Source organism: Pinus tabuliformis, chromosome 2_1, assembly GCF_031772625.1.
Source record: "Pinus tabuliformis cultivar Carrire ecotype Pingquan chromosome 2_1, CPIR1, whole genome shotgun sequence".
Taxonomy (NCBI): domain Eukaryota; kingdom Viridiplantae; phylum Streptophyta; class Pinopsida; order Pinales; family Pinaceae; genus Pinus; species Pinus tabuliformis.
Window position 1 is genome coordinate 378854199 of NC_142299.1, and position 144179 is coordinate 378998377.

At 40.2% G+C, this 144179-nt stretch overlaps 1 pseudogene; it reads right to left on the minus strand.

The window, feature by feature from the left end:
* Positions 1-771: 771 nt before the first annotated feature.
* LOC149200434 (MAP3K epsilon protein kinase 1-like) lies at positions 772-111437 on the minus strand (annotated as a pseudogene).
* Between the last annotated feature and the right edge of the window lie 32742 nt (positions 111438-144179).

A 144179-nucleotide genomic window follows, 5' to 3' on the forward strand; every position in this document is an offset into this window, starting at 1 on the left:
CAATTTATCAAAGACAGTAGGCGAAAACTGCGGCTTGTGGTTGATGGCCATGTGCATATTCATCTCCATAAAGATCCAAAAGATCTTGCTATCCTTGATCCGCGGAGGATACTTAGTCACCCATAGCGAAGCATACTTCGTGGCCTCAGGCAGGTTCAACATGACTGAGGGAAATTGGCTGTCTTCGGGTAGCTCCCAAGCTACCAATATGATGGATAGTAAGAGCCACGCATAGTGGAAGGTCTTGCTGAGATCCTACACCTTGCTGCAGTTCACGAGGAACTCACCACAGACCTCCGCGCATTGGGCTGATAGAGCTATGACAGGTGTCGGTACTTCATCGGAGCAACACTTCCACATGACCTTTCCTGCCAATAGTTGTGTGGCGACTTTGATTGCAGGGTCAGAAATACTTGTAATCGCATAGCCACGTGGCTTCTTTACTAGTCTGAACCTCTTCTTCATGGCCTCCATGAGGGCCAGTTTTCCCACCTTTCCACCGAACATCATAATCGAATTCTCCTCTAAATATGGAAACCTCATGACTCTGTGGATTAGTCTATCAGCGATGGTTATTGGCTCCTCTAGCCACAGACACCCATCATGTACCAAGCACAACAACTACTTGATTACCAACAAGGTAATGAGTGTGTGATTTTAGTGCGGCACCCATAGTAGGTTGAGTAGGTTTGCCTTATCCACTCCTTTGAGCCACTTCCGTGGTTCCAACGCGGTCACCCCAATGGTATTATGGAGGACGCGGTGCATCAGCTAGTTTGTCGCCAAGTGAGGGAATCGCTCGGTATCAGCTAAGTCCCAGTCCTCCAATTTCAACATTGGAATCTGTGCCAAGCGCGATCCTTCAAAAACAATCTTATCCAACAGCAGAGGTGTGTACAAGGTGACCTTGCTCTTGTCAATGTCCTTAGGCACCTTGGCCTTGCCTCTATGTGGAGGGACGTACTCAGGTAATTTAGTAATGGGGTAAGATCCCTCAACTTCAACATCCTCCATGTCGATCCCAAGATCCTCATCGTCCATTGGGATATCCCCAATTTCTTCCTCCTGCAGTTCCAGGTTAATGGTTTTTCCCTTTTCCTAAGTGGTGGGCTTATCCTTTGGCAGGTTTCTCCTAGGTGATGCGCGCACCGGTGGTGTCGCGACCTGCTTTCCTTTCTTTCCTTTCACACCTTCCTAGGTCTGGGTAGGCCTTGGTCTAGGCAACCATGGTGACTTGGGTATCTCTGCAACCTTCGGAGAAGTTCCCTCTGCTTCCATAACAACCTCTGGCACAACCCCTTTAGCTGTCACTACTTCCCCAATATCTATGATTTCTGCTAGTGTCAACATGATGCTATCCAACAATTCTTGGGTCTCCTTTGGTAATTGCTCAAATGCCAAACTCGCTATCAGAGCTTCAAAGAATTCCTGGTTCAAACATGTCTAAGAGCTCAAAAACTTAATGCTCCAAATGCCAAGTTTTCTTCATTGGGTAGCCACATGTAATATATAGACCATTTTGAATTCAAATCAGACTGTTCCCCCAAAAATCGGTTCATCAATGCTAGATTGGCGGCAGATTTTCAAGGATCTCACCCATAAATTTCGTCTTAAATGCTACCCCCTGCTTCATTTGGCTGTTTTCCCATTGTTAAATCATGAACAGTGACGTTAACAGTCACTTTTCAGCTGACCTATGTGGTTTTATCCTCAGTAGTGTAGCCTTCGATGCGCTCGTGTGGTTTTTGTGACATCTCCTGATTCCGTGTAGTTCCTTCATCACACAGTTCCCTGATCTGGGCAGTGTAGTTTATAGTCCCGCACCTCCTTTCAATTGCCTGGAGCACTAAGACTGTGCTTCCTTCATATAGTTACCTAGCAGGATCTTTAGTGTATGGCTTCAATCGACTACCATTCACTTTCCTAGGAAGGGCTCCCCATTTAACTAAACCAACTAAACTGCTCCACCATCAGTAATCTCTTTAATGGCATAGGGCCTCAACTAGTGCATCCTAAATTTTCCTAGAAATTTATCAAACTTGTTATCATATAGCAAAACTAAATCATTTACATGGAATATGCGCAGTTTAATGTGCGGATCATGTCACGCCTTTTCACGCTCCTTTTGAACTTGTTGATGAAATCCAACTAGAAATTGGTCCTCTTCATGCTATGCTAGCTGCACGAGCCTTTTTTCCAAGGCTCTGTGGTCCGCAATTCCTGTGAATGCCGCTATGAACAGACTAGGTACAATGTATTCCATTAGCATCACAACTTCTATGCCATACACAAGTCTAAAAGGCATTTTCCGAGTCAACTTCTTGCAAGTCATTCTATAGGCCCATAGCACCGCTAGTACGCGCATATCCCAGTCACTTCTCTGAGCATTTCAGACCTTTTTCAGTGTGTTCTCTAGTATTTTATTGAATTCTTCCACCATCCCATTGGCCTGTGGGTGATAAGGCATGCTCTTATGATGATACACCTGAAATTCTTCCGTCAATGCGCTGATTGTTTCATTAAGGAAGTGCATACTGTGATCGCTCATCAAGATCTTGGAACAACCAAATCTCATCAATACATATTTCAAAAGAGACTTTTCTTCTATCATGCTGGTACAGTCCTTCACAGGCTGCGCCTATGCCCATCTGGTCAAGTAACCTGTCGCAGTGATGATGTACTGCGCACCTGTTCCCCGGAGGTTGAATTCATCCAACAAAGTCAATCGCCCATTTCTCAAATGGTTGTAATGTCACTTGTGGTGTCAACGATAGTTCATCCCTTCGTGATGGTATGCCAGTCCTCTGACATGCGTCACAGGCATTACAATATGCTTTTGTGTCCTTATGCAGAGTTGGCCACCACAATCCAACACATAGAACCTTCCACGCTGTCGCTTTTCTCTCATAATGTCCTCCTGTAGCTCCTCCATGAGCCTCCATGAGGATGCTTCTCTACTCAAAGTCAAGGACGTAGAGTTGCAATATTTCATCAAACCCCATTTTTTACAAATGTCCTGCAATGATGGAAAAGTCTATTGCTCGCACTACTAAATCCTTCTTCTGATGGCTTTTGTACCCTTCTGGAGCAGTCCCTATTGTCAGGAATTGTATGATATCCTCAAATTGACTATTGGCGACGCATACCACAAAGTGTTGCATGTTAGGTAGTCCTTCCTCCAAATTAGTGGGCTCCTCTCCCATTTCGATGCACGATAGATGATCTGGTCCCACATTCAATTGTGCAAGCTTCACAATAACTTCAAAATCATACTCCTCAAATAATAACAACCACCTGTAGATCTCCCCCCCCAACACAGGCTTATTAGCCAGGTATTTTAACACAGAATTATCCGTATACATCTTAAAATGTCCACCCAGAAATTGTGCCTAAACTTTTGGAGCACGTATACCATGGCTAGTCCTTTGTGCTCTGTAGTGGAATAGTTCTTCTCAGCCTTGGAAAAATTCCTGCTCACAAATGCTATAGGATGGTCCAATTCCCCCTCACCTGCCTATGTCAGCATGACCCCCAATGCGATACATGAGGCGTCTACATGCACATGAAATTCCTTCTTCTAGTCCGGAAAGAATAGGATCGACGTGGTGACCATTTTCTCTTTCAGCACATGCAAGCTCTTCTCACATTCATCACTCCAACAGAACGTAACATCATTTTTCAACAACTTCTCTATGGGTGCGGTGATCTGGGCATAGCTCTTGATGAAATTCCTATAGTATCTAGTATACCCCAGGGTTGCACGTAGCTGTTTCACATTCCTTGGCACCTCCAAGTTGATTATCATAGTGATCTTAGCGAGGTCTACCATCAATCCTTGTCTACACACCACATGCCCTAGCATGATCCCAAAAGGGACACAAAACAAACACTTCTTCAGATTGAGTGTGATCTAGTACCTTCAACACGTATCTAACATTAAGCACAGACTTGCCACATGATGCTTGATCAATCCAAACATTGTCCAATCATCAAAGTACACTTCCAGGAACTTATGAATGAAGTCTTTGAATGTCGCAATGACTACGCGCGAAAAGATGGCTGGCGCATTCTTCAGCCCAAAAGGCATTACAGTATACTGAAAACATCCCCATTCCGTCACAAAGGTTGTCTTGCTTCTATCTTTGGGCGTAATTTTGATCTGATGATACCCAGAGAACCCATCAGTGTGTTGGGTTGTGTTATATTCTTTCCACATAGTTAACAGGGGGTTTCAGGGGTACTCGTAACCCCACTTTATGGGGTTCAGGGCAGTGCCCCAGAAAATTTTGGTTTTGGACCCTATGTTAGGTTGGGCGGACCCACCTATGGTTTTGTGCATGATTTTTGCACATGTTTTTGGATGCGATGGTTTTCGGTCCATGGTATTGGATGCTTTGGCATGTATAAATATGTATTGTAACATTGAAAGGAACATAATGAAAAATCAAGCTGGTAGTCCCGGTTTTGGGATCTAGGGGAAAATCTCTGTGTATATGTGTTTTATGTGTTCTGCTCTCGCATTATTTATTTTCTGTGTTTTAGAATTCGTATGCAGAATTCATATGCAGGTAATTTCTGTACGGGGTTAAAACCTACATTTGGTATCAGAGCAGTTTTGGCTTCAAGGGGATGCCTTTGTTGCTGAGGGGTTTCGCTCGGGCCTGTGGTAGACCCTATTTAGTGCGGGATCTGCGAGATCGATTCTGGAGGTGAAAGAAGATGGGGAGTAGTGGAAAGATAGAGATCGGGAAATTTAATGGTCAGAGTTTTGAGTTGTGGAAACTCAAGATGGAGAATCTGTTGGTGGATAAAGATCAATGGATCGCGGTAGATCCGGGTACTAAAACAACAAGAGTGTCCAATGAAGAATGGAAGAAGTTGGATTGGAAGGCAAAGAGCACAATATGATTGTGTGTCTCAGATTCAATATTGTTGAATGTATCTGGAGAAGCTATGGTGAAGACTTTGTGGGACAAGTTAGGGACTTTGTACCAATCTAAGTCTTTGGTGAATAAACTGTTCCTATGGGAAAAGCTATATAACCTAAGGAAGAAAGATGGAGACTTAGTGACAGAGCATCTGAACACATTTAATACTGTGGTAAGTCAGTTAGCACCTATTGATATTAAAATTTTAGATGAAGATAGGTGCATCCATTTTTTTTGTTCTCTACCAGATTCATGGGATAGTTTGGTTATTGCAATAGGTAGCAATGCAACTGCCTTGCAATTTGATGAAATAGTCTCAGCCTTGTTGATGGAGGAGATGAGACAGAAAAATATGGAGAGCCAAAATGGTGATGCCTTGTCTATACGAGGACGGTCCCAGAACATAAACAAAAATAAGTCATCGAGTGGGAGATCTAAATCTAGAGGGAGATCTAAATCTGCAGGAAAACCTTTAAAGGTGGTGTGCTAGAAATGCGAAAAGGAAGGCCACTTCAAAAGGGACTGTAAATATAAAGCTCCTGAAAAAGGAAAGGGATCTGATGAGGCTCCTTCTGCAGAGGCGAAAACCACCTCAGATGAAGGTGGGGATGTGTACTTGGCTTCTTCAAGTACACATGTAGATCATGAGGCGTGGTCGATTGACTCAGATGCATCCTTTCACTTCACTTCCCATAGAGAGTGGTTATGTGAGTATGAGAAATATGATGGTGGTGATGTCTTCTTGGGGGATGACAGGAAAGCTAGAATCATTGGTCGTGGAAAAGTAAATTTGAAGCTGCAAGGTGGAAGGGTTAGAACACTTCCGGGTGTTTTGCATATTCCTGCATTAGCCAGAAATCTGATTTCTATTAGTAAGCTGGATGATGCAGGTGTAAAAACAGTGTTCAAGAAGGATACTTGCAAGATGGTTCGGGAAGCACTGGTATTGATGCAGGGAGTTCGGATTGGAACTCTATACAAGCTGCAAGGTAGCACTGTTGTTGATGGGTGCAACAGTTCCATGGTTCCTGAAAGTGGAGCAGAAAATCTAGTGGTCTCTGGAGAAAATACCATGTTGTGGCATCAAAGGCTTGGACATATTGGAGAGAAGGGCCTGTTAATACCCAGGTTGTTCCCTTTGACTCCCAAGGGAATACGGTCGGGGTAACCACTAACCAAGCTTTGGATTACAGTTTCTAGCCGAACTGTAATCAGAGAGGGCTCTCTCTTTAAGATTTGTTTATGTTTTATGAAGATTTTAGGCTAGTTATGAGTTTAGCTTTTGTTTAAGGATTTGGTTGTGAACTGTTGATTGAGAAGGGCATGAAATGTTTGAGGAACTTTAGTCCATTGGGCATATGGAGTCAGAAATTGGGTAGATCCTAATGTCTGTGATGGAGAAGGACTTACTGCAGAGCTAGATAGCCATTCATGATACAAATTTTGATTTATAAATGAAACAGAGTGAATGAAAACTTATACATAGTGTGACTGTAAGTTAAGAAAGGCCATTTCCATTCAGTAGCATCTAAGAATTACTGCACAGAAACTTTCAAAGATTTATAGTAATTTGGAGCATTTAAGAATTCCAATTTAACAAATAAACCTGAAGAAAACATTTATAACAAGGAAAGATTGAATTCAGGGTGTCTCCATGGACAAATCCTGAGTCATTCTTTTTCTTTCTTGTTGAGATTAGACCACATATATGAGAAATGAAATACAGAAAAATAAAACACAGACAGAGATAGAAGAACTTATTGTATGAAGCTATAACACTAGAATTCTGCAGCATTCAATGGTTCAAACACAGTATACATCAGAAAAGACAATCTCTGAAATTCCGAAAGCTCCTTTGTATTATCTCTCCAAAAATACAGCCGAGTTCTCTTTCTGAACAAGTAACAACAACCCCTGCAAGCTTATGCGAGGGGGAATATATACAATCGGTTCTTACAAATATCTGAACCGCTGAGTCATCTGATAATTAAATACGCTCACCAACTTTACAAAATAGCAGATAAAGAAGTTATTACTGCTGTAAATACAAAATGAATGCTCTTTATTTCTGTCAGAAATCTTTTTGACCTTTGGAGGCCACTGAGTCGGTTTGAGTGTTCTGCATAAATGCTGAATGATGTGTCTTTATCCTCTGTCATGCTGTAGCTTTCTCGGCCTTGTCATTTGCAGCTGTCAGTATTGCTTTGGTGGCCGAATCTTTCTGCTGAGTTGGCTCAGTCCATCTTTCTTCAGTCATGCTGGATGCATCAAATTTTCCTGTACATGATGACTTATGTTTTTTTAATGAAAAAACTTGATGAGATGCTCTAGTTTCACAGGATCAATTGTATCATTTTGGTCCACCATTCCTGTGTGGGCAATTGATGCCTCAAAATTGCATCTAAGGTCTCATCTGCCTCTGTATATTTGTAGAAGTTTGGAGGCACTTCAAACAAATGCTTGATCTCATTCATAATAAAAAATAAATTCTCTACTCTGTTGTAGAGACTTTGCCCAGATGCTGGCCCTGTTTCTTCTGAAGTACTTGCTCCTTGAGTGATCTGATTGGTAGCAAATGTGTTGACCCTTTTAGCATAGTTCTCATGTGAAAGTAATTTCCCTGCACTGTTCAGTAAGCCAGGGAGACCTCTGCTTTGTAATGTTGCAAACTTGTCCATAAATCTATTTACTTCTGTCTGCATGTCCTGGCTTCTCCTTTCCAGTGTTTGTACCAGGCTTCTCAATGTGAGGACCCTCTTTATCAGCTGGATGGTTTCAGTTCTGTTGGAGATCCCTATTGCTGCCAGCTGTGGACCTGTACGGTTATTTAGCACGTTAATCATTCTGTTGGCTATCTCAGGCATATTGCCTAGAGATGCCCTTGATCTTTGCACTTCCTTGTGTGCTTTTCCTATGAGCTCCATTTGCTCATGAATAGTCTCAATAAACTGCCACTGATCTGTGATAGATTGGCCAATGTTGGCCCATAAAACTGTTTTGAGCTCAGCTATCACTTTGTCAAGGGTGAGCTCCTTCTCCATCTCCTTTATCTTCTCTTTAAGGGCTTTTATTTCCCTTCCCTTTTCTGCTACATTTTACTTTGACTTATCATATTTTTCATTGAGCTTAGCCAGATTCTCCCTGGCTTCATTTAGCTCTGCCATTTGGGCCTCTAAGGCCTGAATTTCATTCTTCAGCTTTTGCATATCAAGGCTTGGAGCCTGGTCTGTTGTTGGTGTTGGTGCTGATGTAGATGGTGTTGCCTGAGCTGTAGGAGGAGCACTAGTTTGAGGGGGTTCCTCAAGGTTGATTATTTGTGGAGGGGACTGTGATGTTTGGCCTCCTTCCTTCTGTTGCAGGGCTGCCTGTAGTGCTGCCTCTGATTCTCCCAATTTCTCTTGTGTCTGGATCAGCTGTTTGTATAATGATACCAGCATAGCTGCTGCATCTTGGTCATGTCTCAGTTGGGCAACCTCTTCTGTCTGAGGATGAAGAGTTGCTGGGATCTTGATCATTTTTCTTAGTGCTGCCATGTCTGCATCTCTTAATTTCAACAGTGCTTGTACAGCCTTGATGTCCTTGGGATCATGCCCAAGCTCTATGATGATATCCTCCAATGCTTTGATTCGGTTGTCTTTTGCCTGGGAGGATGCTCTCTCCAACTCAAGTTGGGCAGCTGTATTATTTAGGCTATTTTCCAGCCTAAGATTTACCAAAGTTTTGTCTGCCAGAGTGGCATACACCATCTCACCCGTTTGCTTGTGCAATTCAATCTGGTCCATCGGGTGGATGTCTTTTGCAAGGACCTCAAGGTTGGTCCTTAGGTAGTCTGCAGCTGACTGTGGCTGCAGCATGGTTGGCGTGAAATGACTCATTACCATTTTTCCCTCATGTACATCGTATGCAGACATCAACCTTTGTTGGTTAGTAGGAGCCATTTTCAACAAGTGATTGTAGAGCTGTATCTTGAGTGGCTCATTCCTCCTTTTGATATCAATAAATTGCTGTTTGATGCCTGCTTCAGCTCACCTTTGGTGGCTTGAGGAGCTGACTTCTCCTCCAACTGTCCTTTCATGTTCCTGGTGAAAGGAACTTGCAGATGCTTCCATGCTTGGTGGGCCCATGCCCAAAGATTGCCCAATGGGCATTTCTTCTTTAGAAAGGGGATTTAGCCTCAGTCTTTTCTCCCCTTGACTTATAGATGTGGTGAGGGGAGTCTCCTACTCTCTATCCCTCTTCTTTCCCTTTTCTTCTTGTTGTGGAGTTTGTAGCACTGAGGCCTCCACTGTCTTTTCCTGCCTGAGGGGCACATCCTCTTGAGCCTGTTGCTCAGTGGATATAGGGGCTTCAGGTGTTTGTTCTTGCTGCTGTATTGGCTGCCCCTCTTTTTGCTGTTCTTTTTGCTGCTGTACTTCTTCATGAGGTGGCTGTTCTGGCTCCATCTCTTTCTCTTTGCCTTTGCTAGAAGCCTGATCAGTAGCTTTGGCTGCTTGCTGATGTGCTGCAGAAGATGAGGCAGCTGCTCCCACTTGAGTGCCTGGAAGAGAAAATACCTGTGAACAAAGCTCTAAGTCAGCCAACTTTTGGAGATTTTTTACTGCTCTTTGACCTAGTTCTTCTTGTGTGGCAGCCTCCTCTAAGGTGCCTTCCCTCCACTTTAGTTGATTTGCATATTTTTCTATGTGAGGCAAACTTAAGTGGTCATAACTGGCCAGCCTATATCTGATCCTTCTTAAACTTATGAAATGATTGGGGTCATATGGTTTCCAAAGGAAGCTGGTCTGTAAGCCAAGGGCTTCTAGCATGCTATCTACCTCTTGCCAACCTTCCTCCCTTTTATTGTAAATGAAGTGGCCTAATTGGTTTCTGACTTTGAGCTGTGATTTCTTGCCTTTGCCTGAAAAATGGAGTACATCAACATTCCCAAATTTCCTGAAGTATTCGAGGGCAAACAATCTCATAGGCACATATTTGGGTAATCTGTATGGGGGCAACTCACACCCATATATTCTGATAACTGTGTGGTTTTGGTAATAGTACCAATCCCCAATGCTGTATACCTTAGACAACTGAAGAATCCTCTGCATCTCATCAGTTAGTCTTGGAGGAGGTGAGCTCAGAAGCAGAGACATGGCTGGGTGGATGAAAAGGTCTATAAACTCACAATAAGTGTATGGAGAACAAGATCTGCAGTGGAAAGCAGAGGACCAATAAACCACTGACCTTGGATTGCCTTGTGCATCCACTCTTTTCACAACAAAAGGAAATTTCTCATGTTGATAATATAAGATTAAGTGGTAGATATAGGAGGTGTATCTGAACACCCTTTCTCTTGCCAAGTTCATCAATTGCTCATGTATTTTATCGGATATGTAAGTGGCATAGTCATAACAGATTGGGGACTTGCCAGGGGAAAACATGAGCATCATCACCAGCACAGTTTCATCAACAAACTCTATTGAATTATAGCCCAATATGGGACTAATCATGTCTACAAGGTCTCTGCCCAATTGGTTGAGGTATACATGAGAAATGGGAGGGTACTTCACGGTGTCAGAGTCAATGTACAATTGATTCAACTTGGTGACCTGAGCATCTGTCAGTTTAGCTCCTTGCTTTATCAGATCTATCAGTGATAAAGGAACTAATTTCTTATCAGTATTGAAGTGTAGCATCTCTCTGATGGCTTCAGGGGTGACATAAAAAACAACTGAGCCTGAAGGGTCAAGCACAGCCCTCTGAGTGGGGTCATAGCAGTCAGCACATCGGTGGATTAGGTCAGGAAACTGGTTGACCTGAGGGAGCTTGAAGATAGGGAGGAAAGAGTCCCAAATGCCCAATACATCCATTCCACTCTCATGCTTGATCTTCAATTCATTTAGCAAGTGTATGTGGTACTTGCTATGCATTAGCATTTCCTCTGATATTTGATAATCTAGATCTGCTAATGCTTTCCACTCCAACTCTCTCTGAGGGGCATTCAATGGAGCAATATTCAGAGCCACAGGTGCTACTGGTGCATCCATGGTTAAGTAGTACTATAATTTGTATTAGAACTGGTTACAGTGGGCAGAACAATACAAAGGGGTATTTTTGCAGCAGTGAGGCAAATTGCCAAGGAAAATGGAGTAAACTGTGGTAAGAATAGTTTGAATGCTCCAATGAGAGTTAATTGAGCGAATGCAGGGACCAGTAGCACTGTTTTCGTGGTGAATTAGTGCAGCTCAGGTTTTAAGTCCACGATTGCGCGGACTGACTGTAGATTTTGTGAGAATTTGGCTAAACGAAGCTCTGCAGGTGAATTTCGACTCAACCCTTGGAAATGAAGGCTGGCTACCGGGGATTTGCTGGTAAATGTAGGCTTCCTTACTCTTTTTAACTTAGTTTCGGACAATTATGGACACAACCAAGCGGGAAGGGAATGATTCGGATAAATACCTGGTGTAATGCCGGAAAATGGTCACAAATGCAGGTGGGCTTGAAGGTGCCAACAGTCCTCGGGTTGATTTCTGCAGGTTGGCGATGAACGGTCGTAATTTGCATGCAGAGGTGAGCAACAGTCTATTTAGCAAAAGTGATAAAAAACACGAATTTTGGCTAAAATATGGACTTTTCGGGTTATTGGCGCTTTTTTTTGGATGACGTCAGCATGACATCATCAGGTGGGGTCAAGGTCGGGTGATGTCAGCATGACGTCATTGGCTGACGTGGCAGCCTGTGAGTGGTCCACGGGGACTACATAGGTGGAGGACATGTCAGAGCGATGGCGGGCGGGGGTGCTGACGCGGTGGTCAGGTGGCATGACGCTGGCATGACCGGTCAGCGGAAAACCGGAAGTGGTAAGCGGTATGATATCGCACCGCTCTTTATACGGAAGCGGGATTGTCAGAGGGCAGCCCGATACAATTTGGGGGTGACGCGTGGCAGAGGCCTGACGTCACCCTTTGACAAATTTCGGAAGCTAACCGCAGTACATCGGGGCCGCTCCGAAATTGATAAGGGCCGTCGGATGGGAAAGCCCAGATCCGACGGCTGGCGGGAGGCAGAGGTGGCCGGATGATACGGTCAGGCGGGGCCAATAAAATATTATTATTCTCTGAAATGTGTGCCCGACGGAACTTTATAAAAAGTGGGTTTTTATGGTTTTTTGCAGTGTTACGTGTTAAATGGGTTTATACACAGATTTATTTACAAGGCGCGTTTAGGTTATTAATCCAAGCAAATCCCGGATTAATCCCACAATTAATTTTCCAGCGCTCTTAGGGTCGCGCTATAATGTTTTAGCACTTAAAAACATTGAAACTGTACATAGAGCTATAATGCTCGGGGAAGGGGATATATAGGTATTTTGGGTTTTTTGTGAAATTTACATAGTAATAAGGGGAATAGGGGGTATAGGGAGTTACATAGTAAGAAGTTAGGGGTTAATATGAGTGGAAGAGGTGGAATGAGAAGGGGCTACACTAAGTTTTATATAGAATCAACTTAGTTTAGGAAGTAGATCAAAATGAAAAGATTTTTAGACAAGAAATGTGGCTTTTAAAGGAATAAGAACCAACACAAGACCTTGACTTCTTTCATGAACACAACTGGTGTAGGGATGTTAGCAATGAATGTGAAGGGGGGAAATTAGGAAGTTAGACATGCTCCATTGAGTTGCTGCAAAATGATAGAGGAAAGGACCTTCTCTATCCAGTGATGCTTCCTTTATGTTTAGACCAGCAAAATTCAGTTGAAAGGAATGACATTTCTGTAGCCCCATCTACCTACGCATCTACTTGCCTAGCATTTTTTGTTTCTTCATGGAGGGTGCACTTGGACTTGCAGACCCTCATGTGCCTTTTCTTTTCCTTTGGCTTTTTCTTTTGACTTTCTATCTAGAACTACCCTTATTGCTTCCAAGGCCCCAGATTAAGCAATTGGGAACCTTAATTCTCTACCTAACTATTGGTCTGCCAAGATTAGACAGTTTGGACAGACTTCTTTCTCTATTCTACAACAGCAAATTGAAACATGGCATGATCCAGATTAGGCTGTTGGACCATCCATCAAAATTGAGTCAACATCAAGCTTATGTACACACCTTGTCTTCTCTTGGAAATATGGGATCTTTGCATCACCAAAGCAGAGCATATTTGGAACTCCCATTTGCCAATCATGAAATATGAAACCTATTGGTATAGGTATCTAACAGGGCCTTCGAATACTCCATGGTAAAGGTATGGTAGAAGGTATGAGTAATAGCTCTCTGGATTTTGATTTCTGTGAAAATTGTGTATACGGGAAGCAGAATCGGGTGAGTTTCCCTTATGGTGGTAAGAGGGTGAAACATATATTAGAGCTTGTGCATAGTGATGTGTTTGGACCTGTGAAGGTTCCATCACTGGGTAAGTCTGTGTACTATGTATCATTTATAGATGATGTCTCAAGGAATACATGGATATATTTCCTTAAGAAGAAATCTAAAGTCTTTGATAGGTTTAAAGAATTTAAGGCTCTAGTGGAAAACCAGACAGAGAAGATGATAAAGGTGCTAAGGACAGATAATGGTGGAGAGTTTTGCAATAAGGAATTTGAAGAATTCTACAAGAAGTGTGGTATAGCACAGTAGAAGACTAATCCATATACACCTTAGAAAAATGGAGTTGCAGAAAGAATGAACAAGACTTTGATGGAAAGGGCAAGAAGCATGCTCAGTGGTCCCGGGTTAGGACAGGAATTCTGAGTAGAGGTCGTGGATACTGCATGTTACCTGGTCAATAGGTCACCTTCATCAGCGTTGGAGGATAAGACTCCACAAGAGGTATGGACTGGTAAGAAACCCTCTCTTTCACATCTGAGGGTATTTGGGTGTGATGCATATGTACATGTTCCAAAGGAGAAAAGAACAAAAGTTGGATAGTAAATCTGAAAAGTGCATCTTTATTGGGTATAAGGATGGTTTAAAGGGTTATAAGCTTTGGAACCCAGTAACAAGGAAGGTTATGTGCAGCCAAGATGTGGTTTTGAGAGAGTTGAAAGATGTTATTAAACATGAAGTCCAACCAAAGGAACCTGAGAAGATAGAGTTTGAACTAAAGGAGGAAGAATCAGAGTCTACAACAGAGGAGGAATCACAAGATGAAGAGCCACAAACTCTGGCTGTGAGAAGATCAGTTTGAGAAAGAAGGCAGCCATAAAGGTATAGTCCATCTGCTTTCTGTTCAAATTTTACTTTGTCTGTTATTGATGATGATCCTAGAACTGTGAAGGAAGTATTGGATTCAGAGGATGGAAAACTCTGGAAAGAGGCCATGGTTGATGAAATGGCATCTTTGCACAAAAATGAGGCTTGGGATCTGGTGGAGTTGTCGGCTGGAAGGAAACCCATTGGTAGCAAATGGGTGTTCAAGAAGAAGACAAATGCAGAAGGAAATGTGGAGAAATACAAAGCTCGGTTGGTAGCAAAAGGTTATTCCCAGGTGCCGGGAATTCATTTTGGTGATATTTTTTCTCCTATTGCCAAGGTAACTTCTATTAGATTACTTTTATCTGTTGCTGCTGCTCTTGATTTTGAGGTAGAACAGATGGATGTGAAGATAACATTTCTTCACGGGGATCTAGAAGAGGAGATTTACATGAAGCAACCTGAAGGCTTTGCAGTGAAGGGTAAGCAAGAAATGGTATGCAAGTTAAATAAGTCTCTGTATGGGTTACAACAGTCACCAAGGATGTGGTATAAGAAATTTGATACATTTATATGGGGACTTGGCTTCACCAGAAGCAAAGCGGATCACTGTGTGTATTTTAAATTAATTGGCGACCGTGTTATTTATCTGGTCTTGTATGTGGATGATATGTTTCTGGTTGGAAATGACAAAGAAATTATCCAAAATTTGAAGACCCAATTGTCCTCCAAATTCGACATGAAAGATCTTGGTGCTGCAAACTATATTTTGGGCATGGAAATTAAAAGAGATTGGGTAAAGAGGAAGCTTTGGTTAAGCTAGAGGAAGTATGTCGAGACAATATTGTAGAGGTTTAATATGCAAGATAGTAAACCAGTGAAGGTTCCTATTCCTGTAGGTGTGAGCTTATTTGCTGAACAGTGTCCCAAGATAGAAGAATAGGAATATGACATGTCTTGTGTTCCATATGCAAGTGCAGTTGGTAGCCTGATGTATGCAATGGTCTGTACTAGACCAGACATTGCACATGCAGTGGGAGTATTGAGCAGGTTTATGTCAAAACCAGGGAAGGAGCATTGGACAGCAGTGAAGTAGGTTTTTAGGTATTTGCGTGGCACTAGTGATTATGGTCTGTGCTAACAAGGAAGACCAAGATTGGATAGAGTTTTGGATATTCGTGGATTTTTTGATGCAGACTGGGTTGGAGATTTGGATCAGAGAAGATCTACAAGTGGGTATGTGTTTAACCTATTTGGAGGTGCAGTCAGTTCGATGAGTAAGAAACAATTTGTAGTGGCATTATCAACTACAGAGGCAGAAGACATGGCAGCCACTCATGTAAGCAAGCAAGAATTTTGGTTGTAGAGATTGTGTTCAAGTACGGGGTTAGTACAGGAAGCTATAAGGATAGACTGTGACAGCCAAAGTGAAATTTTCTTGGCAAAGAACCCCGCATATCATTCAAAGACAAAGAACATTGATGTTCAGTATCACTTTGTGAGGGATATGATAGAAGACAAAAAGGTGTTGATGGTAAAGGTGGACACTTTGAAGAATACTGCGAACACATTGACAAAATCTGTGAGCTCTGAGAAGTTCTCTTGGTGTAGAGAGACAATGGGTGTTTCAGGGCTGGAAAAATGACTAAGCTCTCTTGTGGCCCCCTATGGAAAGAAAACAACAAGTGAGATAATGTTTGGTTGTGTTATATTCTTTCCACATAGTTAATAGGGGGTTTGAAGGGTACCCGTAACCCCACTTTATGGGGTCTAGGGTAGCACCTTGGAAAATTTTGGTTTTGGACCTTATGTTAGGTTGGGTGGACCCACCTGTGGTTTTGTGCATGATTTTCGCACATGTTTTTGGACGCGATGGTTTTCGGTCCATGGTTTTGGACATGATGGTTTTCGGTCCATGGTATTGGATGCTTCAGCATGTATAAATATGTATTGTAACATTGAAAGGAACATAATGAAAAATCAGGCTGGTAGTCCTGGTTTTGGGATCCAGGGGAAAATCTCTGTGTATATGTGTTTTATGTGTTCTACTCTCGCATTATTTATTTTCTGTGTTTTAGAATTCATATGCAGAATTCGTATATAGGTAATTTCTGTACGAGGTTAAAACCTACACAGTGAAGGAGTATGCTTCTTGTTTGCCTGCATTATCCAGGACTTCATTAGTGAACGAGGTCGGGAAGGGGTCATGACCACAAGCATCATTCAACTTCCAAAGATCCACGCATATCCTTATTTCTTCTTTTTGTTTCTTTTCCTGAACCACTACCGAGATTACCCAATCAGACTCTTCTACTGGTTCAATAATTCCTGCCGCGAGCATCTTATCCAGCTCAGCGCGAACCCTTTCCTTATACTTAGGATTAAGGCGGTAAGGTATTTGTTTTATAGGCTTCGCGTCTGGTTTCAAGGTGATCTTCATGACACCTAGGTCTCTTATTATCCATTTTATATCAGAGAACTTTGTGGGGAACAAATCCTAATATTCGCTGAGGAGCTCAACGACCTTGTCTCTTGTCGCATCATCCCAATAGTCCCCAATTTTTGCAAATTTTGGTTCCATATCTGTGCCAATGTTGGCTTGCTTGGTTTTCAATGGCATGGTTATGTCAAGATCCTCTATCTACGGACCTTCAACCTCGCGGTGACCTTCATTTTTTGTAATATTAACTTTTCGAGGATCCTCGTCTTCTTCTTCAATGGTCATGTTATATCATTCTAGTGCATGACTCAACTGGGTAGTCCAATCAGGTTGGATCAAGTCCAAAGGATCTTGTGGTATCCTAAAGATCATTGCTTTAACCTCTTATAGCGCCTTGTCAATACAGTCAAACGCATCCTCAAAACTGAACATCATTAAAATCCCTGGCGCAGGATGTCCCATTCCTTCGTGCCATGGCGGAGCTCGGTTTCCAAGTACCAATTCTTTGGTATGTCGCCCAGGGTATGACAAAAAGGATGCACCCATTTAGGTTGGGGCTTTGCGCCATAATCCTTATTCCACTTAGCTAGGTGATTGCACGGGTCATCTCATCCGTCATACTTATCTATCATCCACATTTTTGGCTACCCAAAACGTATTCTCATCATCCTCCTATACTATCGCCAATCACTAAAACTATCCTTGTGTGTACCCCACCATCTTGTAGGGATAGCACACAGTACCCAGTCTAAGGCCTGGAAGCGATGTTTCTCTGGTACTTCTCTTTCAAATACATCCAAAAAGAAATCAACATCAGTTAGCCCGTCATAATGAGGTAGATTCCTGACTTTGGATGACACATAGCGCAGTGATTTGGTCATCATATTACAACGTAGCGTCGAGACTTCATGCAACTGGTTCTCCCAATTCTCCAATTATTCATCCGAATATGACGTGCAGAAGCTTTCGTGATCCCATGCAATGCATCCATCCACTGCCAGATTCACCCAATCCTGGTTTCGCGCCATTATCTTGTAAATATGGTCCAGATCTTCATCAATTTCATAATCTTGGACTGGTTCTATATAACACAGTCCCTCCGTGGGATCGAGTGGCACCACTACACGAAGCGACTTGTTTTCAAATATCATCTTCCACTTCTTCAGGTTGATTACCCCATTCATTTCAGTGGCCCAATCGATTCCAAGGATCGAAGGGTAGGGATTGCTATCATCCACAATATTTATTACCTCAAAATCCGCCAGTGTGCTTGCGCCCTTGATGTCAACTGTGACCCCTTGCAGCCTCCCCATTGGGATAATTTTCTATTGGTTCGCCATTATTAACTGTATCAGAGACCACTAGAGCACAGGTCTCCCCATTCTTTCCCAGGTCTGTTTTGGAAAAACATTCGTGTTAGACCCCAAATCCAGGATAACTTGGTCCATCTCGTATTCCCCTATCTGCGCAGTGAGTCTCATCTCCCACCCGGTCCTTGCCTTGTGCTTGCCAAGCTTCCTGACCACACGCAGTTCACTAGTAGCGCCATCCTTACCAGTGCACTGATTGATCAGTTCCTGCAGGCCCTTCACAGCCTTACTGTCATGGAGCAGCTTCATGCAGGTCTCCAAGAACGTAGTAATCATGGATGGGTCCATTTCTTCAACTAGTTTCTCTTGAATTCTGGAGGTAGAGGCCTCAGCGAAGATTTTCTTTTCTTACATAAATGTTTCTTTTGCATGCTCCAGATCAAACTTAGTCTCCTTTTCTGGTGCTTTGTGGATCTATTCACCTTCTGCAGGTTGCTTCCTTTTATCCTCCCCAATCGCAGTTCCACTCTGCAACATAATGTTTACCTTAGGGTCTTCCTCATGAGGCTCAAACCTCATCATCTAGAGGTTCTGCGTCAGCCGTAGAGCCTAGGCCCCATTTTCGTGAATCTTAGCCAAAAATATTGGGCAATCCTCAGTCGCATGGTCAAACTGAGTACAACAGCGTCATGACAATCGTGTCGGATTTGTACAGTCCCTTGCGTAGTGTCCTGGGCCTCCATAATTGTAACAAATTAGCTATCCTCGACCTCTTCCAGGCCCTCCTCCACCTTGGTCTCGGCTGCGTACCTGATATTCACCTCGCATTCCCCCAACACCTTGGTATGGAGGTCGCGTTTCTGTCTGCATTCTGTATGCGAGTGTCCTATCCATCATCAATTCGTAACTTCGACAATTACACTCGTCATGGCCTACTAATTGACAAAAATTGCAGAATAGTTGTTGTGGTGTTTGTACAAATTTCTGTAGAAAATGGCAATTATTAGTTGTGTGTTTCCCTGCTACCTGACATATAGCACACCATAGTGTAGGCCCTGCACTTAGCCCTGCTGCGGCCTCCGGTCGTAGAGGCATTGGTCCTCCTCCTGCAACATAGTTCGTGAACACTAGGCAGTGATCCTTGCCATGCCCCATGACGCTTTCATTTTATGCACCAAACCTCTTCGCACACCTCTGGCTGAGCAGTTATGTCCTACTTTAGACTTTGCATTTCGAGACAAAGGTTTTGCAACTATGCATGAATCTACTAAACCCCTAGATTCGGATCTTGCATCGGTGTTTCGTGCAGTCTCATTGCAATCTCCAAGGCTTTTGCCTGAGTCATAATCTTCTGTTGTGATAGTGCAACCCTTAGGTGAGGCAAGAACAAAGCCATAAACCACTTGCAGTGCTGCCCATCTGTCAAATTCATATTGGCTTAGTGGATTTTACACCAAGATCTGATCTAACTCCCAAGGGGTCTCACTTGGTTTCATTGTGATTTCCTTGAATCCCACAATCGACTGTGCTTCAGACTTAGGCCTACTGAATTCTTTATTCAGTGTGGTCTAGATCTCTGCCAGCGTAGCTTCTTGGTTATCATTAGAGTACTTGATGTACTAGGTTAGCGCGCGATCCTGAAAAGCACTAACCAACGTTGCCTTCTTCATGTGATCATTCGCGACACCCTGAGCTTCCCATACAGCCTTTATGATGAACCAAAATTGGTCTAGGTCCTCATTCCCTACGCCCTTGAATACAGGTAGTTTTACGGAGTTCACCATATTGAATAGTGGAGGTGGTGATGGTGTGGGTGATGGGGTGAGCGGTGGAGGCAAGGATGGAGGTGGTGTGGATGGATGTGATGAGGGTGGAGGCAGTGTAGGTATTCGCGGGAACCCTTGTCTTATCAATTGACTAGCACTCAGGGGAGAAATTTGTGGTGTCCCTTCGTCATCACTTAAAGGGAGTCTGATCAGTGGGCTATACTTAGGACCTTTTCTTCCTCCGTCCCTGAAAGGTTTTCCACTTCGCATAGCTCCAAACATCAAGGTAACTACATAACCTGTTGTTCACAAAAGAGAATCTTAATCCAAGTATTCAGTGATTTTAAATATTTACCTCATGGTCCTTTGAAGAAGCGGTGCTCTACTTCGCTGTAACTGATAGAGGTATCGCTCATGAACTTTGTCACAAATCCTCCTATGATGCAGTCGAGCCAATGGTTGACAGTGCGTGCAATCTTATCTTCAGAAGCTTCTAACCTCCTTACTAGCTCTAGTGTCCAAACAATCAGCTTGTCAAGCCTCCACCTTCCTTGACCATCTGCCAACTTCACGATCCACTCATATAACTCAACCGGGAAGGAACATAAGAATATTTCATGTATTTCTGTGTACAGGTATCTGTCCAACCACTGTTCTTTCATCAATCGTGGATTCTTGTTTTCTTGCACCGCGAATTCGTGGATCTTTCTATCAAACTAGGTTTCAATTTCTTTCTTAGTTGGATTCCAATGATACGACATCACACATCTCTTATGCAGATCTCGGTCCCGACAACGGAACCATTTGTTGGCTTGATGGGCCCTGACCGAGGTTCAACATTAGTCAGCTAAGCAAATCCCTACACTACTGGCCCTTTCGGCATCAGCTCGCGGAGCGCAGACCAAAGTCTCATCCGAAGCAGTATGGGGGGATGCAGGAACCAAGTTTTCACACACTGAGATGGTCGTGATGTCGGTCTATAATTCCTAATCCTACCTTTGTACAGATCAATAATCCTTTAGGGCTTATCTATGTTCCTTCTCTTCCGTCCTTTAGTACCTTCGCGAAGGTAGTTGACTAATCTTCACGCAGCCCTAACCCGAGGTCAAGGCACTCATGCACCTCTGCATCACTGTATAAGTTCTGAAGTTATCTTAAGTGTTACCTAATCTACCATGCATTTATAGTTACCTTCGCATAATCCTTTACTCTTGCTTGCGTTCAATTAACATATATAATCAAATACATTCGCGCATCAAATAAGAATTATAATGTAAATTCAGATCGTAACATAATATAATAAGATGCATTAAACAGGGACAAAATACACAGTGATTACATAATAATTCTCTTTATTGATATCTCAATTTCAGTACAGACTCTATCCGCCTTGCGCACATAGCTACAAGGGTCCACACACTCAATTGCAAACTTCCATCCTAGGCCTCTGCGTAATCAGCTGCAGAGCCTCTACCGACACTAAGACTCGAGAATAATTAGAACTTCTTACCCAAAATCCTTCTTTCCATTTTCTACTCTCTCTTATACTCTTCTAAGACTCCCTTTTTATACAATCCCATGGTCCACGGACCATGGGTAGATATTTACAGCCGACATCATACTTAAAAAAAAAAGGGTAGACACTCTTTGACCTCTTCACACTCCGCGACCAAAAAATGTGGAGACTTTACATCTTTATTACAAAATTTGGACCTTCTGCCCCAAAACATGGGATTTTAGACCCAAAACTACCTCTTGGGGGCACCAGTTCCCAACATAGTGCATCTTGAAGGTGAAAATTTGGAACATTCTTACCTTCTAGGAGTGTCTGATATGTGTTGCTGAATTTTTTATTGCACTTGTAAAGATGTGGCCACCCTAAAGTCTCGTGCCCATAGGAGTTGAGCACAGTGCTCAACACCATGAATGGTGGTAAGCTAAGGCAGTTTGCAACATTATTGGTGATAAGCTTCTTGTACTTAATGTTCAAATGGAACTGTTGCAAGTATGTGGACCATTTCTGATGGTGATCGTTCTGCAACTTCCCTTGCATCTTTATAAACTACAGGGGTCGATGGTCTGTGTGGATGACCTTTTCCTTCCCCAGAATGTAATGCTTCCATTGATGGTAGGCTTTCATAATGGAATACATTTCTTTGTCATATGTGGGGTACTTTCAGACTATGTCTAAAATTGTCTCACTGTGGTAAGCCACTAGATGCCCCTGCTGAGAAAGAACAACACCAATAGTATAGTCGGAGGCATCTATATCAATCTCTAATGGGTACTGTAGGTGTGGTATTGTGAGCATTGGTGCAGAGCAGAGGCAATCCAAAAAAGCTATAGAGCTCTGTTATATTGGTTAGGGCCAGCCAATTCTGAATGACTTATATCATGGTTAGGTCCACATGCACACCCTGCTCATCAATGATGTAACCCATATATTGAACCTCGATCATGCCAAACATGCATTTCTCCAAATTGGCACACAACTTGTGTTGTTGCAGGGTTTAAAGGACCTGTCAAATATGGTGGAGGTGCTCTTTCAAACTTTGGTTGAATATCATGATGTCATCTAAATACACCACCAAAAATGCATTGGTGAAGGGTTGCAGGATGTCATCCATTATCTCGTGAAGGTTGTAGGGGCTTTCGTCAACCCAAAAGGCATGATCAACCATTTGAAAAGGCCCTCCTTGGATTTGAAGGTAGTCTTTCACACATCAGAGGGTTCGATAAGAACATGGTGATAACTGGACTTGAAATCAATCTTTTTGAAATATTTGTCCCCCTTGAGCTGGTCTAGAAGGTTATCAATCTGTGGGATTTGGTACCTATTCCATACAGTGATCTTGTTCAATGCTCGATAGTCAATACAAAATCTCCAGGTCCCATCCTTCTTCTGTACCCATACAATCAGGCTCCCATAGGGTGATGAGCTTGGCCTAATGTGCCCTTTCCAAAATAGCTCCTAAATATGCCTCTTGATCTCATCATTCTCAAGAAAATAGCGTTGATAGATCGATCCATTGGGTAGCGGTGCGCCCATGGTTATATCGATGGAGTGCTTGACCTCACAATGTAGAGGCATCCTCGTAGGTGAGGAGAAAATGTCCATATACTCCTCCATGAGATTTTCATCTGCTCCTGCTGTGCGAAGTAGCCCTATATGGAAGACGTGGCCAAAATATTCTTCTTTCCCTAAGGGTGAATCACGAGGAAGGCAAATTTCTTGGTCTGTGAAATGATATTACTGCATTTCTTTGCAATGATCAAAGAGATGGCGGTAGTTGGGGCTAACTTCAGTATCTTGTACAATTTATTTCCTAAAGTAATAATCATAGAGTGAGGTCTAGACTCATATACAACATTATGCTCCCACATGTATGGCTATCCTAATAATGCATCATAAACTTCAAGAGGAGAAACCTCATTTGTGAAGGGCTTGATGTTGTAGGGAAGGTGACACTACTGGCTGATGCGAAGATCTCATCCTTAGTGAAGCCACCAAATGGTGTACAATTGTGAATGCACTATAGTCAGTAGGCCAAGCTACTTTTCAACCTCTATTGAAATGAGGTTCTTTTGGCTCCTGGTGTGGAAAATGAATTGCAACAAAGAACCCTTCACCCACATCTGTTAGTGGAAGAGGCATTCCCCCTCCTATGGATCTTCAAGCTCATTCTTCTGGATCTTGGTGATGGCCATGGTGGAACTGGGCTCTGCATTAATGATCTGCTTCCATTTTTCATTCCCCTTGTCAGGTTCTGACTTAGAGTCGAAACATGTGTCTAATTCAGAAGCCTTCAGCTTGACCACTAGTGACTACTTGGCCTGACACTCACTTGCGTTGGTAGTGGAGCTCTTATGGAACTCACACCACTTTCCCTTTTCCTTCTTTATCTTTGTGGTTTTTTTTTTGCTTGCAACTTCAGCAGGTTGTCCTAGGTTGCCCTGCCTTGGTTTTGTCCTTTTCTCTACGGTTTGGGGGTGCCTTTCCCTTACTTCGGATTCAAAGATCCAAAGTCTCACTTCTTTTGTTTAAACTTTTGCTCAATCTTGACAACATATCGGTACACTGTGCCGATCAAGGAGATTTCCAAGAACTCCATCTCGTCTTGGATGTACTTGTGTAGACAGCCACGATACTTGAGTACCAAATCTCGCTTAGAATCCTTGATACCCAACTTTGTGCGAAGGGTATGAAAAACATTGGTGAACTTCAACACGTCTTGGTCTCTTCCATGTCGCAACGTGGTCGACTTTATTGATTTATCCTCATAGCTATCGATAGGGTAGTACTACCCCTTGATGGCATCCTAGAATGAATTCTAAGTGGGTGCAACTGAAAATAGTGAGGGTGTACTTTCATCCTTCTTATCACAGTAGGTTTCCCGCTAGTCCTTGATGTGGAGGGTGGATTTGAGAAGTGAAAAAGTAATCTTTTACCAGCTGGAAAAATCATGAACAAAAAAATATCCTTCTATCATATTTGACCATTTATCTACGACGTCTGCATTTATCTAACCTTCAAAAATGGGGGTGTCAAAGTTAACTTATACCTTAAAGGGTGTGGCACTTCCAGAGTAGCTGTTGGAAGGAGATGCGTCACCTATGGGTAGCCGTTCAAGGATCTGGTAAAATGTTTCCATCATCTCATTCCTCTGTCACTCGAGGGCTTCTTCGAGAAATATTGTGAAAGGATCTCCTACTCCCTTGTCTTTATTCTCTTCCTCCATAGGAGGCCATCAGGATTTGCAAAGTTGGTCTTGCAAAGGTTCGACCAGTTCGAGCCATAACTCCTTATATCTCGACCTCGCTGGGGACATGCAAAGAAAAATAGATAAAGAGAAAACCACTCTGATACCACTGATCCAAAATTAAATAGGAACACAAGAAATTATAGACATAACCATAAATAAATAGATGCAGCAGAAATACCACTTCATTCCATTAATATCAAATACTGAAATATGCTTAGAAACAAAATGGAAATAAACTAGCTCAGACGATGGTAGCTTATCTATGAGAAGATATGTGGCAGCTACATGCATATGAACTCTTTTACAATGAGGCTTAAAGGCCTATTTATTATTGATAAACAATGGAAAATGATAAATGTCTAAAAACCAAACCCTAGGAGATGAAGCACCAAAACTATGGGCCTCGTTTGGGTAAATTGGTACATCGACTTCCCAGGGTCATAACTTTAACATACAATCTCCATTTGATGTGCAAAATATCTCATTAGAAATGTCTATATGAGGAATACAAATTTCAAATGCAAAAATAAATAAAAATTCATGTTTTCCTAGTTTTCCCAAAAAACTTCGTTTAGGGCCTCAAAACAGCGTTGAACGATCATGACCTGAAAAACTACCAAAAATAGTAAACTGTGCTACAATTAAGGAAACTAAAAAACTAAAAGAGACAATTGTGGGGGTCAAATTGGAATAGGTGGGTGGCTACCAATATCCACCTGAATCAGTCCCCCCCCTTAGGAAGAAATGGTCCTAATGTCATTGAGTGCCTCCATGATATCGGAAAAATTCTACTGAACTTGGTCCCTGGTGAGCCACTTGCCTTATTGTAGGAGTTGGCCAACTTTGACAACCCGATAAAATTGGATCTTCTGCTGGCGAGTGTTTTTTATCTATGTGTCCATCATCCAATCAGTTGTGTTCTGCTCCATGTAGTCTAGGTTTAACTCTGTTGGTGTGAGTTATTCTGCAATGTCCGATGTGTCCAACAATGGTGAAAAGTATGGATGAAGAAAGTCTACATTGAACACTAGGTGAAAACCAAGGAACAATGGAATATTGAGCTTGAAGGAATTATCCCCTACAACCTTGGTGATGGTGTATAGCCCATATCGGAGTGGGTGAAGCTTGCATTGGGGTCCAGTGAGGCGCTCCTTCTACAAATGTAGCCAAATTTTGTCGCCCACCTCGAACTTGTGTGACACTCAATGTTGATCATGGCGCTACTTGTGCTTATCATTGGAGCTATCTAATATATCATGGACCTGCTCACATATGTGTTGAATGAGCTCAATGAATTTGTTAGCCCTATCAACTTTGAACTGGACGTAGTTTGAATCTGCTTGAGTAGCTGCAAATGTTATGGCCACATCAATGGCACATAATGGTTGAAATCCTAGCCCTACCTGAAAATGGTTGTGGCTTGTTGAGCTATGGAGAGCTCTGTTGTAGATGTGTTGAACATAGGGGAGGCTTTCATCCCATATGCATGAATTATTTGAGTTGTACATGCACAAAATATGTACGATCATCCCGTTGATGACCTTTGTTTGGCCATTAGTTTAGGGGTAGAAAGCCATGGACTTAGTAAGTTTGGTATCCAACATCAACCAAAGACTTGAACAAAATTCACTTAGGAATATTTTGTCCTGATCTGAGACAGTGGACTGTGGGATCCAAAAGTGTACCCACACTCGCTCAAAGAAGAGTTTAGTAGCGGCCTCTATTATGATACTCTTCTTGCAAGCGACCGTAATGACCATATTAGAGAGTTTGTTGATGACCATGAAAATGCAGTCATTGTCGTGCTTAGTAGAGGGAAGGTTGGACACGTAATCCATAGAGATGGATTCCCAAGGTCGACTACGAGTAGGTAGAAGAGTATATAGGCCTTGCTTCTTGATGATTGGTTTGGAAATGGCAAGGCAATGCAAGATCGAATGTACTTCCCAACATCCCGACGAAGGTTCGACTAATAAAAATACTTTTGTAGTACTGCAAATGTTTTCTCTACTTCGAAATGTCCAGACACCCAACTGTAGTGCGCCTCCCAAATCATCTTGACAAGCTCGCTTGAAGGAATAAAAATGTGTCCTAGGTGGCATAACATTGCATCCTAGAGATGAAAATTTGGAACTTTCTTACCTTCCAAGAGTGTCTGGTATGTGCTGCCGAATTTTAGATTGCTCTTGTAAAGATGCGGAAACCCTGAAGTCTTGTGCCCATAGGAGTAGAGCACAGTTCTCAACACCATGACGGGTGGTTAGCTGAGGCAGTTTACAACATTATTGGTGTTTCCCTTCTTTTACTTAATGTTAAAATGGAACTATTGTAGGTATGTGTACCATTTTTGATGGTGATAATTCTGCAACTTCCCTTGCACCTGTATGAACTACAGGGATCGGTGGTCTATGTGGATGACTATTTCCTTCCTTAGAATGTAATGCTTCTGTTGACTACATGAAATAATTTCAAACCGTGTCTGAATGTGTCTCATTGTGGTAAGCCATTAGATGCCCCTTGATGAGCCTCATCATTGGGTAACTATATGGGCCTTAATTCACCTCCTAGCTTAGTCAGATCAACTCTTCTCACAACTTATTACATGTTTTGATTATATTTTGTTTGATGAGATGAGTTAAAGTGAGATATTATGCCTAGTGGACTAATATGAATTGAATGCAACTTTGGAAGTGAAAATCAAGGAATTTTGGCAAGACTAAGGTTTGAAACCTAAATGGGACAAGGGAGAGAGATTGTAGGAGGTAAATCCTCCTCATTTACTCCTCCCCCATTCAAATATTCCTCCATTAATCACACCATCTTGGAGTGAAAGCAACCAAGTCATGAAGATCAAAAGGCAACCGAGCAAGTGATAGACAAAGAGTTAGTTCATCTCGAGTTTGGAAGCCTAGCCTCCCTAGATTTAAGGAAGTCATTGGAGACTTCAGTTGTATAAGTAGAGAGGCCTAGAGCCATTTTTGTTGTAAAAACACTAGTTATTTTCAAGCTCAAGACTTGTGGAAGACATTGCTATAATTTTCTGTTTTGATAATGAAGATGAGATTTTTCTTGATCCAACACTGAGTTAACTCAGAGGGCTGAAGCTCTTGGGTTAGGGCCGAACCCTAGCAACAAAGGCTCCTCTTCTTGTATTTGTATGCTTAGCTTAGTTTTATAGATTCATGGTTAAATTGTCACTAGAATTATTTTATTGCAAGTACTATGGATTTGATTAGTTGTTTATTAGTTTACTTCCATTTGTGCTTTACTTTAGTAGTATGTTAAAAGAGATAAAAGGAGCACCACAAAGCTATTAGTAGGTGTCTTGGCCTCACCTCTTCCTTCAGGGATCATGATTTGAGAAAAGAGACTTAAGCAACCCCAAAAAGACAGATTTCCATTTCCTCATAAGATTTAGAGTTTATTGTACTTAAACTAGCATTTGATCATTTTTGCAAGTGTAGGATTTAGTTTCCATCTCTTCCATCTTCAGTCTTTCAGTAGATCTCATCCATGATTCCATTTTATTCAACAATTTTCCTCATGCGTGGAGTAGACATCTAGTTCATTAAATTATGCATTTCTAGCTTGTTAGAATTCTTCTTGTTTACATTACTTTTTTGCAATTCTAAATGTTTGATGCAGAGCAGGTGCTTCAAAAATCTAAAGGGATCTCATAGTAAGAAACTACCTTCCAACTTCATCCATTCATAATCATCCTTTACTTTCACCAACATCTTCACCAATCTCTTCATTTTACATAGAAATTGCTCCAAGCATGTTGAGTGAATCCAACCATCTCCTAACCTTGGTATTGAGTTCTGAGTGATCCTAGGCATTTTCTCACTCAATTCCACCCATATATGACCTTCCCTAAGCCTTCCATCACTTCCAGAAACCATGATTTTTCTCTCGGCTGTATCTTGTAAAAATACAAGGAATCCTGTAGTGGCCTGTTTTGAGGCCGAATTGAGGGAAAACCTCTAGGAAGCCATACCAGGTGTTGGGCTTCAAAATTGTCCTTATTCTCACTCCATTATTCACCAATATCTTCACATTTTACCTTCATGTCACCTCCATTCCACCTCCACATCATTACATTTACCTCATTATTGGGTTATAACTATGCTTTTCCAAAGTTTATTAATTCTTAACATTTTAAAGTGGATTTATCATTAAACTTTAGAAAATAATATGCTTATACTTATACCTAACAATTAGAATGAGTTTGTTGACATGTGTAGGTACAAAGGAAGCTTCCAGGGCATCTTTATGTGGCCTTGAATGATCAAATTCGAATTTGATAAGATAAGCCTCATGGAAAAGATCATGATCTCATGGAGAAGATCAAGGACACAAGGGGGTTATGTGTCTAGATGGTTGAGAAATGTATGGAACTAAAGAGAGATTAGTGGATCATCATTATGAGTTTGTTATCTCATCCCATTGTATAAATAGGAGTACCTCCTCCATTCAAAAGGGAGGAATGTTGGAGCATGTATCCAACTTATGATGGAATAGAATAAAGCTTCATTTTACATAAATTTCCATTATATAGTTTTAGATATAAATTGTGTTAATGTAGTATATGAATTTATGGAATAACTTGTCACTTTGTTCTTAGGAGAATTGAGCTCACTCTAAAAGGATCAAAGGAACATTTTATTTCATAATAGATCTTATTTCATTGCTTAGATGTTTGAGGATTTGTTTGTGATTGATGAATGAGTTTTAAATTAAAATCTTATCAGCATATGAGGGAACAACCAAGGGTCTAAGTTAGGCTCTCCCTCCATTTGATTTGCATGATAATTGAAATTCATTCTTTTGCTTTTATGTTTCAAGTTATTTCATTTCTTATGCTTATGAATGAATCTTAGTTTAGTTTGGATTATTATATGAGGGAACAATCAAGGGACTAAGTTAGTCTTTCTCTCTATTTGAATCTGAACAACAATTAAAGTTCATTCTCTTGTCTTTATTTCAAGTTTCTGGTTTTATGTAATCAATGATTTATTTTCAATCTATGATACTGTAGGGAAGGACAACCAGGTTCTCCTTAATTAGGAGCCTCATCCTTTGCATATTATATTGAATCGTAAATAATTTAGTTAGACATAGAGTTAGTTGCCTACTCCTACATATATTTTTCTGGCATCATCACAAGCTTATGAGTTTCCCTGGTTGATAATTTAATGAAAGCAATTTAAGCAATTAAATTACCCAACATTTTGGCGCCGTTGCCGGGGATCGAACCCGGGTCACCCGCGTGACAGGCGGGAATACTCACCACTATTTGTCTAGAAAAATTAGGAGAAGATAATGCAAATGCCAAATCTCTCCAAGATAAGTCAAATCCAATTTTTTTATCATTAAATTGAATATAGAGGAGGCATTTTAGTCAGGCAACTCCATTTGAGCTCCTTTCTGTACTTCTTGTTATGCACGGATTGCATCTTAGAATTGCAAACTTTTGGAGCTCAGACAAACTTGTTAGTATCTTGACTACCTACCTTTGAAGCTAGATCTGAATCAGTGAAAAAGAAGCTCATACCCTGTGATGAATTAACCCGTGGAAGGCTCGCAACAGTCATCTGCAGAAACTTGTTTTCGGATCTGTAAGGCTTGGTGCAGACTCAGATTACTGTACGAAAGCTCAGATTTATATCTCAGATAACTTTGGACCTGGGAGCTCTAAGGAATTTTGACATAATTTTACACGTTTCTATTTCTTGCAGGTTGAAGAAAGGTGGAAGGCTGAGCACTAAAGAATGAAGACCGAATTTCAAACTGGCAACGTACCATGGGTTTTCTCCGAGGTGAAAATTTCAAGAATTTTGTTCTGCTTTTATTTTTCTGATGAGAGATTCAGGCAAGTCTGCGAGTACCGCAACAACAAGATCAACTGCCATGCAAACGATTTTCAAATAAACCGAGAACCCACGGCATGCAATGAACATCTGTAAAGTCAGCGAACTTGTCTGGCACAATTGCTGCACAAAATATGCAGCCTGCATACGGATTTCTCTTGAGTGGTCAGATGCTGCAAAGTTCATTACAACTGGAATAAGACCAATATGGAAAGAATTTTCCTGAAATGGTGCATTGTCTTTGATAAGCTGATTGACAATCTGGAGCACAGAAACTATAACACGATTGTTAGCTACTTCGAGCATTTCCATCAAAGGCACTAGCCCATGCTGGCTGACAAATAGCATTTTTTGGTCTCGGAAATCTTGAAATATCGCAATAAGTTTCTGACACGCTGATACAATCATATCTTCTGATTTATCTGGCTTCAACATACCAATCAATCTGCTGACTTCTACAGCCTGCACAGGAAAAATGTCCCTGCCTGGCACTTTTTCCTCAAAACCAATCCCGTCTATTCCAATTCCATCATCTTTAACAACATTCATCATCACAGAAAACAAACGACTTCCATTTCTCTTATCTGCTTTGCTATCTGTTTGCTTTTGAGCTATCTTTGCCTTTAGCTTTGCAGCTAGATCATTCTTTCCATATTCAGATAAATTTGTATCCTGATTCATTGGAGAAGCAGATACAGAGGTCGACTTTTCCGCTTTTATAACTGATGTGTCATGATGCCTTTCCAGAGGCTCATCAAATAAGTCATCCAAGGTGCCATCTGCAGGTGTATTACTGAATCTGCTTAGTTCTTGCATGGAAGGAGTTCCCGATGACTTTCCAGCCTTCTGCCCATGCCCATGCTCATGACTAGAAACATTAATTCCATTAACTTCTCCATTTTTATGACTGTGAGATGTGAAGGACAATTCCTTGGAGGACATCACTCCTTCATTAACTTCCACATTCCTGGATTTTGGAGAACTTTTCTCTCTACAAAGAACGCTTTCTTTGGCATTTTGGGCATTTGATAAAGCCACTGTATTCAGTGGTTCTGCACCATGTGACACTTCTTCAGAAACAGATCTCGGTACAACTGAGTCAGAACCTATGAGCAAGCTTTCAGAAATAGCCAATGTTGCATCCTGTGCAGAGACTCAATCACTCTCATCTTCTGTTATGCTAGAATTAGTGTTGGTGAGCTTGTGAAGTGGAAGGAAACGCTTTTCTATCAATCTCTTCACTGGATCTTCGACTAGCACTAATGTCTTTTGCAGTAGATTGAGCAGTCACAGTTTCTTCAAATCCTGGCTCAAACAACTCTGTTGTCATATTCTCTGCAGATAGTCTTCCTTCTTCCCTTTCACCATCTTCAATTGTTCTCTCCACAACTGTTGACACATCCTGGGGTATGTTCCCAATTCTGCCACCTGTTCTCTGTAGTGATTGTAAAGCTCTCCTAGAATTCTGGATCCATGGGTGCATCAATAGATTTTTTTGCATCTGGTCTTAATTTTGCATCCTGCAAAGTAAAATACACAAACTTACGGAAGCACTGATGCAGAAAATCCGTTATATCAGCCGACAAATGCTCAGGTATGGGAGGATGCTCATCCTGCACAATCCGGAAGAGAGCAGGCATAGGTGCAAGATCATAATATGGAGGAACACATGTGAGCAGCTCTATCACTGTGCAACCTACACTCCAGATATCTGATGCAGCACTGACTCCTGACATCTCAATTACCTCAGGTGCCATCCAATAAATTTCTACCAGATTTCTACACCTCAGGCTATCATTGCAAGTTTTTATTCAAACACATCATTTTGCCCACAATCCAAATTTGTTCAAGCAAAATTATCGAGATATCTATATATAGTTTAAAATTCGTATTTGCTTGAGAAAAATGGATCTGCACAGTTTTCACACTGAATTTTCCGAGATTATAATTGGGATTGCGTACAATCACTGGGGCAAATTGAAATCTTTAGTTACGGAGAGAAAGTTCCCAATCAAGCTACAACAAGAAGGAGGAGGTTTTCCTTGAATTTTAGCCTTTCGAGATTCTTCCGGGGACGCCATAATAGCTCAAATACCATTTCACAAACTTCTTCAAGCCAGTCTGCAGGTATTAGCAGCCTCTCAACATGTTTACAAGATCCGACAGAGAAATAGGAGAAGCGTTTCCAAGATTGTAAATTCAGTTGAGTTTGGTTTGTGTTTATGTTTTGTGTTTTTATATTTTTTAAATTTTATTTTATATCTGTTTTATTTGTGTTTTATTATTTTTAAATCTAAAAATAAAATAAATAAAATGGAATCCTATCTTTAAAAAAATGATTAGTTTTCAAATTTATTTATTTTTATTTTTAAGAGTATTAAAAGAAAACTAAATTTTATCTAAAATTTTAAGATGATCTTTTACCTACTCACAAAATTCTTTATTGTCGCATTGCAGATTAATTTTCCAGCAAGAGTATTTTTATTTGAATTAAATCAATGGATTTTCTGATCTTCCTGATCACACGAAGCGCAGGAAGAGAGCATACTAATCGCTTGATTTGTTTTTATTTATGCAGAGGGGGTTTTAAAAAGACTGAATTTAAAACTAGCTAAATACTAAAACATCAGAAAACTCAAACTTGAACTCCTTTATGAAGATCCTGCTGTCACCAGGTTTCACAAGTTAGTTTTTCTAAAGAAAAATACTAGTACTGAATTAAATTCCTAATGCCTGATCCCTTAGCACCATCCCCGGCAACGGTGCCAAAATGTTGGGCAATTTAATTGCTTAAATTGCTTTCATTAAATTATCAACCAAGGAAACTCGTAAGCTTGTGATGGTGCTAACAAAATATATGCAGGAGTAGGCAACTAACTCTATGTCTAACTAAATTATTTATGATTCAATATAATATGCAAGGGAAGAGGCTCCTAATTAAGGAGGTCCTGGTTGTCCTTCCCTACAGTATCATAGATTGAAAAGAAATCATTGATTACATAAAACCAGAAACTTGAAATAAAGACAAGAGAATGAACTTTAATTGTTGTTCAGATTCAAATAGAGAAAAGGACTAACTTAGTCCCTTGATTTTCCCCTCATATACTAATCCAAACTAAACTAAGATTCATTCATAAGCATAAGAAATGAAATACTTGAAACATAGAAGCAAAAGAATGAATTTCAATTATCATTCAAATCAAATGGAGAGAGAGCCTAACTTAGACCCTTGGTTATCCCCTCATATGCTGATAAGATTTTAATTTAAAACTCATTCATAAATCACAAACAAATACTCAAACATCTAAGAAATTAAATGAAATAAGATCTATTATGAAATAAAATGTTTCTTTCATCCTTTTAGAGTGAGCTCAATTCTCTTAAGAACAAAGTGAGAAATTATTCCATTTACTACACTAAGACAACTTATATTTAAAACTATATAATGGAGATTTATGTAAAATGAAGCTTTATTCTATTCCATCATAAGTTGGATACATGCTCCAAGAGTCCTCCCTTTGGAATGGAGGATGTACTCCTATTTATACAATGGGATGAGATAACAAACTCATAATGATGATCCACTAATCTCTCTTTAGTTCCATACATTTCTCAACCATCTAGACACATAACCACCTTTTTTCCTTGATCTTCTCCATGAGATCATGATCTTTTCCATGAGGCTTATCTTATCAAATTCGAATTTGATCATTCAAGGCCACATAAAGATGCCCTGGAAGCTTCCTTTGTTCCTACACATGTCAACAAACTCATTCTAATTGTTAGGTATAAGTATAAGCATATTATTTTCTAAAGTTTAACCATAAATCCACTTTAAAATGTTAAGAATTAATAAACTTTGGAAAAGCATAGTTATAACCCAATAATGAGGTAAATGTAATGATGTGGAGGTGGAATGGAGGTGACATGAAGGTAAAATGTGAAGATATTGGTGAATAATGGAGTGAGAATAAGGACAATTTTGAATCCCAACACCAGGTCACCCAAGGGTCTCCCAAACTTCCCAATCATCTCCTAAAATGTCCCAACCATCCACTAGCATCACTAAGCCACTTGTCACATCACCAAAAGAGAATAGGGTTTACATTTGACTTTCTAGAAAAAGAATAAAAAGAATAAAACAAATTTATTTCAGTCCTTTACATTCACAGTAGTGATGTTTGATGTCTTGAACTTCCATGCTTTAGATAGTAGCATTTCATACATGTTGGTTTGGCATTTTTGTAAAGCGTAGTTTCTCAGCAGGTAGTTAGAGAAGGGTGTGTTTTTAGCATATGATTTCAGTCATTTTCCTTAGTTGCAGTAGATAAGATTTCTCCTAGAGTAGATCTCTCTTTATTTCATCAGCAATCAATCTTCTTCTGAATCCATAAAAGTTTGGCTTGAGAAACCTAGTGGTCTCTCGCCAGCTAAATAGTGACAAAAGGCAAAGCCATCACTTGTACTTGTGTATACAACACTGTCACCTTCAAGTTTGTATGAACCCCGGGTTGATAAAGTAAAGCTAGTAGCTCCAGGAGTTGCAACATTCTTGCTACAATACTTGTGCTCATCACTTTTTGGCACCGTTGCCGGGGAGGTGTCTAAGTAGTATGTGATTACTGATTTCTTTCTTCTATTTCTTGTTTCTAATATTCTGCCCTTAGTTTCATTTTTGTAAAAGTAATTTAGTTTTCCTCCTTTTCATTCTGCATTCTTTGCTTTGCTTTCCATTCTGTAAGTTAGATTTCAATCAATTAGTTAATATTTTCATTCAGTTACTATTTTTCATTTAGTCTGCAATTTCAATTCTGCAATCACTTTAAAAGTTTGAAAAACAAAACCAAACAAAAGCATTTTTTTTCATGCCTCATAGGAATAGGGATAAGTTAGGGAAATTTTTTCCAAATACCCTCATTGCTTCCAATAGCCAACCTTCCCTCTTCTTAGGTGGCTGTGAACTGGAGGAACCCTTAGGTGAGCAACTAGACATATTTGAAGAACCTAAAGGGGAAAAAGAAGAAGGATAACCCATTCCTACTGAACCTATGGATAAAAATAGAAATGACAGGGGAAATAGAGAAAGAGTTGAGGGTGCCTTCCCCATTAGGGAAACCAATGGGGATACTAAGATGAAAAATATAAGCCCTTCTTCCCTTCCTCATTTCCATGGCTTAAACAAAAAAGACCCAAACACTTTCTTATTTGAGTTTGTTGTCATATGCCAAACCTATGACTATACAAATGATGAGCAAAAGTTTAAACTATTTCCATCCATTCTTAAGGATGCAGCTTTGCGCTGGTTCATGGGTTTACCTAGAAATAACATTACAACTTGGGCTCAGATGTAGCAAGCCTTCAACAAAAAAGTATCGGGACTATTGTAGGTCTAAATACACTAAAGATGAAATTTTTAGGATGACCTTAGGCAATGATGAATCCCTAGAGGATTACGAAGAAAGATTCCAACTTAGCTACAAAACGGTCAAGTTCACACTTGACCCTGAATCACTGAAGCTAGTCCTGCTTAGAGGAGTAAAGGAAGACCTTCTAGATACCCTAAACTTGTTAGCAGGAGGGGATATCTACCAGTTACCCTATGAAGATATCAAAACTATCTTTAGAAACCATTCTAGGTAGCTAGGAAAAAGGGTAGGGGTAGTCAACCTATGGTTAATCCATCCTCTTCCAATTCATCAATCAAGGGTGAAATTGGAAATATGCTAGAGGATTTCAAAAGTGATATGTTGCAAACCCTTGCCCTGTAGATGGACACTATGCACATTAAGAGAAATCAGGAGGAAGTAGAGAGAGCCTTGGCCATTTTTTGTCCTAGATGCACTAGGAGGCGCCCTAGGAATGGATGTCCATTGAATTGTATTGAAATTTTCTCAATTTGTGAAGAAAACCACTCCACAGACAAGTGCCTCTCTTTACCTAGACTCAAAGCTGTATATCAAGGAGTTAAAGGGGTCACTGAGAAGCTTTGATACATAAACCAAAGGAGACCTCATGGGCCTAGGCCATACCAATAGGGCATGCAAGGATCATCTCACGCATATTACAACCCCAACCAGACCACATCCATACCTTCTTGGGGAATCCCTACTCATCATTCTTGGTCTACACCTCCTCCTTGGTCCTTTGCACCTCAATATCATTCCCAACCAGCCAACTAGTCATTTCAACCAAATGCTCTCCCACAACCTCAGTGGAATGCACTGCCCCAGGGGTGGAGGCCCCAATACAACAATGTTCCAGCTTTATTGCCTTCACCACCTACCTAATCATAGATTTTACACTCTGCTCCACCTAAACAATCCCAGATGCCTGCCCAGCCAAATCCGAACCTGAACAATAGATAGGAACATCAAGTATACAATGGAGAGACATCATATCTAGCTTATGCTGTGGAGATTTAGGAAATCAACTTGAGATCTGGGAGAGTACTCTCGGACAACCAACCTCTACCTCCACCCAGGGAGGTTGAGGAAGAAAGAGAGGAAAGCATGCTTAAAGTAAACCCACCACCATTTCCTGAGAGATTAACGCAACCACCCCAGCCTACCCCTTAAGAGATTGAACTTTTGGGAGAATTGAAAAGCCTATTTGTCAAAATTCCGTGTCTCCAAGCTATCAAGGATGTACCTATTTACAACAAGTTGATTAAGAAGAAGTGCTTCAAGCATTCAGGGAGACGAAAAAGAGATGCCCCTACCATTAATGTCATTGGACAACTGTTCGACTTAATGCTAGGGCAGGTAATCTGTCCAAAGTATTTGGACCCTGGAAGCCCTGTAGTAGATGTGCACATCAATGGCACCATTTTCCCACACACTTTGATTGATCTTGGGGCTGCCATTAATGTGATGACCAAGGACACCATGCTTAAGCTCAACCTCCAAGGTTCATTGAGGAAGACCACAATAGTTCTGCAACTTGCAGACCGCTCCATAGTGACCCCTGAGGGGATTGTGGAGGATGTGATGGTCTCCATTGATTCTTGGGAATACCCTACATATTTCCTAGTTCTCCATCCTAAGGTTAAGCTTACTAGTTACCCTTTCATCATTGGGAGGCCCTGGTTAGCCACTGTTAATGCTTACATTAGCTGCAAAGTTGGAAATATGACCATCAAGAATGGGCACATGTCCAAGAAGTTAGTCATATACCATCTTGCTCAGCCATATCTAGAACATGACTTACCTTTGTGGTTGGAAGAGGACGAGGAATATGAAGTTTATTCCACCCAACTCTATACCTTAAAAACAACCATGGGAGGGGGACAACATGATGAAGATGATTTGATCAAACACATACTCCAAAGTCCAACCCCTAGTACATTGTCCTTAGAGGTAGTAGTAAAGGAAACACAAACAAACCATCAAGTGGATCTATTCTTAGCTAATTCCAACCCTATCCATGTAAAAACCATAGAATTCGGTCTCGAGAGAAATTTGAAAATCAATCCATCTCTTTCTATTCTCCAAGAAGAAAAGTTGTGCAACATGCTAAAGTAACACTTGGATGACTTTTATTGGAGTTACTGAGAAATGAAGGGAGTGCACCCCTCGGTGTGTACTCACCATATTTATATCAAGGAAGGTTGCAAGCCAGTTTGGCAACCCCAAAGGAGGATGAATCCAGCTCTTAAAGATATAGTCAAAGAAGAACTGCAAAAACTGCTAGATGCATGATTCATTTACCCTATCTCAGATAGTGAGTGAGTCTCTCCTTTGGTGTTGGTTCCAAATAATAATGGTAAGTGGAGGATTTGTGTTGATTACTATTGGTTTGTGTTATATTATTTCCACGACTAACCCACATAGCTAACTGGGGGGTTAGGAGGGGGGCATAGCCCCCCTTCGTTGCGATGATTGCATGGAGGGGGAGTCACAAGGGGTTTGAGGGATGCAGCTAACCCCACTATATGGGGTTCGGGGCAGCGCCCCAGAAAATTTTGGTTTTGGACCCTATATTAGGTTGGGCAGACCTACCTATGGTTTTGTGCATGTTTTTCGCACATGGTTTTGGACGTGATGGTTTTCGGTCCATGGTTTTGGACGCGATGCTTTTCGGTCCATGGTATTGGATGCTTTGTCATGTATAAATATGTATTGTAACATTGAAAGTAACATAATGAAAAATCAAGCTGGTAGTCCCGGTTTTGGGATCCAAGGGAAAATATCTGTGTATATGTGTTTTATGTGTTATGCTTTCGCATTGTTTATTTTCTATGCTTTAGAATTTGTATGCTGGTAATTTATGTACGGGGTTAAAGCCTACATTTGGTATCAAAGTTATTTTGGCTTCAAGGGGACGCCTTTTTTGCTGAGGGGTTTCGCTCAGGCCTATGGTAGACCCTATTCAGTGGTAGATCTACGGGATTGATTCTAGTGGTGAAAGAAGATGGTGAGCAGTGGAAAGATAGAGATCGAGAAATTTAATGGTCAAAGTTTTGAGTTATGGAAACTCAAGATGAAGGATCTATTGGTGGATAAAGATTAGTGGATCACGGTAGATCCAGTTACTAAACCAACGGGAGTGTCTGATGAAGAATGAAAGAAGTTGGATCGAAAGGCTAAGAGCACAATACGATTGTGTGTCTTAGATTGAGTATTGCTGAATGTATTAGGGGAAGCTACGGTGAAGGCTTTGTGGGACAAGTTAGGGACTTTGTACCAATCTAAGTCTCTGGTGAATAAACTGTTCCTATAAAAAAAGTTGTATAACCTGAGGATGAAAGATGGAGACTCGGTGACAGAGCATCTGAACGCATTTAATACAGTGGTAAGTCAGTTAGCCTCTGTTGATATTAAAATTTCAGATGAAGGTAAGCGCATCAGTTTGTTGTGTTCTCTCCCAACTTCGTGGGATAGTCTGGTTATTGCAATAGGTAGAAATGCAATTGCCTTGCAATTTGATGAAATAGTCTCATCCTTGCTAATGGAGGAGATGAGACAAAAAAATATGGAGAGCCAGAATGGTGATGCCTTGTCTATACGAGGATGGTCCCAGATCAGAAAAAAAAATAAAAAATCATCGAGTGGGAGATCTAAATCTAGAGGGAGATCTAAATCTCCAGGAAAACTTGTAAAGGTGGTGTGCTGGAAATGCGGAAAGGAAGTGCACTACAAAAGGGACTGTAAATCTAAAGCTCCTAACAAAGGAAAGGGATCTGATGATGCTTCTTCTGCAGAGGCAAAAACCACCTCAGATGAAGGTGAGGATGTGTACTTGGCTTCTTCAAATACACATGTAGATCATGAGGCATGGTTGATTGACTCAGGTTCATCCTTTCACTTCACTCCCCATAGAGAGTGGTTCTGCGAGTATGAGAAATACAATGGTGGTGATGTCTTCTTAGGGGATGATAGGAAGGCTAGAATCGTTGGTCGCGGAAAAGTAAAGTTGAAGTTGCAAGGTGGAAGGGTTAGAACACTTCTGGGTGTTTTGTATATTCCTGCATTGGCCAGAAATCTGGTTTCTATAAGCAAGTTGGATGATGCATGTGTAAAAATAGTGTTCGAGAAGGATACCTTCAAGATGGTTCGGGGAGCATTGGTATTGATGTGGGGTGTTCGAATTGGAACTCTATACAAGCTGCAAGGTAGCACTGTTGTTGATGGGTGCAACGGTTCCGTGGTTCTTGAAAGTGGAGCATAAAATCTAGTGGTCTCTGGAGAGAAGACCATGCTGTGGCATCAAAGGCTTGGACATATTGGAGAGAAGGGCCTTCGAATACTTCATAGTCAAGGTATGGTAGAAGGTATGACTAACAGTTCTCCGCATTTTAATTTATGTGAAAATTGTGTATATGGGAAGCAGAATCAAGTAAGTTTCCCCTCTGGTGGTAAGAGGGTGAAACAAATAATAGAGCTTGTGCATAGTGATGTGTTTGGACCTGTGAAGGTTCCATCACTGGGTAATTCTGTGCACTATGTATCATTTATAGATGACTTCTCAAGGAATACATGGATATATTTCCTTAGGAAGAAATCTGAAGTCTTTTACAGGTTTAAAGAATTTAAGGCTCTAGTGGAAAAGCAGACAGAGAAGAAGATAAAGGTGTTGAGGACAGATAATGGTGGAGAGTTTTGTAGTAAGGAACTTGAAGAATTCTGTAAGAAGTGTGGTATACCACGATAGAAGAATACTCCATATACACCTCGCAAAATGGATTTGCAGAAAGAATGAAAAAGACATTGATGGAAAGGGAAAGAAGCATGCTCAATGGTGCTAGAGTAGGACAAGAATTTTGGGCAGAGGCGGTGGAGACTACATGTTACCTGGTCAACAGATCACCTTCATCAGCGTTGGATGATAAAACCCCGCAAGAGGTATGGATTGATAAGAAACCCTCTCTTTCACATTTGAGGGTATTTGGATGTGATGCATATGTACATGTTCCAAAGGAGAAACAAACCAAGTTGGATAGTAAATTTGAAAAGTGAATCTTTATTGGGTATAAGGATGGTTTAAAGGGTTATAAGCTTTGGAACCCAGCAACAAGGAAGGTTGTGTATAGCCAAGATGTGGTGTTCAGAGAGGTGAAAGATGTTATTAAACATGAAGTCCAACCAAAGGAACCTGAGAAGATAGAGTTTGAGCTAAAGGAGGAAGAATCAGACTCTACAGCAGAGGAGGAATTAGAAGATGAAGAGCCACAAACTTCAGGTGTAAGAAGATCAGTTCGAGAAAGAAGGCGACCAGAAAGGTATAGTCCATCTGTTTTGTGTTCAAATTTTGCTTTATCTATTACTGATGATGATCCCAAAACTGTGGAGGAAGCGGTAGATTTAGAGGATGGAAAACTTTGGAAAGAGGCCATGGTTGATGAAATGGCATCTTTGCACAAAAATGAGGCTTGGGATCTGGTGGAGTTGCCAGCTGGAAGGAAACCCATTGGCAGCAAATGGGTGTTCAAGAAGAAGACAAATGTAGAAGGAAAGGTGGAGAAATACAAAGCTCGGCTGGTAGCAAAAGGTTATTCCTAGTTGTCGGGAATTGATTTTGGTGATATTTTTTCTCCTGTTGCCAAGGTAACTTCTATTAGATTACTTTTATCTATTGCTGCCACTTTTGATTTTGAGGTAGAATAGATGGATGTGAAGACAACATTTCTTCACGGGAATCTGGAAGAGGATATCTACATGAAGCAACCTGAAGACTTTGCGATGAAGGGTAAGAAAGAACTAGTATGCAAGTTAAAGAAGTCCCTGTATGGGTTAAAATAGTCACCAAGGATGTGGGGTCAGAAATTTGATACATTTATAGGGGGACTTGGCTTCACCAGAAGCAAAGTAGATTACTGTGTGTATTTTAAATTAATTGGTGACCATATTATTTATCTGGTCTTGTATGTGGATGATATGTTGTTGGTTGGAAATGACAAAGAAATTATCCAAGATTTGAAGACCCAATTGTCCTCCAAATTCGACATGAAAGATCTTGGTGATGCAAACTATATTTTGGGCATGGAAACTAAAAGAGATCAGGAAAAGAGGAAGCTTTGGTTAAACCAGAGGAAGTATGTCGAGATTATAATGCAGAGGTTTAATATGCGGTGTAAAGTTATCTATTGAACAGTGTCCCAAGACACAAGAAGAAGAAGTGGATATGTCCCGTGTTCCATATGCAAGAGCAATAGGTAGCCTGATGTATGCAATGTTATATATTAGACCAGACATTTCACATGCAGTGGGAGTATTGAGCAGGTCTATGTCAAAACCAGGGAAGGAGCATTGGACAACAATGAAGCGGGTTTTTAAGTATTTGCGTGGCACTAGTGATTATGGTTTGTGCTACCAAGGAAGACCAGGATTGGACAGAGTTTTGGATATCCATGGCTTTGTTGATGTAGACTGGGCTAGAGATTTGGATCAGATACGATCTACAAGTGGGTATGTGTTTAACCTATTTGGAGGTGTAGTCAGTTGGATGAGTAAGAAACAATCTGTAGTGGCACTATCAACTACAGAGGCAGAATACATGGCAGCCACTCATGCAAGCAAGGAAGAAGTTTGGTTGCAGAGATTGTGTTCAAGTATGGGGTTAGTACAGGGAGCTATAAGGATAGACTGTGACATCCAAAGTACAATTTTCTTGGCAAAGAACCCTGCTTACCATTCAAAGATAAAGCACATTGATGTTCAGTATCACTTTGTGAGGGATATGATAAAAGACAAAAAGGTGTTGCTGGTAAAGGTGGACACTTTGAAGAACACTGTAGATGCATTGACAAAATATATGAGCTCTAAGAAGTTCTCTTGGTGTAGAGAAACAATGGGAATTGTAGGGCTGGATAAATGACTAAGCTCTCTTGTGGCCCCCTATGGAAAGAAAACAACAAGTGGGAGAATGTTGGGATGTGTTATATTCTTTCCATGACTAGCCCACGTAGTTAACCGGGGGGTTAGGAGGGGGGTGGAGCCCCCCCTTCGTTGTGCTAATTGCGTAGAGGGGGGAGTCACAGGGGGTTTGAGGGATGTAGGTAACCCCACTCTATGGGGTCTAGGGCAACGCCCCGGAAAATTTTGGTTTTGGACCCTATAATAGGTTGGGCGGACCTACCTATGGTTTTGTGCATGTTTTTCACACATGGTTTTGGACGCGATGGTTTTTGGTCCATGGTTTTGGATGCAATAGTTTCAGTCCATGGTATTGGATGCTTCGACATGTATAATATGTATTTTAACATTGAAAGGAATATAATGAAAAATCAAGCTGGTAGTCCTGGTTTTGGGATCTAGGGGAAAATCTCTGCTTATATGTGTTTTATGTGTTATGCTCTCACATTGTTTATTTTCTGTGTTTTAGAATTCATATGCAGGTAATTTCTGTATGGGGTTAAAACCTACAATTACATGGAGTTAAACAAAGCCACAAAGAAGGACCATTTCCCTCTACCTTTCATCGACCAAGTGCTAGATGGCCTTGCAGGGAATATTTTTTTCTCTTTCTTAGATGGATTCAATAGGTACAATCAAATCCAAATCAACCTAGAATACCAGGATAAAACCACCTTCACTTGTCCTTGGGGTACGTTCTCCTATAGGGTCCTTCCTTTTGGCCTATGCAATGCTCCTGCCACTTTTCAGAGAGAAGTCATGTGTATCTTTGCCAAGTTAGTCCATGATGTGGTAGAAATCTATATGGGTGATTTCACACCTTATGGAGGTGATTTCAAGGAGGCTTTGTCCAACTTAGGTAAGGTTCTACACAAATGCATTGAAATGAACCTTTTTCTCAGTCTCGAGAAATGTTAATTCTTGATCACTGTAGGGACCGTGCTAGGTCATTTAATATCTCAGCAAGGATTGCAGGTGGACCCAAACAAAATAGCTATCATCCAAAGGTTCCCAGCTCCAAAAAAGCAGAGAGATGTGAGAATTTTCCTAGGGTTAGCTGGATACTATCGAAGGTTTATAAAAGACTTTAGCAAGTTGGCTTCTCCTTTATTTGGGTTATTGGCCAAAGACTCTAAGTTTGTATGTTCAAAAAGTTGTCAAGAGGCACTGGACACCCTGAAGGACAAGTTAACCATTGCACTGATTCTCTGAGGTCCAAATTGGCCCCTTCCTTTTCATATTCATGTTGATGCCTCACACAAATCCATAGGAGTAGCCCTAGGCTAGATAGATGAGAAATTTCCTTATGCCATTTACTTTATCAGTAAGAATCTGTCAAAGGCGAAACTGAACTACATAGTGATCAAAAAGGAGCTCCGCGTAGTTGTGCATTCATTGAACAAATTTAGGCATGCCTATCAAACATTTGTACATACTGATCATGTTGCAGTCAAATATTTAATGAATAAACTTGATGTGAATGCCCGGATGATTAGATGGGTACTTTTATTACAATAGTTTGATCTAACTATTGTTGATAAGCCTGACAAGGAAAATGTTGTTGCAAACTTTTTGTCCAGATTAACTTTTCCTATTGATGAAGAGGGAATGGTTGATGATCAGTTACTGGATGAGCACTTATTCGCCATTCCAATTCTCTCTCCATGATTTTCTGACATAGAAAACTATTTGGTATCTGCACAGTTCCCACTGAATCTATCCTCCAAAGAGAAAAGCAAGATTGTGAGGAAGAACGGCCCCTTCACCTAGATTGGGGGAAACCTCTTCAAACTTGGCCTAGATCAAATTATGAGAAGATGTGTTAGGGAGGAGGAAGTCTTTGACATCCTTCTGACCTTTCATGATGGGCCTTGTGGAGGTCACATTGCAGCAAAGAGGACATCATTTAAAGTGTTACAAGCTGGGTATTATTGGCCCACTTTTCATCAGGATGTGAAATGATATACTAGTCATTGTGATCGGTGCCAAAGGATGGGAAAGCCTACTCTAAGAGATGAAATGCCTCTGCAACCGCAAGTGACTTTTGAGTCATTTGACAAATGGGATATGGACTTCATTGGACATATTGACCCTCCTTCGAAGGAAAAGCAGTATATCATTGTGTGCACTGACTGTCTGACTAAGTGGCCTGAAACCAAGGCAATTAAGGCAAGAACATAGGAGAAGGTGGTTGAGTTCTTAAGGGAGAATGTATTTTACAAATTTGGGTACCCAAGAGAAGTGGTCATTTGTTGAAAAATGTGCAACAAGAAATGTTAAATTTAGAATGTGCTAAAAATAGGACTCCTAAAAATAGCATGTCTAAAAATAGCATTTTGGCCAGTGAGGTCATTGGCCACCTTGGGTGAGAGGTGAAACTGCTAAAAATAGAAAGTTCTAAAAATAGCATTTCTGGGTCCCTTCCTATTTATAGCAGTCCCTGGTCTATCTATAGGAAGTAAATTCGATTTTGGTCTCACCAATAGTTTGGAATATTAATTAATTAATTCTCCATGAGTTAATTAGTTAAGGAAAAGCAAACTGAAGTCTTTGTGTGAACATGCAATAATTTCTCCACTGATTGAGGAATTAAGGATGAGTTATATATTGAGAGGATCAGTTGACTTAGTTTAAACTAGTCAAGTTCAATTAGATTAATTTAATAGGTTGTTAAATTAATGAGATATAGTTTGTTGATGCTTGCATGCATCTGACAACTATTATTTCAGATAACTGTGAATTCACCATGGATAACTGATGCATGTTAGTTCTGTCAGAGACCCAATTGAGATAAGATGTAGGACAGTGTACTATTAGATGCTTGGATCTTCCTAGTGAATATTCCATGCATGCAGGTGGAACTAGTGTCCTCAAGGATTGCATAGTTGGACCTGAGGTTGACAGTAGGTGTGATTAGATCAATATACATGTGTTTTGTAATTGAATTCCAATCAAAATTGTGCAAGGAAATAAGGGATTGGACCAGAGTAGCAACCTTTATATACAGGGCTAGATTGGTTCATGATAGCTATTGAGCTGATTCTTTTTGTATGTTGTTGAGGATTTCCACTTGATTGATAATACAATGTTGGTGTTTTATGCTGGTGCTTTCCCCAGTGATATATTCTGTGTTATGTGATTGATTCCTTCTTATCAATTATATGTGTTCATGCTTGATGTTGCTCATGGTTGATTAGCTTCTGCAAAGTTTATGGTAGATGTAGATCTAGTATTATGCTTTAGTACATTGCATATATCAGTTGGATCCGCAGGTGAAATTTCTACATGATATCAGTGATCTAGTTGATTTGTAGAGAAAATTCTACACGGTATCAGAGCACAAGTGATCAAGGAAGAACAATATTGAAGAAGGAATTCAAAGTTTATTATTCGGGATATAGATCTCAGTTCTTATCACATCCAGTTCATTGATGGCTTTCTATGGTTTGAGGCTTGAGTATGCCCTTGATGGCAGCTCAAACTATATAGCTTGGAAGGATCGCATGGAGGCAGTATTGGAAGATAATGGCCTTAAGGACTTCATTGATCAAGATGTCCCTAAGCCTACTGATGCTACTCAGGTTGCAGACTGGAAGAAGTGTGTGGCTAGAGCTAGGAGAATTCTCTTGGAGGGAGTTCGAGATCACATTGTTTCGAGTCTCCATGGGAAGGAGACTCCACATGCAATGTGGAAGACATTGAAAGATTTATATCAGAATAGCAGTGATCAGAGGAAGCTGGCACTGAAGGAAAAACTTCAAAGGATCAAGTGTGAAAAGGATGAGACAATCTCTATGTATCTGAACAAGCTCACCTCATGCAGGGATGAGCTTGGAAGTGTAGGGATTGTGACCTCAGATGATGATATGGTGAGTCTAGCACTCCTTGGCCTTCCTAAGAGCTAGCATAGCTACCAGGACTCGATTAATGGAAGGGAGAAATTTCCAAATTGGGAATGACTATGGTCGGATTTGATGCAAGAGGAGATCAGACGGAGCACAAGAGACGGTTCTTCATCCATGGAGGATGAGGAGAACTGTGCCTTAGTGAGTAAGGCAAAGAAGGGGAAGGAGAAGGTTTCTCTTTCTAAACCCAGTTCTTCCAATGATGGGAAGAAGGTTGACAAATCAAAAGTGCGATGCTTTCGTTGTCATGAGGTGGGCCATTATGCTGCAAATTGTCCATGGAGGAAATCCAAGAAGGGATCCGGGGAGGGATCTGAAGGTGAGGCACTTGCTTCACAGTTTGAGTTTGATTTCACACCTTCACATGCATGGTTTCATCCATGGTGGGAAGTTGTTGGTTTCTTGACAATGGGGCTTCTTTCCACACGACTGGCGACAAGAGTTTGTTTAGTACTTTGGAGGAGAAAGATCTCCATATACTCATAGCGATGGGTAATGATGAAAAGTATAGTGTCTCAGGTGTAGGCATGGTTATTTTTTAGAGGGAGCATGGAGCTCGAGTTACCTTGACCGATGTCAAGTATGTACCAAGATTGAAGAGAAACTTGGTGTCGATCGTGATGTTGGAAGACAGAGGCTATGATGTAGTCTTTAGTAAGGGAAAGGTTTTCCTTAGACACATCATCACTAGACATGTGAAGCAGATCGGTTCACGGGTCAAGAACCTGTATGCTCTTGAGGTTCAAGATGCATGCAAAGCCTTGAGCAGAAATGCAACTAATGGAGACTTGGTGGTTGAGAGGGAGGGTATGTTACCTCTCAACACGCAGTGCCATAAGAAGTCTCAGATGATTGTGGAGGAGCCACGATTGGTGCAGTAGCTTCAGGAGGTTGTGGAGTAGCCACAACAGGGGAAGCCGAGAGGAGATCGAGTAGAGACATCTACTCATGCAGATACCTCTAGTAGGGGGAAACTTCGAGCCAGGTGGGCAGAGGGGTCACATGCGGCCATACCTCTAGGTAGGAGGTGGGGTGATGTAGAGTGATCGTCCCAAGGAGGAGGGGCAGGATCCTTGAGGTACCCAACCTCTTGGATGAGACCTTGCTACGGGAGCCCCAATATGGAGTAGCAGGAATTGACTGATTGGGTAAAGACTGATGCAGATGGAGTGGCAGAGAGAACGACAATGCAGGTAATCCCAGGACAGCGCATAGCTAGCAGGCTGCAGCAATGCGAGAGGCACAAGTGTTTTGCACAGTGATAGGTGGCACAGAGAGGTGTGCAATGGTGCAAGATGCATGGAGATGTTGCAATAGCGCAGATGTCAGAGAGGGAGTACTTGTCAGCAGTAGGTAGAGCTTCAACATCAGAGTATGTTCTAGCCCAATAGAGTGGTCAGTTGGGAGTGTTTTTGTTCCAAGTGTTGTTGGAGCAAGTGGACCGGGTAGATGTGTTACATGCAGAACATTCCAGAGTTACAGGGTCATGTTCGAGAGGAAGCCTTTCTTATTGAGAGGGAGTGTTGAAAAACGTGCAACAAGAAATGTTAAATTTAGAATGTGCTAAAAATAGGACTGCTAAAAATAGCACGTCTAAAAATAGCAGTTTGGCCAGTGAGGTCATTGGCCACCTTGGGTGAGAGGTGTAACTACTAAAAATAGAAAGTTCTAAAAATAGAATTTCTGGGTCCCTTCCTATTTATAGCAGTCCCTGGTCTATCTATAGGAAGTAAATTCGATTTTGGTCTCACTAGCAGTTTGGAATATTAATTAATTAATTCTCCATGAGTTAATTAGTTAAGGAAAAGAAAACTGAAGTCTTTGTGTGAACATGCAATAATTTCTCCACTAATTGAGGAATTAAGGATGAGTTATATATTGAGAGGATCAGTTGACTTAGTTTAAACAAGTCGAGTTCAATTAGATTAATTTAACAGGTTGTTAAATTAATGAGATATAGTTTGTTGATTCTTGCATGCATGCGATAACTATTATTTCAGATAATTGTGTATTCACTCATGGATAATTGATGCATGTCAGTTCTATCAGAGACCCAGTTGAGATCAGATGTGGGACAGTGTACTATCAAATGCTTGGATCTTCCTAGTGAATATTCCTTGCATGCAGGTGGAACTAGTGTCCTCAAGGATTGCATAGTTGGACCTGAGGTTGACAATAGGTGTGATTAGATCAATATACATGTGTTTTGTAATTGAATTCCAATCAAAACTGTGCAAGGAAATAGGGGATTGGACCAGAGGAGCAGCCTTTATATACAGGGCTAGATTGGTTCATGATATACATCATCAGAGTACAGAGAGAGCAGGATAGCTATTGAGCTGATTCTTTTTGTATGTTGTTGAGGATTTCCACTTGATTGATAATATAGTGTTGGGGTTTTATGCTAGTGCTTTCCCCAGTGATATATTATGTGTTATGTGATTGATTCCTTCTTATCAGTTATATGTGTTCATGCTTGATGTTTCTCATGGTTGATTAGCTTTCACAAATTTTATGGTAGATGTAGATCTAGTATTATGCTTTAGTAAATTGCATATATCAGTTGGATCTGCAGGTGAAATTTCTACATGATATCAGTGAGCTAGCTGATTTGTAGAGAAAATTCTACATCATTGATCAAGGCAGCAAATTTACCTCCAATATGATTGAAGCCTTGCTTAGCTAGCATAAGATCAAGCATAGGACCTCCACTCCCTATCACCCACAAGCTAACGGGAAAGTGGAGGTGACCAACAATGCGTTGGAGGGCATATTGACCAAAGTGGTTAGCAACAGTAGGAAAGATTGGGCAGATAGACTTGTTGAGGCCACCAGGGCCTATAATACCACTTGGAAGACCACCACTGGATTCACACCCTATGAGTTGGCCTATGGGAAAAATGCCCTCCTGTCCATTGAGTTTGAGTATAACACATTGAGGATGGAAGCCCAACTAGATCTAGATCTCAGCAGTGCACAACAAGAGAGATTTCTCTAGTTGAATGGTTTAGATGAATTCAGAATGTAGGCCCTCCTACACAAAGAGGTAACTCAACTTCAGAGGAAGATCTGGCATGATAAGTGTTGGGTGCGAGATCCCCCAAGGGCAGTTTTTGGGCTAAAAGCCCATATTTTGGTCAAATTTTGTAATCCAAGTGTAAAGACTCTGCATTTTGTGGTCACAGAGTGCGCAGGCGTTAAAGAGTCATAGGGTTGTCTACCCTTATTTTGGAAATGTAATGTCGGTTGTAGAATATCTACCCATGGTCCGTGGACCATGGGATTGTCTAAATAGAGCTAAGCTCTAAGTAGTTAGAAGCAAGCAAGGAAGGATTAAGTCATAGCCTTAGAACATAAGTCTAAGTTTAGGTCGTAGTGTAGGTAGTGGTTCTGCAGCTGAGTGTGCAAAAACCTAGAAATTCGCAGATGAGTGCACAGACCCCTGCAGCTGAGTGTGCAGGCGTTTCAAGTCTATAATCATCCAAAATTATCAATAAAGAGAAGTATTCTACATTTTCTGTGTCTTTATTTCTTGTTTATGCATCGTGTTATGTTGGGTATGAATTCCACTGATAATTATTATATGATGCTTGAATGTATGTAAATGTGTCGGTTAAATGAACACAAGTAAGAACATCTATTTACGTGAAACTAACTAAGATTGGTTAATAAGATAAGTAAGACACTCAGCCTAGTTTAGGAGATATCGCAGTTCGCTGCCCTAGCAGTGTGAAAGTCCCTGGGTCGCAGGTTAGGGTTGCATGGAGGCCAACTGTACCCTTTCGCGAAGGTACTGAAGGGTGGAACAGAGGGCTAAGCAACCTGGGCGAAGGTAGGTATAGCTAGAATAAACTGACATCACAACCATCTCAAGGGTGCAAAAACTTGATTCCAGCATCCCCCCATACTTCTTCGGTTGAGACTTCAATCCGCGCTCCGCGGGTTGATGCCGAAAGGGCCAGTAGTGTAGGGATTTGTTTGGCTAACTGATGTTGAACCTTGTGTTGGGGTCCTGTTGGGTGCGGGATCCCCCAAGGGTATTTTTTTGGCTAAAAGCCCATATTTTGTTCAAATTTTGTAATCCAAGTGTAAAGACTCTGCATTTTGTGGCCGCGGAGTGCGTAGGTGTTAAAGAGTCATAGGGTTGTCTGCTGTTATTTTATAAATGTAATGTCAGTTGTAAAAGATATACCCATTGATTGCGGACCATGGGATTGTACAAATAGAGCTAAGTTCTAAGTAGTTAGAAGCAAGCAAGGAAGGATTGAGTCATAGCTTTAGAATAAAAGTCTAATTTCGGGTCGTAGTGTAGGTAGCAGCTCTATAATTGAGTGTGAAGAGGCCTAGAAGTCCATAGTTCAGTGTGCGAAATCCTACAGCTGAGTGTGCATGGCGAGTCGAGTCTGTAATCATCTGAAATTATCAATAAAGAGAAGTATTCTACAATTTCTGCATCTTTATTTCCTATTTATGCATCTTGTTATGTTGGGTATGAATTCCAATGATAATGCTTATATGATGCATGAATGTATGTAAATGTGTTGGTTAAATAAACACAAGTAAGAACATTTGTTTACATGAAACTAAATAAGATCAGTTAATAAGATAAGTAAGACACTTAGCCTAGTTTGGGAGATATTGCAGTTCACTGCCCTAGCAGTGCGAAAGTCCCTGAGCCGTAGGTTAGGGCTATGTGAAGGCCAATTGTACCCTTTCACAAAGGTATTGAAGGGTGGAACAGAGGGCTAAGAAACCTGCGTGAAGGAATGTATAGCTGGAATAAACCGACATCACAACCATCTCAAGGGTGAAAAAACTTGGTTCCAGCATCCCCCCACACTGCTTCGGGTGAGACTTCATTCCGCGCTCCGCAGGCTGATGTAGAAAGGGTCAGTAGTATAGGGTTTTATTTGGCTAAATAATGTTGAACCTGGGTTAGGCCCCCTTAAGCCAACAAATGGTTCCGTTGATGGGACCAGAATCTGCATAAGAGATGTGTGATGTATCATTAGAATCCAACTAAGAAGGAGAATGGAGACTGGTTGGATAGAAAGATCCATGAATTCGCGGCATAAGAGAACAAAAACCTGTGACTAACAAAAGAATAGTGGCTAGATTGATACCTGTATATGGAGATCCACGAAATATTTTTCCCCTCCTTTCCAGTTGAGTTGTATGAGTGGACAGCGAAGCTAGCAGATAGCCAAGGAAGGTGGAAACTTAACGGTCCTATTGTGTGGACCCCAGAGCTAGTGTGAAGGTTGGAAGCATCGGAGGATAAGATCGCTCGCACTATCGATCATTGGCTCGATCACGTCATAGGAGGATTTGTTATTGAATTCGCGGTCGACACCTCAGTCAATTATAGTGAGGCGGAGTGATGCTTTTTCAAAGGACTATGAGGTAAGTACATAAAATCTTTGAATACTTGGATTAAAATGTTGTTTTTTGAAAAATGGGTGATGCAGCTGCCTTGATGTTTGGGACTATGCGAAGTGGAAAATTTTATAGAAACGAAGGAAATAAGGGTCTAGAGCATAGCCCATTGATTTAACCTCCATGAAGGGATGAAGAAGGGATAGCAAAGGTCTCTCCGTGAAGTGTTATTCAGTTAATAAGACAAGGATTCCTACGAATACCACCTCAGCCGACACCACCTCTGACTTCACCTCCATCGCCTCCAACTTCATCCATACCACCTCCACCTCCACTGCGATTTAGTATGGCGAATACAGTGAATTTTCCTTTGTTCAAAGGCTTGTGAAATGAGGACCCGGACCAATTTTGGTTCGTTGTGAGGGTTGTATGGGAAGCTCAAGGTGTTACAGATGATCACATAAAGAAGGCAACACTTGCTAGTGCTCTACAAGAGCATGCACTAACCTGGTATATTAAGTACTCCAACAATAACGTGAATGCTAGAGTAGTAGACATCCAAGCAACACTAAATAGGGAATTTAGTAGGCCTAAATCTAAAGCACAATTGATTGTGGGATTTAAAGAGATTGCGATACAACTAGGCGAGACACCTTGGGAACTGGATCAGAGGCTGAAATGTACAATCCATGAAGCCAACATGAATTTGACAGATGGACAACATCGTGAGTGGTTTGTGGCTTTGCTACTACCACACTTAAGGAGTGCGTTATCGCAGAAGAAGATAAAAACTCAGGCAGAGGCCTTGGAGATTGCCATGAGACTACATGAGACTTCGATGTAGGATCCTAATCTAGGAGTCCAGCAGATCCATTCACAACTGAAGAATCTGTGCCTTGAGATGCAAAGTCTGAAGTAGGATAGGACGGTTTGACCAGAGGTAGAGGTATGGTGCTTGAAATGCAAGAGTCAGGGTCATGAAAAAGACCACTACCCAGTCTTTACGAATTACCTTACAGGAGGAGGACTAATGCTTTTAAGGTCGGAAGCTCAAGCAAGACCTAGCGTGGCGCCTGCTTTATGGTGCACTATCTGTCAGGTAGCCGGAAAACATGCCATAGATAACTATCACTTGCTACAGAAGTATGTGCAAGCACCACAACAGTTGTTCTACAACTTTTGTAGGTCAGTAGGACATGATGAGTGTACTTTCATGAGATATGAATTGATGATGGATAGAACCCCCGCCTACAGGGTTCAAGCCGAAACGCGGCCCCTTGACCAGAATGCAGGGATGGCGTAAACAAGATTTCAAGGGCGCGGATGAGGCCGAGGCGGAGGAGGACCTGGTAGAGGTTGAGGATAGTTGATTTGCTACAATTATGGAGGACCAGGACACTATGCTTGTGATTGCACTAATCCAACGTGTCCATCATGCAAGTATTGCATGTTGTTTGATCATGAAACATAAGATTGTCCTACACTGATAGCTAGGATACGTGACAAAGGAGCGCTACAGATGATCGGGTCTGAGCCGCGCGAGGAAGATCTGAACATAAATATAGTGCTCAAGAGTGGAATCACGACAGGAGATGACAAGGGGAAATAGCCAGAAGATAGTACATGGGTTCACAAAGCCCTAATGAAAGTGGTTGAGTTCGATTTGGAGCACACTCGTGAAGCGTTCATGGAAGCTATGAAGAGCTTTGCTGAGGCCTCGACCTCAGGAAGCAAGGATAAGCCTAAGCCGGAGATGGACCCCTCTATGCTCAAAACTTTCTTGGAAACTTGTATGAAGTTACTGCGCAATAGTAAGGCTGTAAAATTGTTACAAGAACTCATCAATAGATGTGTTGGGACAGCGCCAGGTGAGCCATGCGTGGTATGAAAAATGGCAAGCATAAGATGCAGATGGGATGTGAGATGAGACTGACTGCACAAATAGGAGATTATGAAATGGATCAAGTCATTTTGGACCTGGGGTCAGATGCGAATGTTCTACTAAAGCAGACTTGGGAGTGAATGGGGAGACTTGTGCTGCAATGGTATTCGATTCAACTAAGAATGGTGAATTAGCAGAAAATTATACCCATGGGGCAGCTGCAGGGAGTGACCGTGGATATTGAGGGAGCGAGTGCACTGGTGGATTTTGAAGTGATAGAGATAGTGGATGACAACAATCCCTACCCCATGCTCCTGGGAATTAATTGGGCTATTGATATGAATGGGGTAATCAATATGAAGAAGTGCAAGATTATCTTTGAGAAGAAATCACTGCGCATAATAATACCCCTTGATCCTACTGAAGGATTGTGCTTTATGGAACCAATCCACGATTATGAAAGTGATGATGATCTAGACTACATCTATAAGATAACAGCGTGAGATCAAGATTGAGTAAATCCCACCGTAGATGGATAAATTACGTGGGATCGCAAGAGTTCCTGTACTTCAGACTTCGACGAAGAAATAGAACGTTGGTAGAATCGGATACATGAAGTAACCATGCTAAATTGTAACATGATGACCCAATCGCTGCATTGTGTGTCGTCAGAGGTAAGAAATCTAGCTATTTATGATGGTATAAATGAGGTAGATACCTTTTTGGATGCATTTGAAAGGGAGGTGCCAGAAAAGTAACGCTTCGAGGCCTTGGAATGGGCACTACACGTTACATCCACAAGATAGTGGGGTACGCACAAGGGAAACTTTGATGATTGGTGTAAATGTAGGAGGATGATGAGAGAATGATTTGGGAAGCCTAAGATGCGATTGACAGACAAGTACGATGGGTAGGATGATCCGCGCGTGCATCTGGCCAAATGGACGCAAGCTTATGGAGAAAAGCCACAACCTGAGTGGGTGCACCTGTTCTATCATACCCTGGATGTTATCCCAATGAATTGATATATAGAAACAGAGCTATGCCATGGGACAGGTGAATGGGATATCCTGCACGAAGGATTCATGATGACATTTAGTTTTGAGGATGGATTTGACAGTATTGACGAAGCACTACAAGAGGTGAAAGTAGCCATCTTTAGGATACCACAGGATCCTTTAGACCTGATTCAGCCTGAATGGGCTACTCAGTTAAGTCGTGTGCTAGAATGTTATAATGTAACTACTAAAGAAGAAGATGAGGATCCAGGAAAGATTAACATTCCAGAAACAGAAGGCCACCAAGAGGTTCAGGGAACACAGATTGAGAACCTTGATATAACCATGCTGGTGAGAACTAAACAGGTGAACACTGGTATGGAGGCAGAATCCAAATTCGGGAAGATTGGAAACTATTGGGATGACACGATGGTGGATAAGGTCGCTAAATTTCTTTGTGAATACTAGGAATCATTCCCTACCAAGTTTACAAACTTGAAAGGAATAATCAGAGATATAGGAGTGATGAATATCACATTAAAACCTAACGTGAAGGCAGTTAAGCAGAGGCCTTACCGTCTAAATCTGAAATACAAGGAGAAGGTCTGTTTAGAGATGGACAAAATGCAAGGAGCAAGCATCATTGAGCCTATGGAAGAATCCGATTGGGTAAGTCCAATGGTGGTGCAAGATAAGAAGCAGAAGGATGAGATAAGGATATGTGTGGATATCAGAAAAATGAATGACGCTTGTGTGCATAATCCTTTCCCAACTCCATTCACGGATGAAGTGTTGGATAATGTAGGGGGCTAGGAAGTATACTCCTTCACTGATGGGTTCTCTAGGTACCACCAAATCAAAATCACGCTAGAGGATAGGAGAAAGACAATCTTCGTAACTGAGTGGGGTTGTTTTCAATACACTGTAATGTCATTTGGGTTTAAGAACGTGCCTACTATCTTTTCACGCGTGGTTGTCATGGCATTCAAGGAATTTATTCATAAGTTCCTAGACGTCTATTTTGATGACTGGACTATATTTGGGCTGCTTAAGCGCCATGTAGTGAGCTTGCGCTTGATGTTGGGTACCTGTCGAAGATACCAAATCGCACTCAACCTCAAGAACTGTCTATTTTGTGTTCCTTTTGGGAATGTATTGGGGCATGTGGTTTGCAGATAAGGGCTGATGGTAGACCCCGTGAAGATTGCAGTGATTCTAAACTTGGAAGCACCGAGGAGTGTGAAACAGCTGCATGCTACTCTGGGACATACGAGATATTAAAAAAAGTTTATCAAAGGAAATGCCCAGATCACCATGCCGGTGGAAAAATTGTTGAAGAAGGATGTCTTGTTCTACTGAAATGATGACTGTAAGAAAAGCCTGGATATATTGAAAGAAAATATGGTTACCGCACCAATTCTAGTCTTCACAAACTGGAAGAAAGAGTTTCATGTACATGTTTACATGTGATGTATAGTGTTGGGGACAGTACTAACTCAAGATGGCGAAGAAGGCTTGGAACACCCTATCGCGTTTAGAAGCCGCAAATTATCCAAAGCAAAAAAGAACTATTCTACCACTGAACATGAGGGGCTAGCTATGGTGTATGCGCTCTAGAAGTATTGACACTACTTGCTAGGAGGCCACTTTAAGATGTATATGGATCAATCCATGCTAAAGTACCTAGTCATTAAGACTGTGTTTGGGGGGCGAATCTGTAGATGGCTCTTATTGTTCCAAGAGTACGATTTTAAAGTTGTTGTGAAGCCTAGACGATTGAATATGGGACCAAACCATATGTCATGCATCGAAATAGGGGAGGAACCTACTAACTTGGAAGAAGGATTTCCTGATGCATAGCTATTTGCAGTGCGTGTCACAGACGATCATTTTGAGGATATAATACACTTCCTAACAATAGGAACTGGACCGAAAGGATACTTTGTCCAGTAAAAGAAGGAATTAGTGGTGCGCACGGTAGATTTCTCTGTCATTGTTGGGCATCTATACAAGATGGGGACTGATGAGATGTACCTGAGTTTGAACAAAGAAGTCCCCTCACGGATGCTCATGGGGGCACCATGGGAGGACATTATGCAGGGAGAGAAACTGTGCAGAAGATTCTACGCGTCATGTTGTGGTGGCCAACCCTTCATCAGGATTCAAAAGCATATTGCAAGGCATGTGATGTATGTCTTAGAATAGGCAGGCCATCACAGAGGGATGAAATGACTTTGATCCAAAAATGACATTGCAACCCTAGTGGGTAATAGATTTTGTAGGACCCATTCATCCCCAAGGGAAGAAAGGAGCGAGGTACATTATCACTGCGACAGAGTATTTGACTTGTTGGGAAGAAGCGCAACCGGTGAAGGATTGCATGGGTGCGACGTCCACAAAGTTCCTATTTGAACATGTACTAACGTGATTTGGATGTCCAAAGATCTTGATGAGTGATCATGGTACGCACTTCCTGAATGAGACGATCAAGGCACTAACGAAGGAATTTTAGGTGTATCACCAAAAGAGCACACCTTATCACCCACAGGTTAACAGGACAATGGAGGCATTCAATAAAGTGCTTGAAAACACACTGAATAAGGTTTTCAATGATCAATGAAGTGATTGGGACCTATCCATACCTACAATATTGTGGGCTTATCGAACAAATGAAAAAATATAACCAGACAAACCCCTTTTAGGCTTGTCTATGGCATGGAAGCTGTAATTCCTATGGAATACATCATGCCTAGTCTATGCATAGCAGTGCTCACAGGTATGACAGATCGCAGAGGCCGAGAAGAGCGGCTCGCGCAGTTGGATGAACTCGAGGAAGAAATATTTTTGGCAGGATTTTACCAACAAGTCCAAAAGTAGCGTGAAAGGCATGGCACGATTGACACATCAAGCTATGCACATTCAAGGTAAATGATCTAGTTTTATTATATGATAGTAAGTTTGATAAATTCCCTGGAAAATTCAGGATGCACTGGTTAGGGCCGTATGTTATTAAGAAGATTACCGACGGAGGCACGGTACATCTCGTCAAGTTAAATGGAGAACCCTTCCCAAGAAAGGTGAATGGAAGTTGCTTGAAGCCATACACCGGTGGTCTGACCATGTGACTAAATGAAAGTAGCACAATCTTAGCACTTCAAGCAGCTAAAAGGAGGTGCGAGACTATAAACTACAGTGCCCAGGTTGGGGAGCTACGCGATTTAAGGACTACACGAAGCAATGAAGTGTCATAGGGTCCGTGATAATGCGAAGGCAGCTGTGCTACTTGTGGAAATACTGCACAGGTTTGCTGAAAAGTGACCGTTAAAGTCACTATTCACAATTTAATGGTCAGATTATGGCCAAATGGAGTGGGCGGCATGCATTTAAGGTGAAATTTATGGATTAGATTCTTGAATATCTGCTGCCAATCTAGCATTAATGGGCCAAATGTGGGGGGAATGATTGGATTTGAATTCAAAAATCCCTATAAATAACAAGTGGTTGTCTAGTGAAAAACACTTGGCATTTTGAAAATTCAGTTGTTGCGCTATCAGGTGTGTATGGGCCATGCGAATTTTGAGGCTTTGAGGGCAAGTTCAACGTTTGAGAGTTTTCCGAAAGAGACTTAGGACCTCCTAAATAGAATGATGTCGAGACCCAAGGAAGCGATGCAGGAAATTGAGGTAGTAGAAGCTGCCCTGGAGAGTGATGGAGTGGTAGTCAAAGTCCCTAAATCACCCAAAACTCTGAGACCAAAGAAGGATAAGTAGACTATGATCTCGATGTGCGTCTTACCAAGAAACCCATAGAGGACCAAGCTCACTTTGTAGGAAAAGGGGAAGACCATTAATCTGGAGGCGGATAAGGAAGAAACTGAAGAAATCCTGGCAGATGAGGAGAACTTGGAAATGGAAGTTGAAACCCAGGGTGCAGACCCTATTACCAGGCTACTAGAATATGTTCCTCCACGCAAGGACAAAGCCAAGGTGTTGAAGGTCATAGACGAGAGCAAGAGCTCCCTACAAACTCTATTGCTCCTGAATGACATTGTTTTTGAGTGGTTACACTTAGGGAGGGTTCCTGTACTAAAGTTTGAAGATTGGGACCTCGCAGATCACGAGAAATTCCTGCATTTAGTGACTAAGGAGCTAATGGACCGACGGATTGATGCAACTATTGGAACGATTGAATTGGAGCCATGGACCTGGCTCAACGGTGTAGAGAAATCTGGGCTTCTCAACTTGCTCTAGGTGTCGTATTACCACCGCACCCCAGTGACTGTCTTCATCATCAAGCAGCTGCTTTGCTTGGTGCATGATGGGTGTTTGTGGCTGGAGGAGCCCATTCTCATCACAAACCACTTGATCCATCGGATCACACAGCTACCTTACTCAGGGGAGGATCCAACAAATATATCAGAAGGAAAAGGTGGGGAGTTGGCCCTCACGGAAGCTACAAAGAAGAAATTCAAGTTGGAGAAGAAGAAGTGGGGATATGCCATATCTAGCATTAACAACCCTGCAGTCAAGGTACCGATGCAAATACTAGCAGATGTTATCACCAAAATAGGACTCTGATACGCTGCTCATCAAGTTAATCTCAGTGTAACTATTTCAAACCAATATTTTGGCTAAGGCTTAGCCTCCTCAACCTGAGAGGGCTCTCTCACTAGGTTTAGGGTTTTTGATTAATGATTAGATGTCTAACTCTAGGAACAAAATGAATGGAAGTATAACTTATTGACTGGTTGAAAGTATGATTAAAAAACATCTATTGGGCTATGGAGTCAAAATGGTCTTCAACAAAACAACATGATCAACAAGATATGGAAATCAAGGCACTTAGAGTTTAGGTTTATGAAGAAAACTGTAACACAGTGAAACAACACAGTTTACAAGCATGTGAAGGAAGTTAGAGCATTTTCCAATGAATTCTAAGTATCACAAGCTCATACCACTGCAAATAAGTAATTCTATAAAGCCATAAGAACATAAAACATATAAACTCTTTGCTAATCTTGAGTAGTCAAACTGATCACTATATTAAGTATGAAAAAACACAGTTTTTACAATAACACAATCTTTCCTTTACTATTGAAAACTCCCACCCCTCTTCTCATTTCATCTCTTGCTTCATGTATAGCTTTTACAATAAGGATTCCATGATCCTTCATCAAGAGAATTCGAATTTGCTTGACCTGACACGTACTCATACCTAAAACAGAATATTAATTACAACTAGCTATTAACTAACAGTCCTAGAGTCCTAATACAACTAGGAGTGTAACTCCTTATTATGCTAGCAACAACCTAGGATGTGGAATAAATTCGATTTTTGATAGATTCTCCTTCTTAAAATCAAGCTTGGTGATGTCAATAACCCGCTAGTTGGCCTCCAAAAGCTTCTCCTTCATCTGCCCTAAAAACTAGGAAACTGTCCCCTGCTCTGTTCTCGTTGAAAAATAGGTGTTTGGACAGAGCTTTTATCTCCTCACCAAAACTATATTTTACAAAACTGAAGGAGGCTTTTGTAGAACACTCTGTGCTAAACTAAAACCTCTCTTGGTTTTTTGTAATACCTTTCCTACTGCCCAGAAAATATCTTTGAATATTAGGTGTAAAATGGAAATTGTGATTTCTGAAAAACTGCTCCTACACTAGTTTCATAGCGAAAGTTGAGTCACCAACGTCTCCCATCTCATAATGAATTTGAAGAAACTGAAAGAGGTTTTCGTATTTAAGTATGTTAGTAATAAAAATCTCTTTCAGTTTTCCAAAATATGCTTTCAGTTTCTCAAGAGACCCCCTGGAAGTTGCTGCGAATGCAACAAGATGATGGAGCTTAGTGGAAAGAAGTCGCCTTCACTAAGTGGGCCCACAGGCTATTTTTGGCGCAAAGTCTATTTTTAGACTATGTCTGTTTTTAGACATATGGATCATGGTCTATGAGTTGCAGGATGCTATTTGTGGATGATTGTTCATGTTGGTAAAAATAGATGGACTTCTATTTTTAGACATATGGGGGTTTCTATTTTTAGACTGCCATGCTAAAAATAGAACAGTAGAATATTATTAGCTCATAATAATATTTGGACTATAAACATTATCTTATCCTCTTGAAGCACTTCAGTTTGAGCTACAAATGTGGCTCATGCAGCTGTCAGAAGGAAATACGTTTTTCTTGTGGTTCAGTTGAGCTATTGCATATAGGACTTCAGTTAGGACTCATGTGGTTGAGTTTGGTGGAGTTGATGGAGTTGTGTTCAGTTTGAGTTGGTTAAACTAGTTGTATTTAATCTAACTGCAAATACACTAGTGATGAGTAATGTGAATTAATTGTTAAATTAATTCACTAATTATCAACTCATAAAGCAACTAAAGAATACATCAGTTAACTCAGTGCATGGACAGTTCAATGGAGACAGGTGTTAGAGGTTGAGATTGCTATTAGTTGTGACTATAGTTGTGCATGAGATCTTGCACAATCAGTGGGATTGAGTAATTCCAATGAGGATTGCATGGTTAAGCCAAGGAAATACGAGTTTGCTTCAGCCATTCATCATTATTCTCTTGCAAGATTGCGCAATGGAGGCAGGCAAACAGTGGAGGAGATTTGAGGCATCAGATCTGAGCTAGTTTGTGTGTAACAGGTGGAGATAGTACTGAGTACTCGTGAGGAGTATTGCACTATGTATTGTTACATGTTCTCAATCAATATAATATACAGATAGTGTGGGGTTTTCAGCTATATGCTTTCCCCGGGTTACATACTGTGTTAATGTGTGCATGTGATTGATGTTTCATTGATTTTAATGCTGCTAAATTGATGATCAACGTAGAGGAGGTTATGTATTATGCATGTATTCTGCAATAGTGTATAATCGGGATAATCTCTGTGAATAAGTGTCATATTATTCAAAATTTCTACATGGTATCAGAGGTGTTGATCATCAGATCTATTATTGTGAAATTGTTTACATTTTATTTCTTCAGGCAGAGTCTCTAATCGGGCCAGGTAGCCTCTGGATTCATCCTTCCTTTGGAAGGTGAGATATCTAGTAAAAGCCCATACAGTCAATCTCTGTACGAGAAATACTTTGTTCTCATGAATTTTAGATTAGAGGCGGTTGAGTTTTGAGCTGGTGGAATTCGAATTTGCAGCGGTGTTTTCTTGGTGTCAACGTTGCAATGTCTTTCAACGGATTGCAATTGGAGTATGCCCTTGAGGGTAGCTCGAACTATATTTCATGGAAGGACAGGATGGAGGCGGTGTTAGATGATAATGGGTTGAAATATTTCATAGAGGCTGAGATCCCAAAGCCTACTGATACTGTGCAAGTTGATGCTTGGCAAAAGAAGACAACAAAGTGTCGAAGGATTCTGTTGGAGGGCGTGAAGGATCACATTGTGTCCAGCCTGCATGGAAAGGTTTCTCCATACTTGATGTGGAAAGCATTGACAGATCTATTCCAAAGCAAGAGCGATAAGAGGAGCTGGCGCTCAAGGATAAACTCAGAAACATTAAGTGCGAGAAGGGAGACAGTATGCCCATGTATCTCACGAAGTTCACTCAGTGCAGGGATGTGCTGGGAAGTGTGGGGGTGACTGTCGATGATGAGGACTTGGTGAGCTTGGCTCTCCTTGGTCTTCCGAAGAGTTGGCATTCCTATCAGGACTCTGTCAATGGTCGGGATAAATTTCCAGGATGGGAGAGACTTTGGTCAGATCTTGTGCAGGAGGAGATCAGACAGAATACCAGGGACGAATCTTCATCAAAGGCACCTAATGAAGAAAATTGCGCTTTGGCTGCCAAAGCAAAGAAGGGGAAGAAAAAGAAAGCTTCCCATTCCAGTGCGAAAGGAAAGAAACAGAATATGTCCAAGGTGAAGTGTTTTCACTGTCACCAGCACGGACACTATGCCACTAATTGTCTGCAGAAGAAGAAGAATAAGCAAGCTGCTAGATCTACAGTAGGAGAGGCTTTAGCCTCGCAGTTTGAGCTTGATTTTTCATTGATCTCATGCCTGGTTTCAAGTGTGATGGGATCGGTGTGGTTCTTAGACAGTGGTGTGTCTTTTCACATGACAGGAGATCGAGATTTGTTTTCTAATCTGGAGGAGAAAGATCTTGGAGTGCACATAGAGATGGGCGATGATGGTAGATACAGTGCAACCAGTATCGGTACCATTTCTTTGAGAGGGAGTCTGGTAAGCCCTTCATATTTAAGGAAGTGATGCATGTTCCAGGATTGAAGAAGAATCTTATCTCTGTGGCAATGTTAGAAGACAAGGGATATGATGTTGTTTTCAGCGAGGGAAAGGCTTTCCTGCGTAGTATGACAACTGGAGAAACCCAGAAGATAGGGGTTCAAGTCAGGAACCTTTATCAGTTGCATGTAGATGGCTGCGCAACCATGGCATGCAAGGCAGAAGGATTGGTGAGCCGAGATGATGTCGAGCTGTGGCACAGGAGATTCGGTCACCTTCACCATGGAGCCTTGAAGATACTGCAGTAGATCACTACTGGGCTTCCTAAAGGCACTCTTGCGCAGTTAGATCAGTGCAAGGGGTGTACTTTGGGAAAGTTTGTGAAAGCCACCTTTCACGAGAAGGATAGTCACGCCACGACAATCCTTGAGAGAATTCACACAAATGTGTGTGGACCTTTCTCAGTAGCTTCGACAGCAAAGCACAGGTATTATGTGATCTTTGTTGATGATTTCTCTCGAAAGTGATGGATCTTCTTCACGCAGAAGAAGAGCGAGACATACTCAAAGTTCTGTGAGTTCAAAGCACTGGTTAAGAAGGAGTCGAGGAAGAAGGTGAAGGATCTTAGGAGTGACAATGGTGGTGAATACATCTCTGGCGAGTTCAAGGACTTCTGCAGCGCAAAAGGGATTCAAAGAGAGCTCATAGCTCCCAATAACCCATAGCAGAACGGGGTTGCTGAGCAGAAGAACAGAATGATCATGGGTGCTGCACGGGTGATGTTGCATGATCAGGGCCTACCCCTTCACTTGTGGGCAGAAGCATGCAATACTGCAGTATATGTGCAGAACAGTTGTCCTCACAGGATACTTGGCATGAGTATACCCAAGGAGGCTTATTCTGGTAAGAGGCTTGATATTTCTCATTTGAGGATTTTTGGTTCTAACGTTTACACGCATGTGGCAAAGGATGCCAGGAAGAAGCTGGAGCCGACTGCAGAGGTTGGGATATTTGTGGGGTACACTGATACGCCCCACAACTATCATGTGTATTTGTCGAACAGTGGCAAGACTGTTGTGCGACGAGATATAAAATTTCAGGAGGAGAAAGCCATGCAGTGTTCACTTGAGAGGGAGCCACACTTGCATGAAGATGAGGAGATATTAGTTCCTAAGGATGAGCTTCAGGACGTGGATCAGCCATATGACGAAGTTCATGGAGTGGAAGAGACCACTCATGCAGCACCAACCATCAGAGGGCGAAAGAGCTTAACAGAAGCTGAGCGACTGGCTCAAGATGCAGAGAAGGTTGTAGGACCACCTACAGCTCAACGTAGACAGAGACAGTCACCTGATCGGTACACTGGATACATGGCTCTTGTGAGCAAATGTGTTGTGACTGAGCCATCCTTTTTCGAGGAAGCTGTGGAGGATCCCGCATGGGTAGATGCCATGGTGGAAGAGTATGATTCAATCGTCAGAAACAGTGCATGGGAGATTGTCCCAAGACCGGAATGGAAATCAGTGGTGGGTTCGAGATGGATCTACAAAGTTAAGCAGGCGGATGATGGGAGTGTGGAGAAGTACAAGGAAAGATTTGTTGCCTGAGGCTTTTCATAGATAGAGGGGATTGAATATGAGGAGACCTTTGCACCTGTCGCAAGGTATTCTTCCATATGGACGATTCTTGCTCTCTCAGCATAGATGGGGTGGCACATTCATTAGATGGATGTGAAGACTGCGTTCCTCAACGGAGTCATTGAGGAGGAGGTGTACATAGAGCAGCCCGAAGGTTTTGAGATCTTCAGCAGTGAGTCGCATGTGTGCAGGCTCAAGAGAGCACTGTATGGGTTGAAACAAGCACCACGTGCTTGGTACACACGGATAGATAGTTATTTCACTAGACTTGGATTCTCCAAGAGCGAGGCGGATCCTAACCTATACCAGATTGTGGTGGAGGGTAAGTTGCTTATCATTATACTTTATGTAGATGATTTGATTCTAACAGGTGATGAGTTGTTGATACTTTCATGCGAGGATGATCTTGCTAAGGAGTTTCAGATGAAGGACTTGGGCCTCCTTCATTATTTCCTGGGATTGGAAATTTGGCAGCGCAGTGATGGACTATTTGTTTCTCAGGGTAAGTATGCTCGGGAGATACTAGAGAAGTTCAACATGCATGACTGCAAGCCTATTGATACTCCTCTCCTGGAGGTTGGAGGAAGGAGGATGCTACTTTAGCAGAAGTAGTGGATGCCACTATTTATCGACAGTTGGTGGGGTCGCTTATGTATCTGGTCAATACATGACCCGATATATGCTATGCTGTTAACCAGCTTTCACAAGCTATGGTTAAGCCAACCAAGCTCTTCTGGAAGGCAGGCAAGCATGTATTGCGTTATCTCAGAGGTACATCAAGATATGGATTGTACAGACAGGAGGATGAGGTGAAGCTATGTGGCTTCACGGATGCAGATTGGGTAGGGAGCCCAACGGACAGAAAGAGCACATCTAGAGGGGTATTCAGTATCGGGTCGACAACAGTTTCTTGGTACAGCAGGAAGCAGAGATCCATGGCACTCAATTCAGCAGAGGCCGAGTATATGGCAGCAAATTTGGCTGCATGCGAGGCTATATGGATGAGGAAGATCCTGGTTGGGTTGTTCGGTTCATACTTGGAGCCTATCGTGATTTACTGTGATAAACAGAGTTGCATTAAACTCTTGGATAATCTAGTATTTCATGATAGATCTAAGCACATTGACATCAAGTACCATCATATCATATATTTTGTGCAGCGGAGAATCATGTTACTTTCATACATTCCAACGGAGGATCAGGATGCAGATATCTTGACGAAGGCGCTCACCAGGAGCAAGTTCGAATACCACTGAGGCAGGATAGGGGTTGTTGATAATCCATATCTTGTTGAGAGGGAGTGTTGAGAATGCAACAAGATGATGGAGCTTAGTGGAAAGAAGTCACCTTCACTAAGTGGGCCCGCAAGCTATTTTTGGCGCAAAATCTATTTTTAGACAATGTCTATTTTTAGACATATGGATCATGGTCTATGAGTTGCAGGATGCTATTTGTGGATGATTGGTCATGTTGGTAAAAATAGATGGACTTCTATTTTTAGACATATGGGCAGTTTCTATTTTTAGACTGCAGGCTAAAAATAGAACAGTCGAATATTATTAGCTCATAATAATATTTGGACTATAAACATTATCTTGTCCTCTTGGAGCACTTCAGTTTGAGCTACAGATGTGGCTCACGCAGTTGTCAGAAGGAAATACGCTTTTCTTGTGGGTCAGTTGAGCTATTACATGCAGGACTTCAGTTAGAACTCGTGGTTGAGTTTGGTGGAGTTGATTGTGGAGTTGATGGAGTTGTGTTTAGTTTGACTTGGTTAAACTAGTTGTATTTAGTCTAATTGCAAATACACTAGTGATGAGTGATGTGAATTAATTGTTAAATTAATTCACTAATTATTAACTCATAAAGCAACTAAAGAATACATCAGTTAACTCAGTGCATGGAAAGTTCAGTGGAGACATGTGTTAGAGGTTGAGATTGCTATCAATTGTGACTATAGTTGTGCATGAGATATTGCACAATCAGTGGGATTGAATAATGCCAATGAGGATTGTGTGGGTCAGCCAAGGAAATGTGAGTTTGCTTCAGCCATTCATCATTATTCTCTTGCAGGATTGCGTAGTGGAGGAAGGCAAACAGTGGAGGAGATTTGAGGCATCAGATCTGAGCTAGTTTGTGTGTAACAGGTGGAGATAGTACTGAGTACTTGTGAGGAGTATTGTACTATGTATTGTTACATGTTCTCAATCAATATAATATAGAGATAGTGTGGGGTTTTCAGCTGTATGCTTTCCCCGGGTTACATGCTGTGTTAATGTGTGCATTCGGTTGATGTTTCATTGATTTTAATGCTACTAAATTGATGATCAACGTAGAGGAGGTTATGTATTATGCATGTATTCCAAAATAGTGTATAATCGGGATAATCTCTGTGAATAAGTGTCATACTATTCAAAATTTCTATAGAAGTTGACTACTTAAACTGGTTTTTCTGCTGAAAAAAGGCTGCTTCAGTGATTTCGTAGCGCATCTAGTGCAAATTCTGGGTTTTGCGCTACGAAAAATCCTAACTAAGAATCCCCGATTTCGTAGTGCAGTTATTGCATTTTCTGAGTTTTGCGCTATGAAAACTCCTAGGTAATTTCGTAGCACATGTCAATTTTGAAACAACCTTAACACATGACACTTTTGAAATAATGTGGGATCAATGATAGGTAAAACAAGATTTTTGGCCTTATTTGATAATGGGAACAAGACTCCACTCTATGATTTAGAATTCTTAAAAAAAATAATAAAAATGACTTGACCCTGTTTAAGATAAAAACTTTGGAACCATGCGGGCTGTCCAAAATTGTTAAAACTTTCATAGTGATAACAGTGGCTCCACTTGGGATAGTGTGCCCTTGTGGTACACTAAGAACCTGCACTTCCAGTGCTGCTGTCCACCCTTTAGAATAAAATTCTGAAATGCTGCCCAATCTGCTCCCCAAGCTTTAATGATTTCTGTAAGAGGGACTCAACCTGCACCTACTAAAAGAAATGCTCAGTCAACCTACCCTAAGCTTATTTGCACATTCCTACCTACCCTATCAGCTGCAATTTCCACTTTAGGTCAGGCAACATGATATTTCAAATAAAGCTAATGAATTGTCTTTTTTGATATTTGAGGCTCATGATTGCATTCGACCTCAAAATAGCCATGATAGTGAGATGACCAAATCAACTTATAATGTATCTGATCTTCATAATGCAAATGAAAATGAAATACTGGTGTGCAAAGCTTTTCCATGTATTCATTTATAGGGTCAAAGAGGACATGATTATTTTCATGATCATCATAACATTCTATATCTTCAGACAACTGATTTTCAGCCACACACGATTCCTTTGATATGCTATCCAACTGCTTTTCTGAATGATTCCCACAAACAATGTAATTTTCCTCATTATTAAGATCATTCATTGATGTAATCTGCTGCAAAGTATGACATAAAAAATCAACCTTTTCCTCTGCCTGAGGGTTATAAAAGCTATCTTCGAGTACTCCTTCTTGGTGTTTGCAATCATTTTCATACTCTTTATGATCAAAATACTGGCAAGTTTGCTGCGTCTTACATTAATCTCAGAGGATGTAACATGATTTTCATAAGTAAACCCCTTCTGATTTTCATGTTGCATGTCATGGGATGTTATCCTTTCTTCTAGTTGTTGAAATGTATTGTCATGAAGGGCCTTTAAAATTCTTCATCCATAAATTCATCATCATCATAACAATCCTCCAAATATTGAATAAAACACGCAGAATGTTTACAGCAATATTTGACCAACAATAAGAAGGTATGACACTCTTTATACATGTCATAGAAGACATCATGGAAATCAGCAAGAGAATATAGTGAACCATTTTCCAAGCTTTTATACCAAGACCATGCTTTTCCTTCTAAAGTGGTCATAAACATCTTCATGAGACAATCTTCAGGAACTGAACCTTACGACTGCGTATATGCATATGGAACCTAACCAAATAAAGAGCAACATTATATTTCTTTTCATCTTTGAATATTGGAAGATCATCTAACCAATCAACCTTTAGCATAGGATTTGGAAAACCAGGGATATGAGACTGGTTCATAGGGGCATACCTGGCATTCATTCTTGTAATGTAACTCATCTTGAAACTTCACCAAGCTGCCGATCTTCTAGCAGTGGAGTCACCTTCCAATTTTTTATTTGATGTGTGGAGTCACCAAGGTAGTTTGTAGCCTCAAATAAATTCTGAAGCTCCTGCTACCTTTAAGAGTTCAGCTTCAGAATTTTTTCGGGATATATATATCTTCAAACTCTTGACAGACGCACCAAAATGTTATCACCAAAATAAGACCCTGATAGGCTGCTCATCAAGTCAATCTAAGTGTAACTATTTCAAACCAATATTTTGGCTGAGGCTTAGCCTCAACCTAAGAGGGCTCTCTCACTAGGTTTAGGGTTTTTGATTAATGATTAGATGGCTAACTCTAGGAACAAAATGAATGGAAGTATAACTTATTGATGGGTTGAAAGTACAATTAGAAAGCATATATTGGGCTATGGAGTCAAAACGATCTTCAACAAAATAACATGATCAACAAGATATGGAAATCAATGCACTTAGAGTTTAGGTTTATGAAGAAAACTATAACACAGTGAAACAACATGGTTTATAAGCATGTGAAGGAAGTTAGAGAATTTTCCAATGAATTGTAAGTATCACAAGCTCATACCACTACAAATAAGTAATTCTATAAATCCATAAGAACATCAAACATATAAACTCTTTGTGAATCTTGAGTAGTCAAACTGATCATTGTATTAAGTGTGAAAAAGCACAGATTTTACAATAACACAATCTTTCCTTTACTAATGAAAACTTCCACCCCTCTTCTCATTTCATCTCTTGCTTCATATATAGCTTTTACAATAAGGATTCCATGATCCTTCATCAAGATAATTAGAATTTGCTTGACTTGAAACCTACTCATACCTAAAACAGACTATTAATTACAACTAGCTATTTACTAACAGTCCTAGAGTCCTAATACAACTAGGAGTGTAACTCCTTATTATGCTAGCAAAAACCTAGGATGTGGAATAAATTCGATTTTTGATAGTTGTTCCTTATTAACATCGAGCTTGGTGATGTCCATAACCCCCCAGTTGCTCTCCAAAAGCTTCTCCTTCATCTGCCCTAAAAACTAGGAAACTATCCCCTACTATGTTTTGGCTGAAAAATAGGTGATGGGACAAAGATTTTTACTCCTCATCAAAAATGTATTTTGGAAAACTGAAGGAGACTTCTGTAGACCACTCTGTGATGAACACAAACCACTCTTGGTTTTTTGCAATACCTTTCCTATTGCCTAGAAATTGTCTTTGAATATCAGTTTTAAACTGGAAATTATGATTTCTGAAAAATTGCTCCTACAGTAGTTTCATAGCGCAATTTGAGTCACCAACGTCTCCCATCTCATAATGAATTTGAAGAAACTAAAAGAGGATTTTGTAGGTAAGTAGGTTAGGAATAAAAACCTCTTTCATTTTTCCAAAATATGCTTTCATTTGCTCAAGATACCTCTTGGAAGTTGACTACTTAAACTAGTTTTTATGCAGAAAAAAGGCTGCTTCAGTGATTTCATAGCGCATCCAGTGCAAATTATCGGTTTTGCGCTACAAAAAATCATAACTACAAATCCCCAATTTTGTAGCGCAGTTAGTGCATTTTCTGATTTTTGCGCTACGAAAACTCCTAGGCAATTTCGTAGCGCATGTCAATTTTGAAACAACCTTAACACATGACACTTTTGAAATAATGTGGGAGCAATGATAGGCAAAACAAGATTGTTGAACTTATTTGATAATGGGAATAAGACTCCACTCTATGATTTAGACTTCTTAAACAGAACAATAAAAATGACTTGACCATGTTTAACATAAAAACTTTGGAACCATGCAGGCTGTCCAAAAATTGTTAAAATTTTTCAGTGATAACAGTGGCTCCTCTTGGGATAGTGTGCCCTTGTGGTACACTAAGAACCTATAGTTCCAGTGCTGCTATCCATCCTTTAGAATAAAATTCTGAAATGCTGCCCAATCTGCTCCCCAAGCTTTAATGATTTCTGCAAGAGGGACTCAACCTGCACCTACTAAAAAAAATGCTCAGTCAACCTACCCTGAGCTTATTTGCACATTCCTACCTACCTTATTAGTTGTAATTTCCACTTTAGGTTAGGCAACATGATATTTACAATAAAGCCAATATATTGTCTTTTCTGATATTGGAGGCTTTTGACTGCATTCGACCTCAAAATAACCATGATAGTGAGTTGATAATGAGATGATCAAATCAACTTATAATGTATTTGATCTTCATAATTCAAATGAAAATGAAATACTGGTGTGCAAAGCTTTGCCATGTATTCATTTATAGGGTCAAAGAGGACATGGTTATTTTGATGATCATCATAACATTCTATATCTTCAGACAACTGATTTTCAGCCACACGATTTCTTTGATATGCTATCCAACTAATTTTCTGAATGATTCCCACAAACAGTGTAATCTTCCTCATTATTAAGATCATTCATTGACGTAAGCTACTGCAAAGTATGACATAAAAAATGAACCTTTTCCTCTGCTTGAGGGTTATAAAATATATCTTCTAGTGCTTCTTCTTGGTGTTTGCAATCATTTTCATACTCTTTATGATAAAAAAACTGGCAAGTTTGCTACATCTTTACATTAATCTCAGCGGATGTAACATGATTTTCATAAGTAAACCCCTGCTGATTTTCATGTTGCATGTCATGGGATGTTATCCTTTCTTCTAGTTATTGAAATGTATTGTATGAAGAGCCTCTAAAATTTCTTCATCCCTAAATTCATCATCATCATAAAAATCCTCCAAATATTGAATAAAACACGCAGAATGTTTACAACAATCTTTGACCAGCAATAAGGAGGGATGACACTCTTTATACATGTCATAGAAGACATCATGGAAATCAACAAGAGAATATAATGAACCATTTTCCAAGATTTTATACCAAGACCATGCTTTTCCTTCTAAAGTGGTCATAAACATCTTCATGAGACAATCTTCAGGGAACTGAACCTTAAGACTATGTACATGCATATGGAGCCTAACCAAATGAAGAGCAACATTGTCTTTCTTTTCATCTTTGAATATTGGAAGATCATTTAACCAATCAACCTTTGGCATATGATTTGGAAAACAAGGGATATGAGACCAATTCATAGGGGCATACCTGGCATTCATTCTTGCAATGGAACTCATCTTGAAACTTCATCAAGCTGCTGATCTTCTAGCAGTGGAGTCACCTTCCAATTTTTTATTTGATGTGTGGAGTCGCCAAGGTAGTTTTGCAGCCTTGAACAAATTTTGAAGCTCCCGCTACCTTCAAGAGTTCAGCTTCATAATTTTTTCGGGATATATATATATCTTCAGACTCCTGGAAAACACACCAAAAGGTTATCACCAAAATAGGACCCTGATAGGCTACTCATCAAGTCAATCTCAGAGTAACTATTTCAACCCAATCTTTTGGCTAAGGCTTAGCCTCCTCAACCTGAGAGGGCTTTGTCACTAGGTTTAGGGTTTTTGATTAATGTTTAGATGGATAACTCTGGGAACAAAATGAATGGAAGTATAACTTAATGACTAGTTGAAAGTATGATTAGAAAACATCTATTGGGCTATGGAGTCAAAATGGTCTTCGACAAAACAACATGATCAACAAGATATGGAAATCAAGGCACTTAGAGTTTAGGTTTATGAAGAAAACTGTAACATAGTGAAACAACACAGTTTACAACCATGTGAAGGAAGTTAGAGCATTTTCCAATGAATTCTAAGTATCACAAGCTCATACCACTACAAATAAGTAATTCTATAAAGCCAAATAACATCAAACATATAAAATCTTTGTGAATCTTGAGTAGTCAAACTGATCACTGTATTAAGTATGAAAAAACACAGTTTATAAAATAACACAATCTTTCCTTTACTAATGAAAACTCCCACCCCTCTTCTCATTTAATCTCTTGCTTCATATATAGCTTTTAAAATAAGGATTCCATGATCCTTCATCAAGAGAATTCAAATTTTCTTGACCTGATACCTACTCATACCTAAAACAAACTATTAATTACAACTAGCTATTAACTAACAGTCCTAGAGTCCTAATACAACTAGGAGTGTAACTCATTATGCTAGCAAAAACCTAGGATGTGCAATAAATTAGATTTTTGATAGTTGCTTCTTCTTAACATCGATCTTGGTGATTTCCATAACCCATCATTTGGCCTCCAAAAGCTTCTCCTTCATCTGCCCTAAAAACTAGGAAACTGTCCCGTGCTCTGTTCTGGCTGAAAAATAGGTGTTACGACAGAGCTTTTTTCTCCTCAACAAAATTATATTTTGCAAAACTGAAGGAGGCTTCTGTAGACCACTCTGTGTTGAAAAAAAAAATCTCTTGGTTTTTTGAAATACCTTTCCTACTGCCTAGAAACTGTCTTTGAATATCATATGTAAACTGGAAATTGTGATTTCTAAAAAATTGCTCCTACACCAGTTTCGTAGTGCAATTTGAGTCACCAAATTCTCCCATCTCATAATGAATTTGAAGAAACTGAAAGAGGTTTTTGTACTTCAGTATGTTAGGAATGAAAATGTCTTTCAGTATTCCAGAATATTCTTTCAGTTTCTCGAGCAACCTCTTGGAAGTTGACTACTTAAACTAGTTTTTCTACTGAGAAAAGGTTGCTTCAATGATTTCGTAGTGCATCCAGTGCAAATTCTGGGTTTTGCGCTACGAACAATCCTAACTACAAATCCTCGATTTCGTAGCGCAGTTAGTGCATTTTCTAAGTTTTGCTCTACTAAAACTCCTAGGCAATTTCATAGCGCACGCCAATTTTGAAACAACCTTAAGACATGACACTTTTGAAATAATGTGGGATCAACGATAGGTAAAACAAGATTGTTGACCTTATTTGATAATGGGAACAAGACTCCACTCTATGATTTAGACTTCTTAAACAAAACAATAAAAATGACTTGACCATGTTTAACATAAAAACTTTGGAACCATGTCGGCTGTCCAAAATTGTTAAAACTTTTACAGTGATAACAGCGGCTCCATTTGGGATAGTGTGCCTTTGTGGTACACTAAGAACCTGCACTTCCAGTGCTGCTATCCATCCTTTAGAATAAAATTCTGAAATGCTGCCCAATCTGCTCCCCAAAATTTAATGATTTCTGCAAGAGGGACTCAACTTGTACCTACTAAAAAAAATGCTCAGTCAACCTACCCTGAGCTTATTTGCACATTCCTACCTACCCTATCAGCTACAATTTCCACTTTAGGTCAGGCAACATTATATTTCCAATAAAGCCAATCAATTGTCTTTTCTGATATTTGAGGCTCTTGACTGCATTCAACCTCAAAATAACCATGATAGTGAGATGACCAAATCAACTTATAATGTATCTGATCTTCATAATGCAAATGAAAATGAAATACTAGTGTGCAAAGCTTTTCCATGTATTAATTTATAGGGTCAAAGAGGACATGGTTATTTTGATGATCATCATAGCATTATATATATTCAGACAACTGATTTTCAGCCGCACACAATTCCTTTGATATGCTATCCAACTGCTTTTCTAAATGATTCCCACAAACAATGTAATTTTCTTCATTATTAAGATCATTCATTGATGTAAGCTGCTGCAAAGTATGACATAAAAAATCAACCTTTTCCTCTGCTTGAGGATTATAAAAGATATCTTCCAGTACTTCTTCTTGGTGTTTGCAATCATTTTCATACTCTTTATGATCAAAATACTGGCAAGTTTGCTGCATCTTTACATTAATCTAAGAGGATGTAACATGATTTTTATAAGTAAACCCCTGCTGATTTTCATGTTGCATGTCATGGGATGTTATCCTTTCTTCTAGTTATTGAAATGTATTGTTATGAAGAGCCTCTAAAATTTCTTCATCCATAAATTCATCATCATCATAACAATCCTCCAAATATTGAATAAAACACGCAGAATGTTTACAACAATCTTTGACCAGCAATAAGGAGGGATGACACTCTTTATACATGTCATAGAAGACATCATGGAAATCAACAAGAGAATATAATGAACCATTTTCCAAGCTTTTATACCAAGACCATGCTTTTCCTTCTAAAGTGGTCATAAACATCTTCATGAGACAATCTTCAGGGAACTGAACCTTAAGACTGTGTACATGCATATGGAGCCTAACCAAATGAAGAGTAGCATTGTCTTTCTTTTCATCTTTGAATATTGGAAGATCATTTAACCAATCAACCTTTGGCATATGATTTGGAAAACAAGGGATATGAGACCAATTCATAGGGGCATACCTAACATTCATTCTTGCAATGGAACTCATCTTGAAACTTCATCAAGCTGCTGATCTTCTAGCATTGGAGTCACCTTCCAATTTGTTTTTTGATGTGTGGAGTCGCCAAGGTAGTTTTGCAGCCTCGAACAAATTCTGAAGCTCCTGCTACCTTCAAGAGTTCAGATTCATAATTTTTTCGGGATATATATATATCTTCAGACTCCTGGTAGACACACCAAAAAGTTATCACCAAAATAGGACCCTGATAGGCTACTCATCAAGTCAATCTCAGTGTAACTATTTCAAACCAATCTTTTGGCTGAGGCTTAGCCTCCTCAACCTGAGAGGGCTCTGTCACTAGGTTTAGGGTTTTTTATTAATGTTTAGATGGCTAACTCTAGGAACAAAATGAATGGAAGTATAACTTATTGACTGGTTGAAAGTACGATTAGCAAAAATCTATTAGGCTATGGAGTCAAAATGGTCTTCGACAAAACAACATGATCAACAAGATATGGAAATCAAGGCACTTAGAGTTTAGGTTTATGAAGAAAACTGTAACACAGTGAAACAACATAGTTTACAAGCATGTGAAGGAAGTTAGAGAATTTACCAATGAATTCTATGTATCCCAAGCTCATACCACTGCAAATAAGTTATTCTATAAGGCCATAATAATATCAAACATATACACTCTTTGTGAATCTTGTGTAGTCAAACTAATCACTGTATTAAGTATGAAAAAACATAGTTTTTAGAGTAACACAATCTTTCCTTTACTAATGAAAACTCCCACTCCTCTTCTAATTTCATCTCTTGCTTCATGTATAGCTTTTACAATAAGGATTCCATGATCCTTCATCAAGAGAATTCGAATTTTCTTGACCTGACACCTACTCATACCTAAAATAGACTATTAATTACAACTAGTTGTTAACTAATAGTCCTAGAGTCCTAATACAACTAGGACTGTAACTCCTTATTATGCTAGAAAAAACCTAGGATGTGGAATAAATTCAATTTTTGACAGTTTCTCCTTCTTAACATTGAGCTTGGTGATGTCCATAACCCCCTAGCTGGCCTCCAAAAGCTTCTCCTTCATCTGCCCTAAGAACTAGGAAACTGTCCCGTGCTCTGTTCTGGCTAAAAAATAGGTGTTGGGAAAGAGCCTTTTTATCCTCATCAAAAATGTATTTTACAAAACTTAAGGAGTTTTTGGTAGACCACTCTATGCTCAACAAAGACCTCTCTTGGTTTTTTGCAATACCCTTCCTACTGCCTAGAAATTATCTTTGAATATCAGGTGTAAACTGGAAATTGTGATTTTTGAAAAACTGCTCCTACACCAATTTCGTAGCACAATTTGAGTCACCAAATTCTCCCATCTAATAATGAATTTGAAGAAATTGAAAGAGGTTTTTGTAGTTCAGTATGTTAGGAATAAAAAGCTATTTCATTTTTCCAAAATATGCTTTCAGTTTCTCAAGAAACCTCATGGAAGTTGACTACTTAAACCAGTTTTTCTGCTGAAAAAAGGCCGCTTCAGTGATTTCATAGCGCATCCAGTGCAAATTATGGGTTTTGCGCTACGGAAAATCCTAACTACGAATCCCTGATTTCATAGCACAGTTAGTCCATTTTTTTAGTTTTGTGCTACAAAAACTCCTAGGAAATTTCATAGCGCATGTCAATTTTGAAACAACCTTAACACATGACACTTTTGAAATAATGTGGGATCAATGATAAGTAAAACAAGATTGTTGACCTTATTTTATAATGGGAATAAGACTCCACTCTACAATTTAGACTTCTTAAACAAAACAATAAAAATGTCTTGACCATGTTTAACATAAAAACTTTGGAACCATGCGGGCTGTCCAAAATTGTTAAAACTTTTATAGTGATAACAGTGGCTCCACTTGGGATAGTGTGCCCTTGTGGTACACTAAGAACTTGTAGTTCCGGTGCTCCTATCCATCCTTTAGAATAAAATTCTGAAATGCTGCCCAAACTGCTCCCCAAGCTTTAATGGTTTCTCCAAGAGGGACTCAACCTACACCTACTAAAAAAAATGCTCAGTCAACCTACCGTGAGCTTATTTGCACATTCCTACCTACCCTATCAGTTGCAATTTCCACTTGAGGTCAGGCAACATGATGTTTCCAATAAAGGCAATAAATTTTCTTTTCTGATATTTGAGGCTCTTGACAGCATTCGACATCAAAATAACCATGATAATGAGATGACCAAATCAACTTATAATGTATCTGATCTTCATAATGCAAATGAAAATAAAATACTGGTGTGCAAAGCTTTGCCATGTATTCATTTCTAGGGTCAAAGAGGACATGGTTATTTTGATGATCATCATAACATTCTATATCTTCAAACAACTGATTTTCAGCCACACACAATTCCTTTGATATGCTATCCAATTGCTTTTTCTGAATGATTCCCACAAACAATTTAATTTTCCTAATTACTAAGATCATTCATTGATGTAAGCTGCTGCAAAGTATGACATAAAAAATCAACCTTTTCCTTTGCTTGAGGGTTATAAAATATATCTTCCAGTAATTCTTCTTGGTGTTTGCAATCATTTTCATACTCTTTATGATCAAAAGATTGGCAAGTATACTGCATCTTTACATTAATCTCAGAGGATGTAACATGATTTTCATAAGTAAACCCCTGCTGATTTTCATGTTGCATGTCATGGGATGTTATCCTTTCTTCTAGTTGTTGAAATGTATTGCTATGAAGAGCCTCTAAAATTTCTTCATCCATAAATTCATCATCATCATAAAAATCCTCCAAATATTGAATAAAACACGCAGAATGTTTACAACAATCTTTGAACAACAATAAGGAGGGATGACACTCTTTATATGTGTCATAGAAGACATCATGGAAATCAACAAGAGAATATAATGAACCATTTTCCAAGCTTTTATACCAAGACCATGCTTTTCCTTCTAAATTGGTCATAAACATCTTCATGAGATAATCTTTAGGGAATTGAACCTTAAGGCTGCATACATGCATATGGAGCCTAACCAAATGAAGAGCAACATTGTCTTTCTTTTCATCTTTGAATATTGGAAGATCATCTAACCAATCAACCTTTGGCATATGATTTGGAAAACTAGGGATATGAGACCGGTTCGTAGGGGCATACCTGGCGTTCATTCTTGCAGTGGAACTCATCTTGAAACTTCATCAAGCTGCTGATCTTCTAGCAGTGGAGTCACCTTCCAATTTGTTATTTTATGTGTGGAGTTGTCAAGGTAGTTTTGCAGCCTTAAACAAATTTTGAAGCTCCCGCTACCTTCAAGAGTTCAGTTTCATAATTTTTTCAGGATATATATATATCTTCAGACTCTCGACAGACGCACCAAAATGTTATCACCAAAATAGGACCCTGATAAGCTACTCATCAAGTCAATCTAAGTGTAACTATTTCAAACCAATCTTTTGGCTGAGGCTTAGCCTCCTCAACCTGAGCGGACTCTCTCACTAGGTTTAGGGTTTTTTATTAATGATTAGATGGCTAACTCTAGGAACAAAATGAATGGAAGTATAACTTATTGACTCGTTGAAAGTATGATTAGCAAACATCTATTGGGCTATGGAGTCAAAATGGTCTTCAACAAAACAACATGATCAACAAGTTATGGAAATCAAGGCACTTAGAGTTTAGGTTTATGAAGAAAACTGTAACGCAGTGAAACAACACGGTTTACAAGCATGTGAAGGAAGTTAGAGCATTTTACAATGAATTGTAAGTATCACAAGCTCATACCATTGCAAATAAGTAAATCTATAAAGCCATAAGAACATCAAACATATAAACTCTTTGTGAATCTTGAGTAGTCAAACTAATCACTATATTAAGTATGAAAAAACACAATTTTTACAATAACACAATCTTTCCTTTACTAATGAAACTCCCACCCCTCTTCTCATTTCATCTCTTGCTTCATATATAGATTTTACAATAAGGATTCCATGATCCTTCATCAAGAGAATTCGAATTTGCTTGACCTGACACCTACTCATACCTAAAACAGACTATTAATTAGAACTAGTTGTTAACTAACAGTCCTAGAGTCCTAATACAACTAGGAGTGTATCTCCTTATTATGCTAGCAACAACCTAGGATGTGGAATAAATTCAATTTTTGACAGTTTCTCCTTCTTAACAACGAGCTTGGTGATGTCCATAACCCCCTAGTTGGCCTCCAAAAGCTTCTCCTTCATCTGCCCTAAAAACTAGAAAATTGTCCCCTGCTCTGTTCTGGATAAAAAATAGGTGTTGGGACAGATATTTTTTCTCTTCATAAAAAATGTATTTTGCAAAACTGAAGGAGTCTTTTGTAGAAAACTTTGTTCTGAACAAAGACCTCTCTTGGTTTTTTGCAATACCTTTCCTACTACCCAGAAATTATCTTTGAATATCAGGTGTAAATTGGAAATTGTGATTTCTAAAAAACTCTTCCTACACCAGTTTTGTAGTGCAAATTGAGTCACCAACTTCTCCCATATCATAATGAATTTGAAGAAACTGAAAGAGGTTTTTGTAGTTCAGTATGTTAGGAATACAAATCTCTTTCATTTTTCCAAAATATGCTTTCATTTTCTCAAGCAACCTCATGGAAGTTGACTACTTAAACCAGTTTTTCTGCTGAAAAAAGGCTGCTTCAGTGATTTTGTAGCGCATCCAGTGAAAATTATGGGTTTTGCACTACAAAAACTCCTAACTACGAATCCCCGATTTCATAGTGTAGTTAGTGCATTTTTTGAGTTTTGTGCTACGAAAACTCCTAGGCAATTTTGTAGCAAATGTCAGTTTTGAAACAACCTTAACACATGACAGTTTCGAAATAATGTGGGATCAATGATAGGTAAAACAAGATTGTTGACCTTATTTGATAATGGGAACAAGACTCGACTCTATGATTTAGAATTTTTAAACAAAAAAATAAAAATGACTTGACCATGTTTAACATAAAAACTTTGGAACCATGCGGGCTGTCCAAAATTGTTAAAACTTTTACAGTGATAACAGCAGGAAAGGTGATGCGGAAGTGCTGTGCAGATGAGGTGCCCATGCCAGTGATTGGACTAGCATCCCAATGTGTTGAAGGAGTCTAGTTCAACTAGGTGAATTATATATGCATTGAGTTCCTTGCGAACTACCGCGAGGCACAAGAGCAGGGCAAGATGTTTCACTACGCATGGCTCCTGCTATCAATTGTACTAGTGACATGGGAGCTACCAGAAGACAACCAATTCCCTTCAGTCGTGCCAAACCTTCCAGAGGTAGCGAAGTATCTTCATTGTGGGCAACCAAGGATGCGCAATGCATAAAATAAAGCAAGATCTTCTGGATCTTGATGGAGATGAGTATCTAGATGGGGATTAATCGCAAGCCGTGGTTGTCACCCATGGTATACGGTAGTTTGCAGAGCTTTGCAGAGTTCAAAGCAGATTTCCACCATGTCTTTATCAAGGTGTAAAAGGACCCCATGAATACATGGCATAATTTACCATATCTGGCGACAGATGATGTTATCTTCTCAATCCTCGAGTCTTGGCCGTCGAAGTGGCACGCTCCAGCAAGCTCTGCAGTGGAAACGGATAAGTCCACTGCACAGCGTAAAAAGGACGAAAAAAATCTCTGAATAGTGCAGTTGGCTGAGAAGCGCAGAAAAGAGGAAGTGGAGGCTAAGGCCTAGGAAGCGCGTGACACTACAAAATTGGCGGAACAATAGGAGACAGGAGGAGAAGAGCGTGAAGGACAGAAGCAACCTTCACTCGAGGCTGAGGCAGAAATAGAGGAGCCGATAGAACAAGGTGGTGCGAACCCATAGATGATGTCCACCCAACTCAAGCATCAATGCCCGCAAGATAAGTTAGCATCACAAAATAAAACCATGGCTTCAAAGACATCCTTGGACCCAATCACCCTCGCTAAGGGGGATTTGTACGATATCAGAGAAACGGTGAGGGATGTCAACACGGAGCACCTCCAATAGTTCAAAGAGTAGCAGCAGTTGGTATTGGGGGCTCTCTAGATAGAGCTATAGGAGTTGCAGGTTCGCACTCCATAGGCTGGCACAATGTCCACTAGCCTCGAAATCAACACTTCAGCTACCGAGGAGATGTTGCGCACAAGGGTGACCAACATGGTACTTCTACCAGATGGGGCACTTACTACAGAAAATGAGGTCGATAGGCCCACAGTTAGTAGTATAAAAGGGGTGGGATTGAATATGGTCGTTCTCCCTCGAGAGACGCTCTACCTCTTGTAGGATGGAGTCACCGCAGAACTTAGGGCCCGATAGAGTCGCGCTGTGTAGGTGATGAGGTAGCACATCTATATCGAACAGTTGGATCTGCAGCGCAACAAGGTAGTTGATCCAGGTGGATATTGGTGGCCACCTGCCAAGTCCACCTGGACCCCCACCATTGTTTCTCTCAGCATTTTCAGTTTCCTTAATTGTAGCACAACTTACTATTTTTAGTAGTTTTTCAGGTCCTGAACTTCTGGAGATGTTTTGAGGCCCTAAACGATGTTTTTTGGGAAATATGGGGGCAACATGGGTCCATGGACCGATGTTGCCCTTCCCAAAGGGGTAGTACTCAGATAGATATTTCTAACGATCTATTGTACACGTCAAACGGAGATCGTATGCCAAAGTTACGACCCCGGGAAGTTGATGTACCAATTTACCCAAACGGGGCCCACAGTTTTGCGTTTCATCTCCTAGGGTTAGGTTTTGGAATGTTAAGGGTTTTCCATTGTTTCTCAACAATAAATAGGCCTTCGAGCCTCATTGTAACACAGTTCAGAGGCATGTAGCCACCACATCTCTTCTCAGAGATAAGCTACCATCGCCCTAGCTGGTTTATTTCCATTCCTGGTTGTAAGCATATTTCAGTATTTTCCATTAATGAAATGAAGTATTATTTATGCTGCATCTTTGTGTGTATGGTTATCTCTGTAATTTGTTGCGTTCCTGTTTAAATCCGGATCAGTGGTATCAGAGCGGTCTTCTTTTTCTCTATTTTTCTTTGCATGTCCCCAACAAGGTCGGGATATAAGGAGTTAGGGCCTGAACTGGTTGAACCTTTGCAAGACCAGCCTCGCAAATCCCGACGGCCTCCCATGGTGGATGAGAAGAAAGACGAGGGGGCAGGAGATCCCATCAAAATCTTGCTCGAAGAAGCCCTCGAGCGACAACGGAATGCGATGATGGACAACTTTGCCCAGATCCTTCAGCGGCTACCCAGAAGCGACGCATCAGCTTCCAACAGCTACTCTGGAAATGCCACGCCCTTTAAGGTACAAGTTAATTTTGAAATCCCCATATTCGAGGGTCAGATAGACGCAGATGCCGTAGATAAATGGTTAAATCTGCTAGAGGGTTATTTTTCTGTTCATGAATTTTCGAGTCGGGAAAAGATTGTTTTCGCTCTTCTCAAAGCAGCCCCCCACGTCAAGGACTGGTGGGAAACCTACTACGAGCAGAAGGATGAAAGTACTGGCTCACTATTTTCAGCCGCACCCACCTGGAATTCATTCCGGGATGCCATCAAGGAGCAGTACTACCCTGTCGGAAGCTATGAGGATGAATACATAAAGTGGACCACGCTGCGGCAGGGAAGGGACCAAGACGTGCCGGAGTTCACCAATCTTTTCCATACCCTTCGCACAAAGTTGGGTATCAAGGATTCAGAGCAACATTTGATACTCAAATACCGTGGCTGCATACACAAGTACATCCAGGAAGAAATACAATTCATGAAAATCTCCTCGCTCGGCGCAGCATACCGATATGTCGTCAAGGTCGAGCAAAAGTTTAAACAAAAGAAGCGAGACTTTGGATCTGCGAATCCAAAGCAGGGGAAAGGTGCCCCTAAACCACAAAACAAAGGACAAAGCCAAGGCGGGACAGCCCAAGACAACTCGCCGAAGCTGCAAGCAAAGAACAGCGCCGCGAAGCTGAAAAAGGACACTGGAAAATGGTGTGAATTCCATAAGAGCTCCACTCACAACACAAGTGAGTGTCGGGCCAAGCAGTCACTAGTGCCTGAGCTAAAGGTTTCAGAATCAGATGCATGTTCCGACTCTGAGTCAGAACCTGATAAGGGGAATGAAAAAGGGAAGCAGATCATTGATGCGGATCCCAACGCCACTGTTGCTACCGCCAAGATCCAGAAAAATGAACCCGAAGATCCAGAGGAGGAGGAGCGTCTCTTCCACTCCCAGATGTGGGTAAAGGGCTCCCCGATACAGTTCATTATTGATAGCGGGAGTCAAAAGAACCTCATTTCGGCAGAGGTCGTGAAGCGGTTGGGCTTACCGACCACAGCACATCCACAACCATACACCATTGGGTGGCTTCACCAAGGACGAGATCTTCGCGTGAGCCAGCAGTGTCGCCTTCCATACAACATCAAGCACTTCACGGATGAGGTATTGTGTGACATTGCTCCCCTTGAAGTTTGTGATGTATTATTAGGACAACCATACTTGTGGAAGCGACATGCGGTGTATGAATCAAGGCCCCGTGCTGTTATTATTACATTGGGAAATAAGTTGTACAGGATACCAGAGGTAGCACCACCTACCGCCATCTCTTTGATTAGTGCAAAACAATGCAGTAAGATCATTTCCATAACTAGGAAATTTGTTTTCCTGATGATACACCCTCAAGGAAAGAAGAAGATGGTGGCCGTAGCCTCCAAACGGGGTCCCTCTGCACGACAACTACAGATGGACAAGGTTGTGGAGGAGTACGAGGACATCTTCACCTCCCCTGCAGGGGTTCCTCTGCACTGTCAGGTCAAGCACTCCATCGATTTGACCCCAGGTGTGCCGCTACCCAATGGACCAATTTATCGGCGCTCCATTCTAGAGAACAATGAAATCAAGAGGCATATTCAGGAGCTCCTGTAGAAAGGTCACATCTGTCCGAGTTCATCGCCTTGTGGGAGCCCGATCGTGTTGGTACAGAAGAAGGATGGGACGTGGAGACTCTGTATTGACTATCAGGCGCTGAACAAGATCACTGTCCGTAATAGGTACCCAAACTTGCGGATTGATGACCTCCTGGACCAACTAAAGGGGGTAAAATATTTCAGCAAGATCAATCTGAAGTCAGGATATCACCAGGTACCAATCGAACCCTCTGATGTGTGGAAGACTGCCTTCAAATCCAAGGAGGGTCTTTTCGAATGGTTGGTTATGCCTTTCGGATTGACGAATGCTCCTACAACCTTCATGAGGCTAAAGGATGACATCTTGTGGCCATTCACCAACTCCTTTGTAGTAGTGTACTTGGATGACATTCTGATCTTCAGCCAGAGTTGGGAAGAACACCTCCACCACATCCGACAGGTTCTCCAAACACTGCGACAACACAAGCTATGTGCCAATTTGGAGAAATGCACTTTTGGCATGACCCAGGTTCAGTATCTAGGATACATCATTGATGAACAGGGGGTGCATGCCGATCTAGCCAAGATCCAAGTCATTCGGGATTGGCCATGTCCAAACACTCTAACAGAGCTCCGCAGCTTTCTAAGTCTTGCCAACTTCTACCGCAGGTTCGTGTTGGGGTTTTCTCATATTACTTGGCCCTCGAGTCAAGTCACCAAGGGAGGGGCGAAAGAAAAATTCTTTTGGTCTGAATCTCAACAGAATGCATTCAGGGAGTTGAAGGATCGCCTTTGCACGGCACCAGTGCTCGCATTACCAGATTTACAACAACCATTTTAGGTCAAGACAGATGCCTCTGACTATGCTATTGGGGCAGTCCTTACTCAACATGGACATCCAGTGGCATATCACAGTGAAACACTTTCAGACACAGTCTAGAAGTACCCCACTTATGATAAAGAGATGTATTCCATTGTACAGGCCTGCCGACAATGGAAGCATTACAAGGAAAATTGCAGAATGATCGCCATCAGAAGTGGTCTACATACCTGGAACAGTTCCACTTGAATATCAAGTATAAGAAGGGCAACACCAATAATGTTGTAGATTGCCTCAGTCGACCACCAATCATGGCGTTAACCACTGTGCTCAACTCTTGTGGGCACGAGACTTCTGATTGGCCACTTCTCTACAAAAGGGACCCAGAATTCGGCCACACATACCAGACACTTTTGGAGGGTCGGCATGTTCCAGATTTTCACCTCCAGGATGCCCTGTTATGCCACCTGGGTCACCTTTGTGTTCCTTCAAGCGAGCGTGCCAAGATGATTTGGGAAGCACACTACAGTCGGGTTGTTGGGCATTTCGAGGTCGAGAAAACAGTGGAAGTACTGCAAAATTATTTCTACTGGCCGAATCTTCGACAGGATGTTGGGAAGTACATCAGATCATGTACTGCCTGTGCCATTGCCAAACCGACCATTAAGAAGCATGGCCTCTATACCCCGTTGCCTACCCCTAGTCGACCTTGGGAATCCATCTCCATGGATTACATGTCAGGGCTTCCTTCCACTAAGCATGTAAATGACTGTGTTTTTGTGGTCGTCGACAGGTTCTCGAAGATGGCCATTATGGTGGCCTGCAAGAAGAATATCACAGCAGAAGCCACTGCTAAACTCTTCTTTGAACGAGTGTGGGTGCACTTTGGGATCCCACAGTCTATCATCTCAGATCGGGACAGTCAGTTTCTCAGCACATTTTGGTCCAGTCTTTGGTCAATGTTGGACGCCAAACTCACAAAGTCCACAGCCTTCCATCCTCAAACTGATGGCCAGACAGAGGTTGTCAATAGGATGATTGTGCACATTCTGCGCATGTATAACTCAAAGCATCCACGCACATGGGACGAGAGCCTCCCCTATGTTCAGCATAGCTACAATCGAGCTCTTCACAGCTCCACTGGCCATAGCCCTTTTCAGGTGGGTTTGGGATTCCAGCCACTATGCCCCATCGATGTGGCCATGCCACTTGCAGCTACTCACATAAATTCAGCTCATGTCCAGTCCGAAACAGATAAGGCCACCAGCTTCATTAAGCACATCCAACATATTCGCCAGCAGGTCCATGACATTCTTGAGAAATCAAATGCCAAGTACAAGCAGCGACATGATCAACATTGGGTGCCACACAAGTTTCAGGTGGGCGACAAAGTCTGGTTGCATTTGCAAAAGGAACGCCTTACTGGAGCCTATCGAAAATTGAGACCACTTCGATATGGTCCTTACACCATTACTAAGGCTATGGGAGACAATGCATTTGAGCTCAGCATTCCCCCATTCCTTGGCCTGCACCCAGTGTTCAATGTGGACAGCCTTCAGCCATACTTTCCACCATTGCTAGACACATCCGACATTGCAGAACAGCTCAAACCCACAGAATTAAATCCATATTGCATGGAACAAGCTGCAACTGATTGAATAATGGACACACAGATCAAGAACACTCGCCAACAGAATATCCAACTGTATCGAGTTGTCAAAGCAGGCCAACTCCTTCAGCAGGGCAAGTGGCTCACCAGGGAACAAGTTCAGCAAAAGTTTCCTCATCTCATGGAGGAACTCAACGCAATGGGGACCATTGCTTCCTAAGGGGGGAGGAATGATCCAGGTGGATATTGGTGGCCACCTGCCAAGTCCACCTGGACCCCCACCATTGTTTCTCTAAGCATTTTCAGTTTCCTTAATTGTAGCACAACTTACTATTTTTAGCAGTTTTTTGGGTCCTGAACTTCTGGAGCCGTTTTGAGGCCCTAAACGACGTTTTTTGGGAAATCTGGGGGCAACATGGTTCCATGGACCAATGTTGCCCTTCCCAAAGTGGCAGTACTCGGATAGATCTTTCTAACGAGCTATTGTACGCGTCAAACGGAGATCGTATGCCAAAGTTACGACCCCGGGAAGTTGATGTACCAATTTACCCAAACGGGGCCCACTGTTTGGCGTTTCATCTCCTAGGGTTAGGTTTTGGAATGTTAAGGGTTTTCCATTGTTTCTCAACAATAAATAGGCCTTCGAGCCTCATCATAACACCGTTCAGAGGCATGTAGCCACCACATCTCTTCTCAGAGATAAGCTACCATCGCCCTAGCTGGTTTATTTCCATTCCTGGTTGTAAGCATATTTCAATATTTTCCATTAATGAAATGACGTATTATTTCCACTGAATCTTTGTGTGTATGGTTATCTCTGTAATTTGTTGCGTTCCTGTTTAAATCCGGATCAGCAGTGGAACAAAATAATAAAATAATGCAAGTAGGGGAGGAAGCCTGCCAGATGGTTCTGGAGTTGGAAATTCAAGCAGAAGAACCAGTTGAGGTGTGTGTCTGTAATTTGGCCACAGGGTTGTGCGATGCTTAGACAGAGATGGCCAGGGTTCAGCTAGAGTTGAACCTGCATATCACATAATTTCACTTGAGGGTTCATCCTTCAAATCCACTGGAAGTCAGGGAACAATGTACCACTATTGTTACAACAACAATAGTGGCGATCGACAGTGCAGTAGTAGAGTGCATGCGACTTTTTGAACAATCATTTGAGGTCTTGACCACCCTGCAGGAGGACCCGAATGTCAAGCGCCTGGAGACAAAGACGCGCGAGCTACAACAAAGATATGATGAGGTCAAAGGGACCATGCAGATGGTTTCCCTTACACAGAGGCTCGCGCGGATGCAGGAGGAAAAGGAACTTAAGGAGGAAGTGGATCCTGCTCAGCACAAAGAAGTGGTCCTAAAAGCACGCCTACAACCATGGATAAACGAGGCTTATACGATCACAACTTCCATTGAAGGAAATCTCACGACACTGTAGGCCACTCAGTAGAAGATTTAGGGCAGCAGTTCAGCTGCAGTCACTGAGCGAGAGTGGAAGAAGTCCAGTAGACGGCCGCTCAGTGAGCTGCCAAAGTTACGGTCATCCAAACGGAGCTGGGAGGTCTTTATGCCAAGATCTCTGCACCTATAAAGTGACTTTAGGGTGAGTCAAGATGTTTGTGATGGGGGCCTGTTGGGTGTAGGATCCCCCAAGGGCAGTGTTTGGGCTAAAAGCCCATATTTTGGTCAAATTTTGTAATCCAAGTGTAAAGACCCCACATTTTGTGGTCATGGAGTGCGTAGGTGTTAAAGAGTCATAGGGTTGTCCACCCTTATTTTGGAAATGTAATGTCAGTTGTAAAATATATACCCCTGGTCCGTGGACCATGGGATTGTATAAATAGAGCTAAGCTCTAAGTAGTTAGAAGCAAGCAAGGAAGGATTGAGTCATAGCTTTAGAAGAAAAGTCTAAGTTTGGGTCATAACATAAGTAGAGGCTCTGCAATCGAGTGCGCAGAGGCCTAGAAGTGTGCAACTGAGTGTGCATACCCCTACAGCTAATTGTGCAGGGTGGGTCAAGTCTGTAATCATCCGAAATTATCAATAAAGAGAAGTATTCTATAATTTTTGTGTCTTTAATTCCTGTTTATGCATCTTGTTATGTTGGGTATGAATTCCACTAATAATGCTTATATGATGCGTGAATGTATGTAAATGTGTTGGTTAAATAAACACAAGTAAGAACATCTATTTACATAAAACTAACTAAGATCAGTTAATAAGATATGTAAGACACTCAGCCTAGTTTGGGTGATATTGTAGTTTGCTGCCCTAACAATGTGAAATTCCCTAAGCTGCAGGTTAGGGCTATGCGAAGGCCAATTGTACCCTTTCATGAATGTACTGAAGGGTGGAATAAAGGGGTGAGAAACCTGCACGAAGGCAGGTATAGCTGGAATAAACCAACATCACAACCATCTCAAGGGTGCGAAAAATTGGTTCTAGCATCCTCCCATACTGCTTTGGGTGAGACTTCAGTTCGCGCTCTGTGGGCTGATGCTGAAAGGGCCAGTAGTGTAGGGATTTTTTTGGCTAACTAACATTGAACCTAGGTTAGGCCCCCTCAAGCTATGACCCAATCCTTCCTTGCTTCCTTCTAACTACTTAGAGCTTAGCTCTATTTAGACAATCCCATTGTACGAGGGCCATGGGTAGATCTTTTACAACCGAAATTACATTTCCAAAATAATGGCGGACAACCCTATGACTCTTTAACACCTACGTGCTCCGTGACCACAAAATGCAGAGTATTTACACTTGGATTACAAAATTTGACCAAAATATGGGCTTTTAGCCCAAAAACTGCCCTTGGGGGATCCCACAATAAGAACATCAAGGATAAGAAATTTCAAGAAGGTGATTTGGCCTTGTTATATGACTCCAGATATAAATAATTTAATGGCAAGTTAAGGAAAAGATGGTTAGGGCCTTATGTTATAGAGAGATGTCATGATAATGGTTTAGTGCAGATCAGAACCATAGATGTAGAGGCCATTCCTTTACCTATTAATGGGCACATATCGAAAGTTTACAAGAGGCCATTGTCAAAGCAAGAGTTCATTGATGGTATCAATAAAATAGTGATGGTGGTGGAGCAAGTTTCAGCTCCCACCTCATCAAATCACTGAGAGAGAAAAAAGAAAAATAAGGACTCAGGTGAAAACCTCCATGAGGTGCTTGAGTCCCACTATTGGGCTGAAAACCTCTTGGGGTGGCCCAATGGTGTCAAAAATAAAAAAGAAATAAAAATATCCCTAGGTGAAAACCTCTCTTGAGGCGCCCAACGCAAAAAGCTATGATGAAAACCTCTTAGAGGTAGACTAGTTGTCTTAAAACAATAAATAAAAATAAATATATAAAAAAAAAGAAGAAAAAAGAAAAAAGAAAAATCATGAAAAATTTCTGTTTGCAGGTCAGTAGGAGGACAATCAGAGAACAAAGGAGAGTAAAAAAGGGACCTATTTCACTCACATTTTTATTTTTCCACCCATCATCATCCATCACTCCACCATTTCTTTCATTTTTTCACTCCTTTGCTTCAGTTTACATGGGGACTGTGTTTTCTACAGAATCCCCTATAAACCTATAGATCCCCTGAAAACCTACAATATATCTTATATGAATTACATGTTAGAAAATTATATATTGTAGAGAAATGGAACACAAAATATATTGAAAAATATAAACACATAAAACGAGAGAGACACAGATATATGTGGTTCACCCAATTTGGGCTACGTCCACGAAGAAATAGCCAATCCTTCCTTTTATATTATCCAGCAAACTGAAGAGATACAACCTACAACAGATCCACTATAATTCCATCTTCGCTCTCACACAATATCCTCTCTCTTTCTCACTTAGAATACAAATCTACATAGACGCAATACAATTCCCTCATATATAGCGAGGGGTTGCCCTCTAGGGAAAAAAATCATAAAGTAAACATAACTTCTAGCGTCAGATCTTTGCCTAATGAATGGCTCAGATTGAGTATGAAATTAAAAAATTTTACAAGGCAATTTTACATCTATTTTTAGCATTGGGGGCACTACCCTTGATCCCCCGCCAGGGGGGGCTCCCAAAGATCACAAACGCCCCCCCTTGTAGCGCAAATATTACGGGCGGATAATGGGGTCCAATGAGGTGATACCTTTGAATAAAGAAGATAATTAGGCTCCGCACCCAAAATTACAATGGCTCGGGAATCCTATAGGGAGTGACCCTAGGGCAAGAAAATGACCTTCCATGTCAAAAAATAACATCCCTACATCACAACTTCATTACCATACCTCTCTCCACCTTCATCGCCCTTGCATTCATCATAAACAAAAATCAGTTTTCAAAAAATTCATAGTCCTCAAGAGAAAACACAGAGAAAAAATGAAAAAGAGGGCGGAAGGGAACAACACCTGAGTGTATTCCTCATTATTCACACTCCTATACCTCCTCTCTATCCATGTCATCATCTCCAAAATCCTAGTAGAGGAAATGATTAAAAATTCTGAGGGAGAAGCAATTATAGGACATCCTATAGGAAACCTTGTAGCAGCCTATCCCAGAGAATAAAAATCATGAGTAACAATAAGCTTCAAACATGAAGCTCCAAAGGTAGAAGAAGCTCCAAAGCAACAACAACACCATCATCTTCAACACTAGGTACCTGCACACCAAAGGAATCATCAGAGGGCAATAAAAAACGAAGGAAAACTAACATGAATCCAACAAACAAAAAGCACCTTATATCTTCAACAAATTGCAGCAAGGTATTAGCACCACAGGTAAGTATCTCGCTTCACTCTCTCTCTCCCTCATTCCACTGACCAGAGCCCATGCCACTATTATGGTGAGAGGCCTCTCCATGGATCTCACCCTTGAACTCATAAGCAAGATTACCACACTTTCCCTATGAGTGCCTTAGAGAAAGGAAGATAAGGGAGATAGCCATATTCCCAAGAAGAAGTTCTTTTTAAAGGGAGAAGATCCCATTAAGGACAAAGATGGAGTAAGGAGAACAAGCCTACCATACCCCTAGAATGAGGTAAGCTACCACCTTATTAAATAAATATCGTGTGAAGGTAGGTATAGTGTGGTTTATTGGTATCACTTTAGGATTCTTGAAGAATTGAGGATTGGAGCAGAAACACCTCCTCACCACAGGCTCAACATACCATACTTCTTTTCGCAATCACTGATAAATACAAGCATAAAGGTGCAGGAGGGAAACCACCAACAGTTAGCCCACCATGGGCAATTTTTAAAGACATGCAGACAAAGGAGGATATCAAAGTCCTCACATATGACATTAGTCCCACTGTCAGTGAAAAGGATGAGGAAGAAACTGAAATAGAGGGAGAAGAAGTAGAGAGGGATGAAGATGAGATAGATGAGGAGGAAGAAGAGGAGAAAGAGAAGGAATGAGATGAAGAAATAGAGGAAGATGTCAAGGAGGAAACTAATAAACAAGATGAGGATCTAGAAGGAGAAGAAGAGGGGAAAAACATAGAGGAAAAGGGCAATGGAAAAGAGGAGGAAGAAGACAAGAAGGAGTCACCTAGGGTGTCTCCAAAACCCACTAAGAGAGAGGTAGTAGCTACCCTCACTACCCTTAGCATCCCTATCAAACAAAAAGGAAAAATACAGAGGCAGACCCCTTTATACTTCAGAACAAGGAAAAGCACTAGGATAAGGCAAGGAAAACCCCAAACTCCAACATAGGTTCCCATTGTTATTGAGGTCTCACCTAAATAGCATGAGAAAATGGCTCCTCCTATAAAAAATCAAGAAGAAGGATCCTCAGCCCAAACCTCCCCTAAGTCTCCTATCACCTATGTGAGAAGGCCTATAACCAGGTCTACCTCATCCAAAGGAAAGGGCATCCTACATGATACACATCAGGACCTTCACGAAGCAGAGGCAGTCCTACAGGAAACTCTGCTAGACCTATAGGAAACTCAAAAATTGGATGAGGAAAGAAGTAAGCAGCCAGAAACAAAGAGAAAGGACCCAGAGCTAGAGGAGCCTAGTCCTCAACCTAACCTTGACTCTTACTACAAATTTATTGAGGGGGGAAGGGTCATTCCACAAAAATTCACCATTCCATTATTCATTAAGCTTGAGAAAGAGAGAGACAGAACTCATAGATGGATGTAGATTGTCAAGTCTAAGGGAGTGGAGGACATTGGTCACATGGAAGAGAAGCTCAAAGATATGGGCATAGAGCTAAGTAGCTTGAGGGACAGAGAAGCCATCACGAGAAATCAGTTAGAGGCAGAAAATACATGGTTGAAAGGATAGTTACAAGAAAGAGAGAATCAATTGGCATCCATGGCCAGTCTCCCTTTGGAAGAAATCCAGTGCAGGATGCCAGCTAAGTCCTATGCACTATACCTTAAGGAACAAATTCCAAATCACGACCCTAGCACAAAGAGGCACTATGTCATTCCAGGATTATAGACAGTTCATTGATCTTTTGATCAAAGCACATTGGAAGATAGGGCCAAGATGTCTGAGTTTTATTTTCATAACATGGCCTTGAAAAACATGAGTGTATGGGACCCTAATGCAAATCTAGGGGATTTACAGTTGATGGATTTGGCATCATGGATGAACCATGAGGAAGAAAGGGCTACATAAATGAATAAGGTATTTGCAAGAGAGCAAACAAAGCCTCTTATGATCAGAGTTGAGTAGTCAAACCTAATTGCACTCAGCAGTGCACATAATTTAATTGAAAATGATCCTCAGCTTTCACCCAGGTATCTTGCTGCCCAAGAGCAAGCAATTACACATTTTGAAGACATGTTCATATTATTAGGGGATGACAACATGCAAGCTTGAATAAGGAGATGTAATACATTTCCATACAGTTTGAAGATCAGAGAGTACCACTCTCCTCAAAGGATGAGAGAAGCACTGAACAAGACATCCATGTACAAGCAATCCATCCAAAGGCTCAAAGTCAATTGGATTGGCCTGAGACTTAGCCCCCACTTCTCTTAGGGATGTTATAAGGAAGGAAGGAAGAGGAAGAAACAATGCAGGGAGAGGAGGTAGAAAAGAAGGCAAGATTTGTTAACGAGAAAAGTGTCTATTCAGAACAACCCTATCCCACTAAGGTGTGACAGTGACCTTAGAAACAAACAGAGAAAACTACTTTTGTATTCTCCTTTATGAACTATAAACAAAGAGAAATAGGATGAACCAACCTGTGTCTTGCACTAGTCCTTTGATCCAATATCTCTCCTCTTTGATAGCTTCCAGCTACCTGCTCCTTTACTTGCCCAGATTCACCAAGTACCTGCAAGATCACAGAAGAAGGAAACTATACAAAGACATGGGTTCATACTCATAAAAAGCTTAGGATCAGATTTAAGCTAAACATACAAATGTAACAAACATCAATGATACACAAGCATATAGGAGAAACTCAAATAGTTTTATTGATATAACAAGAAGATCCAGGAGGAGTTACAACCGATGATTCCTGATCCAGCATCAACCTCCCAGCAGAGAATCCCCTTCTTCACCTCCAACAAAGCATAAATCACCCAATACTCTGATATCTATCTCAAAACCAACAACAATTATCTGCAATGTACAATATTCCAGCCTCTGGATCTCTTGGATGAGGGATCCATATATAGATGTATGCAAAGAGGATGAGTCAACTCATGAATTGGTTAGTGGCTTCTCTCTGTCAGTTCTTGCTTCCAATTGGAGACTGAGAGCCTCTTACTCATCCCTGGTCGAATTCAGTGAGGCAAGTGTCATTGGAGAAGATTCTGGAAGCTTCCATTGTCTCTCCACCTCGTGGAATGACTCTGCCACTTGTCATTTCCCGCTCAACGCACCCTAGTAGTGCATTTAGGTGCGTTGCAACACACCTAGCTAGTGTATTTGGGTGCTTTGCAACGCAACTGGCTAGTGGAGCAGCTGAAATGATCCTGATTTGACTAGTTCTGAGCAGTTTCTGGTGGAGAACTTCTGGGAGAAGCTGTAATTTGTTGACCTTGTTCCTTTAGGAGTTGGAACAACACTTTTAGGGACTTAGGAGCCTTGGTTTATGGACATTTCATGCTTAGAGCTGTAAGGCACAAAAATGTCTATAACAGTTGCCCCCTAAAGTATGAGGCCGTTTATCGGGTGAAATGCTTTATTAGGAGGATCCGAAGTTCTTTCAATGCTGGGAGGAGACCTGTAATAAGATACAATACAATACATTATCTTCATACTATTTTCATGATCTAGCTGAGGCAGGAATTCCCATGCTCAGCTTTATAAATTCATTTTCATGTACATAGGACAAACAGTCGTCTGATGGTAGACTGATGATTCTGATAGAGCCATCATCCTTTTGGTAGGATGATTATCTGTGCTGCAATGCTGTACATTTCAATGTCTTTATTTTCCTGAATATATATCGCAGCCCGGATGGATGAAACTAGATCCGGGGTCTTCAATCTCGTCCAATCTTCACTCGAAGTACAAGTCGATCCATGTGAGAAATGTTTTGAAGTCGAACATGGAAAGACATCGCTTGATTACCAGTCAATGATGTAAACTGCTAACAAGCGCGAGAGGAATCACCGATAATGATAATGACCCTCAAGATACTGCAGTACAATTCACGTGGTGTGAATAAAGGACTTGGTGTCGAGAACCACGCAAAATATTTCAGTTGAAGGTCATTGATGTATACCTGTCGCCGGAAGTGAGAAACTTGCCATTGAGGCATGCAAGCTTCAAAGTACTGAATGGGGTGTTCCTAGATCAACTTCTTGGATAATGAGCTGATGTCGACAAGAAGTGATCCGTCAAAGGAGGTCCTTAATGAATCCCACATCAATGACACGGAACAGAGCAAATGATTTTGATGGAGGTGAAAAAGATCTGATGATATATGGTTCAGGGTGGCGGTCATGAAAGAATGAAGTATGATGTATGGTAGTGGATGGGACACAGGTGACTTCTTTGGATGACTTCTCTTGAACATGTCGGCGACACTTATGTGATGGATTGGTAGCATTTACCCCAAATGTTGATGGTATGGCGAGACCATGGTGATGTGACCGGTGAATGAAACAACCCAATCCGACTCAGGCACGGAGTGGAAGTGTCATGTTCAAGAGCGACTTGCTACCAAATAAAGTTTCTTTGAGTTTTCTTCCCAATTTTCCCCAGTCATTGCTGACCAGTACCTCTTTATTTTTTTCAAGCTTGAGGAGGATAACATATGCTTGTTCTATAATTTTCCCTTCGGGCAAACCCATCGCTATGTTTTAACGAGCCTAGCGATATTGAAACTCGTTCTCGTCTAAAGACAAGTTTGTCACTATTAATCTTTTTAACGAGTCTAACAACAAAGATAACTCGGTCCTTTTCATTTTTAGAGAGTGTGAAAAGGTACGTAAAGGTAACTCCGAAATTCCTTTTTCGTCATCTAATCCCTTAAGTCTGAAAAATTATAAAACAATACAGAAGGGATGAATTTTCGATCGTTTTAACGAGCCGAACAAAACAAGCGCTCGATCTTTTTGTGCAATAATCCCTCAGGTCCAAAAAGACTAAAATCTAGAGGAGGGATAGCACTTCCGGTCGCTTTAATGAGCTAGAAGGCCAAAACTCGGCAATCTTTTCATATTTTACGAGTCAGTTGAAAAGAGCTTAAAGAAGACTCGTCTTTTGAGGAACGAGTGATAAAATGGGTAGCAGCTGATTCCAGGTAAGGATTGGAATTTTCCAATCACGACAGTGTCACAAGGATGGCTAGTGAAATCACTCTTCGCAGCTGTTCCTCAAAATGGGTAAACAATCAAATGGAGGTGAATGATCGGCCAATGGAAAAGTGGAGGTGAAGGTGCAAACACGACCAAGGCTTTAATGGCTGAAATGTTTCATTCACGGTGGTTATTTACTGGGGGGATAGTTCATTTTTTAACGAGCTTAAACGCGAGTGGAAAAATTTGCTCGGTCTTATGTTTATTTTTTAACGAGATTGAACTATGTGCTAAAACTGCTCGATTAATCCAGTCATATGATAAGAACGTCTCATGTAAAAATGGAAACTTTTAGATTTTTGCCCCACATCCTTTCTTTATGCAAGTTTGGTGACGACTAATCCTACGAGTTTAAAGGGTTAGAGGTCCTAAAAATTTAAAAAATAAATAGCCGCCCCTTGCTTGCACGCCAAAAGGTTTGCATGCCCCCAGGTATAAAATATGGTTTCAAGGTTACCCCTCAATTTGCAGACAAAACATTTGTTCTATCAGGAGAGGCCTACCTCTTATAGGTTACCCAAAGATTGTTCTATTCATGGCGCAAACAAAACACTTATTCGGTGATGTCTATCGAGATAAACAAAGGTGAGTGACGACGACCGCCAACTCACATAACTTTGACAAGAGAATCTTATTCTAGAATAACCCCTCTTCCACCGACGGACAGGGTACAGACTAGTCATCTTCTCCCGCGGAAACCTACCCTATACCCGAAGTTTTCCTGCCGAAGTAGACCAGGACGCATGCCCCCTGGGTTTCAGTCATATCCCTCCGAATTACTCGTGCTCATCGGGAGGACGTACTGGGGATCGAGACATTTCTTGCGTGAAGAGACCATTTAGGGACGGTATATGACTATTTGCTATGCGTGATCCGGGAAATGAAAGCTGGTCCACGAGCTTGACCACTCTTCCTTCGTGTGGAAAACACATTACTCTAAAGAGTGAGGAGACGATGGATCCCATGCAATAAATATAGTCTCGTCCAAGGAGTAGGTTATAATCCAAGGGTCCTTGAATGATCATGACGTTCATGCGAACTGTCTTCCATCTCAATGTTATGGGCACATCAGGAAGGATCCCTAAAGGCCGACTGGTTCCTTTATCAAAGCCTGTCAGATTTCTCATCTCAGGCAAAAGTGATGGCGAACCAAGCGCTTTCCAAGCATTAGAGGAAAGGATACTCATAGAAGCCCCCTCATCAATGATGGTACCAGCCATGACCATTCTATATATTTGAACGATAATTCGGAATGGCACACTTGCTGGTAGGCGGGGTCTGCCTAGTTGATTCCAGTCGAAGGAGACAACTAGGTTGCTTGGAGGTGGGATCGAGTAGACGACCGGGTATGGCTCTGACGAACTTCCTTCCTGCGGTAAAGGAACGGGTGGATTGCCCCCATGTTCATCGGAGTCTGTGTTGATGAAGAGAATTTGGATGGTGTCATCCTTGTTCTCTTCAGTAACTGTATCATCCGAAGATAAAACCTCTGAAGGCAAGACCGGGTCAACTACTGCCTCGACCTTTTGACTTTCGTCTGGTATGGATTCAGTTGGTTTATCCTCAATGATAGACGCTTCAGCCAACCTCTTGAGTGGGCCAGCTGGATTCTCAACTAGTGACGGACTCGGCAAGAGTTTTTTATATCCAGGAGGAAGTCGTAACGGTGAAACCGGACGATCATCCAAAACTCTTTTAGCTTCGTCTAAGAAGGGACAATGGTGGAGGGCATGGTCGCCTTCGCATAGTTTACAAGGAAATCTAACTTTCCCTTTTTGTCCTGGGGCTTCACTTTCACTAGTTGACGGTGTGCTTTCAACATGATCTCCAGAGGTTGATGACACCGGATTGTGCAAACGAGGAGACCAGTCCCTTAGTATTCGGGGGATGCAAGGACAATCTCTGTGAAAGTGGTCTCCTTTGCAAATGACACATGGCGATTTAGGCCTGGTCGGTGTTGTGTGTGGGTTTTCGTTAGATGACACTCGTTTTCCCCCATTCACCTTTGGCTCCTTCTTCTTTTTCTCTTTCTTCTTCTTTCCCTTCTTCTCCTTAGGAACTTGGCTGTTAGCTTTACCAGTCCCGTCAAGCGAAGAGGAAGGAGGAGAGGAAGAATTAGAGGAAGTAGAAGGCTGGTAGGTAACTCTGGACTCGTCTAATTGCTGATTCGATTGTTCAGGAATAGTGGTGTTCTGAATGACATTGGTTGAGAAGAGCCATACTGGCAAGCCAATTGTCAGTCTTGGAAGCGACAATGTGGCCATATGGGGCGCACCAACATCTCCCCAAGAGGAGAAGGGACTAGGATTTCCACCAAGGGGAATTCTTTGGTTGGTAGGCTCCATTTTCTCAACCCAAAGATCAACGTAGGAAAAGGGTATGAATATTCCGTTTAAAATAAATTTTAACACGCTTTGACACAACTTTTTTTTTCAGTTTTAAAGAGTCGAGAAAAAACAAAAGATGACTCTAGTCTCCTTCGATTTTTAATGAGCCTGAAGTGACAAGCGCTCAGATGGACGTTTCTGTTAAGGAGTCTGAAAAGGAACGAAAGGGACTGCTCTGGAGGTCTAGGTAGAGGGAGTACCAAACCAATCGCAAAACTGCAGAATACTTTTTACGGTACGGCAGTCGATCTTCCCGAATGCTGTGTTCGGTGCATTGCGATCAGTAGGGCGGCTAACACGGCTTCCTATGGATAAAGGTTTTATGCCTATAGGGGTCTCCCAATATATACTCGACGGTACGTGGGAGCACAAGTCCGTACTGGCACTTATCGTCTCAAAGTGGAGGAATCACCCAACCATCAGTGAGGACAACAGTTACCAGGCTTTATGACGCCGGAATACATCTCTAGCCTAGACCTCTAAATGTTGTGCGTTAAGTTACAAAGCGTTGTTAAGTTCATTGAATTTATTTTAGGTTGATCTTTCTTATGAAGTTTGCCTTTTGGGATCACCACAAGATGTATATGTAATTCCTAAAATGCAATCTAAAGATGATAAACAAGCTTTTATCTCTTTTCAACAATGAAAATCCTAGCTACTAAGGGAAAAGAAAGACACAATCTTTTCGCAAAGAGAAAAGAGCACACTGTAAATGCACTTTTCCTAAATCAAGCCAAACAAACTGCCAATATGCAAATGCACATGCATGTGTTTTGTTTTTCACTTTCTTAATATTGATGCCTAAAAAGAAAGTTGTTGTACAAATCTGAATTCTCTTTCAAGTGGAAAATACAAACAAACTTCTTTTCGAAATCAAAAGGTAGAGATGATTACGACACTTTATGATTTTGAAATAAATACTCGTTTTGACACTAGAAAGTGATAAATTCAGGCCAAAGGCAAAAGTAAAAGCATAATCGACTATCATCAGCAAATAAACTTTCTCCTATGATCAATATCGACACTTGCGACAGATCTAAATCAAAGGACGACAGTACGACTATTATACTTTTGCAATGGAAAACTGTAAATGACGTAACAAACACACAAAAAACATCTACAGTTTCTTTTATACAACTGAGGCGGAATTACAACAAGGAAAAGGGGTTTTTAAACAAGCACATACACTGATCACAGGCTGCAAAAATCAGAGACAAAACTGAAAAATGAAGCAAAGAACCTCAGCTGCACAAGGCTAGGCTGATCAACGCACCTGTTACACAGAGAAACTGGATTGCAACGCAGGTTGCCCTCTCGGGAACTGCGCTGAAATGCAGGAACTCTTCATAGTACCTACGCTGGGGAAGAAACGAGAATTCTATCCGGGTTCTGGGTCACGGTTTGCAGTTTAATCTATGGTTTTTGGCCGAGTAAAAGCAATCAGTAATGCACAATCAGAGGGTAGATTTAAAGAAGGTTTAAGAGCTATCACAAAGGGCAATCAGATCATTTGTGAATCAGCTGTTCAAATCATAAACAGATCCAATGAATGGATTGAAGCAGCAGATGTCTACTTTGCATTTGTTAATGGCAAATGCAGTTCGATTCGCTACTTCTAAGTTTATGAAACAAACAACAAGAGAAACACAAACAAACCAACTAGACGATCGTCCCCAGCGGAGTCGCCATTTTGTTAACGGGAAAAGTGTCTATTCAGAATGACCCTATCCCACTAAGGTGTGACAGTGACCTTAGAAACAAACAGAGAAAACTACTTTTGTATTCTCCTTTATGAACTATAAACAAAGAGAAATAGGATGAACCAACCTGTGTCTTGCGCTAGTCCTTTGATCCAATCTCTCTCCTCTTTGACAGCTTCCAGCTACCTGCTCCTTTACTTGCCCAGCTTCACCAAGTACCTGCAAGATCACAGAAGAAGGAAACTATACAAAGACATGGGTTCATACTCATAAAAAGCTTAGGATCAGATTTAAGCTAAACATACAAATGTAACAAACATCAATGATACACAAGCATGTAGGAGAAACTCAAATAGTTTTATTGATATAACAAGAAGATCCAGGAGGAGTTACAACCGATGATTCCTGATCCAGCATCAACCTCCCAGCAGAGAAGCCCCTTCTTCACCTCCAACAAAGCATAAATCACCCAATACTCTGATATCTATCTCAAAACCAACAACAATTCTCTGCAATGTACAATATTCCAGCCTCTGGATCTCTTGGATGAGGGATCCATATATAGATGTATGCAAAGAGGATGAGTCAGCTCATGAATTGATTAGTGGCTTCTCTCTGTCAGTTCTTGCTTCCACTTGGAGACTGAGAGCCTCTTACTCATCCCTGGTCGAATTCATTGAGGCAAGTGTCATTGGAGAAGATTCTGGAAGCTTCCATTGTCTCTCCACCTCGTGGAATGACTCTGCCACTTGTCATTTCCCACTCAACGCACCCTGGTAGTGCATTTAGGTGCGTTGCAACGCACCTAGCTAGTGTATTTGGGTGCTTTGCAACGCAGCTGGCTAGTGGAGCAGCTGAAATGATCCTGATTTGACTAGTTCTGAGCAGTTTCTGTTGGAGAACTTCTGGGAGAAGCTGTAATTTGTTGACCTTGTTCCTTTAGGAGTTGGAACAACACTTTTAGGGACTTAGCAGCCCTTGGTTTATGGACATTTCATGCTTAGAGCTGTAAGGCACAAAAATTTCTATAACAGGATTATATGCACAAGAAGAAGAAACTATAGCAGAGGCATGGGATGTCAGGGAGGCCATTAGAGCTACGAAAGACATGGATATTGATTGCGTTGTTCAGAGGATGAGCAACACTTTCAGTAGGGGGGTGATGATGAACCTCATCATTGGGTAATTATATGGGCCTTAATTCACCTCCTAGCTTAGTCAAATCAACTCTTCTCACAACTTATTACATGTTTTGATTATATTTTTTTTAATGAGATGAATTAAAATGAGATATTATGCCTAGTAGGCTAATATGCATTGAATGCAGGTTTGGAAGAGAAAATCAAGGAATTTTGGCAAGAATAAGGTTTGAAACTTGAATGGGACAAGGGATAGAGATTGTAGGAGTAAATCCTCCTCATTTATTCCCATTCAAATATTCCTCCATTAATCACACCAGCTCGAAGTGCAAGCAACTAAGTCATGAAGATCAAAAGGCAGTCGATCAAGTGATAGAAAAGAGTTAGTTCATCTTGAGTTTGGGATCCGAGCCTCCCTAGATTTAAAGAAGTAGTTGGAAACTTCAGTGGTATAAGTAGATAGGCCTAGAGCCTCATTAGGATTCGAATTTTTGTTGTAAAAACACTAGTTATTTTCGAGCTCCAGACTTGTGGAAGACATTGATGTAATTTTCCGTTTTGATAATGAAGATGAGCTTTTTCTTGATCCAGCACTGAGTTAACTTAGAGGGCTGAATCTCTTGGGTTAGGGCCCAAACCTAGTAGCAAAGGCTCCTCTTATTTTATCTGTATGCTTAGCTTAGTTTTATAGATTCATGGTTAAATTGTCTCTAGAAGTTTTTCATTGAAAGTACTGTGGATTTGATTAGTTGTTTATTAGTTTTCTCCCATTTGTGCTTTACTTTAGTAGTAGGTTAGAAGAGATAAAAGGAGCACCACAAATCTGTCAGTAGGTGTCTTAACCTCACCTCTTCCCTCAAGGATCATGATTTGAGGAAAAGACCCTTAAGCAGCCCCAAAAAAACATATTTCCATTTCCTCATAAGAGTTAGATTTTAATGTACTTAAAATAGAATTGATCATTTTTTCGAGTGTAGGATTTATTTTCCATCTCTTCCATATCAATCTTTCAATATATCTCATCCATGATTCCATTTTATTCAGCAATTTTCCTCATGCATGGAGTAGACAACTAGTTCATTAAATTCTGCTTTTCTAGCTTGTTAGAATTCTTCTTGTTTACATGACTTTGTGACAATTCTAAATGTTTGATGCAGAGTAGGTGCTTAAGAAATCTAAATGGATCTCACAGTAGGAAACCACCTTCCAAATTCATCCATTCATAATCATCCTTTACTTTCACCAAGATCTTCACCAATATCATCATTTTACATATAAATTCCTCCAAGCATGTTGATTGAATTCAACCATCTCCTAACCTTGGTATTGAGTTCTGAGGGATCCTATGAATTTTCTCACTCCATTCAACCCATCCACTACCTTTCCTTAGACTTATATCACCTCCAACAACCATCGTTTTTCTTTCGGCTATATCCTATAGAAATACAGGGAATCCTGTAGGTTTCTAGCACATCCTGTAGGTTTTCCTGTAGTGGCTTGTTTTGCGGCCAAATTGAGGGAAAACCTCTAGGAAGCCACACCAGGTCACCAAAGGGTCTCCCAAACCTTCCAATAATCTCCTAAAACCTCCCAACCATCCACCAACATCGCTAAGCCACTTGTCACATCACCAAAAGAGATTAGGGTTTACACTTGACTTTCTAGAAAAAGAATAAAAAGAACAAAACAGATTTATTTCAGTCCTTTACATTCACAACAATGATGTTTGATGTCTTGAACTTCCATTCTTTATATAGTATCATTTCATACACGTTGGTTTTGCATTTTTGTAAAGCGTAGTTTCTCAGTAGTTAGTTAGAGAAGGGTGTGTTTTTAGCATAGGATTTCAGTCATTTTCCTTAGTTACAATAGATAAGATTTCTCCTAGAGTATATCTCTCTTTTTTCATTAGCAATAAAGCTTTTTCTGAATCCACAGAAGTCTAGCTTGAAAACCCTAGTGGTCTCTCGCCAGCTAAACAATGACAAATGGCAGAACAATCACTTGTACTTGCATATACAACACTGTCACCTCCAAGTTTGTACGAACCCTGGGTTGATAAAGTAAAGCTGGTAGCTACAGAAGTTGTAACATTCTCGCTGAAATACTAGTGCTCATCACCCCTACAGAGTAATAACTGCACCAATAGCATAGTTAGAGGCATCTATCTTAATCTCAAATGGTTGCTACAACTATGGTAATGTGAGCACTAGTGCAGATCAGAGGAAATGCTTTAATTCGGAAAATGCCTGATGTTGGGTTTCATACCCAAAGAACTTTACTTTCGCTCCACCTTTGGTGACTTGACTCAAAGGTCAAGTGATATGAGAGAACCCCAACACAAAATTGTGATAGAAATTGTGTTATGGTCCAACCCTAACCCCCTTATTTATGTAATAGGGTCGAGTCATAGTTATAGTTAAGTAAAGAGTCAATAAAGCCCATATAAATAATTGTAAGTGGTTGACCTGCATTTAAAGAAGGGACCACAATTAGTTGCAAATGGGCCATGGTATTAGATAGATGGTATTAATAAGAACCATGGTATTGACCCATGGTATTGCATGTATGAATCCTATATAAAGGATAGAGACTCCCCTCGAGGAGCATCGTGTCTTATTTTGTAATTGAGCTCAGCTCTATTGGAGGTTGCCCCCTCGAAGAGGCAAGTGAACATTGCTTTCCTTTTTTGAATAATAAAATACTTGCTTTTATTTCTTATTGTTCTGTGTTCTGGATATTTCTTTGCATATTTGGTATTTTGGTATCTTCTCATAGGTCAATAGCATAACAGGTGGTATCAGAGCACTTTCCAGAGCCGGTGGGATCTCCATTTTTAGCAGATTTTTTTCTTTGGTTAGAGACCTGTTCCGGCGTCTTTAAACCACAGGATCTATCGTTGAGTGCATAAACTTACAGATTTGGGGAGGCATTCACGTAGGAAATACAAGAGGTGGTCATGCTTGTTAGACTCCCTTGTAACCCCTGTGGGTAACCCTTCGAGTAGTAGTGCATTAGACAGAATCGCACACGGACTGTCTTCCAAGTACCCTCTGGGTATATTGGAAGCCCCCTAGGCTTTCTTGAAACCTTGCCATAGATAAACCGTTGGTTGTCTTGCTACTACAGTACACCAAGAACAAAACTCGGGGAGATTACTTGCGCGTACGATAGGGTATTCAGGTTGTATGGCTAAGGGTATGGTTGATCCTCCTTGGTTAGTGCCCTGAAAGATTGGGCCGAGTACTACTATCAGACCCTTATGTATATTGTGATTTGTAGCACATGACACTCCTTGAGACCATAGTTCCCTTGTCTCTCTCTGGATCACGCATCATCTTTTCCAGATCAGATCTAGCAGGTGGGGTTCTATCGCAACAACAACAATTAGTTCCGCCATTTAGATCTATTAGATCCATCAGTCAGATCTATCATATCCGCCATCCAGATCTAGCAGTTTGGATTCTATAGCAGTTGCAACAATCAGATCCACCTTTCAGATCTAGCAGAAGGGGTTTGATCGCTGCCACATTCCTACTCATACTCTATAGTTGAGGCTTCACTGACAGATCTGGCTATTTTTGTGGGCTCCTATACCTGGGTGTGATTCTCGCAAGACATTTGGCAGAGCTTACTTTTTTGGGATTTGGTTACTGCAGTATTCCTAAGTGAGGAGTAAAACTCCTTTCGGAGTCTGAGACCCTCCTAGGATTCTTATAGGAGACTTAGCCCATAAGAATCAGGTCGACGAGTTGAGCAAGGTGGTACCATTCACTTGTTAGCATCAAAAATTTCAGGTGGTCCCAAATTTTATTTATTTCGCAGTAACCATCAGTGCACTGGATCGGTGCATGGTACAAACCAGAGCTCAAGCTATGGCCAATGAGAAGATTGACACCCTTGAAAAAATGTTGGACGCATTATTGACATCGATCTAGACCTTAGCTGACACAATCACAAAGGGCAAGTTGGGGGAACAATTGAAGGCATATGCTTTTAATGAAAACAGTGAGGGCGAGTCTAGCCATTCTCTTCACCTCTTTGGAAACCACCAACAGTCCTAGTTGCGACCACCCAAGTTGGACATGTATAAATTTGATGGCTCTCATCCAGCCACATGGCTAGCACAAATGGAACAATATTTCACATTGAATCACATCATAGATGATGCGACTCAGCTAAGTGTGGGCAGCATGTACTTGGACAACAAAAGATGGAAGTGGTGGTAGTGGCATCAACGTTTCTATGGAAGGCCCATGACTTGGCAGGTATTCTCAAAATCCCTTACGAATTGCTTCGACAATGAATCTAATTTTTTGGGTTGTCTTACTAAGCTCCGACAGATAGGAACAGTGCAAGAATATATTACATCCTTTGAAGCCTTAGCCTTCCACATAGGAGGTCTACGAGATGAGTTCTACTTGGAATGTTTTGTCAGTGGTCTCAAAGGAGCCATACAAGCCCACGTGCGACTGCAACACCCAATCTCATGGCTGGATGCTTGCAGGATAGCTCGTGAAGTAGAACATGCGTTAGTGACTCAATCGACTCATCCAAATTTCATAGCCAAGGGTCACCCCACCCAGGCTCCTAGCACTACCCAAGCACTTAAGGTTCAAAAGGTGTCACCAGCAGAAATGGCGGAAAGAAGAAAGCAGGGATTGTGTTACTACTGTGATGAGAAATACTCCCCGGAGCATAAATGCAAGGAACCCAAATTCTTTCAAATTGATGTTACTGATCTCAGTTCATGGGAGGAAGCCCCACCATTTGAGGAACCAGAGGAGGAAGATGAGGATCACCAGTTGGACAATGCGCTCATAGCTACACCTAACGAACTAGTTATCCTGCTTCATGCCTTGGCAGGAATTTCTTCTCCGCAAACTCTCAAAATCAGAGGCTTTATTAAGCATCACCCTGTAGTAGTCTTTATTGATAGTGGCAGTACACATAACTTTATCCATCAAAGAGTCATTGAAGCAGTGCATTGTTTTGTCAAAGTAGTCTCTAATTTCTAGGTCCAAATTGTTGATGGGGGGACAATGAAATGTGAAGGCCACTGTGAAAATGTCAAACTTCAAATGGGGGATTATCAGTTAAAGACCCACATGTTTTCCATACACATGGGAGGGTGTGACATTGTCTTGGGTGCTGAATGGCTCCGCACACTCGGCCCAATCACAATGGATTTCTAGGAGTTATATATGAGCTTTAAGCATAAAAACCATGCACATACCCTTTGCGGACTCCATATGGGTGCTCCCTCTATCATCAGCTCACATAGGATGGAAAATTTGTTAAAAAAGGGCCACCATGGAGTTATAGCCCAATTTAATGCCATCCAGGCCTTTGAACCCACTTCTCTTCATATTCATCCTGAGATGCCACAGATCTTAAACAACTATCTCCCGGTCTTTGACAAGCCTCATGAGCTTCCACACCCTAGAGGGGAACATGATTATAGCATTACTTTGGTCCTTGGGGCCCAACCACCAAATGTGCACCCATATAGATATTCGTTCACCCAAAAGAATGAAATTGAAAAAATCATCAAGGAACTCCTAGAAGCAGGCGTCATTCTTTCTAACTTTAGTCCTTATTCATTACCTGTGGTCATGGTGCTCAAGAAAGATGGGGAATGGCATATGTGTCTAGACTTTAGGGCTCTCAACAAGTTGACAGTCAAAGATAAATTTCCCATCCTGGTTGTCGATGATTTGCTGGATGAACTAAATGGGGCTCAATTCTTTACTAAGCTCGACCTTCACTCGAGCTATCACCAAATTCGCACTAAAGAAGTAGACATTCCAAAGACTACTTTCTGAACTCATGAAGGCCATTATGAGTTCCTGGTCATGCCATTTAGTCTTTGTAATGCCCCATCCACTTTTCAGAGCCTCGTGAACCACTTACTCAAACCATATCTTAGAAAATTTGTCCTTGTTTTCTTTGATGACATCCTCATCTACAGGCGCACTTGGGCTGCACATATTCAGCATGTAGATTTGCTCTTGCAACTGCTTGGAAGCATAAATTATTTGTCAAGATGTCCAAGTGCTCTTTTGGCATGGAAGAAGTTGAGTATTTGGGCCACATTGTGGGGCGCGAAGGTGTTAGGGTGGACCCCAAAAAGATCTATGCAATGTAGGATTGGACTCAACCAAAGACCTTGAAGAGCTTAAGAGGATTTTTGGGTCTCACAGGCTACTATTGCAAATTTGTTCGCAATTATGGTTGCATTGCTAGACCCCTCACTCACCTTCTTAAGAAAAATTCATTTCTCTAGAATGATGAAGTGCAACAGGCATTTGTAGCTCTCAAACGTGCCATGTGTTCCACTCCCGTATTACCACTACTCGACTTCACCAAATCTTTTGCGATTGAATGTGATGCTTCAAGTACGGGTATTGGGGCGGTCTTAATGCAGGAAGGTCGACCCTTGGCCTTCACTAGTCGATACCTCGTGACCATACTTATTGGGACGGTGTTTCCAAATCCGCACAGACCATCAGAGCCTTAAATATTTTTTGGAGAAATGCCTATCCTCGCCACAACAAAATAAATGGCTCACCAAAACGTTGGGATATGATTATGAGATAATTCACAAGAAAGGGCGCGAAAATGTCGTAGCAGATGTGTTATCACGCCAATTTGAGGAGGAAGGCACCCTGCTCGCAATGTCCCTTCCCATTCCATAATGGATTGAAGAAGCTCACAAGGAATGGTTTTCACATCCTTTGCTCTCCCAACTCATTAATAAATTTCAGGCGGATCCAAATTCCATAGCGGGCTACTCTTGGCAGGATGAGATTCTTCGTTACAAGGATAGAGTCGTGATATCACCAACATCCACCCTCAAAAGTCGCATTTTGGTGGAGTTGCATTCATCTCCCACTGCAAGCCATTCAGGCTTTCAGAAGACTTATGCTCGCACTCGATGTAACTGAGTGCAACATCTGTCAGCGCCACAAAGGAGAAACAATCAAATCCCCAGGCACATTACAGCCATTGCCCATCCCGGCCTCAATCTGGATGGAGGTTTCTATGGACTTCATTATGGGTCTTCTGAAGTTAGGAAAGAAGTCAGTCATCATGGTGGTTGTGGACAGACTTTCTAAGTATGCTCATTTTTGCACGTTACCCCACCCTTTTACACCGAATTTGGTAGCTCAATCTTTCATGGACTAGATCTTCAAATTGCATGGCATGCCCACTTCCATTGTGTCTGATCATGACCCGATCTTCACCAGTAACTTTTGGCAGGAAATCTTCAGGATACAAGGTACCCAACTACAACTTAGTACTTCCTATCATCCCCAAACTGATGGTCAAACTGAAGCAGTCAACAAATTTTTGGAGACCTACCTTAGGTGTTTCACTTCAGAAAAGCAACATCTATGGGTACAGTGGTTACCTCTAGCCGAATGGTCGTATAACACTAACTATCATGCCACCACCAAAATGAATCCCTATGAAGCATTTTATGGTCAACTCCCTCCTTCCCCTACTTCTTATATCAAGGGATGCTCGAAGGTACAAGCAGTGGATCAACTCCTACAGAACCGCACAACCATGCTGGCCCACCTCAAAGAGAATCTCCATCAAGCTCAAAACCACATGAAGCAATAGGTAGATCAACATTGTTCAGAACACAAATTTCAAGAAGGGGATCAGGTATTTTTGAGGCTGCAACCATATAAGAAAACATCACTGAAAGAAAAGGGTTGTCAAAAATTATCTCCAAAATTCTATGGACCATATCAAGTACTTTAGCACACCGGAGAAGTCGCCTACAAGCTAGCTTTGCCACCCACTGCAAAAATCCATCCAGTCTTCCATGTCTCATGCCTCAAGAAATTGATTGGGAACCATTGTAGAATTCAAACCAGTCTACCAGAATTGGATGAAGAAGGTTCAATCTGGCTCCAACCTGAACAAGTTCTTGACGCGTGAGAATGACAGCTGCGCAACCGCACGATCAAGGAAGTCATCTTCAAGTGGAAAGACACCTCTCCGGAAGATGTGTCCTAGGAACCAGCCACTGTCCTTCAGTAGTTTCCGCAGCTTCAGCCTTGAGGACAAGGCTATTCTTATGGGGGAGGGCATGTTTTTTTTTTCTCGATTAAGACTAATTCTATTAAGCAAAAATATTGTACAAGAGGATACCTTCCAGAGAGGCAGAAAACCGGCAACCGGAAATGATAAGACTATCAACCTCGGTTCCAGAGAAGGAATTAAGCAAGCAAGGAGCTACAACAAGTCACTGGTAACCTAAAGAAGCAGTGATTCCTACCCTGAAAGGGTAGAGGAATCAACACGAAGCTTTTTCCCTTTCCTTTTTTTGACTTCAACCCAACCATTTTGGGGTGGATGAGCAATAACAACTTGAAGATTGGGGTCCTCCACCGGAGAGCCCTCCTTTTCTAAATCAGAGGAGGAGGACAAGTGGACACGTTTCTGAGCAATGGCTGAGTCAGTGGAAGGCGCCAGACCATCTGTGGGAGGGGCCACGAAATGAGGCGGCTGATTCAATTCTTCATCACTATCTTCATCTTCAGAACTGGAGGAATCAGAATTCACGACAGGAGGAGGAGAACAAGGAGCCCATCGTTTAGCCTTGGGCTTGGAGACGTTGGCCTTGTTCTTTTTTGCTGGGCGAGATGGGCATGTATTCTGCAAATGCCCAGATTGGTGGCAATGGCGGCACCGAAAAGCAGTATTCTCGTAATCCATTTTCTAGGTCCAGACGAAGTCGTTAATCTTGAGATTGATTTGTTCTGGAAGTCCTTTGCTCAGATCTAATTCCACACATATTCTTGCATATGAGTAGAGACCTTTGGCTTCCCGCCATAAATCACCATGAATGAAGCTGCCCAAGGTGTCTCCTATGGCTCTGAAGACACGAGTACTCCATAGGTGGGCAGGTAAGTTTGGAAGCCGGATCCATACAGGTGTCTTAGTAATGACTGCAGTAGCTGGATCAAAATCTGGGAACCAAGGAGTCAGGAATAGTCCTGCAGTTCCCATGAACCAAGGGCCTTCTGCTAAGGCCTTTTCATAGTGCTTACTGTTGTCAAATAAAACAATGAAATAACCTTTCGAACAAAAAAATATCTTACAATGATGTGTCCAGTTTGCATGGATCCATGCATAGAGATCCTGAGATCGCGGCCATAATCCGTTGAATCTGCAAATGATGGCTCTTTCTGCAAATTCTTGAAGATGGGAAGCCAGATCTTCATGAATGAGTTCAATAGAGGGTACTTCTTCAATCTTGTCAACCAAGAAGGCCTTAGATTTAAGGACTTCCGGGGGTTTGGGGATCTCAGAGTGAACAACATCTTTGTATGAGAAAGGCCGAGAAGAGGAAGACTGTCCCACTGCACCTCCTCTCAAACGGAGGGTTACCACCACAGAGCTGTTCCTGGAAATGCTATAAGCAGAGAGGGGAAAAGGGTCTTCAAGTTGTTTACCTTGAAAGAGGAGACGCTGAAAGCTTGAAGGGATCCCCATTCTGCGCTCTAGAATCAGTTTGAGTTCCTGCACCAGATCTGAAGGGCTAACCCATTGCATGATGGTTCTGCCTGTAGGCTGAGAGATTTGGATCTGAAAGGAGTCAAGTGAGGGCTTTGAGCTTCCTAGCGCAGATCTGCCATGGCCATTTCCCATCCGGGGGAGCAGACCTGCAAGATCTTGGCCAGGATGTGTACAGATCTCTGGATCTGGCCAGAGCGTGGGTTGTTCTGCCTTCTGGGTAACCGGATCTGGCTGGTTTTTGTCAGATCTGAAGCAAAGACTGTGCTTGACGCCGAGCGTGGCATCCTCGAGCTTTCCGGCCCTACATAGGGTTTGGATGCGGTTGTGGAGGCTCAGACGCTCACCCACAAGGACATTGATAGGCTCAGGGAGCTTCGAGTTCCTGTTGCTCATGGCCTCCCTCCGGGCATAGTCGCGGTTGCGTTGCAGAGCGTTCAGGGGTGGCTCGATGCCCGGCGTCGCCTTTCGGCTGCTGCGTCCAAGGCAGCCTGCGATGTCACCACCATTCGCATGTCCCGCGTCCATGTTCTCAAAATAAAAGTTATTCACAGATCATAATTAAATTGGTGAATAGGATTTAAAAAAGAAAATTCACCACCTTGGGGGAGGGCATGTTAGGGTCCAACACTCACCCCATTATTTATGTAATAGGGTCGAGTCATATTTATAGTTAAGTAAAGAGTCAATAAAGCCCATATTAATAATTTTAAGTGATTGACCCGCATTTAAAGAAGGGACCACAATTAGTTGCAAATGGGCCATGGTATTAGATAGATGGTATTAATAAGAACCATGGTATTGACACATGGTATTGCATGTATGAATCCTATATAAAGGATAGAGACTCCCCTCGAGGAGCATCATGTCTTATTTTGTAATTAAGCTCAGCTCTATTGGAGGTTTCCCCCTCGAAGAGGCAAGTGAACATTGCTTTTATTCTCTTAATAATAAAATACTTGCTATTATTTCTTATTGTTCTATGTTATGGGTATATTTCTTCACATATTTGGTATTCTGGTATCTTCTTGTAGGTCAAGATCATAACAAATTCGCAAGACCCAGAAAGATGTGGATATCTGTTAGAGTGGTTGGAGATAGCTAATCTCGAATGAATTGTATCTTGGTTGAGTCCACATTCACACCCTTCTCATTAATGATGTACCCTAGATATTGAGCCTCGGTCATGCCAGAAGTGCATTTCCTCAATTTGTCACACAACTTGTGTTGTCGCAGGGTTTGGAGGACCTGTCAAATATGGTGGAGGCGATCTTCCGAAATCAGGTTGAAGATCAAGATGCCATCTAAATACACCATCACAAATGAATTGGTGAAGGCTCACATGATGTCTTCCATCAATCTCATGAAGGTTTTCGGGGCATTCGTCAACCAGAAAGACATGACCAACCATTCGAAAACGCCCTCCTTGGATTTGAAGGAAATATTCCACACATTAGAGGGTTTGATAGGAACTTGGTGATAATTGGAATTCAAATCAATATTGCTGAAATATTTAGCCCCCTTAAGCTGGTATAGAATGTCATCAATCTGTGGAATTGGGTATTGATCTGAAAATGGGGCACTTAGGCTTCTTGTCTAACTTATAAGAACCTCTCCTACTCCCAAAGCTTTAAATTTTCCTAAGTCTTATTGATTAACCAATGCGGAATTAATAAGTGTTTGATGTTAAGATATATGCTGGTATTTGTTTTAAACTGATTATATGCTGTAATTTAATGTGCTCAAACTAATATATAAATACATATAACAATAAATAAAGCAGCAATAAAACAAAACACACAGAACAACAATTTAATATGGAGTTCACCCAAAACTCTTGGGCTACATCTCCTTGAGCTCTAGTCAACTCAACTAGGCTCTCTGGGATTATGGCAGCAATATTTTTACAAGCTCTCTGGCTCAACTCCATGGTTTACATAGAAACAATGGGTTTAGAATGCCATTCGGTCCCCAGATTTGAAGCTCTCAACCTTCTTGCTCTGGCTTTGGCTCTTAGGTTCTTGCACTATCTTTGGCAGTTCAGCTCTAGCTATCCTGAGCTCTCTCTCTTAGCTTCTGCGTGCCTCTGTGATCCGCTTGACCTCCAAGTGATCCTCGACAACCTTCCGACGACCTTTCTACAGATTTATTGCCTGTCAATCGTACTCTCAAGCTTTCTCACCCCCTTCAGCTCGCTGTGCTGCCTGCTTATGCCTCTCAATCGTGCTGTCAGACTCAACAACCCCTCTGTCTCTGTCATGGAATGGCTTTTAAGCCTATCGACACTTGTCTATTTGTTTTAGCTCTTGGGCTCTCTGGGCCTTGGTCGCTGTCCCTTATCTTCCTTTTTGAGCATTTAAAAATCATTGCTAATTTCCCAAGGTATGGTGGCCACCTGTTTTTCAACGGAAAAGGCCACTGGCACGTCGAAATCCCAAAGATATCATTTCTCTGTTTACACAGAGAAATACACCAGAAACGCTAAAAAATTCACATAAACGCCTTTTATCAGACTTGAAAATCCCTTAAATCCGCTTTATAACTCCTATCGGGTCTTCCTTTATGTTGCTTATCGCATCCCCACTGTTGATCTGGGAGATCTGGATCCAATGGCTGAGGTTCATTTCGGGCAGTTCACTCATACGGGGGTTAACTGCCTGAAAAGGGTGGTTTTCTCTCTCCAGGGCCTGGCCACATGGAAACCAGTGTATGGGCTCGGGCGGAGCATGGCCAAAACCACTTACCGCCTATGGCCGCCCGAAATCTCGCTTGTCTCCTTTGTATTAAAAAATACATTAAACACTAAAAATATCGACTATATGGCTCTATGGAAGACTTGAAATGTTTTATATTGGCATTTACAAAACCCTTTTGGGTCCGTTTTCATCACATGCATATATCGCATGGACCTGGGGTAATTCATATGGTGTGGCATATGTTGACGCGATCCGCCGACGCTGATATCAGCGATCATGATATTGCTTGGCCCGGGGTCCCACCTCTACCTCATGGCGTCGTTGATAGCGATCCATCGATTTTGGAGATCGTGATATCACTTGGCCCGAGGTCCCGTCTCAATCTCCATGCCGTTGCCGATGTCGATTTGCCAATTTTGGTGATCGTACCATCACATCAGCCTGGTCCTATCGCATGTCTACCTCTAATAGCCTTCGATGTGTTTTTTCTTCATAAATCATTTAGGCCATTTTTAAAGGATTTTGCCTCTTTTTCTAAGGAATAAAGGGGATCTTCTTTGAGCGATAATTTCTGCATCCTAAGTGCATTTTTTCCCATTCAAGTTGCAGCAAATTCAGAACGAGACAATCTCTGCAATGGGGCTATTTCCAGGAACTTCCTTGGAATTTCATTTTTCCTCAGTGAGGAACATTTAGACTTAGGAGTCTAATAAAAACCCATTTTGTATCACGCCTTCCCATTAAAAGAACTTTTGGTCTCCAAAAGACTGATATACTGATCTCAACAGTAAATGAGAGTGACTCACCCTCTTCTCTTAGCCTCCCTACACTTGCCTTGCATAGTGCCTCTGAACCAAAGTTTCTGACCACTTCCCTTATGGATGGGCTGGTCTCCCCAGGAAGAACTGTCTTCCTCCTTGCCTTCTTGCAGAACTCTTGCTGAAATGGTTATAGAAGGTAGTTTGAGCTTCTCTGCCTTGATCATTGATCCAAGGTGGCTCAACAAATGTGAAGTACATCTGCTCCACAAAAATTTCATTTGTACCTGTTTGAGAAGTTACCAACAACAACTGTTAACAACAATAGGCATACAGACAAGAACTAGATGGACTAAACTCCTGCTTCAACAAAAGAAACAAATTTCACATCTTGTGAACACCTCCATGTCTTACATCTGCATACAAATGATGGACTAGACAACAAGCCCACAAAACATGCCTTTAAAACAAATGACCCTTCAAGTCAAGCATGTAGAAAAGGACCATTAGGACTCTTTTCAAAAGATGAACATTTCATCACTATCTCCATCTTGGAGACCAAATCAACTTTTCTCAAGTCAATATTACATGTATGTTTAAAGCAATCAGCCCTTCAAGTTAATTACACACACATGTTCAAATACAAGGAAAACATCAGTATCCCTATGTTCATGCACATTAAGCTCATGCATTCATTTCATCTTTCAACTTTACCTTAATAACACTGTACTTTCGAAGCTGAAATGACATATAATGTTGCAGCAACAAAGTGGGTCTCCCATTCAATCTTTTCCCATTCACCATCTTGGTAAAAACCTGCAACTTGCATCTCATCAACAAAGAAATGCAAATAGATGCACCAATAGACATGCAACCTTAATTGGAAAAGAAATCTAACCATTTCTTACCAATCCAGTTCAAAGGTTTTTCCTTTGTCTGCACATCAACATCAACATGTGAATCATTTTGAAGCACATCATCCATGGAAACTTCGTTTTATTTATTCCATCTTTTCTTTCCACTTTCTTCAATTTTTGTGGATTTAAAGTCCAACATTTTACAGCAAGATGTCCTTGCTTATGGTAGTAAGTGCACTTCATGTGCATCCTATTGATAGCACGATTCGCCTTGTCCAGTGGAAATTTGGTTCTTTGCTTCTTTTCCTTCAAAAGTTTCTTGTATGTGGCCATTCTCTTCCAACATCTAGAAACATGATGGTTATCCAAACCACAAAAGGAACATGAAATTATTTTCCCATGCTTATGTGGAAATTTACCATGCCTTGAAAAATTAAAAGGAATGTGTTTAGAACCAGATTTATACCTGCCTCTTTCACCCTTATTGCCTTCATAAGGAGTTGAAGCAAATGAAGAAGTGGCTCCCTTTGGAACACCATCAATCTCTTCAAGGCTGTTAGAGTTTCCACGACTCTCTGGTTCAAGTGTGTGCTTCTGTACACCTGAATCCTGCAAGTGATGTTTCAAGTTATTGCATTCCTCCTGAACACAATCTTCATACTCTACATTGCAACTCTTTCTTGGAGCTATTTTAATGGCCTTCATGGTAGCTTTGGAAATCTCTTCATAAGACTTTCCATAGCCAAGACCCAAATACTTAGGCCTCTCCTCAACCATTATTGGTTCAACAATACCTTGTGCATGCTTTCCCAAGCCCTTTCCTTCATAGCCCATCTTGGACATTAGCTTGGAACCTATGCCTCTAGTATGTTTTTCAAAAGAACCAATATAAGCATTCTTAGAGAAATTTGAAGACAAACTGGAATGGTTTACCTCTTCTTCAAGCTGATACTTAACTAAGGCTTCTTGGGCAACAAAGAGTTGTGACTCCCACTCATGCATCCTTTTCAGGTTTAGATTTGCAATATGAAGTTGCCTCTCCATTTCCTGCAGTCTGTCGGAAAACAACTGCTTCTCTTCCTTCATGGAATTCAACTGTTCTCTAAGTACAATGCTCTTTCTTCCATCCTCATACATTTCTCTCACCTTGTCCATCATGATGAACAAGTCTTGCTTCATGTCTCCATCAAAGAGTCTTGTGGTGGAGAAGGAATTTGAGGATTCACTTGTAGAAGTTGTCATTATACCAATGAACAAAAGAACTTAAAACAAGATTAATAATGTGCTTTATTAAGCAACCTTTTGCAACAAACCTCTTGTGCTTCAAGGATTTCTTTGAGGTCCTTTGGAATAGAAGAATGCCTTCAGCCCTTCTTCCTTCTTGTCCTTCCTAGACTGAGCTATCAATAGCTTTCCCTTCACCTCTGCAAACTTAAACAATAATCAGTATGCAAGCAAGCATACAATCAACCTCTGACTGTTTAAACACATTTCAGGCAAGCAATCTTTGCTCTGTTAATCAAGCATTCTGATATAACCTTCTTTGAAGGTGGCTTTAATCAAACTTAAGCTCTGATACCACTTGATCTGAAAATGGGGCACTTAAGCTTCTTGTCTAACTTACAAGAACCTCTCCCACTCCCAAAGTTTTAAATATTCCCAAGTCTTATTGATTAACCAATGTGGAATTAATAAGTGCTTGATGTTAAGGTGTATGCTGGTATTTGTTTTAAACTGATTATATGCTGTAATTTAATGTGCTCAAACTGATATATAAATACATATAATAGTAAATAAAGAAGCAATAAAACAAAACACACAGAACAACAATTTAATATGGAGTTCACCCAAAACTCTTGGGTTACATCTCCTTGAGCTCTAGTCAACTCGACTAAGCTCTCTGGGATTATGGCAGCAATATTTTTACAAGATCTCTGGCTCAACCCCATGGTTTACATAGAAACAATGGGTTTAGAATGCCATTTGGTCCCAGCTCTGAAGCTCTCATCCTTCTTGCTCTAGCTTTGGCTCTTAGGCTCTCATGCTATCTCTGGCTCTTCGGCTCTGGCTATCTTGAGCTCTCTCTCTCGGCCTCTGCATGCCTTTGTGATCTTCTTGACCTCCAAGCGATCCTCGGAAACCTTCTAGCGACCTTTCTGCAACTTTGCTGCCTGTCAATCGCACTCTTAGGCTTTCTTGCCCCCTTCATCTCACTGTGATGCCTGCTTATGCCTCTCAATCGTGCTCTCGGACTCAACAACCCCTCTGTCTCTGTCATGGAACACCGTTTAAGCCTATCGACACTTTTCTATTCGTTTCAGCTCTTGGGGTCTCTGGCTCTCAGTCGTTGTCACTTCATCTTCCTTCTAGAGTTTTTAACAATCACTGCTAACGTCCCAAGGTATGGTGGCCACCTGTTTTGCAATGAAAAATACCACTGGCGTGTCAAAATCCCAAAGATATCATTTCTCTGTTTACACAGAGAAATACACTGGAAACGCTGAAAAATCTGCATAAACGCCTTTTATCAGACTTGAAAATCACTTAAATCCGCTTTATAACTCCTATCGGGTCCACCTTTATGTCACTTATCGCATCCCCACCATTGATCTAGGAGATCAGGATCCAACTATTGAGGTTCATTTCAAGCGGCTCACTCATACGGGGGTTAACCGCTCGAAAAGAGTGGTTTTTTCTCTCCAGGACCTGGCCATGTGGTGGCTAGTGTAAGGGCTCAGGTGGAGCCTGGCCAAAACCACTTACTCCCTATGGCTGCCCGAAATCCCACTTGTCTCCTTTGTATTAAAAAAATACATTAAACACTGAAAATATCGATTATATGGCTCTATGGCGGACATGAAATGTTTTATATTGGCATTTACAAAACCCTTTCAGGTCCGTTTTCATCGCATCGTATATATCGCGTGGACCCAGGGTAAGTCATATGGCGTGGCCTATGTCGATGCGATCCGCCGACGCCGATATTGGTGATTGCGATATCGCTTGGCCCGAGGTCCTACCTCTGCCTCGTGGCATTACCGATTGTGATTTTCCGATTTCAGCGATCGTGATATCACTTGGCTCGAGGTCCTGCCTCTGCCTCGTGGCATCACCGATTGCGATTTGTCGATATCGGCAATTGTGATATTGCTTGGTGCGAGGTCCCGTCTCAAACCCCATGCCATCGCCGATGCCAATCCGTCAATTTCGGTGATCACACCATCGCATCGGCCCAATCCTATCACATGTCTACCTCTGATAGCTTCCGATGCATTTTTTCTTCATAAAGCCTTTTAGGCCATTTTTAAAGGACTTTGTCTCTTTTTCTAAGGAACAAGGGGCATATTCTTTGAGCGATAACTTCTGCATCCTAAGTCCATTTTTTCCCATTCAAGTTGTAACAGATTCAAAATGAGACAATCTAAGCAATGGGGCTATTTCCATGAACTTCCTTGGACTTTCATTTTTCCTCAGTGAGGAACACTTAGACTTAGGAGTCTACCAAAAATCCATTTTGGATTAGGTACCTATTCCATACAATGATCTTGTTCAACACTCGGTAGCCAATACATAGTCTCCAGATCCCATCCTTCTTCTATAACAATACAATGGGGCTCCCATAGGGTGATGAGCTTGGCCTAATGTGCCCTTTCTGAAACAACTCCTGTATCTGCCTCTTGATCTCATCCCTCTCCATAACAGAGCATCGACATATCAGTCCATTGGGTAGTGGCACACCAAGGGTAAGATCGATGGAGTGCTTGACCTAACAATGCAGAGGCACCCTCGTAGGTGAGGAGAAAATGTCCCTGTACTCCTCCATGACCTTGTGCATTTGTTGCTCTTATGCAGAGGAGATTGTCTGGAAGCCATGGTCACAATCTTCTTCTTTCCCTGAAGGTGAATCATAATGAAGACAAATTTCATGGTCTGTGAAATGATATTACTACATTGCTTTACAGTGATCAAAGAGATGGTGGTAGGCAGGGATACCTCCTATATCCTGTACAACTTATTTCCCAAAGAAATAATCACATAGCAAGATCTAGACTCATATAAAACATGTCTCTTCCACAAGTATGGTCATATTAATAATACATCACAAAATTCAAGAGGATCAACATCACACAATACCTCGTCCATGAAGGGCTTGATGCCGTAGGGAAGACGAGATTGTTGGCTGACATGGAGATCCCATCCTTAGTGAAACCACCCAATGGTGTACGACTGCAGATGTGCCATAGTTGGTAGGTCCAACCGCTTCACAACCTCTGTTGAAATGAGGTTCTTTTGCCTCTCGTTGTTGACAATGAACTACAGTGTAGAACCCTTCACCCACATCTGTGAGTGGAAGAGGTGTTCCTCCTCCTATGGATCTTCAGGCTCATTGTTCTGGATCTTGGTGGTGGCCACAATGGCACTGGGCTCCACATTAATGATATACTTCCCTTTTTCATTCCCCTTGTCAGGTTCTGACTCAAAGTTAGAACATGTATTTGATTCGGAAGTCTTCATCTCAGTCGCCAATGACTGCTTAGCCCGACACTCACTTATGTTATGAGTGGAGCTCTTATGGAACTCACATCACTTTCACGTGTCCTTCTTTATCTTCGTGGTATTTTTCTTTGCTTGTAGCTTCGACGGGTTATCCTGGATCACCCCACCTTGGCTTTGTCCTTTGTTTTGTTATTTGGGGCCACCTTTCCCTTGCTTAAGATTCGCAGATCCAAATTCTCGCTTCTTATTTCTAAACTTCTGCTCAATCTTGATAGTGTATTGATCTGCCTTGCCAAGTGAGGAGATGTCTAGGAACTCCATCTCATCCTGAATGTACCTGGGTAGACAACCGTAGTACTTGAGTACCAAATGTCGCTTAGAATCCTTGATAGCCAACTTTATGTGAAAGGTATGAAAAACATTAGTAAAATTTGACATGTCTTGGTCCCTTCCCTGCAGCAGCGTGGTCCACTTTATGTATTTATCATCATATGTCCTAAAATGGAAGTACTGCTACTTGATTGCATCCAAGAACAAATTCCAAGTGGACGCGACTGAAAATAGTGAGGGTTTAATTTCATCCTTCTTCTCACAGTAGGTTTCCCACTAGTCCTTGACATGGGGGGTGGCTTTGAGAAGGGAAAAAGTAATATTTTCCCGGCTGGGAAAATCATGAACATGAAAATATCTTTCTAGCAGATTTAACCATTTATCTATAGTGTCCACATCTATCTGACCTTCAAATATGGGGATGCCAAAGTTAACATGTACCTTAAAGGGTGTGGCACTTCTAGAGTAGCTTTTGGAAAGAGATGCATCGCATTTGGGTAGTCGCTGAAGGATCTGGGAAAAGTTGTCCATCATTGCGTTCCTTTGTCGCTCGAGGGCTTATTCGAGCAAGATTTTGAAAGGATCTCTTTCTCCCTCATCTTTCTTCTCTTTCGCCATGAGAGGCCATCATGATTTTTAAGGCTGGTCTTGCAAAGGTTCAACCAATTCGAGCCCTAACTCCTTATATCCCAACCTCGCTGGGGACATGCAAAGAAAAAGAGAGAAAGAGCAGATTTCTCTAATACCACTGGTCTGAACTTAAACATGAACGCAAGAAATTATAGATATAGCCATAAATACAAAGATGTAGAAAAAATAATACTTCATTTCATTAATATCAAATACTAAAATATGCTTACAAACATAATGGAAATAAACTAGCTCGAGCGATGGTAGCTTATCTCTGAGAAGAGATATGGTGGCTACATGCCTCTAAGATATGTTACAATGAGGCTCGAAGGCCTATTTATTATTGAGAAATAATGGAAAACCCTAAACATCCAAAAACCTTACCCTAGGAGATGAAGCGCCAAAACTACGGGACCCATTTGGGTAAATTGGTACATCAACTTCCCGGGGTCATACCCTTGGCATATGATCTTCGCTTGATGTGCACAATACCTCGTTAGTAATTTCGTGTTAGAAATAATGAGTGCACATTAGTAAAATGCACCCCCTATTAGTTAATACACTACTTTCGTCAATTTGTGCATAATTCTCCTCAATGTTAGAGATATATGTATGATAAAGTTATCTAGAGAGGAATGACAAAAAGAACTTACAATTAATGAATGATATCTATTATAACCATGATTAAGTTGGAATGATGATCATGAATAGAAAAGAGTACTAAATAGACACTTTGGGTGACTGAGAAAATGTTCCCAAAAAAGTGAGAAATCACGAGAAGTGATACTATATTCTAGAACATGATGGGAGATTTGGTTTTAGGGAATAATCATGATGAAAATATTTAAAACTTTAAAGGTATATTATGAATGGAAAACCTCGTGTCAAATCATTGCGAAAATATATAATAATTTCAATATAAGAACATGATCAATATAAGGTATAAATAAGAAAGATGTCTATTAGAAAGAAAATATGACAATCAACCAATAAAGATGAGATAATTATGAAGGTCATTTTGAGTATTTGTAGTAATTATGGTAAAGTTTCATAACATAAGTAATAAATCCATGAATATTTGTATCATGGGAATAAAGAAGCTAAAAAATAGAAATTGGGAAGATTTTGCGAGCATAAAAAAGGAAAATGCCTTAGCATTAAGGTACTATTTTGATTATAAATATAACATTAGTGATAGTTGAGCATGGTGCTAATGTGAATAAAAAAATATGAATTTTTAGGACTAGAGTAGCTATTAAAGTTTACACAGTTCTTTAAGGAGTGTAACATTAAATTGTGAAGGGAACTATGAAAATGTAATAATATCTAGTGCTAAATTATGGGGTCCATCTCAGGCGGAAAGTTCTCTTAAGGATAATTGTGAGTGGAACATATGATTGGTGAGGGTCATAGTGATGAACTAAATAATTTAAAAGTGCCAAGATTGGAAGTTGTGAATACTTGTAATGTGTGAAAAATGACAAGTGATAAACTAGGAAAATGTTTCAAGGATAACGACTATTTAACTTTTGGAAAAGGAATTGAATTATGTATAACAATGAGAAAACACCAAGCATGAAGCGTAAGAAGAAATGTTGTTGGAAATTCTATAATGAGACATTGAGAAGAATTATGCACAAATTGACGAAAGTAGTGTATTAACTAATAGGGGGAGCATTTGACTAATGTGCATTCATTATTTCACATGTGGATTGATGATATATTGATACTTCATACTAAACAAACTTACTAAGTCTGTGCCATTAGTATCAAGAAATTTATTTTCAAGCATACCAAGCACATAAAACTTTTGGTGGATAATTATCATAGTAATGGTTTCATTCTCAAGTTATAAACTAAGGATAAATCTAATGAGTCATAAGGGAAGTGAAATAATCTATTGTGCAACTTGAAGAAGGGTGAATCTATGATAAAAGAGATCAAGTGGTATTGAGATAGGAACATGAGAAGATAATTAAATCTTTTAATTGTGAACACCAATAATTATCGAGTGATGGATATATAAATCACCAAGGATCGACCAACCCTTTGTGCAAGTGAATTAATCATGTTAGAAAATTAAACCATGATGACCTAGTGTTTATAAGTAATTTCATATGTTGGTCTTGGAATGGGTAAGCCAAAGGTGTAAATTGATGTAAAACTAGAGGATTTTAAATTTGATATTGATGATTTAAGGAATTATCGTATGACTAGTAATATCTTAATGAGTAATTTCACTAAATTTGCTTGGGAAAGGAATAACACATGACTATATATTAAGGCTCAAGATGATGAGGCTCATTTGAAGTTTAACGATGTACTTAAATGACTATACCTACTATGTAAATAGTTAACTTCCTAGTTGAAAGAACAAGAAATGATTATTGAAAAGAAATTGGTATCTTGATGAAAACATGACATTAATAGTATTGATAAGATATCCTAGATCCTAGATGGATGTTGAATAATCTTATTTCATAGTTGGTATTCATTGTTTATACACACAAATGAAATTGATTTTTCCAATGAATCATGATAAGAATGCTTATATTCTATTATTCCTCTACATTTGATATGTATTAAGATGATTCTCATATTTATGATGTTATATTACTAGGTAGTTCCATTTATTATATGATGTCATGATTTATCTTCAATACATATATATTGATGTTATACTTTATAATGATATTTCATGATGTGAAGCATGTGGTAATTACATGCGTGAGCATGCAATTTTTACTATTCATAATGTTTTCATAACAATGATGTTATGTTCTCATGATGACATGAAAGCGTTTTGTGGATTATTTTCTGTGATATTATGATGTTATAAATAATGCATTGGTTCCATGTTGAGATGTGGTGGTTGATAGGAAATCCACCAATGGGATGAGAGGCCAGGTTTATTTTATGATCTCATAGGAGCCCATACCTGCGAGGGAGAATATGTAACACCATATGGGATGAGGATAGACTCAATCAACACTACTTATGTGATTGTTTCTTTTTCCTTGTATATCTCTTGATGGATAACTCTTGAGGGGCTATGGGACCATCTTGAAGAGGTTGAGTGCTTGATATTGGAGTTGGGATGCCAAAGTATAGAAGTCTTGTGGGGAATTCGATGTTTGGGGATATGCAGCTTACTGAGTTGTGGGGGGGAGTTGGTCCAACCTTTCGAGATGCCTAGAGTCATTGAGAATTGTGACTAGATGCATTCCTTGGGGCATACGAGGTCTGAGCCTTGGGGCTCTAGCATAAACTGATGAGACTTTATGCTTGATTTCAAAATTTGGGAAAAAGGACTTGATATTCCTTGTGATTTCCCTAGTGCTTTGATGTAACTTTCGATGTGTGCTAGTATACTAGTTCAACAAAGGGTGTTGGGAAAATGTGAAGTAATAAATAAGTTAAATGATTAAACTGAACTTTAGGATACAATTTCTTATAGAGGGGGAGTATTCCATGCCCCATAATAATAATAATAATAATTAATTAATTAATTAAAACAAAAAAAATACTGAAGAAAAGACAATAATAGTAAATAAACAAAATAATAAATAATAAAGAATATATAATAAAAGAAAATAAATAAAGAAGAAAAGATGATAATAATAAATAATTAAAATGGTAAAAAATAAACGAAAGTTCCAAATAATATATAATGTTGACACCTAATCTTTGGGATTAGGAAATCCATGTAAAATAATGTAAATAGAAAATAAGGAAATTAGGAATATGAAGAGACACTAGGAGGTGAAGCCCAAGAGTCCCTCCCTCCATGTATATATCCATGAGCAATATTAATGAAAAATTACAATTCACATTGTGGAGTTACCTCCTCGCTTGACATGGTATTAGAGCCAACTCCATTTTTGGATTCCCTCTCTTCCCTTGTAAATCCCTCCTACCTATGTTTTGCCCATTTTCCAAAGCTGACACCTCTACCATTGCTCCATTATTTGTGAAGTGCTCTCCTCGGTTCTGTCAATTTATGACTTTGAGCTGGTGCCTCCACGCAAAATCGAATTGATGTGTTGCTGGATGATGGCTACATTGAATAGTATGAAATTTGTGTGTTGAAATTACTGAAAATTGTGTGCATTGAATGACATGGTATGTGGTGCATTTCATGAAGTTTTAAATCGACTGTGTATTGAATTATCTCCATTCTCCATTGGAGTGATTGGTTTTCAACTCCTGTCTCTATTTCAAATCAAAATCTAATATAAGCGGTTTTGTTAAATACAATTCCACAATCTCAATCCAATTTGGTATATGGCTTCATGTGATATATATGGTTTTGTTAAATACAATTCCACAGTTCGAGTCCACTCTGACCCCTCGGTCCTTCCAACTTTCAGCCCCTACCAAAACTCCGCTCTGTATTAAACTCTGTATTGTATATAAACTTCGGGCTTAGAACATATTTGGTATATAGCATATACTCCTGATTATATGTTATCTTGACTCCTGAAAATCATACACTGCCTTCTAACCCAAAATATAATAACTGGATCCGTGTTAATACTCTATGGTTGCACAAGTTAATACCACAATTTGATACTACCTCCTACCACCGGTCCTCATACCCCGGTCATCAAGCCATCCACTCCTAGTTTTTATGCCATAAATCCGCTCCTAGTTTTAAAATCTGCTCCCTGCTACACATTTTGATAGTTATATTACCTGGATATAATACCCCCTGCCATAAACCTCCCCCATATACGCCCTTCCCTAGATACACTCTCCCCCATATACACCTCCCTCAAATAATGCGGTTGTTCAATAAATATCAGATTGCAATTTTTACACCAGAAGTGAATTTTTTGCCACTAGAAATGCAATTTTTTGTCACCAAAAGTATAACTTTTTTTGCATTATACATTTTTAAATGCATTCATTGATATCTTTTTTTGGTGTATTTCTCTTTGTAAAGAGAAATATCTTGAATGGTCACAAAAGATAAAACAAACTCTCATTTTCAATGAGTCGCAGAAAGGAGTTTGTGTAGGAGAAGGAGATAATGAACACGCAAAACCCACCTCTGATAAGGAGATCACCATTTGGGAAAACAAGAACAACAAGGCCTATGCCTTGATTGCAGCATTTGTAAATGAAGAGGTGAGTCTCCATATTTCACCATTTTCAAATGCTTTTGAAGCCTTACAGAAGTTGAAGGAACTCTATGACTCACACTTTGAACTTGAAGTTGTCCAATTGATGATTAAATTGTTCAGTCTTGAATTGAAAAATTATGACCCTCTTGATTTAGCATCATAAGTAAGATCTATTATGCATGATATCAAAACCACTGGTGTTAAAATAGACATACATCTCATATATTATGTTAAGGCACTATATCTGAGTTATTTAAATTATCTTGAGTCATTGCAAGCAAGTGGAAACCTTAAGGAGGTTACCTTTGACTCCCTTGAGAAGAAGTTTGCTAAGAGAGAGAAGAATTTTGGGAATAAGACAACTCCTCAGTCTTTTGAAGAAGATGTGTGTCTTGAACATAGAGAGAAGAATCATGCTCAAGATTCTTCTAGAGGAAAAGGAAGAAGAAATTTTATAGGTAGAGGGGGCATACTGTTTCAAGGAGAAAAGTGTGATATTCATTGCATACGTTGCAATAGAGTTGGACATGATGTATCCACATGTAAATTTCCTTGGGACATAATTGAGTAGGAAAGAAATGAAGGCAAAGGTAAACCCGCTCACTATGTTGTGGCACATTGTAATATTGGAGTAGCTGAAGACTTGTTTAATGCTTCAATTGCTTCTTGGAAAAATGATTGGTTGCTTGATTCAGGGGAAACTTTCCACGTGACTTTTATAAGAGTTTTTTTTGAATAATTTACGAACAATGTTGATGGAGCAGTATACTTTGTATACAAATCAAAATTCAAGCCATCAAGGCTTGGCACAATCAAGGTCAAATTGCCTGGTCTTCCAGACTTTATTCTATACATCCCGGAGTTGAGGAGAAACTTGTTGTCATTGGTCCACATCTGCTAGCAAGGAAAATCCATTCATATGTTTAATGGAAATTTTGAGCTCATAAAATCATTAGATCGCTCATTTGTCATGATGGGGATAGAAGAAGAAAGAATTCTCAAGTTGCAAGGTACCTTTGCTCGTGCTAAAAAATTATCATACAATTCTCATTATGATGAAGGTACATTTCCATCAAGTATTTGATGGCATGGTATATTTGGACACTTGAATTATGAAAACCTTTGTATGTTGAAGAAAAGTTTTGTTACTGGTTTGCCTACAATTCCTAGGAAACTTAAGCAACGTGGTGCTTGTATTCTAGGAAAGTGATCCAGGAGGATCCTCAAAATGATCAAAGTTCAAAGGTCTCAGATGTTCCTAGAAATAGTGCCAAATTGAATAGCTCATCATGATGAATCCAGAAGTTTCTTCTATTTCACATTTGGCCTCTAGATGAAGGAGAAAGTGTTTGTTCAAGTTTATGGAAAACAAGGGAAAGGGGCCTTGCTGGCCATGTGGCATTCACACAGCTCGATAAGTGGCAGTGGTCAAGTCAACAAAGTCAAAATTCAGTTCTGCTTTGATTTGTCAAAAGGTGCATATACTTGTTGGAGGTTGCATGGTGAGATTTTGGGTTTAAAACTATATATTAAAAACCATATATTAAACCATGGTAAAAATATGTGTATATGGTGGGTGCACACATTAAATTAAGTGGTATGGTTCTAAAAACCATATAATAAGCAAGTATTAAAATTCAAAGGTGTAGGGTTATAATGTTTTAACCTATGTCAAATATCGTTGTATAAGCTATGGCAAAATATATTACATGGTGAAGTTTATTAGGTGTGCTGCAACCAAGCCTGATGGCACACATGCAACAATCCCGCACTGTGGATATTTGGCACCTCAAATACGATAGAGTCTCCACATGTGGGGAAGTCAACACATGACTCAACACCGATTTCATGCCACGAATACATGCAGCTTCAAAGGTTATAACAATTATTGCCACAGGTCGTGTGATGGGTTGGAGTTTTTTAATGATCGTGGGGGAGTAGGTCACCACCAATCACCGATATGGATACAACCATCGCCATCAACATTTTTAAAATAGTCATATGCCATGGGTTTCATGGTTTTCCATGGGTTTGTGGTTTCTTAGACCGCCGGATAGGTATGTCATCATTGTCGGGGAATTGCAACAATACTTTGCCACCAATCCAATCTACATATACCATGTATATGTTATAGTTAAACCTTATATTAATTCTATGCGCTATGTGTAATAGAACTTCAATGTTAAACTATATTTAAAAAACAAAACATGCACCACAGTTATATCAAAAGCGCAATGTGAAGAATTGCACCATGTAAGAGGTTTGTTCACCTAATATAAACAAATTGCCATGTATAGCCCGAGAGGTCCGAGGGTTTGACACTGGAACATGCTTGAGGCCTTATAAAAAATTTTCCACTCCACCATTGCAATTAGGAGTAGAATAGTGGAGTTCAGAAATTGGGTTTGTGTATGCCTACAAATGCTCTTTTGAGAATAACTTGGCCATCCTTGGGCCTTTTTGGGAACGAAGAGTGGCATTGGAGAGATGAGACAAAGGTATTCTTTTTTATAGTAACCAAAAGTGCCTGCATGCATGGTTCAGTTAGAGAAATCTATGTAAATAACCTTTCTGGAGCATTCCTAATATAAAAAATGCCCATTGGAAGCAGACCCATAAATGTAGTCCAAGAGGGACGAACTCCGTCAACAATGTTTATTGTGTTTGCACCTTTTATTTCCGTTGTTCATTCTTAATTCTAGTTCTCAAAGTTTATGTTTAAGGCAAAATAACAAATTAATTTCCCTCATTCATTCACATAAATGAAACCTTAGGTAATGTTGGTGAAATTGCGCAAATAATCAATCCTGTAGATTTCATATCATATTTTGGTATCAAAGTGAGGTTGATCATGTTTAAGCAAGATATTTTCCAATGTGAATGTTGACTAGATCCAGGTTGCAACGTGGAGAAGGGAAATTTGAAGAGTTAAATCTAGAGATTGGAAATAATAAAGTCTCACAAAATATGGCAGGCTCAAATGAAGGAGAATCTCTTGAGATGAAGAGCGAGGAGAAATTTCAACAGATGTTCCTTAACATGCAAAGGATGATTGTAGAAAGAGGACTAGAGATGCAAATTCATATTCTAAAGGAACAGAAGTGAAAAAGGGCAAGGAAAAAGCTTATGGTAATGAACCTCCTTCTCCTCCATCTTCATCTTCTTCCTCTTCATCTTCTGATCATTCAAGCTCAGATTCAGATTCTGAATCAAAGAAGAAACATAATAAATCTCTTTATTTGAAGCTTGATGTTAAGTTTGAATTTCCGAAATGTGATGGTGAATTGAATCCTGAAAAGTTAGATTAAACAACTTGAAGTATATTGTAGAATTTATAATATTGTTGATGATTATGTGAAAATTCAGTTAGCTACACTTAGAATGGGAGGAAATATTTGATTTGGTGGGAAAGTAAAACTCAATCATGTTTGAAGCATAAAGGTAAAATTATCTCTTCATGGTCTAAGTTTGTTAAATCTCTTAGAAAGCATTTATATCCTTTAGGATATATGCAACAAGTTGTATTATATTGGTAGCATTTAAGCCAAGGTAAAGGACATAGTGTGCAAGAATTAACACAGGAATTGAGGAAAAATGCATTATCACTTGTTGTTCCATTAAACACACGAGAAACTTTGTTAAAGTATATTGGAAGTTTACATTTTTATTTTCAACATACATTTCTTATGTTTAATCCAACTAACTTTGATGAAGTATGTGTGAAATCTATTCATATTGAATCAAGTGGTAGACCTTTTCAGTTCAACTTTTCAAATAAACCATTCAAGCATTCAGAAAACAAAGACTCCAAAGACAACAAAGGGAAGAGAAAATCAAAGGGGAAGAAATCGACAACAACTAAGAAAGAAGGAGAAAGGACTACTTGTATTCATTTTTAGAGGGTTGGACATGATGAGTCCAAGTGTTGGAAGCTTCATCCAGAACTTAAGCCAAAGAAGTTCCTTAAGAAGAAGGGCGAGAAGAAAGTTAATGCTGCAATCCAACAAGACTTGGGATCTGACTTTGGTGATGAATGGAAGATAACTACTATGGGTCTAACAGGTAATCCTTATGAATCTATTTCTAGTTCTACCTGTTCTGCATCCTCTTCAAAATCTAATAATGTGATTGAAGAAAATAAGAGAGTTGAATTGTTTCATATCAGGATTATCTCCAAGCACACTAAGATAGATACATTATTTGATAGTGGATCACTGGAAAATCTAATGAGTCTGAGGAACTAGTAATGAAATTGGGATTGGAAACTAAGAATCATCCAAAACATTACCCTTTAGAATGGTTAAAGGAAAGCACTCATATGCATGTCACAAAATAGTGTTGGTTAAGGGTTACAATCACAACTAATTTTGTTGATGAAGTTGATTTAGATGTGATTCATTTGGATATATGTGGGGTTGTGTTGGGTAGTCCTTATCTTTATGATCAAGATGCCATATTTCATAAAAAGGAGAATAAGTATCGTCTTGTTAAGTATGGATTTGAATACATTGTCAAGGCACACAGAATGAAGACAAGCTTGGATTTAATCAACGTAAATTAAATGAAAAGACTCATAAGTTCAAGTAAAAAGTATGTTCTCATGTTTATTAAAGAACAAACTAAAGATAAGTATGATGCTTTTAAAGGGTGTGATTCTCAGCATAAGGAAAAATTGGTTGAGATAGTATATTCTTATAAAGAATTATTTAAAGAACCAAAAAGTCCACCTCCAAAACAAGAAATACAACATGAGATTCAATTACAATTTGATGCCTCTCATTTGAATATTGGCATGTATCGTATGTCGGTCATAGAAAATGAAGAAATTAAGAAACAAATTTAGGAATTGGTTGATAAAGGCTTCAGTCGACCTAGTTCTTCTCCATGTGGATCACCGATCATTTTAGTGCCTAAGAAAGACGAAACTTGGAGAATGTGTGTTGATTTTAGAGCTTTAAATAAAATCACCATAAATAACAGGTATCCTCTTCCAAGAATAGATGATTCGCTTGATCAGTTAAAGAATGTTGTTTACTTTAAAAAACTGGATTTAAGAAGTGGTTATCATCAGATTCGTATTGCAGAGAATAATATATGGAAAATTGCATTTAAGGCTAGACAAGGGATTTATGAATGATTCATTATGTTGTTTGGTTTATGAAATACTCCAACAACTTGTATGAGAGTGATGAATGATGTGTTTCGTCCTTTTATTGATAATTTTGTCATAGTCTATCTGGATGATATTCTTATTTTCAGTTCAAGTTTGGAAGAACATGTAAAGCATGTTAAACATGTTTTTGATGTGTTGCAAAGAGAGAATTTGCATCTCAAACTTTCTAAATGTGAATTTGGGAAAAATTCCTTAGTATATATTGGTTACATAGTTGGAGGAGGTCATCTTAAAATAGATCCAGCTAAAATTGATGTGATTGTTAAATGGCCAAGACCTCAAAATGTGAAGGAAGTCAGAAAGTTTTTGGGTGCAGTTCAGTATTAGAGGAAATTTATTTCTCATTTCTCTTTTATTTCATCACCACTTCATGCTTTAAAAAGTTCTAAAGTTTCTTTCCAGTGGGGAGGAAAAAAACAAAAAACATTTGATACTTTAAAGCAAAAATGTGTGACAGATCCAATCTTAGCATTACCAGACCTTCAACAACCATTTGAAATAGAAAATGATGCTAGTGGGTATGAAATTGGTGTAGTTTGATTGTAGAAAGTAAAGCTTATTTGTTTTCATTCAGAAACATTTTCTAAAGAAATTGCTAATTATCCAACTTATGATAAAGAATTATATGCATCAGTGGAAAGTGTTAAAAAATGGAAACATTATTTAATGGGCAAAGAAATGGTGATTCATACAGATCATTAGCCACTTCAGTACCTTCAATCTCAAACTAAGTTGTAGCAGCCTTGATATTATAGATGTATGGTTTTTTTGCAGAAATTCCACTTATGTTAAGTCCCTATACTACTAGTGTAACCCCTTATTGTTATTAGTGTGTTAGGTCCCTATAATACTAGTGATTACCCCATTATTATTGTAGTTGTATCCCTTATTAATATTTTTGTGCCCCTATTGTCCCCAAATTGTTATTACTGTGCTCCATAGAATCCATCTATTGTTATTTTTGTGCCTTTATATTATTATTGTTAGGTCGGTTGGGTTATATTGTGACTCCTTAGACTCCTATATATAGAAAGGAGGTTTTGTAATTTGAATCATCAAAGAATCATTCATTTGTGTAATGCAAAGGAGGTTTCCCCCTTGAAGAGGCTGAATTCTAAGGCATTGATCTATCTTTTCTATCTTTTTGTGAGCTGGTTTCATAACATTTGGTATCAGAGCTTTGGATTCTAGGGTTTCACTGCTCCAAATAGGTCATCGTGGAATTTTTTCTATAACTTTTTTTCTGTGATATTTCAGAAGCGAAAAAAAAACCCATTTGAGATGAAATCGCACTAAACCTTGGGTCTGAATTTTAGAGATTTTCACGCTATATTTGTAGATATATTATCTGAGGAAGTTGGTCTTTTTGCAGACTCTTGAATTACATTCCAAACAGGTGACCTGGGGAAAATCATCATAACTTTCTCTTTGAGCATCAGATTGAAATTTCGTAAGAAGGTACAAAAATAGGATAGACTGTAGTTTCTTGTATATATTTTCAAAGCCAAAGTTTGAAACAGAGACACGTGGCACGTCGTACAAGTTCACTCTACTGAACCAGTCTATAATCAAGTCACTGTAGGATATTTGGCATAACTCTTCCTTGGAGAATTCAATTTGGATCAAACTAGTGGCATTGGAAAGAGGACACAGAGGGCTACTACAAGTCGCAATTTCAGAACTGGATGATCCGAAATTACAGAGATACATCAGAGGCAATATCGGGCTCCTACAAAGTGAAAAAAGGTGTGTAGATTTTTTAAAATTTTTGCTTAAGCTTGGTTTGAAAAATTATTTTGAAGAAATTCAAAGGGAATAGTAGAGAATTATTATTAGTAATTGATGCCCCGAGGAAAGAAAATTCAAACACCTAGTAAGCAACTTGAAAGCTCTAGCATGACTCATGAAGAAGAGGAAGAAATGCTACATGATATATCAAAAATTACAAGACCAAGTGCAACAAATGTCACTCTCACAAAAGCTAACAGAAGCTAAGATAAATGGCATGGAATCTAAGATAAAGAGCATGGAAGCTAAGATGAATGGCATGGAAGCTAAGATGGACGATTTGAAGATATATTTGAAGATAGATTTGAAGACAGATTTGAAGACAGGCATGGCAGATTTGAAGACAAATTTGACAATTTTTCTACAAGAAATACTTACTAATGGTGAAAGGGTAGTAAAGGAAACTCATGATGTGAACAAAAGAAATGTTAATCATGATTTCATAGACTCTAATGTTGGGTCGAAGACCCACCATATTCAAAAATTTGATATGACGAAGTTTGATTGCAAGGATCCCGCAACATGGATATTATAGATGGAGCAATTTTTCAATCTCAATAATGTGCAAAACACACAAAAGGTACGTATTGCAACTTTATGTTTGGAACCAAATCAGTTTGTATGGTATCAATGGCTTTGCTCTCGTAAAAAAATTATCACTTGGGCAATTTTTACGGAAGAATTGATAGCACATTATGAGGATACAAAAAGCAACACATTTTTTAGCCAATTGATAAGTCTCAAACAAAAGGGTTCAATAATGGAGCACATTGAGGAGTTCCAAAAATTGAACATAAGGGTAAAAATATTCCAGAGGATCATAGGATTGATGTGTTCATAGGGACTTTAAAGGATAATATCCAACATGATGTTCGCCTTTGGGAACCCAATTCATTAGAGAAGGCATTCAGGTTAGCAAGAAAAATGGAAAGCCAAATTATGGCAACTAGGAAGCATACCACTCACAACTATAAAGATGGAAGTGTTGTTGCCCCTAGTCTTCCACAACCTATAAGGTTGACACCACAACAATTGGAAGAAAAAAGAGAAAAAGGGATTTGTTACAGTTTTGATAGAAAATACACTAAAGGTCATAAGTGTGCTGAGAAGAAATTATTCTACATAGATTGTGAAGAGGAAGAAGAAAAGGAGCAAGAAAGGTCAAAAGAAGAGGATATATTCCAGTAACAAAAACTAGATAAAGAAGAAATGAATCCGACCATATCTTGTAATGCATTGGCTAGAATTACCACTCCTCAAACCATCAAGATAGAAGGACAAATCAAGAAGAAAAAGGTAATAGTGTTGATTGATTCAGGAAGTACCCACAATTTTATTCATTGTAAGGTAGCAAAAGAATTGAATTGCTTCCTATATCCAGCACCAGAGTGTCAAGTGATGGTTGCAAATGGAGGAATAATAAATTGCTCTGGAACGTGCCATAATATCAAGCTATCCATGGGAGAATATGTATTGACTAGCCCAATGCTTTCCATTCCAATGGGAGGTGCTGATGTTGTACTAGGAGTCCAATGGCTACAATCCTTGGGTACAATAGCTTTTAATTTTCAAAAACTTTTCATGAAATTTTCTGCGGAAGGAAAGGAAGTTGAATTAAGAGGTGTTGCAGGGAAACCAGGAAAGATAATCAGCTCTAATGGTATGAAAAAGCTTCTAAAAAAGGAACAAAGAGGTGTAATTACACAATTATGTTCGCTAGATGTTTCCACATTGAAATCATCTATTTCTCCAGATCTCCAAAAAGTTCTGGACAATCATTCCAAGGTATTTGAGACTCCCAAAGGTCTCCCACCTATTCGTGATCATGATCATGCTATTCATCTGATTCCAGGAAGTGTTCCTCCAAACATCAGGCCATACAGATATCCCTATGCCCAAAAGAGTGAAATTGAACGTATGGTTGCAGAAATGCTAGAGGCTGGTATAATTCAACCTAGTCAAAGTTCTTTCTCTGCTCCAGTAGTATTGGTGCACAAGAAGGTTGGATCATCGCACATGTGTCCGGATTATAGGGAGCTCAACAAGCTCACTATTAAAGATAAGTTTTCCCATTCCTCTCATTGATGAATTGCATGGATCAATTTACTTCACCAAGTTGGATCTTTGTTCAGGATATCATCAAATCAGAATGAAGATTGAAGACATTCCGAAAACAACATTTAGAACTCATGAGGGTCATTATGAATTTTTGGTCATGCCTTTTGGCCTTAACAATGCACCTTCTACATTTCAAGGTTTGATGAATTCCATTTTCAAACCCTTCCTTAGAAAATTTGTGTTAGTATTTTTTGATGATATACTAATCTACAACAAGTCTTGGAAGGATCATGTTGAACATGTTGACAGGGTGCTACAACTATTGGAGGAGAAACAATTATATGCAAAAAGATCCAAATGTTTCTTTGGAGTACAAGAGGTGGAATATTTGGGTCATATTGTATCTCATGACGGAGTTAAGGTAGACCCTAGCAAAATTAAAGCCATTAAGGAATGGAAAATCCCCACATCCATAAAGCATCTACGAGGATTTCTCAGGTTGACAGGGTATTATCGCAAGTTTGTTAAGAATTATGGGAGAATAGCAGTACCTCTAACAACATTATTAAAGAAAGATGCATTTTCATGGACTCCAAAAGCAACAAAGGCTTTCGAACATCTTAAAGACGCAATGTGCCAAGCACCGGTCTTAGCTACACCAAACTTTACAAAAACCTTTATTGTGGAATGTGATGCTTCAGGAAATGGAATTGGTGCTATTTTAATGCAAGATGAAAGACCCATTGCTTTTGAAAGTCATCCAATCAAGGGAAAGTTTTTACACAAAGTTATTTATGAGAAGGAAATGTTGGCAATACTACATGCACTTAAGAAATGGCGACCCTACCTAATGGGAAAACACTTCAAGGTAAAAACGGATCATGATAGCCTTAAATACTTTTTAAACAAAGATTATCCTCTGAAGAGCAACAAAAGTGGGTCACAAAGATGTTGGGTTATGACTTTGAAATCACCTACAAAAAAGGGAAGCAAAATGTGGTGGCAGATGCACTCTCAAGAAAGGATGAGGATGTGGAAGCATTTTTGTGCACAATTTCTATTATCCAACCAGATTGGATAAACGAAGCAAGGGAGGAATGGAAGAATGATGAAGAAGTGTGGCACTTATTTGAAAGTTACAACAAGATCCCAATACATCTGATACATTTAGCTGGAAAAATGATTCGTTATGGTACAAAGATCGCTTATACCTCTGTAAGAATTCCCAACTCAAACAAAAGATTCTTATGGAATTGCACACTTCTCCCTTAGGAGGGCACTCAGGATTTTTAAAAGATTACCACAGGGTTAAGAAGGAATTTTTTTGGGATGGCCTTAAATCAGATATTCAAAAGTTTGTGGCGGAATGTTTGGTTTGCCAACAAAATAAAGTTGAAACAATTAAGACCCGGGTCTATTACAACTTTTATCCATTCCAAGCCAACGTTGGTAGGATGTTTCAATGGATTTTATCACAGGTTTACCCAAGTCTGAGGGAAAGAGTGTCATCATGGTGGTAGTTGACAGACTTACCAAGAATGCACACTTTTGTGCATTATCACATCCATTTAAAGCTAGTACAGTTTCTACTGCATTTATGGAAGTAATTCAAAAGCTACATGGAAACCCAAAGATTATTGTAAGTGACAGAGATCCATTTTCACTGAAAATTTTTGGACAGAATTATTTTCTTGTCTCGGTACTCAGTTAGCTCATAGCTCATCTTATCATCCTCAATCTGATGGGAAAACTGAGATAGTAAATAAATGTTTGGAAGGATATCTTCGTTGCTTTGTATCTGATAAATAGACACAATGGGTCAAATGGTTGCCTCTGGTTGAATGGTGGTATAACACTTCCTTCCATACAGCAACAAAATGACCCCATTTATGGCACTTTATGGATATCAGATACCATCCATCACATCATATTTAAGAGAAAATTCTAAGGTTCAAGCAGTGGAACATCACATCGAGCATCAACAACAAGTCCTCCAACTCTTAAAGGATAACCTCGTGTTGGCACAGAATAGAATGAAACAACAGGCAGATCAACATCGTAGCGAAAGAAGTTTTCATGTAGGTGATTGAGTATTCCTACAGCTACAACCATATAAACAAATGTCCCTTAAGCAAGCTAAGAAGGATAATAAATTATCACCAAAGTATTATGGTTCGTACAAGGTGTTGCAAAAGATTGGTACTATGGCATACAAATTGGAGCTTCTGCAGCTTCTCGAGTGCACCTAGTTTTCCATGTTTCATGTTTAAAGAAGTTTATAGGCGACAAGCTCCCAGTTCAAACAATATTGCCAGAACTTGACGAGGAAGGAAAAATTATATTGGAATAGGAAGCAGTGATAGAAACAAGAAATCAACAGCTACGAAATCGATCAATTTCAGAGTATCTCATCAAGTGGAAGAACTTATCCGCTGAATATTCCACATGGGAGGATGAGAATTTTATATAAAAGCATCCAGAACTACTCAAGCATTGAGGACAAAACTTTTTTGAAGGAGAGGGGCATGTTAGGTCCCTATAATACTGGTGATTACCCCATTACTATTGTAGTTGTATCCCTCATTAATATTGTTGTGCCCCTTGTGTCCCCATATTGTTATTATTGTGCCCCATAGAATCCCTCTATTGTTATTTTTGTGCCTTTATATTATTATTGTTAGGTCGACTGGGTTATATTGTGACTCCTTAGACTCCTATATACAAATGAGGTTTTGTCATTTGAATCATCAAAGAATCATTCATTCGTGTAATGTAAAGGAGGTTGCCCCCTCGAAGAGTCTGAATTCTAGGGCGTTGATCTATCTTTTCTATCTTTTTGTGAGTTGGTTTCATAACATAGTGCAACCCCCTTATTATATTTTTATGCCCATGTAGTCCCCATATTGTTATTATTGTGCCCTTACATTATTATTGTTATATCGGCTCTGATTATATTATGACCCCTTAGACTCATATATATAGAAAGGTGGTATTATCATTTGAATCATCCAAGAATTTTTCATTTGTGTAATGTAAAGGAAGTTTCCCCCTCGAAAAGGTTGATTTTTAAGTCGTTGATCTATCTTTTCTATATTTTTGTGAGCTAGTTTAATAAAATTTGGTATTAGGGAACACAAATTGGTACTATAGCATACAAATTGGAGCTTCCTGCATCTTCTCAAGTGCACCTAGTTTTCCATGTTTCATGCTTAAATAAGGTTATAGGTGAGAAGTTCCTAGTTCAAAAAATATTTCAGGAACTTGACGAGGAAGGAAAAATCATATTGGAACCTAAAGCAGTCATAGAAGAAAGAACCCGACAACTATGAAATTGATAAATTTCAGAGTATCTCATTAAGTGGAAGAACTTACCCGCTGAAGATACCACATGGGAGGACGAGAATTTTATATAGAAGCATCCAAAACTACTCAAGCATTGAGGACAACACTTTTTAAAGGAGAGGGGCATGTTAGGTCCCTATACTACTAGTGAAACCCCTTATTGTTATTAGTTCAAACCCCCTTATTATATTTATGTGCCCATGTAGTCCCCATATTGTTATTATTGCGCCCCATAAAAGCCTACTATTGTTATTGTTGTGCCCTTACATTATTATTGTTATGTCAGCTCTGATTATATTATGACCCCTTAAACTCCTATATATATAAATGAGGTTTTGTCATTTGTATCATCCAGGATTTGTTCATTTGTGTAATGTAAAGGAGGTTTCCCCCTCGAAGAGGTTGATTTTTAAGTTGTTGATCTATCTTTTCTATCTTTTTGTGAGCTAGATTCATAACAACTTAGTAATCAAGTATAAGAAGGGTACCACAAACAAAGTAGCTGAAAATTTTTCAAGACCTTCCTTGAATGCTTCAGTAATTTTGAAAAATAGTTCTTTAGCACATGAAAGTTACATTGAACAATAGGCTGAAGATACTGATTTCAAAGATGTTTATGAATCACTAACTCATGGCACTCAGGTGGAAGAAGTGAACTATCATGTTCATGACATGTTATTATACCATCTTGGCATGTTGTGCATATCACAGGGAGGAAGAGCACATATGATCAGGGAAGCACATTCTTCTTGTGTTTCAGGGCATTTTGGTGTAGGTAAGACAATGTCACAGTTACAAAGTATTGCTATTGGCCTCGAATGAATGAAACAATTGCTAGTACATCAAAGGTTGTGTCATGTGTTCAACAAGAAAACCAAGCAATAGAAAGTTAGGTTTGTATATTCCTCTTCTAGTTCCTTCTAGACCATGGGACATTATATTTATGGATTTTGTAGGAGGACTTCCTATGACTAGAAAAAGGCATGATTATTTGTATGTCGTGGTTGATAGATTTAGAAAAATGTGTATTCTTGTTCCATGTTAAAAGAAAGTAATTAATAAACATACTACACATATGTTCTTTTCAAATGTGTGGGTTCATTTTGGGTTCCTACTTCTATCATTTCAGATTGGTACTCTCGTTTCCTCGGAGAGTTTTGGTCCACTTTGTGGGGAATCGTGGACACTAAGCTAAAAAAGAGCACAAATTTTCATCCACAAACAAACGATAAAGCAGAGGTGGTGAATATAATAGTGGTACATCTTCTCAAGGGCTATTGCAACAAACATCCTAAGTTGTGGGGTGAATATTTACACTATGTCCAACATGCTTACAACCAAACCTTGCATTATTCTATAGGTAGATCTCCTTTTGAGACATGTTTTGGGTACCTGCCGAAGTCACCAATGGACTTCATGTTTGGTGAAGAAGCTTAGGAGGATGGACATGGAGATGCCGACAAAGATATCAAGTTCATTCAAAGAATCAAGAAGATTTTTGAAGCAGTGTAGGATCAATTGGAGAAAAGTCAAGCCAAGTACAAAATTTGCCATGATAAGCATCGGGTCGATCATCACTTTCAAGTTGGTGATCAAGTATGGCTACACATCAGCAAAGAAAGGATGAAAGGTGAATGTAAAAAGTTGAAACCATTCAGGCTTGGTCCATTTAATATTGTTGAAAAGATTGGGAAAAATGCATTCCAGTTAAATTTTCCTTCATATATGCACATATATTCAGTTGTAAATGTCGAAAATTTAAAGTTTTATGAACCTCCTGTGATCATGGATCTAAAGGAAAATTTTCAAATTCCAAATGTAGATAACTTTTCACCTGAATACATGACTGAGTTGTAGAAAGATACCATATTGGACAACAAGGTTCGTACTTCTAGGCGTGGAGATGTTGAATATCTTCGAGTAGGAATCAAAGGTATGAACCCAAGAAAAGCAAGGTGGATGGAGATTAGAAGGGTGAGGAAGTTGTACCCTCACCTCATGTCTACTTAAAACCAAACTTTTGGTTGTCCAAAAGCTTCAAGTGGAGACGAATGATCCATGAGGATCCTCAAAATGATCAAAGGTCAAAGGTCTCAGATGTTCCCAGAAAGAGCGCCAAATAGAAGAGCTCGTCGCGTTGAATCTGGCAGTGTCTTCAATTTCAGATTTGGTCTCCAGATGAAGAAGAAACTGACCATTGAAGTTTATGGAAAATGAGGGAAAAAGGGGCCTTGCTGGCCATGTGGAATTCACACAGCTCGACAAGTGGCAGTGGTCAAGTCAACAAAGTCAAAATTTAGTTCAGGTATGATTTGTCAGAAGGTGCATATACTTGTTGTAGGTCGCATGGTGAGATTTTAGGTTTCAAAATATATATTAAAAACCATATATTAAACCATGGCACAAATATGTGTATATGGTGGGTGTACACATTAAATTAAGTGGTATGGTTCTAAAAACCATATGATAAGCATGTATTAAAAGTCAAAGGCGGAGGGTATAATGTTTTAACCTATGGAAAATATCATTGTATAAACTATGGAAAAATATATTACATGGATAAGTTTATTAGGTGTGCTGCAACCAAGCCCAATGGCACATAAGTGGCAGTCCAGCAATGCGGGTAGTTGGGACCTCAAATATGGCAGAGTCTCCACATGTGGCTCAATCAACACATGAATCAACACCGATGCCATGCCATGAATACACACAGGTTCAGATGTTATAAAAGTTCTTTCCAAAGGTCGTGTATGGATTAGAGTGTTGTCATGATTGTTGGGGAGTAGGTCATCGCCAACCGCTAATATGGATGCAATCATCACCGTCAGAGTTTTTAAAACAATCATATGCCACGGGTCACATGGTTTTCCATGGGTCTGTGGTTTCTTAGACCGTCGGATAGGTATGCCATCAATGTCAGGGAATTGCAACAATACTTTTCCTCCGGTCCAATCTACATATACCATGTATATGGTATGGTTAAACCTTATATTAATTCTATGCACTATGTGTAACAGAACTTCAATGTTAAACTATATTAAAAAACAAAACATGTGCCATAGTTATATCAAAAGTGCAATGTGTAAAGTTTGAATTGCACTATGTAATAGGTTTGTTTACCTAATACAAACAAGTTTCTATGTATAGCCTAGGAGATTCGAGGGTTTGACCTTGGAACCTGACCAAGGCCTTATAAAAAGTTTGCCATTGCACCATTGCAGTTAGGAGTGGAATAGCGGAGTTCAGAAACTGGATTTGTGTATGCCTACAAATTCTCTTTTGAGCATAACTTGGCCATCCTTGGGACTTTTTGGGAATGGAGAGTGGCGTTGGAGAGCTGAGACAAATGTATTCATTTTGACAGTAACCAACAGTGCCTGTGTGAAAAATTCAGCTGGCAAAATTGTATGTAAAGAACCTTTTTGGAGCATTCCTATATAACAAACACCCATTGGAAGCAGACCCAGAGACGTAGTTAAGGAGGGATGAACTCTGTCAACAATTTTTGTTGTGTTTGCATATTTTATTGTTGCTGTTCATTCTTACTTTCAGTTCTCGACTTAATTTCCCTCATTCATTCACATAAATGAAACCTTAGTTAATGTTGGTGAAATTACACAAATAATCAATCCTCTAGATTTCATATTATAAATCATAGCAAACAGTCTTTTCATGATTCACATTCCAAAACACATAGAAAAAATGAACTCATTCATTCAGATTTATGTAGCCCAATTCCTATTCCTTCTGCAAATGGAAATAAATATATGATTACATTTATTGATGACTACACTAGAATGTGTTGGGTTTATTTATTGAAGAACAAATATGACGCTTTTCAAACATTCAAGAACTTTACGCATGGATTGAAAATGATGCACAATCTCATATTGGTTCTATTCACACTAATAATGTAAAATAATACACTTCAAATGAATTTAAAACTATCTTTGCCAATATGGGATCAAACATCAAACAAATGTGCCTTATAATCCCCAACAGAATGGAGTATCTGAAAGAATGAACAGGACAATATTAAATATGGTATGTTCCATGATCTTTTTCAAGAATGTAAAATTTATGTTTTGGGCAGATGTAGTTCTATGTGTTTGATATGTAAAGAATAGGTGTCCATATAATGCTATTATAAACAAGACTCCTTGTGAAAGGTGGTATGGACACATTCCTTCGGTAAAGAATGTTAGGGTCTTTGGTTCCATGTGTTATGCCTTGACACCTAAGGAACAAAGAAAAAAACTTGGTGCAAGGAGTCATAAGTTTATATTCTTGGGGTATTCAAATACCTCCAAAGCATATCGTCTCTATGATGAAGTTAACAAGAAGTTTTTTGTATCTTGAGATGTGATATTTCTTTAATCTTCCAAGGATGACAATGTTGCTGAGTGGCAGCTTGATCACTTGGATAGATTCAGACATGAAAATTCATTTCAAGAATTTGATAATTAGATTCCACATCTTGAAGGGGGGATTTCTATACTGTATCAATATGTGGAATATTCTTTTGAAGCACTCTCTCCCCCACATGAAGCTCCAACACTGATGGTGATTTGAGAGATGTGATTGACAAAATTTGGAGACTCAATCTTGATTCAGTCCCAACTTCGTCAACTAAGTAGCTTGGGCCATCTCATAAAGGTACTAAAAAATGGCTGATAAATCCCTTGAAAGTGTTCATCTTGATGAGGTTTGAAAGAAAAGAACAAGAAATTCAACTAGGAAAGATGGAGGTGATGTAGATGATTCTGATCCACCTGTTGATATGGATGTTTCTTATGATTGTGAAATGAATTTGTCTACATATTTTGAACCAACTTCCTTAAAAGAAGCCTCTTCTCATGATGAATGAAAAGAAGCGATGCAGAAAGAGTGTGATGCCTTGGTAAAGAATGTCAGTTGGAATTTGGTTCATCCTCCAATGGGATCCAAACCAATTGGCTACAAGTGTGTCTACAAGAACAAGTGTAAATCTGATGGCTCACTTGATGAGCACAAAGCCATGCTTGTGGAAAATGGTTTTGCACAGAAGGAAGGGGTCAATTATGAGGAGACATTTTCATCCACAAAAAAATGGGCTACCATCCAAACACTCTTTGCCTTGGTAGCTCATAACGGTTGGAAAATTCATCAAATGGATGTAAAAACTACTTTCTTGAATGAAGATCTGATAGATAATTTTTTTATGTCCCAACAAGAATGATTTGTTGTGAAGGGCCAAGAACACAAAGTATCTAAGCTTGTGAAATCCTTGTATGGACTCAAGCAAGCACCACGAGCCTAGTATTAGAAGTTAATAGAGCATCTTTTGAAACTCAACTTAAAAATTATGATCTTGATGATGCAACTTTGTTTGTCAAGAAATTTTGGAAAACAGTTGTATATCTTGTGGTGTATGTAGATGATCTTTTGATGAAATGGAAAAATGAGAGCTACATTGCATCCATAAATTGGGAATTGAGGAAAGGTTTTGAAATGACTGACTTGGGCTATGTTCACTACTATCTTGGTATTGAAGTAACTCAACATCTGAAGTTTATATTCCTCTCTCATAAGAAGTATATTAGAGATACATTGAATAGGTTTGGCATGTTGAGTGAAATCCTTTGACTGCTCCAATGGAACAGAACTTGAAGCTCACATCCATTGAAGGAAAATAATTTGAGGATGCAACAAGTATAGACAAATTGTAGGAAGTCTCAACTACCTGACTACTACTAGAGAAGTCATTTCATTTGTTGTTGGAATCCTCTCTAGGTTTATGAAAAAACCTTGTGAGGGACATTGGTCTGTTGCAAAAAGAGTTCTAGAGTACTTGAAGGGAACTCAAGACTTTGGAATCAAGTATACACAGGTGGGAAACTTCAGCTTGATTGGATACTTTGATTCAGACTTCAATGGACACAAAGAAACCGAGGTATCTACTTGAGGTTATGCTATGAGTCTTGGATTAGGAGTTGTCTCCTGGAGATCACACAAACAATCAGTTTTGGAAGATTC